The sequence below is a fragment of the Daucus carota genome, chromosome 9, assembly GCF_001625215.2.
Source record: "Daucus carota subsp. sativus chromosome 9, DH1 v3.0, whole genome shotgun sequence".
NCBI classification, from domain to species: domain Eukaryota; kingdom Viridiplantae; phylum Streptophyta; class Magnoliopsida; order Apiales; family Apiaceae; genus Daucus; species Daucus carota.
In genome coordinates, this window is record NC_030389.2 from 8,825,751 (window position 1) to 8,969,929 (window position 144,179).

The following is a 144,179-nucleotide window of genomic DNA, read 5'->3' on the forward strand; positions in this document are numbered from 1 at the left end:
AGGTGAAAAGAGATGTAAATGAATCAAAATGCATGATAATGCCTTTTGATGATTTCAAATTCAGTAAAAATGAAATCGTAGGTGCTCTCGATGAAGATAACTTGACTGAAACCGTTGCTGCTGGGAAGGTTTTTAAGGTTGTTTTGAGTAATGCTGATGCGGTGGCTGTGAAAAAGATTTGGGATGGTTCTAAACTAGCAGACGAGAAGGGAGATGTTGAGAGATGTGGTTCAGTTCAAAATGAGGGTTCGAACCACAGATTGAGACGCTCAGAAAGGTTAGAAATAAGAATCTTGTCGGATTAGGGTGTTGTTGCACTTCAAAAGATTGTAAGTGCTTGGTGTATAGACCATGTACTTGACCTGAAACTTGAGTCCTATTTTAAGGAGAAAATGTGCAGATTTCTCAACATTGGTCTTCTTTGCACTAGTTTGCTACCTATTAACCACCCTTCAATGAGAAGAGCCCTTGATATGTTGCTAGAAATAGGTGGTTTCCGTAGCCAAATGAAGAATCTTAGAAGAAATGATGAAATGTCACCATATTATGACAAAGATGCTTCTATCAAGGAAGTAGAAGCAAAAGACACATAGATTGAATTATCACATACATACACTTCAGGTTACCCTCTTGGTTTATTGCAATTCAGTAGGATGTAGTTTGTCTTGAAACTTTGTGATGCAGAGCTCTGGTTTTGGTCTCTTTTTTCTTATAGAACAGTCAACTTGTGACTATTTTTGGTTTGACAAAGAAGAGCCCAACTAGACTTTCACTTATTTTGAGATATTGCTGTTGATTACTGTTGTGATCCTGTCACAATGAATTGCGAAATACCTTTCATATGATCCATTTTCGAGGATCCCTATTATTTATGTCATGTTTCATAAAACACTAACTTGATTTCCTTTGTTGCATATGAAGATGCACTCTTCCTTTTTTTGCTTTAAACCACAATCTAGTATTATCGGGGACTCTTCACTGGATTGTAATGTGGTTGCCCCTTGTGTATCTTTATATTTGTTTTTTCTATTAATGTTCTGAGGTTATCTGCAATATCTTCTATTTAAAAAATATATAAATTTTCTATGAAATGATACTTAGTCATTGCTCTTTATAAGAAGAAAGGGATAATAAGATTAAATCTCTTTATAGCAATTCATACCATATTCGGGCATTATTTTAGTATTGTTACATAAGATGGGAATATATTGCCAGGGGACAGGTCTTCTCTATGATTTCCTCAATTCTAATTATTCTGAGTAGATTATTTTTATGAATAATGGAAATTCATAATATCATATGAATGTTAGTGAGGGTAGATGTGCCTCAACAACTTAATAACCCGGAATTTTTAGTTTCCAAAATTCAAAAATTGGTAAAAGGACTTCCCTGTAAATTCACAAGTTTATTTTACAAATTCAGAATTTCTTTATGGTCTCCGGAATCCCGAGGTTGTCACCAATAAAATTTTCATTCCTAGGAGAAGTGGATTGAATTATGCCGATGTCGAATGAGATTCATAACTATACTCGATAGAAATAAATTTAAAACTTTTTTCAAGTATGTTCTTGTTACTTTGTTGATGTGATATACTTATATTTATTCATTTATCATTTATAGTCTTTTTGTAAAGTTTAAAAATTACAACATGTCTATTTTGGATGAAATCAACTAATCAAACTAGGTGATCTAAGAATGCGTAAATCTATTAATCATGTTGATTCAGTTCAGGTGGATGAGAGAATATAATTACATACATCATTGCTCTCATTGACACGAAAGTTATTGTTGTTTTCAATACAATCTTTACTTGGTTTGATGATATGTCATACCAAAATATTGTCAAATATGTTTTCAACTAATAGTTCCAATTTATAATGTTCATATAGCATAACGGAGTCCGAAAACAGAATTTTGTGGAAGTAGGAAAAAGATATCATAAACACAAGTAATTCAACTTTCAATTCCCCCTGCCACTACTAAGATATACATATCAATAACAAGTATAAGCATCATTCATTATTATATGTGAATCTCATTATTTAAGTAAGTAGCCATCATATATACCCTATCAAGCATGGATGTGGGTGCCTCATACACGGTGTGGGGATACTCGAATTCGACAAATTTCAAAAAATGGAAATTTGGGTGCGGAGATACAACAAATAACATCAAGTTTTAGCAGATAAAAGACGTCATAATCTAGTCCTAACAATTAAAGACATAATATTAATTTGACATTGCATATCATCGTCAACATCAAACATGGCTTCCGTCTCGGGCTCATCAAATGAACGGCTCGCTACCCAAGTTCTTTAGCACCATCAGGTGGATCAAAATGATCACCACCAACATCCCAAAAATTTGTCTCTCCCTTTAAGTAATGATCACTCTTTTTGAAAACGAGGCGTAGATTGGTGTGCACATTAAACAAGTCATATGCCCGAGTTAGTAGTATCTTATTCCTTCTAACTGAATGAATAAAGGAATAAGTACTCCGATTCTCTCACAACACGAAGAAGAACATTGTTCTCATAATAGCTTCGAAGCTATTTTCTGAATATTTGTAGTTGAAGCTCCATGAAGAAGCCCTCACTTCTTTGGATACTCTATCATCTATGTAGTCAACACTACTAAAGATATCCATGTGTCCTGCAATCTAGCATAATTAACACTTATAGCTTTTCTTGCCTCCCATCCAGGAAATATCTTTTAATGTATTTGCTTCTTTCTTCTGATAACTCGATATCTCGATGAGGAGGAACACGATTTGTAGCTCCACTAAGCCATTCAAGATTACATAACCTGCACAAATGTTTAATATCCAATTATTTATCGAGAAAAGAATTATTGGATTGAATGAAAGAATGAATTAAAGATAGAGTATTATCGGATTTGTTGCTCTGATGATGAACCATGCCTGAGCAGTTATGCATATGCATTTTATATTGAACAGCGGATTCCCCATCTCAGGTGCCTCCTATAATCTCTGTATCTGACATGTCTACTACTGAATATAAAAAGACTATTAATGAGCTAGTTCAAGAAATTTAAAATTTGCATATTAGCTTGTTAGCATCAGAAGCAGAGAATGTCAGTCTCATTTTTAAAGCTACAAGAATGTCTAGATGAACTTGCCTTTGACAAAATTATTAACATTAACCTTAAAGATCGTATTAAATATATTGAGAATAAGGTTAAGTGTAATGCAAAGATTTAGAAGCCCCTTAGATCTAAGATAAACTAGGGTTTTCTCCACAAGTATCTTGCCTGCGTACCCCTATTTATAGGGGATCAAGTCATGGGTGGTTTTTGTTGTCTAAAACACCTACTTGGATTCGATTTTCCCTTCAACTGCCTTCTTGGAAAGGCCCAATACAATGAGACCTAGTTATGAGCCTCGAACGTGTAGGTCGACACTTCATGAATCATACTTGGATTCATTTTCTCCCAAAATTAACATAACCGTCACTTCATGACTTACCCCAAATGCAAGGGTACTCCCCGATGAGGATAACCTACTAGACTCCAGAACATGGTCTTTTCGAGAACATCCTATGGGTCCCCTAACAAAGACGACCCGCTAAAATATAGAATAAGGTCTTCCCTTATCATCTTCCACCACTCCCTAATGAGCATGACTCACCAGAATACATAATAAGGGTCTTTTTCTAGTGACAACAAATCTCATCTGCACCCAAGGACATCCCTCTAAACACAAAATGATTTCTCCTACCCTTCAAGCCTTTATATAAAACATTTCTCCATTCAACTACGTATTTCCAATTTTTCTTTCAACTAGGACGCATCCGACGGGAATCTCTCCCGAGGCGCCTTCCAAGGGGGTCGCGTCCAACGTTAATGACCTTAACTTTGTCTGATTAGCATCCCATGATCGTGTTTCCACTCTTTATATAAGTCGGGTATATACAATTTAACCCATATTAAATTTTGGATATAACAATCTACATTAAACAAAAAAAATCATCTTAATAAATATTATGATATCGTATCGAATATGCGATGAGTTTTGGCACAAAAATGTGGATATAAATAAAGTTTTTCAATAACATGTTGTATAGTTCAACTAAACACTAAATTTTTATCCATAAATCAAAATTTGTGTAAATTATAGATACCAAAAAGTTAGGAATTTTTTTATGTTGTTGGGACTGTTATTTATGATGTTTGGAACATGTTTTTAAATTAAAGAAAATAACAAAAGGGTTAATTTATGTTGTTACACTTGCGATTATCAATGTCACCATTCTTCAGGTCCAAGATGCGACATAAATTGAATAGAGAAAGCTGCGGCTCTTGTAGCACTCACATGTACAGCCACAAATTTTTTATATATTATCAAATTATATTTGTGTATTATACTAACAGTGAACAGTGAACATTTCGATTTTTGGAGGTGAAAATAGAAGGTTAATGACTAGATAAATATATACACCTATAGTTTGCTCATCGGATGTAAGTGGGGGTTTGTTTACCTTATGTACGTATGCATGTACATCAATATTTTATTAATATTTACATTTTCTCTAAGCTATTAATTATAAATTAATGATATATAAATAATATTCTTTAATTATTCTTCCTTTTAAAACTTCTAACACATTTCTTGCGAGTCTGATAAAATGTGTATGAGGTGTTTTAGTTTTTTAATTTTTTTTTGTTAAATCTATGATTAAAAAGTTATAATCAAATGTCTTTTTCTAACAATCTGAAATGATAAAATAATAAATTAATTAGTTTTATCACAAGGAGAAAAGGCCCACAATAACAATTTAGAATTAAAATGCACTAAATATCATAATTTAGAACAGTAGCCCTTAGGTCACATCCGTCAAATGAAATTTTATAAACGCAACTTCATTTTGCATTTCATCTTTTTTATTATTTTTTTACTTTTATTTTTTTAAAATATTTTGGTAATTTAGGATAAAGTTGTGTTTCGCACACAAAACACAATTTAAAATAGCATTTTTACTCAAAACATCACTTAAAATAATATTTTGACCTTAAAAAGGTAAACTGGAAAAAAATGGATAACCGGGATAAAATATTGTTTTGCAATTAAAACAAACTTAAAATAACGTTTTTAATCTATAAAAAATAAAAAATACTCCCTCGGTCCCATTTTATATGACTTATCACTTTTTGCACGTTTTTTTAGGTTTATAAAAGAAGTACTTGTATATAATATTTTTTTCGTGAATTCTTTTTTTAATAAATATTTAGACTTTAAATTTTTATACAAAATAAAAATTATGAAAAAATATTATATAAAAATACATTTATCGAACACATTGAAATATGCGTAAACTATAAACTATTCATATAAAGTAGGACTGTAAGAGTAATTTTTTTTTTGGCCCCCAAACACTATTCTATGTGGCATTTTGTACAAATACAACTTAAAATTGCGTTTGAAATTAATATTTAAGATAATTTTTATAGAATACATTTTTATAAATAGTGAAATTATGATTTTTTAAACAAATTCTTAAATCTAAATTTAAAGAGCAAGTCAAGAGTTAGTAATCCAATAGACACTTAGAAGCTCTTTTATTATTTAAGAGATTACTCTCTCCTCTTTTTTTAAAGAGCATCTAGTAACTGTTAATTTTTTATTTATGAATATAATATTAATTCTCCTCCGATTTCCTCTCTTTTTGATTAATTTTTCCTTCTCATTTATATAAAATGAATATAAAATGTGAATAAAGAGCTAATTATAAAGAGCAGGATTGAAGTTCTTACCATTTCCAATGTATTAACTCACTGAGAGCCGTATTTTATTATTATTTAAAGAATGATTATGAAACATTATTAAAGAAGCTCTTACCCGGTTTAGTTTTAAAATGATTATAAAAGAAGTCTTTATTTTTACTAATTAACAAATATCAAACGTCTCCGCAATATTTATATTCAAAAAAATTATAAAAGATATATTATTTCGAGAAAATAAGTCTTTATTTTTTTTTTTGACAAAAAAAAAAATAAGCCTTCAAACTATATATATCTATACTATACTATTAAAGCCGAAACATTAAAAGTTTGGTCAGTCGGTACTTGGACCTAATTATGGGCTTATCTATACAAACAATTATCTTTTTTAACCCAAACATGTTATCTTTTTAATATTTTCTAACTAAAACAACTCAATCTTCTAAATTAATATTGAGCAACATATCAATTACCTTCTTTGACTAAAACACATCATCTTCATCAATTACCTTTTTTAACTAAAACACATCATCTTTTTAGATTTTCTAACTAAAACTCTTATCTTCTAAAATAATAAAGATAACATTATTATATATAATCATAAATAAAATAATCGATGATATTTTCCAGCTAAAATTAAAATTATTTTTAAATACTCTAATGACCTCACAATTATATCGAAACATTAAAAGTTTGGCCGATCGGTCGATACGTGAGCCGAGATACGGGTCTATTAACCGCCCGTGCATTGCACGGGTTATAAACTACTATATATATATATATAGGGAGTTGATCAAATACAAACCAAGCTTAACCTAAAAACTAAAAACGATCACTAATTATTTGAATATAATCACTAAACAAACTCAACCCCTCACTGCAATCAGTCACCCACGTTATCAGCCACCCACCCCTTGCCACTGGCCATCCTAACACTGTAACCATCACAACCCACCCATGCCGCTAAAACCATCACCACCTCCACCTCGCTGCCACCCACCACCTCCCCAACCCCAACCCCACCCCTCTTATTTTCTCCCGCTGCTTCTTCTCATTTTCTTTCTCCAAAATCTCAGAACCACAAACTCTTAACTACTGAATGGAAAACTCATGATCGTCAGGATAACGGCTAGATTAGCCGTCCGATTTGCCGGAGCTCTGCCTCGAGATTTGCATCAGACATATATATATATATATATATATATATATATATATATATATATATATATATATATATATATATATGCTGATAATCGGTATAAATGAGGTGTTGTGACGGTGATTGAGATGGTGATGATGCTGTGGTGTTATGATGGTGGTAGCAAAGACTGAGGCGATAAGATTCTGGTAGCATAGGTGTGGTAGCTTGTAATGCTAATGATATATACAATGATGTATTGATAGGTTTTAGTGATTAATGTCGTATAAATTGGTGATTTTTGCAGCATATATTAGTGATGTCTGCAATATGATATAGTGATTGGTGGCTGAATCTGGGAATTATATCTCAGAGTTAATGGTGGTAATCGAAAATCATGACAGTGATTGAAGGAAGGTTGAGTTGGGGCTGGGTGGAGATAGAGCAATATTCAGTGATTGTACGTTTGTGAAGATGAACAGTATAGAGGAAATGTGTCTTGTAACTCTAACGTATGTATATGTTGTATGTATATGTTTATTAATTGTTATATTGTATCGTTATATTTATATTGGGGTTTAGTTTTGGGTTGTAGTTTGTAGTGGACTGGGCCTGGTTTGTAGTTTTTAGATTAATTTAGTTTGTAGTGGAGTAGCACCCTATATATATATATATATATATATATATATATATATATATATATATATATAAAAACTCCCCAAACAAGGTGAAAAAAATCCAAGTCGGCCGATTGCTAGTCCCGTGTATATACAAAAAGAATGAACAATCACGAGACTAGTGATAGTTTGAAGAAGATGGTGGTGATTGTGTATGCCTCGCAGACAGGAAACGCCATGGACGCAGCCGAAAGAATAGGCCGCGATGCTGAGCGGAGAGGCTGCCCCGTCGCCGTCGTCTCCATTGATGAATTTGATGCCGTAATCCCTAATCTCTTCACTGTTAAGCTGCTGACTTTGATTTTTGTTTAATTACTAGTGATTTTGATATATATCTTTGTTATGCTAGTGATTTTTCATATTAACAATCAAGTCGTACCTAAATTATATTTGTAGTTGTTAATCAAGTCCACACTCCAAGCTTCTTGTTATAGTTGATTAGTAATGTTGAGTCATTGGTTGAATATTTACACTTGACTTTTAATTTTCATTTTTCTCATGAATGCATTTCAGACTTCGTTACCCTGTGAGGAGAATGTGATTTTCGTGGTTTCCACTACGGGCCAGGGTGACACGCCAGATCCGATGAAGGCATTTTGGAAACATCTGCTGCAAAGGAGTCTGAGCCATGATTGGCTGAAAGGAGTTCGTTATGCAGTGTTTGGATTGGGCGATTCAGGTTATCAGAAGTACAATTTTGTTGCGAAGAAGCTTGATAAAAGACTACGTGATCTTGGGGCAGTAGCCATCATTGAAAGAGGTCTTGGAGATGATCAGCATCCTTCAGGGTAAGTACTTGTTTTCTACAATTGCATTCATATGATGAGATTAATCACTACATTAAGCTCTTTAATGCTTCTGCTTACATTGTATTCTACTCTTTATTCAGACAACAAGACGTGCCTAATTCTTCAGAAAAATGGCTCCCATTAGCACAATTATCACAGTTAATGCCCAGAATATCGTTTTTTGTTAAAATGACCCTCAAAACCATTCATTAACTTATACTATGAAGTTGTGTTTTAAATAAGCAGCAAAATGCTACATCGTTCAACATTTTCCGTTTTATTAAATACGAAAACGCCACACGAAGTAGCGTTTTCTAGTTTCATGAAGATGCAAACGCTACACAAAGTTACGTTTTCAGTATTTCTTTATAAAAAAATATACTTAAAATTACATTGGCTGAGGGTTAGGGTTTAGGATTGAGGGGCCCTAAACCCTTGAGCCTAAACCCTAATTAATTTTAGGCTTTAGGGCCGCCTAGGAACCAGTTTAATATTTATACAACTACAATGGAAAACACTACATTATATAGTGTTTGGTTTTAAAACGGTAGATAGAGTTGCGTTTTACAGGAAACTGCTACATAATGTAGCGTTTTAATATTTTCATTTTTGCTTAGAACGCAGCGTTATATAGTGTTTGATAGAGTTGCATTATATAGGGTTAGATATAGTTGCATTTATATAGTGTTTGGCAAAACGCTACGCGATCTGTAGTCACTAAATGATATTGGGGGTCATTTATTTGGATCGTGATGTTTAGCGCATTAAAGTATAAAATTATGTTAGTTGGGGCCAACACCCTTTTATTTATTTAAGTTTTTTGATATTGTTTTCCTGCTTATTTCAAATAAAGATCCAGTAGCATAATTGCAGGTATGAAGGTGCTCTAGATCCTTGGATGTCTTCTTTGTGGAATGCGTTGTATCGGTACAATCCTGATTTACTACCAAGAGGTCCAAATATTACGATGGCATATGCAGATCTGATGGATCAACCCAAATTCAAAATCATTTATCACGTAACCAATAACTTGAATTCACAGTTTCAACAGTGTCAGATTTGGATTCCCTTAAAATGAAAATTGGGGGAGCTCGATCTATGTGCCCTGGTAAATTTTCTCATGAGAAGACCAGGCCTGACTACTTCTTGAAAGTGATAAATAATTATTCACTATGTGAAGATGGTTCTGAGACAGATGTGCGCTATTTAAAATTTGAAGCTATATCATCTTCCATCTATTATCACGTTGGTGATGTTCTTGAGGTTCTTCCTGAACAGAGTCATGTTGCAGTAGATGCATTTCTTAAGCTTTGTAATATGGATCCTGAATTATACATAAGATTCACCATAGAGATAAGGGAGATGAGATCCCGAAGGTACCTGTAAGATTAAAAGAATTTGTCAAGTTCAATATGGACGTGTGTGCGCGCGCGCGCGCGCGCGGGCTTGCGGGCGCGCGATTGTAGAAGAGAGGAAGTTGAATACAATATTTTACAAAAATAAAAGATTCAAGAACAATATCAACAAAAACAACATGATAGAAAAACACCAAGTATTTAAAAATACGGGTAGACTGAATTATCCACCCGTGAGATTTTATATTGAAGAATCTGTGGATTGATTACAATTCTCACAGCTGCAGGTTCAACACCCGAACTGTTTCTAACACTCAGGTTTTCTCACAAGAATATTTGAACAAGTTCAACTGATGCTACTAACTTGGTTATATACTCCAAGTTTACAAAGTTTAACTAGAATACAAAATTTGCACTCTAAACTAAACTATGTTGCACAACTTTTGTCTTATGCATGTCTTCTGTGATGTCTTCATCTTTGATCATCATCTTGATTTGATCCAGATTGCATTGCATAAGATAAGTATGTTTCTGGTTCTTTTTTATTGTCCTGATCAGGCTTTCATGTCCATTTTAGTATAATTCGATCGATGTGATTTGTCAGACTTGAGTCTAGTCACTTTCAATGGCTATTTGCTTCATCTGTTGAAAGTTCCCTCATCCATCGAATGAATTACAGACTTTATCGATTGAACACTGTTACAGTCTCATCAGTTGAAAACTTACTCTTCATCCATCGAACATAGTACAATCTTCATCAGTTGAATTGTTACAACTCATCAGTTGAATATCCTGCACTTAGATAAAATTACATGGCATTGAATATTTACAATTAGCCATCTTATTCTATCCATCCATTGATAATTCTCAAGACAAGTAACATAACAATTACAACTGATAAAAATGATAAAAATTCTAATTTGAACATGTTACAAAGTGTTTATGTTATCATCAAAATTATTGATTCCTAACGATATATTATAATGAAAAGGGAGTTGTAGATTTTTCATTGGCATATGTTCATATTTTATTTTATACAATAAATTTACTAATAATTTTAATTATTTTTTTTATATTGATCTTGATATGTTATAAAATATATTTCATAAATATTCATGCCACGCGTGAATGTTTTATTTAGCCAAAAAGTCATGAATGAAAGAATCAAATCTACCTTACTAAATAAAATCATTTGAATTCATTTTATGATATTCTTCCATTTACCACACGACATAAGTCTTTGGCTATAAATAAAAATTTCTAGTACTTGGATTTTTCACTCAACATATACTTAGTTTATACCGAACAACTTTATGTTAATGGCGGAGACCAAAAAATTAGTATTACTTTTGGCATTTATATTTATGATGTTTGCAACAAGTTTTCAAATCGAAGAAGTACTGAACAAACGTATTTCATGTTGTGAAATCTGCGATGGTAGATGCCGAGATTCTCAGGGCAATTTAAATGAGAAATGTTATATACGTTGTGTCCAAACTAGGTGTCGTAATTTATGCCAACCCTTGAAATATTCCAAATTGCACGGCGAATGGAGCAAACCTTGAGCTTTCGAATGGTATGATTTCGGTATACAATCATATGTGTGTGTGTCATGTATATTTTCATATATTTATCCTTACATTTAACATAATTAAATATATGTGTATAATTTTTTATTTTTCTCAGGTATACAGATGTAAAAGACAAAGAATTATAAGATGAAGATCGATGACTGTTAAAAATAAATGAAGAAAGCAATATTAAATGATTTTTGTAAGTACCTTTATAAGGTTTATGCGTATTCAATGTCCATGTGAATTGATATTCACTATAATAAAAAAATTATGTTGCCTTTCAGGAAAGAAATCAAATCTTGCTAATTTATTATTTTTAAAAGCTAAGCGAAACACTATTACGAGATCAATTTTAGTCAATAATTAATAGAAGCAAGTTTTATAAAATGAGGTGGTCATCTTGCTAGTTTTTTTTAGCCAATTGGGTGGAACATAATTTAAACCCTTAGTCTTTTTTGACTACATTATGATAAATAAATCATTCTAAAAACCCAAAAGTGAACCCTAAAATATTAAAAACCATTGATGCATGTTTTTTGGATTATTTTTTTTTAATTTGGTTACTCGGCTTTAGGGCCCTAACCATCAGGCAATTTAATTTCAAGTATAAATAAATCATTTTAAAACCCAAAATATGTGAACCCTAAAATATTAACGCTGTTAATTTCAATTATATTTTTAATTAATTAATACTGTAAACGTAACTTCTGGTTACATTTTGTCTTTATACAAAAACTAGAAACGTGACTTCGTGTGGCGTTTGAAGGGCAGGTGGAAAATGCAGTTTTAAGTGGAGTTTTAAAGTGATAGCAAAGGCCAATTTTTAAGGATTAATTATGTAACTAGCATAAAAGTCCGTGTAAGGCACGGGGCTCTAGTTTCTATTGTGTTTTAAATAATATCCATGTGTCAATTGTCATCATATTATTTTGAGCATAATTATTATATATATATTTTGATGCTCGTATTTTCATAAGGGTGATCAACATAGCATACCATGTTCAATTGTTAAAGATCAAATCTGGTATTCGATATTCTGGATTATGGAAAATTATTATTGATCTAGTCCCGTTTAGTTAGATATTAGTTTTCACCATATCGCGTCAGACTATATGGTTCAGAATTAATTATATTTTTCAGTTTAATTTGTAAATGATCAATTAATTTAATTATAGTCTAAATCATTTTATTTAATTGGTATGTTATATATTGATTGATGACATATTGAAATTTTAGTTTTATCATTTTTTTTTCTTTCAAAGATGATCACCGAAATCTTAGTTTTTGTGCTTATTCCTCACATTCATGACTTAAAGAATCTATAATATTGTATTGGTACTCATTTAGATTATTAAGTTAGATTTAAATTTGTTCATTTCTATTCAAATATGAATTATATCTATTTTTAGAAATCTAAATCATGGTTCGAACCCGATTATTTAAATTCTTATTCAATTTTAAATTTATTTACGTAAATAATTAACTTATAGATATTAAACTATTATGTAAACAATTACGAGACTTAAGTGAAATAATAACTTGATATCAAATAAACAGGCTATTGATGAAAAGAATATAAATGCAACTGTCTTAATGTATGTTTTTAATGCATCTATTATATATCTAATACAGCAACCATGAGTAATTTAATTCAAAATGACCAATTTACCCCAGACTCATTATATATATAAAGGTTATTATTGATTTTTACTCTAACGTATTTATTAGGCATTAATGTCTATTCATTAATATATATTAATTATTTTATAATTAAAACCCCAATGCATGTATGCATATGATATTTATAATTATGGTTTAACAAATATCCAATATTGTATACCCTCCACCCGTTGAGGTTCATGGTAATAGGCGTGGAAGAGATAAAAGATCTGGTGTAAGGCGGCATCGGAAATTTGTATCTGGTATCAAAGACAAAACTTTAATATAATTTGTTCCCCTTTTTTTCAATTTATATTTGTACACATGTGCAAAATAGTTTTGGTGCCCTCTCCCTCTCTGGCCTCAGCCAAGTCATTCCACCAAAAATTAGGATTGATGTGGCATACTCACTTAGAATTATCCGAAGAGAATAGCTGGATTCAATCTTTGTTCACAACTTGTCGATAATTTTTCATTTTTTGTTGAAAATACTATAAAATTAAAAGATTTTGATACGTCTTACCATACATTCTCTTTAACTGCAGTTACCTCTATTATAATTTATTTATTTTCGAAAAACACCTCTATTGTAATTCTTGAACGAAGTTACAAGATACCTGAACACTGTTTACTGGAAATAAAATCAGCGCATGCTTACGAGAAATCACTTTGCTAGACTCTTTATATACTGAAATACGCCAGCTCAATTTGAAACTTTTAAATAATTATCTGCAGTCAAAACTTATTTTTTAGAAACTAATTTATCACTTCGACGTGGGCTCTCTCGATCATTATTGTGTATATCTTTATCCAATCTGCAATAAATAATACTCTGACATGATCATTATTTGGAATTAATTTAATATTATATATATATAATCATTTTTAAAATTTAAATTTTTCACACAAATTTTATAAATTTTAATATTGTACTTGATTTTCGACTGAATAATCCAATTTTAACCAATTAATCATCGATTTAACCGAATTTTACCAAATCGGATTAAAAAACCGTTTGATTATCGGTTAATCGGTTAATCGGCCGACTTTAGAACATTTAATATTATAATTTAATAAAATCATATATATATATATATATTAGAATAATTATAAATATATATATATAGGCAAGTGATCAAATACAAACCAACTCTTAAATACAAACTAAAAACCAGTTTTCTTATCACTATTTATAATTCTGGATATCACTAATATATACTGCACTAATCACTGTTTTTATACAGTGTATAAACAGTGATTTTTATCATCAAAATTGAGAAAATCTACTTATCTAAACTATTGGTAATTGATTATAGATGATCAATTTGAGTCGTAGCAAGGTTTTTGGCGGTAGAAAGCCGTAAGAGTAGTTGTATGATGGTGGTAAGTAGTTGTTAGTTTTGGTAAGTTATGATGGAAAATGTATGTGATTATTGGTGATGGTAGACAATGGTGCCAAGTCATAAAAACGTCTAGTATGATGGTAAGAGGTCCATTATTACAGTTCGGTGAAGATGATGGTCATATACGTTTTGTATATGTGTATATTTATATTTATATTCGCAAGATATGCTATATATAAATTAGTGATATGTTATGTATAAATTATTGAGTTCTGTAGTTAAAAATAGTGATAAAAAACTGTGCAGAAACTGGTTTTTAGTTTTTAAGCTAATTTGGTTTGTATTGGAGTAGGACTCTATATATATATAACTATATGACACAGACTCGGATTCGGCAAGAATCTCACTTTTTATATTAAATTTTCAATAATTGTAGGTGAGTGGTAGTTTAATTATATAATATAATTTTAAATTGTGAATATTTTTTGTATTTATATTTTAATAAATATCATAATAGTGGGGATATGTGTAAATATAGATATCAACATAATATGATTTAAAATACAAATAAGTATAAGATTTCAATTAAAAAAGATGAACAACAAGATATAACATATATTAAAAAAATAATTTAAAGCAACCCGTGCTTTGCACGGGTTAAGAAGCTTTTCAATAAAAGACCAAATGTTTGTGTAACTCAAGTGGTTTGAGTGGTGTGCTTGTATTGGAGAGGTCTTGGGTTCGAGTCTTATGAATAACATCTTCCTATATATATGAGGAAGAGTTAGGTTCGGAATTAGGCTCGGGTTCGGAGCTAGGTAATTTATTTGCTCAGGAGGGAGGCTTAACACGAACCTGTTGGTATTAGGCTCGGGTTCGGAGCTAGGTAATTTATTTGCTCAGGAGGGAGGCTTAACACGAACCTGTTGGTAAAAGACCAAATGTTTGTGTAGCTCAAGTGGTTTGAGTGGTGTGCTTTTATTGGAGAGGTCTTGGGTTCGAGTCTTATGAATAACATTATTTTATATATATGAGGAAGAGTTAGGTTCGGAGTTAGGCTCGGGTTCGGAGCTAGGTAATTTATTCCCTCAGGAGGGAGACTTAACACGAACCTGTTGGCCTATTATATATTATATATTATATATATATAAGTACATAAGTAGATTGGGCACCCACTTCACACCAATATATCATCTGGGGCGCTCACGAATTTTCGGTCTCATTTGAAACACCATTTCCAGAAATCATATCAGTCTTAAAAATAAAACATTAAATTCGAAAACAAATCAACATTTTAAGAAGTGTTACTCATGAGAATTTAACACAGTAGTTTATAAAGATTATGTAGGTACAATGAATTGAATTTTCGCGTCCAAAAAATGGGTAAAATTGATGTTGGAAGAGATGGGTATGAAGAACCTAATAATCCATATGATAGCCCTTTTTTGGACGTAAAAAATCAACTAATCGTACCTATATAAATTTTATAGTCTACTGTGTTAAATTCTCATAAATAACACTTCTTAAACTGTCGATTTATTTTCGAATTTAAAATTTTAATTTTAAGGCTGATATAATTTCTAAAAACGATGTTTCAAATAAGATCGGAATATATTGGTGTGAACTGACTATGCAGTCAGATTAACCCCAATTTTTAACAGAGTGACAACGAGGGCATTTCTGTTTGGAAAAGCGCCACTTGGGGCCTTTTCTCCCTAAATACATAGGGCGAAATCACGAGACTAAATATCAAGTTTTAGGTACTAGTGATAGTTTGAAGAAGAAGAAGATGGTGGTGATTGTGTACGCCTCGCAAACAGGAAACGCCATGGATGCAGCTGAAAGAATAGGCCGCGAAGCTGAGCGGAGAGGCTGCCCCGCCGCCCTCGTCTCCATCGATGAATTCGATGCCACTTCATTACCACGCGAGGAGAATGTGATTTTCGTGGTTTCCACTACGGGCCAGGGTGACACACCAGATCCGATGAAGGCGTTTTGGAAACATCTACTGCAAAGGAGTCTGAACCCTAATTGGCTGAAAGGAGTTCGTTATGCTGTATTTGGATTGGGCGATTCGGGTTATCAGAAGTACAATTTTGTTGCGAAGAAGCTTGATAAAAGACTACGTGATCTTGGGGCAGTAGCCATCGTTGAAAGAGGTCTTGGAGATGATCAGCATCCTTCAGGGTAAAACTTGTTTTCTACAATTGCATTCATGTGATGAGATTAATCATTACATTAAGCTCTTTAATGCTTATGCTTACATTGTATTCTACTCTTTATTCAAACAACAAGACGTGCCTAATTCTTTAGAAAAATGGCTCCCATTAGCACAAATATTACGGTTAATGCCTAGAATATCGTTTTGTGTTGAAATGGCCCTCAATACCATTCATTAACGTATATGAAGTTGTGTTTTAAACAAACAGCAAAACACTACATCGTTCAACATTTTTTGTTTTATTAAAAACGAAAACCCTACACGAAGTAGCGTTTTCTAGTTTCATGAATACGCAAACGCTACACAAAGTTACGTTTTCAGTATTTCTTTATAAAAAAAATATACTTAAAATTAAAATGGTTGAGGGTTAGGGTTTAGGATTGAGGGGCCCCTAAACCCTCGAGCCTAAACCCTAATTAATTATAGGCTTTAGGGCTGCCTAGGAACCAGTTTAATATTTGCGTTTTTGCTTAGAACGCAGTGTTTTGCATTTCAGGGCAAAACGCTACATGATCTGTAGTCACTAAATGATATTGGGGGCCATTTATTTGAATCGTGATATTCAGCGCATTAAAGTATAAATTTATGTTAGTTGGGGCCAACACCCTTTTATTTATTTAAGTTTTTTGACATTGTTTTCCTGCTTATTTCAAATAAAGATACAGTAGCATAATTGCAGGTATGAAGGTGCTCTAGATCCTTGGATGTCTTCTTTGTGGAATGCTTTGTATCAGTACAATCCGGATTTACTACCAAGAGGTCCAAATATTACGATGGCATATGCAGATCTGATGGATCAACCCAAATTCAAAATCATTTATCACGAAACAGATAACTTGCATTCACAGTTTTCAACAGTGTCGGATTTGGAGTCCCTTAAAATGAAAATTGGGGGAGCTCGATCTATGTGCCCTGGTAAATTTTCTCATGAGAAGACCAGGCCTGACTACTTCTTAAAAGTGATAAATAATTATTCACTATGTGAAGATGGTTCTGAGACAGATGTGCGCCACTTGGAATTTGAAGCTATATCATCTTCCATCTACTATCACGTTGGTGATGTTCTTGAGGTTCTTCCTGAACAGAGTCCTGTTGCAGTAGATGCATTTCTTAAGCTTTGTAATATGGATCCTGAATTATACATAACGATTCACCATAGAGATAAGGGAGATGAGATCCCGAAGGTACCTGTAAGATTAAAAGATTTTGTCAAGTTCAATATGGACGTTGCATCAGCATCCCCTAGACGCTATCTTTTTGAGGTAATGAGCTTTTTCGCTGCTGCCCCACATGAGAAGGAAAGACTGCAGTATTTTGCCTCAGCAGAAGGCAGAGATGATTTATATGAATACAATCAAAAGGAACGGAGAACTGTATTAGAGGTGTTGGAGGACTTCCCGTCTGTAGAAATGCCTTTTGAATGGTTAGTTCAGCTGGTTCCTCAATTGAAAACAAGGGCTTTCTCCATTTCTTCCTCGTGTTCAGCACATCCCAACCAAGTACACTTGACTGTTAAAACTGTTTCTTGGACTACACCTTTTAAGAGGAAGCGAGTTGGCCTCTGCTCATCATGGCTTGCTGGACTCAACCCTGAGCAAGGAGTCAAGATTCCAGTGTGGTTCAGTAAAGGTTCACTCCCATCTCCACCACCATCACTTCCTCTCATTCTTGTTGGACCTGGAACTGGTTGTGCACCTTTTCGTGGATTTGTGGAGGAAAGAGCATTGCAAAGTAAATCTGGTCCAACTGCTCCAGTTCTTTTCTTCTTTGGTTGTCGAAATGAAAAGCTTGACTTCTTATATAAAACATTTTGGACTTGTCATTCAAAAAGTCAGGGAGTACTTTCAGAAGAGTTGGGTGGAGGGTTTTATGCTGCGTTTTCAAGGGACCAAGCAAAGAAGGTTTATGTGCAACATAAAATGCAGGAACAGAGCACAAGGATATGGAACTTGCTTAGTGAGGGGGCAGCTATTTATGTTGCAGGGTCTTCAGAAAAAATGCCCACAGATGTACGCTCATCCTTTGAGGAAATAATTTGCAAAGAAAGTGGGGTTTCAAGTGAAGCTTCTGCAAGGTGGCTTAGGGAATTGGAGAAGGCTGGAAATTACCATGTGGAAGCATGGTCTTAGGGTGTTGATATTTCTTTCAACTCGCGGCCACAGTGGATCAGATGCTTCTGATCTAAGAGCGGAAGCAAGGGAGAATTGCAATGTGATCTTCTAGGTCAAGAGAAAAGGACAGTGGGTGTAGGTTATGGATGCATGCATATTCGGGGTTTAGTAGACAAGTAGCTTGGACTGTTGTGATGATAATTTGGGTCTAGAGAGGCTTCGTGTAGAGATTTTCAAGATTTTTTCGATTTTTTTTTTTTTGAACAGATGCATTGTTTTATCTAAATAACATTATTGCCTCCTTTCTAATCTCAAAAATTATAAAGGTCCACTAGTCATCACTAAAGTAGTGGCAGATTGTTGATCAGTACTTATTGGCGGTGCAGCCACGGGTATAGGGGTTAGCTTCGGTACCTTGTTTACAGTTATAGTATGAAGCACCCTTCTGAGAGCAATGAGCAGTGTTCTTCTGCAGTGCTTCATAACTTACTTGCTTCTCTGAATCCATGCTAAATTCTTCTAGGCTTCTCTTGTAGTTGAAAATCTTTGTTTTATGATAATGTCTCTGTTTAAGAAGAAATGAGCCAGACAATTAAAAGATTGTTAAGTAGTCCATATTGTAAAGATTGTTAGTGTAGTGCATATTCATTCTTGTAAAGATTGTTAGTTATTGTAGTGCATATTCATTCTTCATGTTTAAAGTAGATATGCGCCTAGTAGCCAATCAAAATGAGTTAAATACATGAAATTTTGGTGCTTAGTATGTCCCCACGGGCACAAAAAACCGACCATAAAAATGGAAGTTTGGAACAAACATCTTCAGCACCTCCTCTTTTACAGAGACAGCAATAAATCTCACCCTAGTTTCATATGATAGTGGAGATGACAAAAGATTCCTGCTAAGAAAGGATTCCTGCTAAGAAAGCAAACAAGCAAATCCTCTCATTCCTAATCGAACATGTTCTGATTACTTATACTCAAAAATTTAAAATCCATTGTTCTTATTCCCGACCATCATCATAAACTTTAAGGTAGCATAAATTCTTCTCGATATTTTCTAATTATCACAATTTCTTTATGATACCCCGTTAGCAGCTTGTAACAAATAATTCAGATAGCACAATGTTGATAAAAAAAAATAACAAGAAATTAACCACATCCAACACAATACATGGAAATAAAACGGCAGAGCAAGAGAAATAGAATTTCAATCACTTTTTCAAGCATAATTTTTATCGAACAACAGATCTGCAGCCCCCTGCTAGCTACGCATACATTAAAGCTTTAGCAAGTAGGCATTGCATGGAATCATGGCAGACAGATATGTAGAATCATATACTTGGAATTGGAATTTAGACAGCATTTTAGTACAACTTCTTACGAATAATACTAACAACTCATGTGGACTCTGGAATAACATGTCAGTTTCAGCATACACCAAACTCTAAATTTTCAATTTTCTTCATTATTTCAATAAATAAAAAATAAGACCAATTCCAACAAATTAATTACAGGGTCCTAAGCTAAAATTAAAAAAAATTACTTCTTAAGATTCACTTTTGACATGTCTTATTTTAAAAAAATGTACAACCATTCACTTGGCTCCCTATTTACGCTACTTTTACTTCTCTTGAATTTGAATTTATTAATATACTAATAATAAACATCAATTCTTACGCTACTTTTACTTCTGTTATTTTCAATAACAAATAAATTGCATGACCAAACTTCCGGTCAAAAATAATTTATAAAATCAAATTTTTTTCAAACAATCCTGACTCTTTTGAGCATAAATAAATACATACAGTTCCACATCACTCTGTCTCTTGCTAGTATATATATACAAGTTCCCTCCCATTTTACTGTACCACTTTGATATTCACTCCCACAGGTACGCCTCTTTTCTGTTTAATCTGCATCAAAACATCTCAATTCTGCTATTATTTCAACTAATCATATTCTAAACACTACGTGTTTGCTATGATTTTGCCTGATCTTTGTTTATTTGCTTCGATTTCATTTTTGTTCTATCTGTTTATTCTGATAATTTAGTGTTGCTTGTGTTATTTGAGTAGTTAAATCCGTCTGTGCTGCTGTTTTTGTTAAACTCAACTTATTATGTCAGTGTTAATTAGCACTTTTTAAGTGCATCGATTTTATTACTTGTCCGCCTTTATGATGAATTGCTGTTAGATATACATAAGAGTCGAATTAGTTTTTTCAGCAACTGATTCGTGAACGTATGTGTGAATAATCTAATTAGCGTGTTTTGTCATAAAATTTTGTCTACTGCTAGTGACTTGTCGTGCATTTCGTGTAAAAAATTACATAAGTTCGTTAAAATAAGTTATTAGTGTCTTATTTTCAATTAGTGTTTACCTATGACATGAGGAAATACTTTGAAATTTCTTGTCAATTTTTGATTCTCGATATTAGTGAATACAATATTGCTTTTAATATATGCAGAGATACATAAAGACATAATTTTACTTGCACATGGGGACTGTTATTGATGCTGCAACCAAGGTATTTTCTTCCGTGGTTTCTTAAAGTGATGAATTTGCCTTTTGAATAACTTTTAATATGGGGATAAACTTTTTGGTTCAAAATCATGTTTCAGTGTGATCTCGATTAGAGCATGTATCCAAAATATTTCAACTTATAAAACATGATTAGAACTATGTAAATTAAATGGCTCCTTCATCATCCATAGAAGGAAATGACTCAGTAAGTTGAAAGTTGGGATTGGATATATGATTATTTGAATATTTTGAAACATCATTTTTTATAATAAATAAGTACAAAAGTAAAATGTTCATCAAGAACTTGTGATATTTGCAAGTCTGAAAACAGGTTACTTTCACTTTCAAAAGAAATCATTTCAAAGAGCGTATATGCTTAAAGTGAATATTTTTCAACTCACATTGGAATAGGAGATGGGTTTTATGGTCTTGTCTTTGTGATCTACAGCAAAGTACGAATGTCATTTAAACACGGAAGTTGCGTTTAATGTTATATATATATATATATATATATAATGGTCATGTCATAGTAACCAATTACAACTTGTTCTGCTTCAACATACCATTTCACACATATATGCAGGATAATGATGGAAGTGCCTTGGCTAGTAAGAAGGTCACTATTATTTTCGTTCTAGGTGAGCAGCATGATTCTGTTCTTACTACATAATAATCCTCTCATTGATGTTATGTAGAAAAAGGAAAAGATCCACCGATCAAATCTATGAAGCTTGATAAGTGTTCTAACAGAACCAGCAGTTTGTAAATCATAACTGTTATAGGCCTGGACAGAAATCTGTTGAAATAATGAACGACCTAATCCACTTCATTGTACACAACCTATTTGTCCTTGCAGTTCCTGAATAAGTTATTGGTGATATAATTCTTCTGGATAAGTTTTGTTAGGCAATGTTTATGAATTTATTTAAAGGTAGCACTGATTGTTATTTATATAAGAGGATATAAATGCATTCAATTCTGGCTTTTAAAGATATTCAAGTAGGCCATTTTTGTCAATTGTCACAACATTAGAAAATTTTGCATTAGCTTATTTGCGCTAATATATGTATGTGTGTGTCATATATATATATGTTAAGTTCAATGGAGACCACATTTTTTTGGAGACCTGGAGACCACATATGTTCTGCAAGTAAAATGTTTCATACAAACTTTACAAAACGTCTAATTTTGCAAATCATGTTCTACGAAATCATTATTTCATTTGAAATCTTGAATATCATATAAGTTTTACATGTGGAACATTACAAAATGTTTTGTTCTATGAAATATGTTTGGTTTGCAGAACATTTGTGCAACTTGCAGAATATACATTATCTACTTATTAAACACAGATGATCTTCAACAATTTTAATGAATACAAGATATTTGTAGAACATATTTTACAAAATAATGTATTTTATAGTATTTTGATTGCAGAACATACGTGGTCTCCGAGGTCTCCGATGAAATAGCGGTCTCCATAGAACTTTCTTATATATATATATATATATATATACACACACACACACACACACACATAAATGGTCCCCAGCCAACCTTGGATAGAAACCAAGTCCTGCAATGTTGAGTCTAATTTTGTTTGTTATCATCCATGGTTGGTTGGGGAACATGTCCCCCACACACACACGCCCGCGTGCAGAACCCTAAATGTTGAGTCTAAAATGGAACCTTAGAACCACTAAGATTCTGCTGTAGAACCCTAATTTTTAAATAGACTTTCAGGATCTAAATCTAATACATGTTTTTTGCATCGTTGTGTGTGTTCAAAAATAATTTTAAAATATAATATATAAACACGACATTTTGCATGTGCAATTCTGCTGCAGAACCCTAATTAATACTAGAAATAAGGCAAAATTCTACACCTGAGGTCCTGAACTCGCTCTACGTAAATATCATATTAATGCTACAGAACAAAGCGATTTTGCCTCAAAATGTTATGTTTAACACCCGAACCGTACATAAATAACACATTAATACTACACAATAAAGCGAATTCTGGTGGAGAACCCTAATTAATACTACATATAAGGCAAATGTTGTTGCAGCACCCAAAATTTTGAATAGACTCTATGAATTCAATTGTTCAAATATCTCATCTTTCCAATACAAAATACAAAGTTCAGCTGAAGAATACAAATCTACAAAATAAGGCGAGTTCTGCTGCAGAATCTTAGTTAACTTACCTAAGAGGTATAGGTTCTAAGAGTTCTTAGGCTAAGGATTCTAAGAGGATTCACATAATTTTTTTTTAATATCAATTTTTGTAAAATGTATAACCTATTTATAAACTACAAAATAACATTAGAATAAAAAATTCACAAAATACATAACATAAAATACAGCGCATATATAAAAAAAATTGTAAAATAAATAATATTAAAATTTACAGAACACTTGAAAAAATTATGAAACTTAAAATGGAACACAATTAGTAGGAATAACACTTGTTTGCACGTATAAAAAGCAGTTATAAATGTCGTACGTGCACGTATGAGAAAGGATAATTATCATTTTGGGCAACGCATATAACTGAGAACCTGTACCACGCGTAACACATAAGTTATGTGTATATAATAATCTAAAGGCTGAGATTGGAAGTTACTCAGTTACTAATTATACTGGTTACCCACTGAGAAGCCCCCTGTATACACATATATATATACACATATATATATACATATATATATATATATATACATATATATATATATACATATATATATATACATATATATATATATAGATACACACACACACATATATATATATATATATATATATTTGTGATTGATTCTGAAGACTAAATTTATGTCAGTTCTCAGTTTATTTCTATAGAACTATAATACCTAGAGATCGGATGAGGTTACATAATTCCCTCAAAATGAACTGGAGAATTATCAAAGTTGTTGAGCTGATCACTTCAAGGTATTAAGTTTTTAAACGTGAGTACAATTCATAAATAATGTCGGATTCTAGTCCAACAAACATATAACTAGTGTCATGTTGTAACTCTTCTATACATTGTCCTTTATTGCTTCTTATATAAACCCCAACAAAATTTGTCACTGGTACTGGATAGCTGTTCCTTATGAAATCATGTGACAATAACTATATATACTGATGCATTAAGTTTGTGCATTACTTTTATTGTAACAAGGTGCTATTTAAGGTTAATACATATCCTTTTTTATGTTGAAAATGGTGGTCTGGTGTATAGGACTGTTTTTCCATGTCTCATGACATGGATTACTTGTACTTCATTAATATTAGGACTGTGGTATACCTTATTAGGGTTACATGTACTGCATAAACTATGATGGTTTGGTTGCAATTTAGTCGTACGTAAGATTAAAGGAGGTGGTATATTGTACATTTCATATCACAAATACATTTCTATAAATTTGTACACCGATTTTACTTGTATTTCAACAATGTAAGATTATATTTCTTATCATATTTTCCCTTCTAAATCAAATATTATATATAAGAGTTCTAAACATTAGAGACACCTCTTGAGATTGTTTGTTATTTCTTTTACGAAATTTGAATGGGCACTTTGTTCTTTTTTAATCTTTTCTGTTGCTTGATTGTGCTTTTTGTTCTGTATAAATTGAGTAGGTGGCCCCGGCAGTGGTAAGGGTACTCAGTGTGCAAATATTGTACAGCATTACGGATACACACATCTCAGTGCTGGCGACCTTCTCCGAGCAGAAAGGGACTCTGGTTCTGAAAATGGGTATTGTTTCTCTGTATAATCTCTTAGATTGGTTTAATCCTGAATTGGTTGTTTTCCAAAAAAATGGAAGGAGAAGGTTCTCTATCCCATCCACCATAATAGTCATATTCTTCATTTATTGGTTTCATTAATCTGTATCTTTGCTCGAAAATCTTTCCTATGCAGTATATCTAGTAATGTTTCTTTGCGGTGTCATCATTTCCTTTAGTCTTTATGCAGATGTAAGGCATTAATGCCTGTCAACTTTGGATGCTTATTTCCTTGCCAATTCATTTTATTTCTCATAAACATGAAATATCAAAATTATGTTTCACCATGTCCGATACTTGTAATGCCAATTCATCATTATAATCTAATTCTGTTTTCATTGTTATTAGGACTATGATAGACAACATGATCGCAGAGGGAAAAATAGTTCCGTCAGAGGTAACTATCAAACTTCTTGAACGAGCGATACTGGAAACTGATAATGACAAATTTCTAATTGATGGTTTTCCACGTAATGAAGAAAACCGAGCTGCATTTGAGTCTGTGGTAAGTCTTATTTACAACAATTGTTGTGAACATTAGGGTTCTGTTGTAGCATGGTAGTGCCAAGTATTTACTTATTACTGCGTGCTGATTGTGGAATTCTAAAATATTTGATATGGTTATCTAAAGTCGAAATATTTGCAGACTGGTATAGAGCCAGAATTTGTCTTATTTTTTGATTGCTCGGAAGAAGAGATGACCAGACGCCTTTTAAGTAGAAATCAGGTTAGCCATATGAACTGTACTTGCAGAATCTTCCTAATCTTTAATGTCTTTTCTTAGCGTGGCGACATGAAAATGTGCAACTAGCTTCAACTTCTTTTAGTGTTGCACAAGAGCATAACAGCACACCTTTCAAATAAATGAATCAAAACCACCAGATTTCTAAATCATGCATGGATACATTAAGCAAACGTGTACCAAGTATATGCATTAACAATAGGCAACTAATTACCTTTCACGATATAAGCTTTTTTATTTTACAAGGCTAGAAAAATTTTTGGCTTTACAAAATTTTCAATATTTTTTTACTTCAACTTTTGCCAATTTATATTGAAGGGAAGAACAGATGATAACATAGAGACGATAAAAAAGAGATTTAAAGTATACATGGAATCAAGTCTACCAGTGATTGAGTATTATAACTCTAAAGGAAAAGTTCGGAGGGTAAGAACTTGTTAGTTATTTTTTTCCTTCTAATTCTTATTTCTCTTTGATGACAACCCTTCTGTACAGCCAATTATCTATATTTGTCCTTAGATTGATGCAACAAAGCCTGTCGAAGAAGTTTTTGATGCGGTCAAGGCTTGTTTCGCCCCATCTGGTGGCACGGTAAAGCACTACTCTTGAAGTAGTATAAACTTAAATATCTCTTGTTATTTATGGGAAGTAAATAAAGCTTAATGATGATATGTGATGCTTGCTCTGATATGTACATTTTTGTGATATCTGAGGACTCTTTCTAGTTGCAGGGGGTCAAAGACCGTAAGTTCGGATCTCTGGTAGCAGCTATATTTGGATTCATTACCAGAAAGGTATGTAGATTGCATAATCTTTAGGGCTTTCTGATGCTACCAGTCCTGGAACAATACAGGAGTCATTAAGTAGTCTATATAGACTAACATACATTAGTGAGATGTATGTTGCATAATATGGTTGGTTCGCCAAGAAACAACTTGATTTAGTGATATGCATTATGCTTATATATAAATTGTGAGTTTATGTTCTTAGTTATCCTTGAAAGATTTTAAGTTACCAGAAAAAGATGTTTCCTGAGAATAATTATGAAGGATTCGGAAATCGGTCACTTACAAAATAAATAAGAAACATGTCAGAACTTGTATTAATGCTTACGGAGTTCCGTGTTTTCATTTGGAGACCCTTCTAATTGTATAGAGTGAATATTATAAATAGGAGTTTTTCATGCCTAAGATCCAAATTGTTGCAAAAAAGCACATATGGTGCAGGACAGATTAAGCTGTGTGAGTATTAATTTTCATGAAGTTGGAAGGAATGACAGAAACTAAAGTTGATTGTTTAGGAAGAAATATTATATAAGTTGATACATAAATCCCTATATATGTGTTTATGTTGATCCATAAAAGTCAGAAAAATGTTTAGCAAGTCATTTTCTGTTGACATTGTAGAGGATTGGCAGGTTTTCTGTTGACATTGTAGATGATTGCCAGGTTTTGCTGTGCCAGAGGCAAAAGTTAATGATACTTTTGTAAGTTGAGTTACGAATCTCGAACATTTAAATAGTAAAGATGCATATTAACAATAGCAACAATAGTATGCACATTTACACTTACATAGTTGGTAAATTCACTTGAAGCTTTAGATACTGCAAAACAAAAATATAAACAGAAGCTTTTTACTCCCAATCAATATTGGAGGAAAATGTAATAACAGAAAAGTTGAGTGGGAAGAGTTTACTATAGATATTTGTGATTCCATCCTTGTGTGTTTATTTGTTTATATATAGACATCTAACATTATCTGATACATAAGCTCTATGTGCTGCAGATAGCCGCTTAGCTGTTGCAACCATACATCCCCATATATGTGATTTAAAATACAGGTAAAATCTCTTAAGTTTCTTATTAGGCTTACTTCAACCAGGCTTGTAGCTATATTAGCTGAGTTCGAGTTAATATGAATTAGACCAATCCTAGTTTGTCTTGTTTGGAAGTGGTATGGACTTGCCAAGACCAAAATAGGATAACCATTAAGTATATCCAAGTATATTTCGCTGCTTATGGACACAGGGTCAAGTGGAATTAGTTCGGTCGTGTTGTGTCCACATGCTGCAAATTCATGAATGTTTTAAGTTTTTTGTTGCAAGTCCTGTTGTGTGGACACCTGTGGGTTGCACCTGGTATTTAAATCTGGATTAGGATTGGTGGAAATATGGTTTGTAGTAGATAGGTTCTGTTCTAGTTGAAAGAGTGCATCGTTTTTGCTCCAAATTCTTAGATTTGATATCAGGATGCTGAGATCCTGACATGAAACTCACACTGTTATCATTGTTGGGTGCAACTATATTTTAGGAGTTGTATAATTACTCGGGTATATTTTACTATAATGTGATATATAGTAAACTTGTTAGACCCCATTTTGAGACATTACACAAGCCATAGTAAACTTGTTAGACCCCATTTTGAGAGTTGAGACATTACACAAGTCATTTAAGTTATTTATTTGTTTTCAATGTCATAAATTTGATTTATAAAGCTAATCATTTTCTTTGTTCCCATATTTGATATCTGAAGCAATTTTTTTGTTATCACAGGTGGTTATTATCTGGAGACATCTTACTGTGCTGCTGTGAGGAAGCTCTCTAAATTTAGCCTATTATAGAATTTTTAGATATGAATATGCTGCTTTATGTAATGTTATTGTTACAGATTAAAATATTCCATTGATACAGATATATGTGGAAGTGAAATTTATGCAGGTTTGTAAATGCATGTATGAATCTTTTAAAGATTTTTCGCTTCTTTAGATATAATTTTATCGAGATTTGTCATAGGGGACGTGTAATTATTTGTTGGCATTTGAAGCTGACAAATAATAACTACACATATTTGAGCTGATTATATGAGCTGTACAGCTTTAATTTGAGCTGAGGCTTCTAGGTTTCGGTGGAGATTTAATATGAAATGTTTAAAATTATTTAATTTAATTTTCATTTCATTTTTTACCATAGTAATACTTGGATCGTCAATTTTGATATGCTTTAAAAATGAAAAATCTGTGTGTACACATTTTAGCTTAAATGACATTACATATTGACATGACCAATATAGAACTTATTTATCAAACTCATTTGAAAATTATGATCAAGCTTTAACTATTCCAATTTGCAGGAACAAAACAATTTCATATAAAATGTTCAACAAGAGAGGTGAATAAAAATGATATCTTTAATCCTTAATTACTATTTTGACACCTTTCAGAAGCAGGCAAAAGCAGTCTTAGAAGTAATGACCAAGCAATTAGACTATCTACCAGCATACGTTAGATTTTAGAATACTCTGCTAAACGCTAAAATGTCAAACAAATATGATTCCATTCTCCTTAATTGTATCGATAACTATTCCTAACCTCCCTTCAATTCTTTCGTTTTTCTTTGCTTCGTAAGACATTGCAAACACATCAGCTTCCTTGGACCTCTCAGCAATCAACTTCCCAATAACTCTGCATGCATTAGTATCTGTGAGGGATGGTAATGAGTTCCGCAGGTCTTTAGAATTAGTTGTAGCTACAGATATCACTTTGCTGGTTCCTCTATGCATCACTTTTGCATGAACAAATCTCTTTGAGAAAAAGACGTTTAGAAGAAATGGTCTCATGTACATGTCTGTCTTCTGTTTCCATGATTTTCTGTTCGGCTTCTTCGCAGCTTCACTTCGAGATCGTCGAGTCCATGCAGCTTGAACAACAAAACTCTGTAAACATGAAACAAACATGTTATATTTTGTCTCCTCTTCTGCTATTCTTGAGAAATCGCTTGAATTGTTGAAGAAGGAACAGATATCAAACTTAGAAGTTATTCGATATCAAGTTACAACACAGATAGTACTTGGATGCTCATCATCTACTTACAAGTTACGAGGGTTCTAAAAGTAAGCAGTAGCATGAGTTTATAAACAAAAAAACTGAATATCAATCTTCAATTGTTGAAAATACAGAAACAATGGTGAAACTCCTGGAGTAACAAGGTGATTACGACAAAAGTACGTGGTAACTATCACATATCAATAGGAGGTAAGGTTCCACCTATAGATGTGAGATGCTGAAAAGTTGCCAAATATCAAATACAGTGGCAAAAGCTCAAAAAATTTAAGTATACTTAAATTCAGTTTCTTGAAATTGTCTCACTTCTTCCACTCAACCAACAAAATCCCATTTTAATTTGTGGATAAGCATATAAAAGTTGCTTGTTTAGAAATGGCTAGTCAATCATTACGTTATGTGATTATGGCATCAAACGAAAAGACATTACGCGAAAGAGCGTGCTAAAAAATTTAATTTAAACCTTTTTTTATGGGGAAAACTAAAAAAATCTAGGACAAATTTTGGGCAGCATATGGAGATAATTACTGCAGCGTAATTTAATTAACAAGGTGATACTCAGACACAACAAGTTCAGTTATGTAATAGGAGCAAAAACTATAAACAACTATGTCTTTTCTCTGAAACTCAAGTGAACACAGGAATGAGTTTCTATCAAAACTAGTTACGAAGTTGAGGGAAACTGTATTAAAATATTCGAAACAGTTTTCAACTGGAAGTCATAGGAATGTCAGAGTGATATTCACAGAAAGAAATTATAAACAAAGCTAAAAGTAAAACAAAGAAGAGAAATATACGTAGCAGAAATAAGAGGGAGAAAAAATTATATATATTTATAACCCTATACATACATATATTACTGCTATAAGCAGCCAAGTTTTCATCAGGACAGTCTTTATGTATATTCTTAAATTCATTAGCATCATCAACGAGCAAAATCTGATAATCCCTTTATTGGCTGAAACTGTCAATTCTAATCCCACACTGCTCATCGAATATTGTATATCTGCTTTGTAAGTTGGGAGGTCGAATAATAAAAATAGTAAAACAACTGGGTATATATGTCCTGAATTAGTAGGGTTGAAAATCACGACTAAGAACCCATAATAACTCTAATTATACTTATAGGGACATGTTTCTCAAGTGTAAAGGATAACTTTATTGGGCTTTGAATATTAATATGACTACATGATTATCGTACCATATGAATACAGGTGCAGGAAACCCATAATAAGCTTAGTTAATATCATAGTTATGTCGACACTCTATTACCTTGAATTAAATTTATGGTTGCATGCTTAGAGGAAACTCCTCGAACTTGGACATGCTTACGGACATTTGACACCTCATTTTAGGCCAAAACAAGAAAATTTTCTGAAATATTGTCAAATTTCAACACTTGGACGGATATATATGATGGAAACTCTGGACAAACCTGGTAAACTAGTGTTGTTTCGTGCCAATATGTTTGACCTCTCCATATGATATCTTTTTTCTCGGTCAATATTTATTTCTTAATCTAGTATCTAATGAGTGATTAGTAAAAGCTAAAAAGATTACATTAAGGAGTCATGCACTATATTGGTTATACAGGAAGACCCTATGCATTTGAGAAGTTTGCGTTCATAACCATGGTCTTGTGAATTATAATGCATCTAGTCCTTATTCAAGTTCGATTTTGAACTTAATACAAATCCTTAAGGCACAATAACACATTATTTATTTCATGAACTGCGTAAATTTATGCCCTAAACCTGTACCACCATTCTTTCTTCCATAACTAATATGTTGTTACCTAAGATAGTTATTTCAAAAAGATCAGAGGTTCAATACCTCATGCAACTTGCACGGCTACAATCAAAAACCTCTAACTGTCTTAATAGTACTCCGGAAACTAAAGTAACCAAAAGAAAGTATTAGGATCACCACACCAAACACTTGCTTAGCGAACTACATCATGAAACGGAACACTCTTCATTGTTTCCAACTTGGTATATCTATTATACTACTACTGACTTCAATCAGTCTATGGTATACGAACTGACAGGCAGCAACCTTCAATCATATAATAATTCTAATTATTTCGAATTTCGCAATTCTATACTCCCTATTTTCTAACATGACCTTATACAAAACTTATACATACAGAAATTTATACAATAACAAACTTCCACTGAATACATATGACTCACATAAAAGACAATGTATAAATACTAGTTAAAACAGTATAACAAAACCAGCAAAATGGGTTAAAAACACTCATAAAGATAACAACTTTAGTACTTAAATCAGGTATGAGATATTACAAAAACAACACAGATAGATAAAATGAGTAAAAACAAGAGAATCTTGAAATGGGTAATCAGCAAACCTGGTTACGAGTGGGATTTGAAGGGGAAGAAGATAAATTGATGGACAAATTGAGGTGGGGGAGTGAAGAAGACCATGAAATAGAGGTGGGTTTCTCCCCACGCGCTTTGAGGAATTCAGAGGAGGGAAGAAATGAGGGAGGTTTTGGTGGTGAAGATAGGCAACAAGCCATTGATTTTTTTATTTTTTTTTTGCGGAGTATACAGAACAGAGGGGGAGATGAATATCAGGGTATACCAAAGGGGGTTATGCAAATAACAAATTACATACCGTTAAACCTTGGGTGGCAATCGTTTCGTTTCGAATACTTTCGTTTCATGTATTTTCGTGTTTCATGTCCTCGAAGGTGAACCCCGTATCCACCCGTTATTAATTTCGTGTACCTAATTTGAAATCCGTATCCGATCCGAAATGTTTCGTGTATATTTCGTGTACTTGTCGTGTATATTATATATAAAAATATTAATATATTTTTTAATCAAAAAATAGATTTAATATATATTTTCCTTTAAATTTTATTAAATGTGAATTATATATTTATACTTGTATACGATTCTCTATAAATTTATTAATGTATCTACAATATATATCCACACATACATATAAATATATACTTTTTACAAGATTATATATTTAATATATCATAACATATATATAATAAATATTATATACAAATATTTCGTGTACTTTCGTGTATTTCGTGTACCCCAAATGAAAACCCATATCCGACACGAAATTTATCGTGTAATTTCGTGTTCCTGTACTTTCGTGTTTCGTGTATCAAAAATCAAAACCCATATCCATCTTTTTCGTGTCGTTTCGTTTCGTGTTAGCGTGTTACGTGTCAAATTGTCAGGCCTACTTAAACCTTTGAATATCACTATTATTTTAATAAAAATTAAATATATTATTTCCTGTTACCGGAAAAAAATTTATCCATATTATATTATGGTGAGAATTAAATTAATTTAAAATGATAATATTTTTTAATGATTATTACTTAATCACGTATAAAATCTTAAAAACTTAGTTTCAGACTAGATTATTTTTCAAAAATCTATAGAAAATGAATTTAATCAATTCATTTCGGAAATCAATGTTAAAAATATAATTTTATTTCAAATATTCATATTTCTCGTAAATTTACATAAATCAAATATAATATCTGTAATACTAGGGAATAGCAAATAAATTATTATTTTTATTTACTAGGAGAGAATATTGATTACAAAAATGTTTTAAGTGAATTTTCCAAAGAACAATAATTTCTAGTTAATTTTTTATTATTCATTATTTTCATTATATTACTTTTGTCTTAGGTGCAAAGAAGATCCAAAAATTTGAACCCGTCTCTTTATTTTCCTTTTTTCCTTTTTTTCTATCTTTTCTGCAGATTTTTGTGTTTTATTTGAATCTTTTTTCAGTCATTAAAGTTTTATTGACTAAATTTTCGGAGTCATCACTGCATGATCTTTGATTAGTTAGTAAGACTTTTTTAAATGAAAGTTCCCTTTTCTTTTTAGTTCCGTTAATTTTGCTTTTCTTTCGACTTTCGAGTGTTTTTTTTCGGACATCAAAATTATTATCTAATTTCTTGGAGGACAATTCAAAATGTCTTAGAGTTAGATTAAAAATTTTCATGTATGATATAAACTCCTCTCTGATACTCTTGATATAGTATTTCGGTACAATTCATTGACGTGAAAGTTTTATGACAAAAAATAAATAAATTTGAACATGTCATAAAATTTGTCATATTATTAAATTTATACCTAATTTTTTGAAGCAATATATAATATTAAATTCTCAAATACTACAACAAAAGTCTATTTTACTTATCTCTTAAATTAAAAGAATACAAAATTCTCTTAACTTTTTTTTTTGATCAAACAAAATTCTCTTACCTAACTGCTGCTGAAAATGATTCCATTGATGTTTTTGAAAATTTGGAAAGGCTGCGTTAAATATCAGTCTGTGGTAATAATCATGACAAGAGCTCACCTTTCACAATCAAAGATTGTTCATTCATTAGGAGTTAACACTTTCGGCAATCAATATCTGGTATCCGACGTGTAGATAGTTGGAGTGCCGCTCCTCCAATCTCAATCTATGAGATTAGAATTTTTGAACTTTGGCCTAACAATGGTTTTTATGTGATAAAGTGAAATGTTGCAATTTGGATCGCTCGAAATATCTTTAATTTCATTTTTAAATTTTATGTGTTAAATAATTAGGAAACAAATTAGCTAATTGTTTTTATTATGTTATTTGTTTTCCAACCTGCACTACGCCATATATGGCCTACCGCAATGGTATGAACACGAGTGTTGCAAAATTATGTTGCATTAGAGGCACTAATCCATATCTATCGCAACGATAATCATTCATGTCCATATGATGTTGCAATAGACGAATATATGTGTTGCATAGAGTATTAGTAAAATAATTATTTATAATATGAGAATAAAGTTTACATAAAATAAAGCAAAAATAATTAATTAAGAAAATATAATATATTAGGCATGAAAAGGCTAACTTTTGAAATGCAATATTAATTTTTATATAATCTCTTTAAAATAATAAAATAATAAATTTGAAACTAATTAATTATGAATAAGATAATAATGCAACAATTGAATTTTTAAAAATATAAAATATATAAAATAATCATATTTATACATAATTGAAAAGTTAAAAATAAAATAAATTACTAAAAATTTAAACAAACAAATTGAAAACTTGGGCGGCTCCTAAAAATTTGGTAGCGGCAGATTTCCCCCCTTTTCTCTTTTCAGTAGACACGCATACACAAACTCATCTCACTGCAGACACTCACCTCATTCTCTCCGCTGTAACTCACCGCTCTGCTCAAACTCACTTCTCTGCTCAAGCTTCTTCATTTTGTTTTTCACTATAATGTTTTGAGTTTTGTGTCTTTATTTTTCTCAGGCCTTGAATTGAATTGGGATTTCACCGGAATTAGGGCTTAAACAGCTTTTTACTTTAATTGGGGCTTCGATTTGCTTGGATTTAAGGTACAATCCCTCTCTCTCCTTATCTCTCTCCATGTCTCTGCTCCGCAGTCTCCCTCCTTCTCTCTCCCATCTGTCTCTCCCCACCTCTGTTAATTAGCCCCACTTTCTGAACACTCTCTACTTCTTGATACTCAATCTCCACCACCACAAACATTAGTTTCTCACGGATTCACCAATTGGGTCCAGTTCTTTCTCTAGTGTAGTTGTTGAGGCACTTGGGTAGTTCAACCTCACAACTTCATTTTTTAAATTGAGGTATTCTATGACAATTTTTATTTTTTTAATAGTTTTACAGATTTTCTTATTTAGGTGTGTGCTGATTTGTATATAAATTCAGGGGATTCTTGTTTTCTTGAATTTTACAGAAAAGAGAAGAAGATATAAAATAAATGTTGTGTATGCTTCTTTGTTTTGAATTGGAGCTCCTGAAGCTCTGGTTATCGGAGTTGTGGCTTTGTTGTTTTTTGGTCGGAAAGGTCTTGCTGAGGTGTGTTTCTTTACTTTGAGCTTGAGGTATATATGTTTTACAATTTTTGTTTGATGCTTATGTAACATTTGTAGCATCTATGGGTAATGATTGTCTCAAGGTCAACATGTATTCTGTGGGAGTCTACAGGTATTCAAAGATGGCTACTGATAAATAAATTCCTGAGGTATATATGTTTTACAATTTTTGTTTCATTCATTGTTTGCTTTAGTTGTTTTCCAGCATGTTTTTTACCATTTGTTCATTTTATCTAAAAAAAATTAATATCTGATCAAGTTGCCTACTTGGCCATTGTATTATCTCAAGCAAACATTAGTCTTGGCTGCTTTGTATGTTCTAAAGCTCTCAGGTTCCTCCGACGAGAAGATCTTGTACATCTTGCTTATGGATTGTAAGTTTCAGATTCTGAAGGTGTCTTTATGCTAATAATCCAACCAGGTAATCAGTTTGTTTCAAATAATGCAAAATTTTATTACGTATCTTAGTATCCGGATTTTCAGCATTTGATACAGTAACTTAATTACAAAGGTCATTTGCTTCTATATGCCGGTCTAGTCTTTAGACTTGAAGACAAGAATTAAAGACACCCACGACCCTCCCCTTGCCAGCATATAACAGCTTTTTAATGTAATGGACTGGTAGCTTGAACCTTAGTTATGTTAGAGATCACTCTTTAAAATGGAAGCAGTACTATGCTTATCATTTCCTTAATTCCATAACTAGAGTACTTGACTGATTGGTGAGAACTTAGAATACCGTGTTCTTCTGTTTCAAGTATGTTTCGCTTTGAGTGGGAACATGTACTCATTTCATTTTTCCTTTCCAGGAGGATCAACAACTCTGGATAATCCCACAACTCCATCAGGTAATGAAATTATATAAATTACTACTAGCATATGTATCCTGAATTTCTGATATCTGGGTTTGCATTACTTAATAGCTCTCAGAAGGTAAATTGTTTGCCTTGGGTTTTCTGTTTTTCTGTATTGTGTATACTTAATTTATTATCAGTAGTCCCTTTATTGCAAAATAGTATTTGCATATACTAGTGATTGGTATGTCGACAAAATTAAATACCTGGTGACTGTGTTATCAATAATTGCTAAAATCAGTTTCTCCCACAAGCATGAAATTGGAAAATAATAATTGAATACACCATGATGAAAAAAAAATTAGGCCATATATGTAAAGTGTTTATGTTATCTTTATCTATCCTTATTTTTTGTGTGCTTGAACATTGTAGTGTGACCAATTAGAAGTGTGTACTTGAGATCAAGATGAGCACCGAGGTTCAGCAGGCTTCTAGAGTTGATCATGGAATTCAGACCAATATGACGTTCACCTCCTCTACAGCCCCAACAGTTAGTCCAAAAATTTCAAGGTTTGCAGCAAAGTCTGGATTTGTGATACCAAAAAATAAGTTCTCAGGCTCGCTGGTACCCGCATATCGGGGTAGTAAAAAGCCGGAAGAAACTGCTCCTATTAGTGATGAAAGTAGTAAACAGACTCGAAGGAAAACAAAATAAGGGCCTGATCAGACACAAGATGCTGATGTTTCCTTGATTTTAGTTAGCTAAATATGGATTTGGTAGTTGTTTGGATTTCATTGGACTTATGTAGCTAATTTGATGTGTAGCTATGTGGAATTGGTTGGATTTTTTGAGATGTTTATATTTAAACAATATATTAATTCGTTTTAGTAAATAACGTTGCCATTGATAAATAAAATGTTGCAAAAATGAGACATACCAACATGTGTCCAAAAAATAGAGCCTACACGTGGGACCCACACGTGGATCCCATTTTTTTTGAAATGAGAAGATCTAACGTAACATAAAATTTTAGTTGCTATAGGGTAGTCAGATGTTGCAGTAGTATTGCTATTGTAACAGAAAACCCCATGTTGCAATAGGTGACCATAATGTTGCCGTAGAGGCCTAGGGCAACATGAAAAAAAGCAACTTAAATTTTATGTTGCAATAGCCATTTTTCAGGCTATTGCAACATATTTTGAGGTTGTGGCATCATTTTTTTGATGTTGTTGTAGGTCATATATGGCGTAGTGCTGGTTGCATCTGCAGTTGCCAGTTGGGGTTTGTCTCGACTGTATTGTTTAAATTAAAGAAAGTGGTTTTATTTCGTGAAGAAAAAAAAAACTCCCATAATTTGCTTTTATGTTTCTTTTTACGGTTCTAACGTGTGACATTCATTTCAAGCAAAGAAAAATTTCCATCATGATCGATGTTGCCTCACCTTACAACAACAAACTAATCTATAACTTTATACAATATTGTACACTACTCTTGATTAGGTTCACTTGTGCAAAACTTTAATCCTTACTCTAATAAGCCATGTATTCCATATCATATATGCTAGTATTATTTACCTTTTGCTAAAATTCTAGACAACCTAATATGGAGGGTCAAGTGGGGATTGTAACACAACTTTTAGAAACCTTTCTTAGTGCACTACTAAGAAACAAAGCAAGCATTGCAATTTTTCTCATGTTCTTCATTCTATTCCGCCTCTTGATCAAAAAATTTCTGCATCATCACTATCACATTCCACATTTTACCTTCAACCAGAACCCAAAATCGGAACCGTTGATCTACTGTGCTGTCTGCCTCCACGACGTAGCCAACGGCGAAATGTGTCGAAAGTTGCCACAATGCGAACATTGCTTTCATGTAGATTGCATAGACGTATGGTTGCGATGTCATTTGAGTTGTCCGCTGTGTAGAAGCCGGGTCGATTACTATCTTTCTAAGGATAAGAATTATAAGTCAGGTTTTTCTTCTTATATTCTTCCGGTTATAAGGAAATTTGCGTAGACATTATTAGTTTTAGTTTTAAGTTGGCTATAATCTTCACGGCTATATATTCATGCATGCTTGATCAATGATCAGGTGATTGTTGTGTTAATGCTGTACTCCAATCCACAACTCTTGATTTCAAATTGGGAAATTTTTGGATGTAAAACTCACGATTTTCGTGAAATTAATTCTTTACTCTGCACAGACACACACAGAAACTAGCTTGTCAGTGATTCAAAACAAAATAAAATACAAAGTTTGTAAGTTAAAGTAATCACAAGTTCAAACGAAAAGTTATTGTGTAAGTTACTTATAAGTTCAAAGTACAGACACAATAACTTTAATTCCCCATTCCCATTCCCACCAATCATCCAAACACCTTATCTTTATGGTTTCGTTTGTTTACTGCATAAATAGTTTCGTGGATCCGGCCATTGCGAAAATTTCAAAGGACAAGGATTTAGCTATGTGATCAAAGGAATTAAAGATGTATACCAAAATATCAAGCAACTTTTTTTCTTAAAAAAAAAGGGAGTAATATTTATGAGACCATTATCATGTAAGTTACAAATTAATTAACCTGTAAATTATATTCTCTACCCCCTCTAAATTGTGTCTTTTGGATCATCGTTGGAGGCATAAAAAATCATATAAGTCTTGAAGTAGAAGTTAGAAAAAAATTAAGATTTATAAATAATTAAAGTGTTTGAAAACTAAATAAAAACCATGATAGTGTTCGGGACATTTTAAACAAACAATACATATTAATATTTTTAACTTATAAATCCAGAAACCGGGCATAAAAACTCGGGCCAAACACCCTTAGTGGATACTCACTCTGGGTTCAGTTTTTGTTAAATGTTTGAAAACCACCTTTGTTTGTATTCTCCAAGGAGGTGAAAGAGCGGAGACCACTCAATCTTTCAGCACTACACGGAATCTGTTCAAAAAGAGTTTATCATCAAATTTTCATTTTAATATGTCCCTAATCTCTTCCATTATTTAAAAAAATAAAATAGTAACAACAAAAATTAGTTCCACATCCAAAAAAAAACCTTTTTCTTTGATTCTGATGAACCCATTTTTATGCATTGGTGTGCTGCACGTGATTCCAACTCATTCAACCTTGGTGTGCAATGGATAAAATAATTACTTTGTTGCTTTTCATAAACAGCACATCTCTTTTGATGTTTTCAGGGTATACTTCATTTAGTTAGTTCTCGTGTTAAGTTTGTACTAATTACTTAAACAAGTTTAAGTGTTGTTATTGGAAACTAGAATGTTTAACACCCCAGATAATGCAAAACTTAAATTCAACAACCATGATTCTTATCAATGAACTAAATTTGGTATTGTTATTCCTAATTAGGAACACTTTGGGGACATTATTTATTGCACATAACACATAGTACAAACTCAATGATCATGATTCTTGACTTAGTATGGTGTGGTTAATGGCCTAAATCCATGTTTCAGACAAGCTTCCCACACTTTTCCAATGTCTAAAATGGTGCTTCCACATTCATGCTCACTCCATCCTTCAAGGGCATGCACCATTCCGGCTACTCGTGGCGCGCTCATAACTCTCCTTGGTAACCAGTTCTGTTACACAAAACCGCGGAAAATATTAGTATGTGATTGTTAATGAAATCAGTCAGACTAATTCGTATTGAATAAATAGATGATCAGGAAAAGCACGAGATACTGACCTCACAAGAATCGACGTTTTCAAGAGATGCAGGGATTATCATTGCTGGTGTGTGATGGTATAAGCAATCGTCGCGGACTTTAATAGGAGGGAATGAAGAGAATGGAATGATGACAGTTCCTTTATCAGCTCTAGACTGTTCTTCATCACTTAATCCTTCTCCAACTAGCCATACTTTCTGCTCATAGCCGCTTGCTCGGATCAAATTCTCACTCTGTTTGGTGGCCTTTTGAAGCTTTTCGTACTCTTCTCCATCTGCAGCCACTTGAATTCCCTTTTTACACAGAACAGAAGCTACTATGCATGCTACTTTCGTGACCTTGCCTCTTAAGAGCACTTGAGTTGTGCCTTGTGGAACGTTGTTAAGGACGATAGCAATTGTCAGAGCGCTTCCATCCACAACGCGTAGTTTCAAATTGGGGAACTTTTGGATGTAAAACTCTCCGTTTTGATTGAGTTCTTTACTCTGCAGACAAAACAAAAGAATTCTTATGAGACATTTGATCAGAAACTACATTTAAAGATGTTTGCAAGACAAAAGGAAGAGTTAATCACCTGGTTCAAAAGGCCTAAACTCAAGACTTTAGTGCCTCTTGACTCTGCTTCTAGTATCGCGTTTTCAATAAATCCATTGATAGCTTTTCTCTGCCATTGCGAAAAGTACTGCAGATACAAAAGAACAGAACAATTTAGCATCACCACATAATCCAATTCGACTAAAAGAATTGAGCAACATATTAAAATCAGGTTCCGGATAAATTAAACATACTTGCACATTAAATCGAGGGATCGCCCAAGACTGAACTTTGAGGTCTCCAAACTGGTTCCTCTCAGCAACCACTGTTTTTCCATAGAATGAAGTGATGATCATAGACCACCAAGTCACTGGGGACATCAGCTTTAGGTACCATTTCGACTTCTGTGGCTCAGACGAAACAGAAGCGAATCCTAAGCGCATATGATAAACCGATTCAGCAGTAGTTAAGTGAGTTAAATGAACCACATCTGGCTTATCCTCTTTCTTCTCTAGTGAGGTCTGATGCAGGGTTTCACTAGACTTGTCAAATGTACCGTAAACGTAGTCATAAATCGGCATAAACAATGAGAGATTTGTTCTGAATTGAGTGTGGTGAAGAGAGTGGAATGAAGGTGTGTACAATAAGTACTTAAGGGGAGGAAAGACTCTGAAAAGCCAAGTAGGAATAAATTCAAAATTGCAGTGTCCCAAATTGTTTAGAAAATCAAATATAGCAATGTAGCCGAAAATCGCAAGAATTGATGCAGTTCCCGTGAGGTTTAGAATCACCATCGGTGCTCCAAAGAGTGCAAGATATGCTAAATGCTCCGCGAATGGATGAACAACAGCTGCAGAGTTCCAATATAGTTGTCGAAATCAGTAACTTAAATAATATGCTATTGTGTTAAGTATCAAAGTAACCACTATATAATTAGCAAAATTTCAAATTTGACGGTCTCAAATTGGTCACTTTCAAGCTGGTGGGTCTCAAATTGATCACTTTTTAAGTTTGTCATAAACTAACATAATCTCAAATTTATCACCGAAAATCCGCAATTTTGTGTGGAAAGTGGCAAATTTGAGACTTTGAATCTGTGAGTGGTAAATTTGAAACTTTACTAATGATATAGCGGTCAATTTGATACTTAACCCATATGCTATTTCTTGCTGGTAAAATTTAACACGAATCGAAACCACATGAGCATAGTAATGTTGCACAATCTTACATGTAATAGGCTCCGTGACAATGGAAGAGTGGTGATGAGAGTGGTAGCGAGAGTAGAGATAGTGATGATGAAGTGCTCTATGAAGCCAATAGTAAAGAAACTCAATTGGACCAACATGAAGCAAAAATGTAACTATTGCACCATCTGGTTTCCACAATGGCATTTTAGCAATTGCAGGATCAGTCAAACTCACCAAGTAGTACACAAGCGAAACCATCAAAATATTATCATCCCTGCAGCCCCGTCAATAAAAAAAACGGTGAGTATTTAAATTTCTGTAGTACGAATTTTCACGAACAAAAATATGGCAATAAAAACGTACCAATCTCTTTCTCGGTCCACTTGTTCGAACTCAATGCTCTTGTCAACAATTCTGAGCTTGGCCGTTCGATAACGAGAGTAAGAGATCCAAATCTGGCTGTGAATTAGTCTCCATAACATGAAGGGAAAAACAAGAAGATTGAAGAGGTTTCTGTCCTCCGCTTCCTTTGTCGCAAATGAGTAGATGCTATGTGCTACAAATGGCGCCACAAGCGCATACTTCAAAAAAAAAAAAAAAAAAAAATCTCGTCAGTTACATAATATGATCCTGATAAGCCCGGAAAAAAGTCACGTACATATGACCGTCTGCATGCACAAATCAAAAATGCATTTAAAATGTGTAGATGAATAATACCTTAAAATTTCCCAATGGCTTCCATGGCCAATCACTGAGAAAACCAGGTTTTGAGGCCATTTGGAGTGTTTTCTGAGAATGGTTTTCTAGTGGAATGTGACAGACAAGTTGGGAAGTATAGTTCTGGTTTATCTAGTGGGGAGATGTTGGATGGTTTTATATACAAGTGTTTGTGATGATAAAATGATACTACTCCATCTGTCCCATTTAATTCTATACGTTTCTTTTTAACTGTTCGACACGCATTTCAATGCTCTTTTTTTTTTTTTTTTTTGTAAGGGCATTTCAATGCTCTTATAAAATATAGTTCCGTAACTTATTTTTGGGATTTTCTTTTTCTGTATAAAAATATAACATCTAAACTTTAATTCAAAAAAGAAAAATTTTAAAAATAAATTGCACAACTACAATTTGCAGGAGTATTAAAGTCCATGTCGCGTCCCCGTCCCCCAATGTATACAACTCAGGGAATAAGTGGTTGTAAAGTTGATGGGAAAGATATGAGGTGCTGTAGAATTGAAGTCAATAAGGAGGTACTGCGAAAATAATTCAGCACGCCAGACAGTACAAGGACTGATATAAATAAATATTTGAAGAGATCATTGCCACTTGTAGACTTCGGTAACTTGAAATATTGACCACGTGCTTTGCTGGTAATTGGTAAATCCAATTTAGACTTCGACTGTGTAATATTTGAGGTAATTAGAGCAAGTCCAATACTATGCTAAGAAGTTCCCTAAAAATATTATAAAATAATATGTCTTAGTGATTTAGCACAAGATTTAGCACATGAGCTCCAATAGTACTCCCTATATCCATTTCCTATTATTATAATAATATTAAAAAAGAGGGAAAGAGGAAAAAAAGAGAGAGGGAAATGATGTGGAGGAGAGAGGGAAATGAATATTTTAATGATAAAAATAGTTTAGAAGTACCTAGCATATTTTAAAAATAGGGAAGGGGAGGCTTGTGCTAGTGATTAGCACATCACTAGCATAGTGTTGGAGTCCAATTTCATCCCATATTCCCTATTTTTGGATTTAAAACTTGATTTAGCACACCTATTGGACTTGCTCTTAGGTTAGTGCGGACAGAAATTTGTATATAAAGGTGTGGCAATTGATGCGATGGATTTTAATTGGAGTCCAATTAAAATTCACCATGTGTCATTATGTACAAAATTTTATACATATTTATGTGCACCAATCATTTTCAATACATATAGAGGGTGTTGTCCCACTACAAACTTCTGTTACAATAAAAATTAAAATCTTCTAAATCACATCGAAATGTATCAAATATGGTATGAAAATTGATTGTTGGGAGATGAAGAAAAATAAAATGAAGTCTGATTTTGAAAAGAGTGAAACGCTTGATGGAAAAATCAAATTAAAAATGGAGGGATTCTGTGAAATCATGTGCGGGAGGGTACAGGTTTATCGTGTGTGGTGAAATTTATAGGGCCGTTAGATTAGATTGATCTAATGACATAGATTCGTTTGTAGTTTGTATTTTATTTTTGGTTTGTATTTAATCACTAGCCTATGGATTGATCTGTTGAGTGAGAGGACGAACACCTGAATGAGACAAGTGAGACGACGGTAAGCTGAGTGAGAGGACGATCACCGAAGTGAGACAACAATCAGTTGAGTGAGATGACAATCAACTGAGGGAGACGCTCATCTGAGTGGAGGCGTCCGCTGAGGCTGAAGCCTACGCTGAGGCGTGCGACGTACACTCAGACTAAAGGTGAAGCCTACGCTGAGGCTAGGGGTGCCCGCGGGTTGGGTTGGGTCGGTTTTATCCAAAATCCTAACTCAACCCATTTTATTTGGTTTTAATAATTTTTAACCCGATTAAACTTCGGTTTAATTTTCATCGGTTTGGGTTGGTTAGATATTGGGTCGATTTGGATCGGGTTGGGTCGGCTAGAATATTTTTTTATTTTCTTCAGCTACATTATCTAGTTTGTTAACCGTATTATCTACTTAGCAACAAAATTGCATTCTGATTCTTGTGGAATAATTGAAGCAAATGCTAGTATTGGAGCATTTAGCTGATACTAGATCATTCTGGCTAACAAACAAAATGAAACTACTAATTAACTAGTTACAAATCAAATCGAAAAACAACTGCAACTACAATGAAACAAATTATAAACTCATATAATAACTAACCAATTTTTGAATGTTAGCAACTTCCTTCAATGAAACAAATTATAAACGCATACAAAAATATAAGTATGCTTTTAAAAATAGACAATAGTTCTGGAGTTTCAAAAATAGTTACTAGATAATATAAATGACCTATGTAAATCGTAACAAGACAGGGATGCAGTGTATAATTAAATGTTGGGTCGGGTCGGTTAAAAACTAATAAAACCCTAGCACAACCCATTTAACTCGATTTTTATAATTTTTAATCCAATTAATGTTGGGGATTATTTTTTCCAGGTTGGATTAGGGCCGAGCAGGGTCGGTTTGGTCGGGTTTTGAAACCCATGAACACTCCTGATTGAGGCTGAGGCGTACGCTGAGACTAAAATCTATATTGAAGCTCAGGCCTACGTGGAGGTTGAGGCCGGGGCTGAGATCGAGGCCTATGCTAAGGCCGAGACTGAGACGTACGCTCAGACTGAGGTGTACGTTGAAACTGAAGCCTAAACTGCGGCTGAGGCGTACATTGAAACTCAAATCTACATTGGGGTTTAGGTATATGTCAAGACTTTAATTTGAATTGAAGTTTGTACTGAAACTGAAACAAGTGACGATCATAAAGAATTACTGAGAGATATCCTCTATCCAGGATAATGTCAAATTTGACTATAATATATATAAAAGATCTTAATTCAATACAAATTATATATTTTTGTTAATAAGTGATTTAAACATCTATTAAATTGTATATGCATTAAAAATTCAGAGTTAAATGATCAGTCCTTTTTCGTTGAAGTATGTTTTTCCGGCCGGATCCTTTTTATAATTGCTAAAATTTTATGTGCTGCTTGTAGTAACTCATGGTTGTTTTGCTTTTAATTTTTCTCTTATTCACAAAAGGTAAAACACTGCAATAAATTTACAGCAAAAGAGGTACTACTGACAGTGGTACTCATAAAAATAAGTGATTTATTAATATAAAATTTAAACCAGTTGATATCGGAAATTCGAAATCTGCCAATGAGCAGCAAGTGATGGTGATTGGCTGGTCACCAAAATTGACTTTCAACTGAAACGGACAGCCAGCCACCTTAGCATAGTAGAGTATGTGGGTGTTTGGCAACCCGGACTTCTCGGCTTATAAGTTAGAAGCACTTATTCGTACCGTTTGTGTAAAAAATAAGAAGCACTTATAAAAAGTTAGGAATGCTAGCTTTTGTTTCAGAATTTCTACTTATTTCCCAAACACTTTAATCACTTATAAATCTTATTTTGCTTCTAACTTCTACTCAATTTATTTATTTTAAGTAATAAGCACTTATTTTAAACTCATCCAAACGGCCCCTACGTACTTTGTCTCCCGCCTTAGAGGTTTGTATGTTGGAATAATACATACCACGTTCACGTATACAAATGAGCCACGCATAATTCCTTTATCAGTGTCGTTCTAATACGTAAATTCCTCAAACTGCACTCTCACGGAATGTTCAACTAAATATTACTTTGTCGTCTCCGGGTTATTTATTGCCTACACAACATCCTGATGAATCTACTTCTATATATTAAATTGCAACCAAGGGCAAAAAGAGCAAAACAATTAGACATGAAATATCCATTATACCCCTATTTAATCTATATTTACAAAAATACCAATATGGTTCATTTATTATATATTTAACATATTAAATATCATTGATTAAGGTATTTGCACATAAATAAATATTTATGTTAATTACACTTTTCACTTATTTATGACCCCTCATTTATCTCAACTTATTTTGGAACATTTAATCAAACTATCATTTTAATTATAGATTTAAATTAAGATCTTGTAATTCTCATTTTATTAAAAAATAAAAATTATTTATATGTAATGGACTCAAGTGACAACTTAATTAAATTCTGTAATCACTATTTTAAAAACCAAATTATGATTTGACTCAGTGATTATATCGAGTACTCATTAGTCAAGTAAATATAGAAGGACGGAGGGAGTAATAGGGTAGCAAATGATCGTTCAACCGCTTATTGTTCAACATATAAATATGTGTAGACCGGTTATAAGAAGACTGAGGGAGAGGAGGAGAGAAAGCGAGACAAAGGGAGATAACAACTATTATGTGCTGAATTTTGATCGACTCGTGTAGTTAAATTTTTATATGTGCATGTGCTCGAATTCGATCATATCACTATAGGTGATCGTAACTTGTGAACATATTAAATCAATTTCAACTATTTATATGTTTTATAGATAAAAATATATAATTTGCGTCTAAAAATTCTACTTGTGTCATTATTAATTGGATTGAATAGCCCACTAGACTTCACTGGTTGTAAAAATCGCTCATATACAAATTAAATCGTGTTAGTATGAGTAAATAAAAATATATTTACTATCCTGAGTTAGATATTATTGATGTTATTAGTTGGTTTCAAAATAAAAGTATACATAAAAGCTTAATAAAAACACAATTATATTATAAAAAACAAACAAAACTCGAGTTTTACTCGAGTTGAAGTCAAAATTGAGTTATTATCCAAACAATATAAAATTAGCTGGGAAAAGAGTTTGAGTGCAAGTACTCAAACCGAATTACAACTCAAATCAGTCGAGTTTTAGACAATTGACTATTAAATAAAATAATTACATATGATTTTATAAATAATAAATCAACTTATTAAATATTAATAAACTTTCATGATAAGATAGTAATAGGGTAGCAAATGATCGTTCGACCGACTGATGATCATAGTATTGTTCGACATATAAATATGTGTAAACCGATTATAAGAATATTGAAAGACATGGTGAGAAAGAGAGACAAAGGGAGATCACAACTGTTATGTGTATCCAAACTTTGATCGATTCGTATAGTTAAACTTTTATGTGTTCATGTGCTTGAATTCAATTATATCACTAAGGGTGATCGTAAATTATGAACATATTAAATCAATTTCAACTATTTACCTATTTTATAAAATGAAATATATAATTTGCGTGTAAAAGTTCTATCTATGTCGTTATAATTGGATTGAATAGCCCACCAGATTTCACTGATTGTAAAAATCTCTCATATACAAATTATTTCGTCAGTATGAGTAAATAAAAATATATTTACCATCCTGAATTAGATATTATTGATATTATTAGTTGGTTTCAAAATAAAATTATACCTAAAAATTTAATAAAAACACAATTATACTATAAAAACAAACAAATTTATTAATTAAAATAAATAATATATAATTTTATATATAAGTGCTGGCCCGTGCCTTGCACGGGCTTCTACGCTAGTATTATTCTTAATATTCATCAGGATGTTCCGTGAATAAAATATGAAAAATACAATAAATAGATCGAAAGCATTTTTTAAATTTGGTTGGCGTCTCACGTTGACATCATAAAATATAATCATGATAACTGCTCAGGTCTAATTAATATTTTTATCTCATCCGATTATTTTTATATTTTTAAAGAGATCAATTCAACGTAAAAGATCATATATGTCACAATTTCTCGAACTAACATTCAAGATATTATTTATACACACAGAATACTCTCAGTGTTTCAAAATTTGTCAACGAATATTAAATCGTGTTATATTTAAGTTTGAAAATCACTAAAAAAATGTATTGTATTTTGATTTTTTGGGAGTCTAATATTACATGAAATAATGTTAGGGTCTCAACAGGGTACGAAGAAGAAAAATAAATATAAGATCTCAAAAAAATACGTAAAATATTAAGAAGAAGAAGAAAAATAAATATCGGACCATCTAATATTTTTATTAATAGATGAGAGACGGAGTCGTGATATTTTTTTTTGAAGTCTTTGATTCGAAATTGTGATGGTGAGCGCCGGTAAGTGCCGATACCCAGACTTTGGTATACTTAATACTTCCCTGCTTTATACTTAGTACTTTTCATCGAAATAATCAATTGAATTTTGTTTAATATAGCCAAAAACATAAATCATCTACTTGTAGTGGTCATATTTCAAAAGTTAAAAGCGAAAGTAATACTCAATTCAATAATTGGACAGACCGTGTCTATAAAATGATTTCATCCGAGAAAGTTGTGGCCAATCTTTTTCAATATATAAAATCATTTTAAAGAAATCTTCCAAATTAATATTTGCTCATATGTGCGTTGAATTATTTTATTATTTATACTTTAATCAGTCATTTTTATTTCCAAATCAATTAATATTAGGTAGGAGTATACGTTTAAACTAAACAGCTAGACTTATGAAATAATTACATCTTAATTATGTGTTTAAATTAAAATAATTATATTAAACTGGATTATAAAATAATTAAACACATGAACATAACTTATTTTTGTTAAATAAATATATCTTTTAGATAAACACATGAACTTAAATATAAATTCATAAATCTAATGTCCCTCAAAATTCAAACAGTAATCCCAAAATTCATGCCTATCACCAAACTTAACTCACGAATTTAATCCTCTGTATGATTCGTATACTAGTAGAATATATATATTGCTGCTTGATAGATAAGTGCCATCCATGCTAAACATTCGCCACTTAATTTTGGTCAACATTGTCTAGCTCTCACTTTGTTCTAACTTGTGTTGAATTTAAGCACCAAGCCCATCCGATTATTTCTACACTTTCAAATTTATATTACTTTAAATCCATTTGTTACACCTAGTAAGAACACAGTAAAAGTAAATCAAAAGCAGAGAACATTAATTTTTAACTAGTATGCATCATTTTTAGATAGCAATTTATAATACTGCTCTCCTAGTCGGTACGAGTAAGAAATGGTGGTTGTTAAGTATAAATACGTTTCTTTACTATACAAATTAAATCATTTGGATTTTTAGAGTAGTGTATCACTAGTATAACATTAGCATGTTCAGTTTAACTATAGATCGATATATTGAATCTTTTTTTTTTTTTTTAAATTTTTGCGGTTTTTTTTTTTCAGTGTTAAACCTTTAATATGTGGATAGAAACAGGGGATAATAAAACATTGTTATTGTTGTTCATGTGTATCAGTTTGAGTTTGAGTGCAGGATTTGATGTAGCTGTGTCTATTATGACTGCGGTCTTTGGCAATCTATAATGATTTTATAACAAAATGCTAATTGGTCAACTAAGATGTTAATAACGTACTTCCTCCGTCCCTTTTTATCTGTCCATTTTGGAGAAAAAAACGCATACTAAAAAATAATTGATTGTATAAACTTTTACATTAAATACCTCTAATTAATATCTTGAAAATGGTGGAATACCCCTACTTTATGTCTTGAAAACATGAATTCAACCAAGTTTTAAATAAGTCAAGCCTTGAAAATTGAAATTATGGAAATATATTTGAAAAACTATCATTAAATTAGTTTTGAAAGTATAAATAGACAGATAAATAAGGACAAATTTTTACTTCCAAAGTGGACAGATAAATAGGGACGGAGGGAGTATAAGACTGGTAATATGTCACTTCACCATATTGGAGGATGGAGGTTATGGGGAGATTATTATTATATATATTTTCCTTGGTGCGAAAGATATTTATCTACTGAACTCATGGAAAAAAAACCCAGAAAGTATCAAGATTTAAATTTGTGAAACAAGTTTAAGCATTGATAATTTATTTGATGCATAAATTGGGAAATAAGAAAACAATTAAGATGTTGTAGTCATGTGTGAGGATATGGATCAATCTCGTTTATATTATAATTTATTAGTTTCAGAGAAATGAAATTTATAAAATACCGGAACCAATTTGAAATTTATAACATCTCACATATACGTATATCACTCTAAACCAAAAATTATTCAAATGTGATAAAAATGTTATTGGTAGCATGTTTGTAAGCATGCCAGAAAAATTTATATCACCATGCTAGCCTAACATATAAAACATGCCACATATGTCACATTAGCATTCTGAATCAACTAAATATAATATAATAATACGTTAAAAGAGAATATTTCAATCACAAGATCTTATTAGAATATTTATATTAATATTCTCAAGCATGAGATCATATTACAGTAGAACTTCGATAAAGTTTTGAAATTTATTGATAACAATATAATAGAGATAATACATAATTGATATTGAGCTAATATATCAAAATTTACCTGCATGCTGGGGAAAGTAGGTATGACACACAGTATGTAAATACTACAGTAACAAATTTTTATTTTTATATGCGAATTCTAGCTTCTGAAGTTTAACTTTTGAATATATGTTAACAATTAACATGCATAAAATGTACCTTTTCATTTGATAAGCAAACTTTTTTATCATATATAAATAAATTAATAAGCAAATTCAGATAAAGTGATATAAGGCTGTTTGAGCATCAGAATTCAGAACGTTCCTATGAAATTTTCTAGATATATGATAAATAATTTAATTTTTGAAAAATAAAATAATAATAATTATTATTTTTATTTTTATCTCTATTTTATTATAATATTAAATTGAAAATCTATTAACAAAAGATAATGAAGAGTATATGAAAGAGTGCAATTGTACAAAAGATAGAGACTGGGGAATGGATTAGCTATGATTTAAGAATCTATTGAAATCCTATTTTTTCACATTTTTAAAATTTAAAATTAAGAATCTATTTAAATAGCCTGAAGATGCTCCTGGGATCTTTCTTCATAGCAGCTGTTCAAAAATATCTCCGCCTGTTATACAAATCTTGTGCAACTCAAGTCCTTGTGCTGGATTTTTTTCTATATACAACTACTAAGAACTTGAATATTCACAAAATTTGAACTACAAATAATAAGAATAAGAGTATAAAGCCGCAATACAGTATCTACAGGATTTTGGAACATCTCCTCAGCTCTACTTTGTAATTGATATCATTACTGGAAACATCTAAAACGCCCGACTTCTCTTCAACTTTCTCGAGTAGAAGCTTTAATAATGGTACATTCGAAAGAGTTCTGCATGATCCCACCATGACCAACTTTTTCTGAACAAAAACGTTGAAGAAAGATTTCAAATTTTACTGTAGTACAGTTATCCAAGTTTGAGGTAAGAGTTTGCTAGTCTCTAAAGCCAACAAAAGCATAATTTGTATGGTATTACAGTGCTCTCAGAAATATATTTTATTGTAATATATTTCTAGAAGAAATATTATATAGCACTACAGCAGACCTAATTACTGGATCTCTACATTGCTGAGCATTTATTGTTACTGAGCTAGTTCCTTCATTAGGTTTGTGCACACTACTGGCAAAATATTTACGGGATGTTACAGTAATGTATGTACACTGTAAAGGGATGAAACTTGACCTAAATAATTTATGCTAAATACTATCGATACTGTAATCCCACTTTTCTTAGTATTGCCAGAAATTTTATTGGCAAACAATTTCCCTAGCAAGTCATGAGGCCTAATTAAATTGAAAAAACATAGCTACTGACATACAGAAAGACAAACCTTTGCACGGGTCAGGGCCACATTAATTCTATGCCAATCTCCAAGTAGTGAAGAATTGCAGTTTCTTGGATTTTTGCTGGACCTCACGAAGGACACCAATATGCAATCCTTATCTCTTCCCTGTATGATCAAGAAATGGAATTCAAAAGCAATGCAAAATTTACATGCTACTAATTTCAAAACAATCGAATTCTGTTAAATAGTATTCCGTTGAATAGTATAAATAACTACGAGCAGGATTTTGAAGTGAGATAAATACATAACAAATTCAGAGTAAAAGTGATTGTTGCGACAAACAGGGTACAACTGAAGGATATTAATCTGTCTTCGTTAATAAGATCTCACCACATGTAAATTAGAAATGTTCGTTAATTCAAACACTGTCAAAAAAATCTATCTAACATAGACATTTTTTACCCAAGATATAGATATCCAATTAGCAGTAAGAAAATGGATAATCTACGAAAGAAAATTGCAAATAAAAAATAAAAGAGATAAACTTTAAAGCAAAAAAGTAGAGTGGGTGTGTAGTTTGATGAGATGCATCAGAAAACATAGTTTTTTCACCAGACTTTTTAGTAAAATTTGAATTTTGCAGTTCGCAAATACAATATTCAAGGGCATAAGCAAGGCTTTTTTAAAGAATAACCTGGTATTTGTCAATAGTGTGAATCTCTACAGAAGTAGAGATGCAATGCCGGATTAGATCCGCTTGAGAGTTGTAGGGGGTAATGATTCCAATATCTTCTCCCTGAATACCTCTGGCGACTAATTTATCCGTGACCTGAACATATGACAACAGAAGCATCCAAAGACCATTAGTAAGAAATAAATAACTATAAGTGATCTAACAAACCAAAAATTACTGAGGCAAAAGGAGGTAAAAGCAGACCTCCGAGACTATATGAGCTTCAACAGGGTTATTCACTGTTTTGCAGTCTTTAACCTCTAAAGCAGGCAACAAATCTATATATAGGGTGAAAAGTTAGCAGAACAAGTATGAATCTAAACAACGATTCACAACTGATAGAGAGAAAATACAGAGTAAAATTTTTCAGACCTGTGTTTATAAATATTACTTGTCTATCTGGATTTAACACCTGAAGATTAGAACAAGAAAAAGAACTAACGTCATGTAATTCTTTATATAAGCTTTTGACATATCTCAGTGTAAAAAAGAACAAAAAAAATGCACAAGATCAATAAATCATATATCCTCTAATATGGAGTCAGTCAGGTAGATTCCTTTTTTCTATTACTTTCAAGATCAATTAAATGATATATGATTAATTTAATGACCTAACATTATGAAATTTATATGCAGATTCCTTTTTTCTATTACTTTTACCAGTTTTTGCCATCGTGCACTTATCTTAACTTAATAACAGAAGAAAAACGCATTTATTCATGCAATTTATATAGAGCACAGACATGTTCTCTACTTCTCTCTCATTGTTATATATTTGTTTGATTATATATATTATACAGATATCCTTAATACTACTGGGATTACTCACCAAAGAAATCTAGAAATAGAAAAGGTCACAAAGATCAATATCGACGAATACTTATTGCACTGCAGTTATACATTACCTCCTGAAGCCATGATGACACACGTATTGAACTTGTGTACTTTAATTTGGCATTCTCTATATCTAATGAACCACAACGTAATCTGTTTCCATATATCAAGGCATTGGATAGCTCCATTATTGCTGAACACATACGGTACTGCAAATGAAAATGAATTTTTTTATAAAAATCATACTTTACCTTCTTATGGTAACAAACATTTTGAAAGCTCTGAAAATATCTATTGATCATTCAGAATTTTACATCCAAATGTTTCCTATATGATAAACCTTAATTTCTCAAGAGAGAAGTCTAGGAAAAAGTACGACATGTGTTTTTTATAGGCAAGTCGTATCATTAGTACAGAAAGAGTAAAAAAAGTTCTCAAATGCTACCTGGCTTTGCAGAGCTGAAATTGCCTGGGGATGTGCTTCCGAAAGCCTGCAAAATAAGCTTTGACCCATCCCATTTTCACGAGCCTCAACACTCTAACATTAGAAAGACCATTAAGTTCTAGTCAATTATTGCAGTATTAGGAGGGGGACAAAACTGCACCCGCAATAAGAATTACCTGAACAAGTGGTGGTAATTGGTAATGGTCACCCACCAGGACAAACTTGGACGCGAACATCAAGGGCCCCAAAGCAACCTGTCAAGAAAGAAGTGCATGATACATCAACAAAAATTTAACTGATCAAAGCATTATCATGCATTAAACATGATAAGTTGACGAGGAATGTAATACTGGAGTACAAAACTATGATGTGCATGCACTACTACTATAATGCATAATGTTAAGTGTATATGATATTTGTATATATTAAATGTGTAACAGTGGTGAATCTGCATATACAGCTTTATTAGGGTTGAGTTCTATGGAGACCACCTTTTTATTGGAGAGTTTAGAGACTACATATGTTCAGTCAGCAGAACATTACAAAATATACTATTACACAAAACATGATCTGCTTGCAGTACATATATGGTCTCCAATAAAAAGTGGTCTCCAATTCTCCATATAACTTTTCCCAAAATATATACACATATACATTTATATTTATAATTGTCGTATCCCCACAACTAAATCCCCATTTTTTGGATTTGTCGAATCCCCATATCTATGTACTGCATACCCGCATTCATGCTTCTTAGACAATGAGTAATATCAGCGAGTATTAAAATATAAGATCCATGCTGCACATCTTAACAAAAACCAACATATAGAGTACATACTGGAAGTGTGGTTTGTCCAGCTTCATCCATGATGCATACGTCAAATCTTTTATTGGCGAGCAAAGGGCTGTTTATCCCCAAACAAGTAACTGCAACAACTTTGACTGCATCCACCCTGAGCTTAATGTCCTTGATACTGTTCATATCTGTTGCTGTATTCAAAAATTATACAAGAAATCAGTAATGAACCAACTAGAAGAAAAAGAGGTGGTTAAAGTAAGACCAAACCAGTAATGCAATGCCCACGAACTTCTTCATGCACAGCTTCATATCTGCCAATGCGTATAAAATCAATGTCCTGTGGTAGTTTATTATTTAGTAAATTTCAAGATACATACCTATAGAGTGATGCAGTCAATCTCCATACAGTACTAAAGTGTGTATATATATAAGGCTTTCACGATATGATGTTTACATCTTGCATTGGTAGTAATTATATGATAATCTGTTTCCATTAGTTAGGCCAGTCTTAAAAAATAGAAAGACTAACCAGGTGGCCATCTTCGAACTTAATCATTACACTCTTAGCTATAAATAGCACTTAAGCACATATATACTGCACTATCTCATTAATATCACCTACAATATGCAAACAAATAATGACCATACAAGTTCCATGAAGGTCTATCATTGGTAATTCATCCACCACTTTATATGTAAAATATAACATCACAAATTTGTAGAACTATAAGAGAATTGTATTTTATCTACCTAGGAATTGAGCTAGATTGATAAAGAGAGCTAAAGTTGCTGAGCTACAGAGAAGACAGCAACTATGATAATCAATAATTGAATTATCGGGTGATTTTTGCGGTACTTGCTTACACATATTGGATTCAAGGAAACCCTTTATAAGAGTACAATGGTAGTGAAAATATTACTCGTCAACAATAATCCGTGTATAATTGTGTATATATGACTTATTGTACTATACTAATATGTACCCGCAAATGAGTAATGACTAGTGACTACTGAGTAGACACAAGAGATTGAAATAATGCATGAATCAAGCAATGAAACACACAACACCCTGGTTCTTAAATGCAGATTTAAGCATGTGTATGGATGAGTAGTGGAAGGGACCTAAATGATGTTGGATGACTAGTTTATTATTACAAAAACAGATGTCCAGTGAATAATATTGATTGTATAAAAGCAAATCATCTGATCTAAGAGTATATCGCATCCTCCCAAAGTAATATTGTTTTCATTGCATTTTAGAGTAAAGTGAATGGAAAAGAAGAATTTAAAAAAAAACAAATATTTGGACTTTGCGGCATATCCAGCAGTCAAAAACAGTGTACCATAATAATTAAGTCCCTGATACTAGCCAATTTTTTTTAAATCCCAAGTGACTAAAATTGTTTTCCTTTCATGGATTTAGCATTCGTCTTGCTTGTTTTCAGATTCCCTGTCGTCTAGCTCACCTCTGTAGGTCCAAATTTGATAAAAATTATAAAGTTCATCTCTTCACTTTTGTTAGAGAGAAGATGCTTCCAGAGCCTCCTTTTTTAGTGGATTGGTGGCATAACGACCAATGTTATTCAACAACATACTTTACTACTTGACCAGATCCCTGTCAAGACTCAAGACTACAGGATTGGTACTCACCGGGTGAGACACTTAATGTGGTCACCTACAACACTGAACTTGTCTCTACATGCAAAGGCTTGTAATTATCTACTCATATTGTAAAATATAAATTTAGTAATCATTGTTGATTAGTTGATATTTTTTTCTAGAAACTTTGTTTTGTGGTACAAAGAAATACTGGGTTTTCACTAACATGCAAGAATCTGAGCACTGGTGTTATTTTGCACCATATCACCGTTTGAATATGTGTGAAGGATGAAGATTACCTGGACTTTCAGTTTGATAAGCAAATTATCAATGGCTGAGTTCGTGTAGGATGTAAGCAAAATAGTAGAACCTCTCATTAGAAATGCCTTTACAGCATGCACCATGGTAGATGTTTTTCCGGTTCCAGGCATTCCCAAAATGAGTGCATAATCTTTTGCAGCTAGTATCTGAAATTGAATTTGGTTTGAAGATACAAACTATAACTAGACAAGCATTGTCACTATAACTAGTAAGTAAAGAACATAATGAGAATAATAGATACTTAGTTGTCTTGGTGATTTGGCCTCTAAAGCTGCATCTGGTTGGTTTGAAAGTAATAAAAGGAAATATTGAAGGATGTTACAGGTGGGCAAAATGAGGAAATGAAAGGAGATGAAAGTAAATCAGCTGATAAAAAAGTTTTCATGATAAATTTTTGAATAACATGAGTTGGAGAAAGGAATATGCATTAAATTGTACATCTGAATAAAGGTTAGTTCAAACTTTAGGAAACAGAATGAGCTGAGAAACGAACGTTATGTATAAGTGTGAAAGAATTAGTTTAAATTTCCTTAGTACTAATTTATTTTATCCCATCACATTCACTACCAAGCTCGTACGTAGTTTAAATGGAAATAAGGAACCCTAGCAAATATAAAACCTTGAGTATGGCTTTCCGCTGATCATCGTTCAAAGTTTCTTCTGACCGTATGTATGATACTGCAGGATCTTGAGTAAATAAACAGCCATTGTCAAATCTTGGAGCCTGATTTACAAACACAAGCAAACAGATTCTACAAGATCAGAAAGACATTAAGCAATGTAATTTTTATTATTACTCAAATTTACTGAGTATTTACCTCGAGATCAACAATCATCCTCCTAAGATGAGAATTCCATTCATATTGTAGAAAGAGTTGCACAATGTTGAACCTTAGCCACCAAGAAAATGCAATTTATATCTTTTTACTTTGGCTGATACTGGCAAATGATAAATTAAAACAATAAAGACGCCTTCGAGATGATTTTAAATTTTCATATACCTCATAACTGCAAATGACGCAATAATTTCATCTTTGTCAATCCGCCAGACCTCCTGACAGAGATCTTTTCCAGCTGCCGAAGGGCTACTCCTTGGAAGTCGTAAGCGCTTTGAGAAAGAGACCTATAAATGAAAAAGAAAAAGAAAATAAAACAACCAGAATCTGCAAGATATCTTCTGTGCAGTATTTTGATAGTCAATTTAAAGATTCTTTAGGAAGGTGTTCGTCAAAAACATTTGGAACTTCATGTGGTATAAAATAACAAGGGCTGGCTTGAAATCTTACAGAAACATAGGAAGGACAGATCTCCATTATGACCCCGCTTGAAACTATTAGATGCCCAGGTTCAGTGCTTAGAATCTAAATATTTGACACATAAAATATTGTCAATTCTACATATAAAAGATGAAAGGATGTAATAATTCAAACAGCTAAAAGATTGTGAGCTAACAACCATGGATGCTTACTACTTGAACACGATAATGACAGACAAAAAGACAACTCTGTGCTTGTGTGAAGGGTCAAGCAGAGGAGAGGTTTTTGAATAGCTTGAAAAACAGACGATGAAAAGGTAGCTGTAATTTAAAGATTCAAAAAGGATACAGGATGACATGAGGCAAAAGCCTTCAAAATTACAACTAAATCATGATGCAACAATTAATAACAATCTTCAATGAGTTAAATATTACAGCATATTTACAATAAACCAGAATAGTCCAACTCAAACTGAAATGCTTATAATATAGTTGTATAAGTATAATATTTGGAAACATATACAAATAATAAAATCAGTTATCAATCTATACACAGACTCAAATTACTATAAACCCTTCCTAACAATCTCTCAAAAACATTAGTTGTTTTATCGAATCATACAATTTTTCCAGTTTAATATATATATATACATATATATATATTATGTATATATATATACATACATACATATATATATATATAGGCTAGTGATCCAATACAAACCTACCCTTAAATAAAAACTAAAAACCAATAAAACTAAGTGATATTCTCTTTAGAAATTAGTCACTTTTTCATTTGAGTTTCTATTTTAATTTTGTTTCTAGTGGAGAAGGACCCCATATATGTGTGTGTATATATATATATGGGGCAATTACTCAAATACAATCCACTAAAATACAAACAAAGAAAAACCACCCTAAACTACATCATCCACCCTCTATATGTCATCACCCACCCCCTAAATATCATCACTTACCTAGAGCCCACACTCGCCCCCACTCAATCCATCCCGGGCCCGCTAGAGCCTCACCAAAACTCCAGATAGGCCTTCGACACAATTAAAATACACCCACCTACACATGATCCCACATAATCTCCTCCGTTTCTAATATGATTTTTCCTATCAATTGGTGAGCTTTTTTTGAAATCTGACTTTAATGTATTTTTCTTATCTCCCAACGATCAATTTGCATGACATATGTGTTATATTTCAATGTGATTTAGAATTTTTCTAATTTAGTTTCTAGTTTTTATGATAAATAAGTTTGTATTGGAGTAGGACCATATATATAGGGTTAAGTTCAATGAAGGACTTTGTAGAGAGCGCTAATTAGAGACCCATATTTTCTACCAAAAGGTTCGGCATATAAAATATTACATATAAAGTATTAATTAATTTAATAAATATTTGATATTAAATATGTTTTGCATATAAAATATTATGAAATATAAACTCAACATGTTACAGGACATATGCTCTTTCATTTGTCCTCTCTCGCTCTCTCCCTCCCCCTCCCTCGCTTGCTCTCTCTCTCTCTCTCTCTCCCCCCTCCCCCTCCTATCCCCTCCCCTCCCTCTCTATCTCCCCCCCCCCCCCCTCTATCTCTCTCGCATAAAACAACAAACTTTGATGACTAATGTCATGAATTTTATAGAACACGAATTATAAAATTACTATGTTCAGTAAATAACATGCAAGTGTTCTGTAGATAGTTTTTCATAAAAAAAATTTCAAAATGCAAGTTTTTTCTTATGATTGTGTTTTGATTTACTGAATACATATTTTGAATAAAAGATATGATAAATTTTGCAAAATAAGAAGAGCTGTCCAGAGTTCTCCAATTAAGGAATTCTCCGTATATATCAACTAAGTACAAGGGGCTAGGGATTAATAACTAAACTCTAGACCTCTTTAAACACTAGAAGGACCTTTCCCACCACTCCGGGCACTCTAAGACTCTCGAAATTCTATAATATATTTTCATTTGTATTCTTTGTGAACCTTGTCGATTTATTTAGTGGATCTTGTAGGTTCACGTGATCCGTAGGTTATTATAGTCTGTAACGAAACATGACCTATTTGTTGATTTTTTCAATAAAAACAAGGAAGTCTAAAATTAAGGGATCATACTTATGTTTTATAGTGAATTGTACTTATATTTTACGTTCAAATTCTATGGTGAATCTATATGTGTATTTAGTAAATCTAGTACACTTACATAGTAAATCTTAAAGGTTTGTGGAGTTTCTAGATTTTTGAGGTTACTTGGTTGTGGACATTATGAAATGAAAAATGAATAACGATTTGGGCATGTGTTATATGTAAAAAATATGGGTCTTTATAACGGGTATTTACTTTTGAACATGAAAACTAGATAAAAAAAAATGTGTTCTATTATATAGCACATATAATTCTAAAGGCAATCAATCAACAGTAAGACGTGCCACATGAGAAATTTGAGGTGCTCTTCTTGTATACCAATTTTAGAAGATATGCTTGCGTGAAACACTAAGTAATATATTGCAGCTATAGTCAAATGGTGGCATGTAAAACATATATGACAGTAGTTATATAAACTCTGATATGTAATAAGTACCACATAGTCCCCGCTCCTAAGTGAACAAGTTGCATCTTTCACTGATGCAGATTCTCCTTCATCTTTTTGACCATCAAGCAAAGGAGATTTTTGACGTAAGAAACAATAAACAAACTTGTTGCCTTGAGAAATCTTTGCCAATGAGGCTTTTTTAACAGAGGTTTCAAGAAATATAGGGGACAGGCAACTAGTAGAACGTCCACTGTTCGAACAACGCGAAGACCATATGTCTCTTTTGGCATCCTGACAAGTAAAATGACCAGAAATTATGAATAACATTCTTAATAAAAAAATCCTTTGACTGTATGCATAACAAGAAAATAAATGCTAACCTGCAATTCTTTAGCTTCTAAATCGATTAGTCTGTCCCATTTTTTAAGGAAAGCATAGTGTGAACTAGTTAAGTGGCCAACAAGAGAATCGAACAAACTTCCCAGCCCACTGCCATCTGCATTTCCTCCTTGTGCCTACAAATATATTTGGATTAGTATCTTGTACTAATTTAATCAATTTGAAGTTAAGTGTCTGAAATACTTTAAACAGTTACAATATGTTGGTTTAGGTGCAACTTGCTGGCATCTGTTTCTATCTGAGGATCCTGGATTGGTACTAAAAGAAATTTAATTACATCTCAAACAGAAAAGTAAATGCAGTTTGTAATTACAGCAGCATCATTTATCGCAACATTTAATGGTGAGACGATACTATAGCTTCATCTAGGAGTGAATAGAAATCTACGTAAGATACCTTCTCTTAGTTTAATATTCTTATATTCTTAGCATTCGTAAATAAATTTTCCAGCAAAACAAGGTAAGTTTTCCAATCAATTGCATCCGGCACAGCCTATCCATCTAATGTTTAGAGACCAAATGGCCAAAGCATTGTTACGATGAAATAACTAACAACACCTTCCCACAATAAACATGAAGTATCTAGAATTGAAATTATGGAGCTTGTACTCACCCTAACATTAGTCAGAGGCTTCTCAAAATCATTTAAAGCATAATGAGTACAGCATTTGAACAGGTATCCTTCATATTCCCTAAAAGCTTACGGTCATAATTAATAAAATTGCTCCATGTGATACAATACTTAATCAGCACAAGAGTTGTGGAAATCATCAATCTCTGTACTTTGATGACGAATCACAATATTGAAAATTTATAATTTACTCCTGTGATATGGCATATCAAATCTATAGACTATTAATAAAATACAATTAGAAAAAATAAATTTTCAGTACATCCATGATTAAATAACTGCTATAAAGACTAAAATATGACTGACTAACAATCCTAAAAATGATGCCAACAAGAGCTTATTTGTTTAAGTTCTCCTGATTAGCTAGTCCAACTCAGGTAAACAGGGCCAAAACTATACAGATACCAAACACTGATTGTCTAAACTGGGCATCCCACTCGTCTTCTGTATATCAAATATTATTTGCAACATAAATATGTTGCTAAGCCAAGGCATTCTATGCCATGGCATGTGCGAGTATGTGATGTCCTCAACTAAGTACGATATTGTAAAAATAAACTCAAAGAAAACTATGAATATATATAACATACAGGCGGATCTCAATACTTAGGACACAGAATAGGTATTGCCATCTAAAATTATTTCAAAAGGTCGTATCACCTTTGTGGACCTGCTATTATAAATATTAATATTTCTATGGAAGCTTGCTTTAGATAAAATGTGAAACCCATGGAAAGCTTCAACTTCTATGCATTGAATATGGTCCAAGACCTTGCATAAGCTTTATATCATTACTAGTATTACTATTGAGGATGTTATATGACATGTTAGCATGAAACAGCTCCAGTGTCGATATGGACAATGTAAAGCTTCAAACAAATTGAAGTCATTTGTGCATATTTTGTTCTCATACAGATTATACAACTATAACACTGTTGGCTCTATTTAATGAACTGAATTACCCACTGTACAACACATTTTAAAGGAAGCAATTGTATACGAATAACTACTGTCAGGTACAATGTGTACAAGAAAGACAACAAATTGAAGTCAGTTGTACATATTTTGTTCTCATTCAGATTATACAACTATAACACTGTTGGCTCTATTTAATGAACTCAATTACCCACTGTACAACACTTTATAAAGGAAGCAATTATATACAAATAACTACTGTGAGGTACAATGTGTACAAGATGTACAATATATTAAACGGAAGAGAAGATAAGATCCTTTTTATGGACAGGGCCATTGGTTAAACAGCTATCGGGAAAGAAACATAGACAAGTTTTGAATCCTACAAACTAAAAGATTACCTTATGGTAGACTGTACAAACATTGAGGTGTCGACAACTTTTGCACATGTTTGGATTCTGCATGTAAAGTAATCAGTACATCTTTAGATACAGAACCATATTAAGAATATATTCATATAGCAATGATCATTTAGGGTAAACCTTTAACATTGGTGGCAGTCGCTGTGTAGTTGTAGCTTTTAATATACTATCAGCGAGTTCATTACGACGCATAATTAAGCCTACCAAGTCAGATCTTCGAACAACAACTCCCTGCAGAGATTATGGTCAACCTCAACTACATAAAAGAGACGCAAGATGAATAAAAAAAACCCATACTGTTGTACCTGTGTCTGGTCCGTGTGGAGATAGTACAAGAAGCCAGAATCAACACTCTCATCATATCTGCATATGCATGAATTACAAAGATAAGAACACTAAAATACAGTTTTCTTAGTATTGCTAATCAAAATGTAAAGAAGTGAGCTACTGTGTACATACCTATCTGACATAAGGAGAGTGTACAACATCACTTGCGCATTATGTTCCATTGCTGTCTGCATATTGACAGAGTATGAGTAAATGCCACAAATATAACAAGAGAAGGGATGAAAAAACAGATGAAGATTTGCATTTAAGATACTTAGAGATGGATGACCAAGGATGGTACTGGCATCCATCAGAAAAACATCTTTCATACTAAAAACCTTGCCTGGCCTGTAGTTGCTTTTCCAGTTTTGAACTCAAGAGGCATGATCTTCTCGAAATTTTCACCGGCACTTGATTCAAATTTTACTCGGAGTGAAGCATCAATTATTCCTTTTAGACCATATTTTGGGGCCCATGCCACTTCCTCGATATCAACTACCTACATGTGAATTTTAGTTTATAATATTCAGTAAGAAACTGCATGTCTAATCAAGTATGCAAACTAATACATTGATACCTAAACTGTCATTAACATAGTATTCCTAAGTTATTGTTAAACCAGGTACTAAACCACTTTCAAGATATGAAACATCCAGATGGAAATAAAATATATTACTTAGTCAAACATGGATAGTTATGTATAATTTTTACTGAGACCATCCAGGAGAACTGACCTCGGATATCTTGACCTTCTTCAGTCCGTCATTAGTTCCAAAATCAACACTAGGGGTTCTGGAACCCTGCAAGGTACAAACATAATCACATGCAAATTATATTCCACCTATACTTATTAGAGGTGCAACACGGTGTGATGAATGTAAAGCACTTTTGACAGCAATAAAGGATAATGGATGTGTGACTTGATATTAGATATTTAATATTGAGATGAAAGGTCATGCTACATAGAATTAGCTAGTATCTTAGTATAAATTAAAATGAATAATGCAAACTGCAAAATTTAGTTGTACACAAAGAATATATTCTTCTCGTTTGTGAGTATCCATAAATGTACTACCGGACAGATTGGTTCTTACAATTGTTACCAGAAGTTTAACTAAACTAAACTTAAACACAGAATTGTATTAGTGGTGACTATAGAAAGGGTTAATTTGTAACATAAGGGCAACTGATCTGATAAGAGTACAGTTCTGTGTGTGTGTCTTTTAGCAGTCCAGCATTTCAACTTAATAGAGGATATTGACAGTCAACGTATGCTGACTTATAAAACTCGTGTCGACTATGGATGGAGGCACTCACAGCTACTTAGCCATTGAAGAATAGCGGAACTTTTTTTATTAAAAATCTAAATTGCACCTTTGAATCCCTGAAGAGGAGGATCCAGTTTAACATTTTTGGGATTGCTTCAATCAATGTCTTGTGAGTATCAGCATCATTTGCTGCAATGTTTGGCAAAGGAAGAAGTCAATAATTTTGCATATTTCACACCTTATGTTGGAAGTTTAGACCCATTGCTGACATGAAAGCTTAGGTTTTAAAGTTCAGCATAGTGATGTAATATGTGATGCTGCAGTTGAGAAGGTGGTACTACTATAGAAGACCAGTTCTATGATTGCACCTTCACATGCATACAAGCTTTCAAAGTTCTTCTGAAGCACTATCCTTGCATATCCCTCCAAGTATTCTTTTGTTGGATTTTCATGAATAAGCCCAGCCTGGCAACAAATATCTAGTCTGTTATATATACAATGCATTTACATGCTTGAATAGATAGAAGCTTGCTCCAGTCAAAGAAAGATATTGCAAATTAGACTTAACAAGAATGAAGCTTAAAAACCTGGAAAATTTGATGAAGTAAGGTACCGATCAATGCTGCAATTGAATGCTCGTTACATTTTAACCTCTCATCCAGAACAGCACGTCGTGTACAGTTGTAACTACCAGCAACCTAAAAAACATATTTTAAATTTACGGAGAACAGTCATAAAATTAAACACAATGCCAAAAAGATACAGATGACTAAAAGGCGAATTAAAGGACAGATGAAACACTACCATTGAAATTATTTAAGTAAAAAAACAAGAAACTTAGCATTAGAAAGGTTGATCAACTTACCCGAGTCCCAGACATTAGAATATCAGCATGAACAATTAGAAAGTTTTTGTCACGATTAACGTCACACTTGCCCTGCTCATCAAATTCCCCAATGACTTGAACTGTGTCTCCTGGTTCAATAACACTACAGAACCTGCAAAAAGAGTAAGTAAATATTACTCTCATGAACACCAATTTGTGTTTTCCGTTACTGAAACTTTATGTCACTCATACATTCAGTGACTGAGGCAGGATCATTTTCAGGGGGGTCCTAAACATACATACTAATTAAACTAAAAAAATGTTATATGTCCATTAAACTACAAAATACTAGGCAGTGTATTTGCACTTGATTCCCCAGTAATTGCAAAGTCGTTTTCAGAGTGATTATGAGGATTATTGCTTGTAACTAGAAACACATAGCGTTCCATGTTGACCGAGAGAGAGAGGGAGGGAGGGATAATTTTGTCCAAAATCCAAACTAATTATATGTCTCCAGTGCTGGGCTTTTTATATTTTTGTAACAAACAACACTGTAATAATTTATACATAGAATAATTAAACAAATATACTTAGTATAGTACTACATGTGAAAAAAAATCACAAACCTCGACCCCCCCTCCCTCCGTCTCTGCATACATTGATAAATCAGATACATATAATCATATTCACTTCAATGTTTTTTATTAATTCATATGATCATATTCAATTAAATGCTTTTTCGTTACCAAGTAAATTCTTAGTTAACAATAAAAATCAGAAGTGATGTACAGATTTTAACTCTCTATAGCCTATTATATAAATTTAGGTTAATGTGTATAAAATTGAGAGGTTTTACACCCACATGCAGGTTGTTTTTTTTGTCTTTCTTTTAATAACACTTTATATGACTTGATATAATGAGAAATGAGAAAGAGAAAATACTTTGCTAGAAAAAAATATGGATACTGAAGGAAATATCTAACTTACCAAGTAAAAACAGAATTCTAACTCTGTTACATAAATATAGATTTAAACTTATTCCGCACACTTAGGCAGTGATATATAGCACCACTCAAACATAAAACTGGACCAACTAAAGTTGAACTACGGCTATGCATATGGGCTACTGATTTGAGCGAAATGGCCAATATTAGCATAGTAATGCTCGATTATTTAAGCAGTTACTGTACTGATGTGTGCGCTTTTTGTTTTATGGCTTCTTGCTGAACTTTCCAAATTTCATTTGTTTCTCCTCCAGCTAAAAAGAAAAACCATAACTGTGAAATAAGGAATTTTGTAAAGTGTGAACTTTCCTTGTACGTATATCCATGTTTCTTCCTTCTTAAATTGTAATAAAAAAATATTAAAAAAATTGTTGAGTCCTGCACTTGGCCATGTATCCATGTTAGATTGTTATAATCGAGCCTGTGTAACTTGGGTTTTAGGTTATTTTGGTACTTCTTGGTGACAAACAATTACTGAAACTGTTTGCAACATAGTGTAACCCTGGAGATTGGATATAAATGTAACTGACGGTATAGGACAGTGAAGAACTTGAGGAATCGATCCCAGGTGACTTTTGCATCCACGACATGAAAGAAGATCCAAATGGCATAAGCAATTATTCTTCCGGATGAAATTATCATACTCTTTGAATCACCCCCAGTGTGTGGCATGGATTTGAGATGTAACAATGCAAGACACATTGTCACAGTTGTAGAGACCGGGGATAACAATCCCGAGGGTAAAGTCAGCTCCAGAAATTTTAAAAAACCAACTAATTGAAATTTTATAGATGAATTAAACTAGTAATCATGGAAATTTTCCATCTACATAGGACCTAAGCTATGTTACTTCGACTCTTCTATTTAGGTTTTTGTACCCGTGTCGGACACTTGCACACTCGGACACGTCACTCATTTTGTGTCGGATCCTTTGACTATAATGTGGACACTTTGACCAATTTAAAATCAAATTTGAGTCAAACTTACAATTCAAAAGAAATATGTGAGAAAAAAGAAAGAAGCAAGAATGGGATAAAAGTACTAAAGACGCCTAAATTGCGAAATCCACTACAAAATCATGTCTAATTTGAGTTTTATTGTTACTTTTTGTTAAGATGTCTAACTTACCATACTTGTTTATTAGTATACTACAATGTGTCCCCGTAGGCCCGTAGCCATGTCCAAAAATAGAACAATGTCCCCGTGTCCCCAAATTCCAAAGTTCCCAAGTCCGACACTCGGATATGTGTCGTGTCCGACACTCCATACCCGAGTCCGAGTAACATAGGACCTAAGTGTTGGTAAATTGTCCTCTTCCTGTCTTCTTTCACTATCAATTTAATAGAGAAACCTCCACTTCTATGCTTAAATATATTTGAGATTGTACTTAGTTTGGCATTGTAGTGTGGGATGACTTGCTTCAACCTTACAAAATTTCCCAGTTATTCTTTACCAGGAGTTGTATCTTTCTTTCTTTTCCTCTGCTTAATTATGTCTAATTGGCTGTGTATATAATTGAGTGCTAGACTAATATCACAACCTTTTACTTCATATAAGGTATAATGCAGCAGCAAATCTGAGATGTTTATACTACTACTGGTCTAGTACATGATGCTAAATGATAGACATGCCTGAGATGTGCAGGGGCTAACTCAGCTTCTCGGAATTTAGAGAAATTTATGTCTTCAACTAAAGTGGAGGGTAACTGAACCATACAACGAGATACTCATATAAGCCATCAATAAAATCTCACTTCCTAGATCTTAGATTATTATTTATTCACTTAAAGTTTTGTTTGTGTGCCAATATTCTTCAAACAAACTTATACACCCCTTCCCTACCCAAGAAAAGGCCTTTTTAAATACTTACCACTCATCGTACAAATGCACAGCCTGCTCTTCTCCACTTTGTTCATTTAGTAATCGGAGTACCTGACAGAAACATCTAATCAATTTAGTTCTATACTAAATTAAACAAATGTGGTCTAGAATGGCTGTACAATACATACCTTAACAGGAAACTGGGTACCTGTTGAACTAAGAGGCCTTTTCTCTGACACCTGTTCAGAGACATGATGAAACATTTTGCTTAAAATAAATATATCCCTTTTGCAAAAGAAAAGGATGTACAGACAATGCATCAAACCTCTAATACAAGGAAACATAGACTTGAAGGTTTTCTTTTGGCCTCAGTTAGTTCCACTGCAGTATCAGATCCTGTGCATATCTCACCATCAAGGCCATGGGGGATAATTTTTTTCACACCATCACATTCTAATTCATCAACAGAAAGAACATCTCCTACTTGATCTAAAAGATCAAGCAATGCCTGGAAATATATAGAGGCGAGATTTTCAGATCACAGCTTTGTGAACATGTACCCTTTAAAAAATTAATGCTTAAAGTTTACAAAGAAGTATACTGCATATAAAAAAGAAACTAGAAGGAACCAGAGTAACATATCAAACTGATTTTTTGACAAAATAAGCAAAAGAAATCAGCTTTTCTGGACCTTTTTGTGCTGCCGTGTCTCATGCTGATCAGATACTCCATTAGAATTAACACCCTCTGCCGGCTGCAAATAACTTATGCCATTTATCACCAAACATCTTTCTTATAACAATATACAACTTCTTCTATGTTTACCTTGTAAATACTAACAAATAACTAAATAAAATTAACAGCTAACTCCATTTTTTTACATATAACAACCTTATTATTGCAATATGACAGAGATGGTGGAGTCTGGAAAGGACTCTGACTCTTTCCAGCACCAGATTTATCCTTATCATTCCCGCAGTCAGTTCGACCATGCTCAGAGTTAGCATTTCTCAGGCTTGTTTGATCTGAGAGTATCAATGAATTTTCCAAAGCCTTCAATGGCGGGGATGAAAGCCATTTTTCAAGCTTTCCTGTTGAAGCATCGGAATCCTGTATGTTCAAAAAGTCATTTATGAAGTGGTATTCCCAACATCTTTAACCACATAAGTAGCTGAAGAAAAGCATGCCTTATCTAGTGAGCATTTCTGAATAGTCATAGAGTTGAGTCTTGAAGAATCAGCCAAGACCCGCATAACCCCCGGCAACTGTTTGAATTTTGCATTGAGTCGCTCATTTACAGGAGAAATTCTCCATGTGACCTCATCACCCCCTTCATCCTGGCTTTGCTTTATCAACTATTGTAATCACAATGACAGAATATTGTCAAAATCACTCGAACACCTAACTGTACAGTATTATCGTCTCTTAGCCATAAAGGTACATTTATACAGATGAGCAACAAATAGTAGTAGTACTAAATAAGACACCGCATGTTCAACAAATACCGCTTGGGACGGTACTATTTGCTTTGAATTACCACTACAATGATTTTCTAATCCGAATTTAATCCTTCTAGTTATGACATGGACCAAATTTGATCACTTTCAAGTTGTTAAAGGAATAACAACACCATTGAGAGTATGGGGGCAACTAATAATACTCTTGAGATGAATTACAAAGTGGTATGAGAAATTTAATGGATTTATCCAAGGACTTATGTGTGGGATCAAGAAGCCCAATTTCAATTAGAGCAAATAGTCCAAAACTCCTGTCCCTCATAAAGATATCCCTAAAGCCAGATATCTAAGCAGTATGCAACATTTCTTGCTTCGTAATATTACACATACTTTCAAAATGTAAATAGGAACACATACATTGTCCAACCACATATTACTATTTATCTACATTCTAGACACCCTTACAATAATCTAAACTATCAAAACCAATCTAAAGGAGCAAAAGTAGTGCTCCACACTAGACCCGGCAATTATTTACACGACACAAAAATTTAGTGTTTGTGTTCGCATTTTGAGTGCACGACACCAAAAATACACGAACATGAAATACACGACCGAAATGTAATGTCGGTTTTGTGGTTACCCTCGGGGTACACGAAAGGAGACAAGGTACATGAAATAAATAAATAAATAAATATATTATAATATACTTCAAAATTCAGTATTCAATTTTTGTGACATATTTTTTATAGAAAATATAACCTCATAAATTGTGAAGTGTGTAAGTTTCAGTCTTGTGACTTGTGAGTTGTGACAGTCAAACAAGTCAATATTATTAATGATATACCAAAAAAAACACGACAGATAGACCCATCAATTTTTGACTCAACACGAATGTACACGATATAAATAAGTTTTAAGAAAATAAGTATATTTTCATGTAGAAAATATATATTTACATATATAATATATATATGTGGACAAATTTGTACACTATCATATGCAAATATATAGATTTAATATATAATTTATAAAATGTATTATTTTAAATATATTTTAATTAAATTTTATTGTTATACTTATAATAAATTATGTACACAAAAGTACAAGACACGTTTTGAAATGAATATGGTTTTGCATTTTGATACATAAATTATAAACGGGTTGGATACACCTGTACACGAAACACAAATATACACTACATGAATCTAAAGACACGAACGATTTACCACGTCTACTCCGCACAGAAAAAACAAACAAATCAATGGCTTACAACATTTATCAAAGTCCACGCACAAACCTAATTAAACCATCAAATTCTCGTAAATGAACTAACATCTACACGACCACGCCAACACTTAAAATTACGCGAATTACCATTCCAGGGGAAAACTTAAACCGTTTAGCCGAAACCGCCTTGCTAATCTCCGGAGACACATCCATTTCATCCACATCACCATTCCTAACAACCTTTCCGTTAGGCGTATTCTCCAACGAACCCTCCTTTTCAACTCCAACCATCTCAACAACCCCGGGCCCCACTCCACTCCCTCCCACAACCCCCTCATTCTCCACCCCCAAATTCCCCGGTTTTCGATCCACCACACCCAAATTGCTTCCGGTTCCATCCTCCCGGTGCTCCGAAACGCTCTTGCCCGGTTCAGTTGATCGAGAATCCGGTTTTTTGACAATTGGGGGTTTGAATTTAGGGTTTTGGGAGTTCTGAGTGTGGCGATCGAAGAAATGCTGGATTCCGAACTTCGACGGCTCCGATTGCTGGTGGTTCGGGTTGGATTTCTTCGAGCCGCTGCCGGGTTTTTTGCGTGGGGGCATGATTTCGCGATGAAGAAGAAGACGACGAGGCTGTGTTTGTGTGTGTATAGTTAGTGTGTGTGTGTGTGTGTTTATAAAGAGACTGAAATGATTTTCCCGCGTAAGATGTATGTGTTTGGGGATATAAATGGAAGGAGGGAGTGGATTTTGGCCGTTGGATCCGATAGATCTGGATCGTTAAATTACAGTGATACTCAATTTTTACTACTAATTTATTCAATTATAATCACAAATATTTTTTTATTTTGTGTTTAACGTTGCTGAATAAAACAAAAAATATAGAGCAAGGATGTTAACAACTGGAGTATTTATTCATTAAACAAACTTGGTACTTTTTTCATCTTTTTCCACAAAATATAATTTTCTTATGACAAAATAGAAATCTTGATTTGTAAATCAATCGGATTTTAAATATTATATATGATTAGAAAGAGAAATGGATGTTATATTAACAAATATTTCAATTTCATGAATGAATTATAAATTAATGATGATCGAAATCAAAATTTAACATGCAGATATATATATTTTGGTATAATTCCGAAGGGTGCAACAGTTTGTAACATGCGGATTTCAATGTTAAAAGAAAATATCAGCTGAATTCTAATTGCAGAAAGTATAAATAAATTTCCCAGAGTGCAACCGTTCCATTTGAAGGCAGCTATGATATTATCTAAGAGTAAAGTAATATCAAAAAATTATTTAGAAACAATTTACACATCAAGAAAGCAGAATATTTTAACACTGAGCTTCCCCTTCTTGGCTTCTTGAGTACATTAAGCTCACATTATGCATTAAGAAAAACCAAGTCAAAAATAATTAGGCATTTTGCCAAATCTGAGTACTCCAATAATAAAAATTAGTATCTTTGACAAGGGTTGAGAGAAATTCATCAGCCATACCAGCAATTGTATTCAGAAGCTAGAGGCTAAATAATGATGATATTGCCTCTGCAGGAGCAAAAACAAGGTTCAGTTGCCTCTTATCAGCAAATCGCAATGTGGTTACAACAGAACTTGTGCCCGGATAGTATTAACAGATATATTGCTGTGTTTCACAATTGATTAAAACCAAGCTTTCAAAGTTTAAGCGGAAGAAGAAATCATACAAAAGGCCGTACTTGATAAAGTTTTGTAGCACGAAATGCACAGATGCAAATTAACCATATACATTTCTGATAAGGTATGAGTGGTTATCACAGTATAATTCACAATCCTAGCTATAGAAGAACAGGAATCAGCAAAAGAGTGATTTGTTGTTTATTTTGGCTGTAATCTTACTATGCATACCAGGAAGCAGGTTCCACAAAACAGGACGTCAGAAATTATAAGAGCAAGATAGACACAAACATCATAACTACATATGTTCAACAAATCAGAAAAATCAAGCTGTTCTCAACTAGTACAAAACAGCGCAAATAGTTCTCAACTAGTGAAATACATAGCAGATCCAAAATCTGAAGTAAGTGCAAAGCACATAGAGATAAAACTAGGAAGGAGCAGACATGTACATGAAAAACAACTTCAGTTATAAACTACCGCAATTGGAATATCCTAATCAAATTGTTCAACCAAGACCATGTCACCATGTACTGCAAAAACAGCAGGAAGTGACGTTGTGAACAAAGAAGCTCCTGACGTTTAGGAGGAGGAGAATTTCTTATAATTTAAAGGCCTCTCATAAAACTACAATAATAACCATATCTACAATTTCTTACATGCTGTAAGTGGATCAGCAGTAAAAAACAGTCCTAACTACACAAAAGCAGCAATCAGAAAAAGGAGGGATATGCAAACATGAATTAACCATATTTAAATTCACTGGAGTCGTACGATACATGCCAGGAAGCAGAAATGACACGATAGTCATCAAAGTACTCGAGGAATAATACAATCTTTAGAAGCCTTTTTATTGCTGCTTAAACAGCAATATAAAGCAATTCTTCTAACAGGCACAAGCATAATAACTACCAAAAAAATAAGGCATCAAACAAGTAAAGTTGTCACAACTAGTAAAATACAGAGCAGGACCAAATTTTGAATTGCATAAAAGATTTCAACCATGAGATTAAACTTTCAATTGAAAAGTACTCCCTTTTTATGAGCTTCAGACTTGGATTTTTGGAACTATATCTGCACCCCTTCATGAACCGGAACTCTTTCACCAATACAAGACTGCGAAAAATCAAAGTCACAACCAGAACTTCTAAAGTTTAAGCGGACCAAAATTCATAAAAAAGCACTCTCAAATTAAATATTCTAACACGAAATACACATGCAAATTAACTGTATCTTGGATAAGATATAAGTGGTTATCAGCCGTCACAATTCAAAACCCTAGCTATATAAGAACAACAATCAGCAAAAGAAGGAACTTTTGATTTTTTTTTGTTGTAATCTAACAATGCAGACCAGGAATCAAATTCAGCAAAACAGGACATTGGAATAATCTTTTGTGAACCAAACTAATCATAATAAAACTCATACAATGTCCCAAACACCTAATTCTAATCCATACTGTATAAACCATTATTCCTCTGCTTAAAAAACCTTGAACAGCATACATCTCAATTCTTCTAGACAGACACAACTATGACAAATACAAGGGTATTAGCATCAGAAGAATAAAGCTGTTCTCAACTAGTGACATACAGAGCAGATCCAAAATTAAAATTAGATTCACATTTGAAACACAAATTGACATTAATTAAGTGGTAATCAGCAACAATAATTAAGCAATTAGCAATCAGAAGAAGACTCAACACTATGACTCAATTGAACTGTCCCCGAAATCTATTCCTAATCCTCTCCCACAGAAACCCTCTAAGTAAAGCACACAAACTTTGAACAACCTACATCTCAATTCTATTTCACAGACACAATTAGACCAAGTACATTGAATTTTAAGTCATCAGAAAAGTAATCTTTTCTCAACTAGTAAAATCCAGTTCAAGATTTCGATTCACATGCAAGATCTTCACCCCCAGCCTCTCAGTTGACAAGGAATAGCACATCCCCCTTTCCGCGAGCCTGAGCCTTAGATTCCTGAAACGCCCTCTCATTGGCTTCATGCACCGCAACTCTTTCACCAACACAAGTCTGCACATTAGTCAAAATCACAACCAAACCCTTCAATCCCTTCTTCTTCTCTTCACCCCCTCTGTTGCACCGTCGCCCAAACGCCATTACCTCCCTAAAAACCCTCCCAAATTCAGATTTCTTGACGCCCAAGGAACCAAGAACCTTCTCAACAACAACTCTCGATTTCTCCTCTTCTTGATCTTTAAAGAAAAGCCCTCCATCTAGACAAATAGTCTTTTCATCCACAGCTTCTTGACACTCTCCGATGACCGGTGATGAATCCGATGAAGCCACGCCACGGGGTTCCAAGAATTGTTGCTTAGCATGAGTAGAGAAGGTAATGTGGAGAGGAAGAGGAGAGCAAGTAGAAGTACAAGGAGGATGATGATCATATGAAAAGGCTTTCCTTACACGAACTAGTAAGCTTGTTTTGTTAAGTTTGAGGATGCTGTGATGGGGATATCGTGCCATTGTTTCGGACAGGAGTTCTTGGGAAAGGTTGAATATGATGATACTAGGGTTTAAGAAATATTGTAACGTACTGTAATATAAAGAATTGTATTATGGGAGGACGGTGTGTACACACACACACGTAAGTAGACACCTTTTAGAGTATCTCCAACGCTGTTGACTATAATTGTTGGTTAAATTGGATCCGTAAGATATTATGTAAAAATAAGTAGACACCTTTTAGAGCATCTCCAACATTGTTAGCTATAATCGTTGGCTAAATTGGATCCGTAAGATATTATGTAAAATTTGTTGAACCTGTAAGACATTTCGCTTCAATGGTATTGGCTATATTGGTTGGCTATAATTTAAAAATAGTATGTTATTAATATTTTATATTGTTAAAATAGAATATATCAGTTCAATATGTTAATAAATGATGTGCAATCTTCCTACAAATTTGTTATAGACCTGTAGAGGTTCGACAAATTTAGCCATCTCTAGGAGGTTGGCTAAATTTATAGACAACAGATCACTATGGTTGGAGTGTGAACTTTTGAAGTAGTTGGCTAAATTTTTTATTTTTGGCATGACAACTCATCTTTTTAGCTAAGGGGTCTTCATGGTTGGAGATGCTCTTATAAGCGTTATTATTGTATTAGAAGTTAGAAATTTGAAATAGAAAAAGTGAAATATCTTTCCATTAGAAAAGAGAACATAAATTACACCATGTCAATACTTTTGTTTTACACGAAAATGGTTAAAACAATAATTTTCATGCAATTTTTTGACAAATTAATAAGTGGATATAATTAAAGAATTGTATTATGAGAAAGGTGTGTATATATACGTAAGTAGACATCCTTTATAAGCGTTATTATTGTATTTAAATCTTGAAATTGAAAAGGTGAAATATCTTTCAATTAGAAAAGAGAACATAAATTGCAGTACATCAATACTTTTGTTGTACACGAAAATGGTTAAAATAATAATTTTCATGCAATTTTTTACTAGTCATGACTCAGCCCAATTTCTATTAGATAGTTAACGGCTCTTTAACAGGACACAAGACAAATTAATTATAAGCGGGTGCCCTAACATAGTGTAATATAATTAAAGAATTGTATTACAGGGAAGGTGTGTATATATACGTAAGTAGACACCCTTTATAAGCGTTATTATTTTAAGCATTATTATTGTATTAAAATCTTGAAATAGAAAAGGTGAAATATCTTTCAATTAGAAAAGATAGCATAAATTGCAGTATGTACTTTTGTTTTACACGAAAATGGTTAAAATAATAATTTTCAAGCAATTTTTTACTAGTCATGGCTCAGCCAAACTTCTATTAGATAGCTAACGACTCTTTAATAGGACACAACCAAAATTAGTAAGTTACTATAATATAATTAAAAAATTGTATTACAGGAAAAGTATGTGTATATATACATAATGTAGACTCTCATCCGAATGTGCTCTAAGCGTTATTGTTTTTTGTTTTTTATACAATAATAATGCTTATAGCACATTCAGACGAGAGTGTCTACGTTACGTATATACACACACATATCACGTAATACAATTCTTTAATTATATTACGGTACCAATGTGATGACTGAATATTTTTTATTAACTAAGTTAGTGGTTCCGCAATTTTTGTTAATTAGCTCACGGCTCTTTGACAGGATAGCATACAAATTAGTAGGCAGGTGTCTTAACAGTTATATATATACATATACCTTCTTCTTTCTCAAACTCAAAATCAAAATCAAATCTTTTGTTTTCCAAATATGTATACAAACAGTTGAGTTCGAAAGGATGAATCGCGTGTGTTTTTGTCGAGTTTTAAGAAAATCTCATAAACTGAGTATAACTCATGCACGAAAGTTTTTGAATTGTATAACTGGCGGATACAACTTTTTTAGGTGGAATGAATGGGAAGTTGATTCTCGAAATAGGGTTGTAATCAATGGACTACTTAGACGCATGAGAGTATGGATGATGATCACTTTTCTTAATGGGTGAAAGCTATATTATAAAAAAAAACACGATGTAAAAGTGAAATGAGCATTTCTTATAAAATATTGAGTTAAATTTTTAGTTCAGATATTTGAAATGGAATGATTGAATGAATGAAAATTATAAACATTTTTCCAAATCAACGGAGAATAAAATTTATTCTATTCTCCTTCCGTTTTATCCATGTGGACGTTGTGTTTTAGTGTTTGGTTGGGTAAATGGAATGAAATGATGAGTAAAAATACTTCAAACCATTAGAGATAAAGCCGACTAACCAAAGGTCATGCAAAGATGACCCAGAAATTTAGACAATTAAACTTGAACCGAAAAGAAAACCTAGATGAAAGACAAAAATCTGCGGAAAAGAAAAAAATAAAGAGGTAGAGGAAAAAAAAGGAAGAAAGAAAGAATCTGGCACAAAAGATGATGCCAAGCACCGAAACAATCGTTAATAAACGACAAACAAAATCACAATATACGATCAAAAAGTCATCAACAATGGCACTCCCACGGAAGGAACACAACATTTAAAACTAAAGATATATACTACAAGTCTAAAACACAATTTGCAATATAAAATTTTATGTATCTAATTATAAACGAATCACAAAATTCGATTACGAAATATATAAGCAATAACAAAGAACATATATGACACATACATTTAAAAGCACTAAAACAAAAAATTTTGAACTCATACCATTGCCGTGGGGTCAATTCACACAATCCCTGTCTTACTGAATATGTCTTACTGAATATAAATATATGTACCCATCGGTTTTGGCTAAAACTGAATCGTAGATGCCTAACTCGTCATTGACTCATCCCAATTGATTTATCACCGAATCAAAATTTTGAAGATCGAGTAGATTATCTAACATCTAGGAACAGATCCGAGTGGGGAGTATTATTGAAAAAACAAGAAATCAAAAGAAATTAACAGATTCAAAGCTTTTCATGGTGAAAATCGATGAAATCCCTGACGGCTGCTATGAAAAAAAAGAAGAGAGTCAGAGAGGTTTTACATGAGACTGCGTATTTTTTTTTTATCTTTCTCCACTGTTTATATTTCGTTACTAATTTTTATACTTAACAGTTCTTCAGAATGTAGGCTGGTGGGCAGCAATCTTTTCATAGTTTTTTTAGATACTAGTGCTTTTATTTTTTAAAACAAACTAGTCAAAAAAAAGAAGGAAAAGCCGATTTTTTTACATATAAAAATTCTAGTTTGCCAAACAGGAACATCCTGTAACAAGCATACTGCTCAAGCCTGCGAATCAACTATCAAGCAATATTAAATAAAATTATTAAACATCTTTCCTATATTGCTCTCAAAAAAATAAATCTTTCCTATAGGAATTAGTCAAATGAGTAGAATTTATTAGGAGAATAAAATGTGCAATTCAAGAAAAAAGATTAAAGACATTTCCTAGATTTAATCATTCGAATGTGTTGTCATCTGAACATTCCAGGGGCCAAGAGCTGTACTAAACCTATTTATGATTTTGGAAAAATAAAAGAGAGCAATCTACATGCATCATGTTCTGTATAGAACTTGGGCTCTATAATCAACCTTCAGTCTTCAATATATAAAGGTTTTATGGGTCCATATTTTACAAGGGCATGTTCAATTTGACATACTTGAGGGTAAGATATTAATAATCCCAACAGATATATATGTCAGAACAATCAAATAAAACATGTTTAAAATACATCACATCAATGATCTTAATATAGGTCAAAATTATAAGGAATTGTAAACAGCATTTGTCAAATCTGAAAACTTGACTAAGGTGTAGCTGAGGTCCCGCTTTTAATTCAGAAGGGGGGATGAGAAAATGGAAGCACCATACAATATGGGAAAATTTAAGATTGAAGCTTCAAGCTTTTCAAGGTGGAAGTGAGCAGGGGAAGATTGTCCGGAGATATCTTCTTGTAGTTTTTCTCAAGTGCAGTAGATGCTAAAGAATGAAGCTCTGAGCCATCCTTGTCCTCCTTATTACGCCCTTTACTAAGCTGAGCGACGGCAGATGTACACTAAGAAAATAACAAACACAAGCATTATTTAGAAGTCACCATGAAACTGATATTTGTTAAACATTCTTACAGGATAAGGTTGGGCAAAAAAAGCATCCCCCACCAACACACACAAATAAAGAGAGAGATTAGGGATAGGAGCGCACCAAACAGATGCCCATAAGTGCTCTGACGTTTTTACCACCGGTCAAGTCTATGGTAGAGGCATAATATCTTTTAGCTGTTAAAATGTTTTCCAGTCCACCTAATGTATAAAGCACCTGTGGAATACATGCATAGTAAATAGATGATAGGAGATGCTGCACAATTATGCAGACAGCATTTTCAATGATTATGTAAAATGTTGATCAGATATCTGTCAGAATTTTTGACACTACATTTTACCAGTACACGAGGGAACGTCAGGCAAATTATGTATCTAAACCATTCAAAGTAATGATATAAATATGTGCCTGTCTGCAAGAGCACCGATACTGCAATACATCATACATGCCGGAATATAATAGGAAATGTTTTTCTAATGATGCATATTATCTGTATCATCTAAATTATACATACTGTAACATACATGACAAAATAACAGCCAAGTAGTTTCTAAGAAAAAACAGGATGACAGATGATAAGTAATCTCTCCTTACCAGAGATTTAACTTAATTGCAAGTATTCATACTGTGGTGTGAACATACACTGGATGTGTAAATAATACAAGCGGAAGTATTTTAAAAATTAAAATACTTGGATATATGCCCGGACATTGGCATGTCACAAATAGCTTGCTTGGATTAGTCTTATACATCCTACGGATCAGATGATGCATCAGTCATCACAGCTTCTGTGTTGCATTAGGTGATATATCAAAGTGAAGATCAATATCAAGATTCTCAGTCAAGCAATCTTTAAATCCACTGAGCATTTGTATGCCTTTCTGGGAAAATAGTTGGCACTTGAACAAGGACTTTGCTAATCACATTCTTAAATTCATCAACTATCAACTATTTTATTAAAGAAGCTAAGTGCTGTTAGTAATTTCCAACAACCACCAGTTCACTATAACTGACTATTTGCTTCATCGGAGGGACACTGATGTCTGATAGCACAGTCTTGCATAAATTATGATAGACTGATAGTAAAATTCAAAAAGACAAAGGAAAGTGACATACATCAGCATATGCTAGGTGGTACAGAGGAATCATTGGTTGAGCTAATATAAGTTCCTCATAACAGAACGCTGCTTGCTTGTACCTAATTAGTTAAGAAGCACAAGATTTCAGGACAAATATCATGTTCAAATATTGGCAAAATCTAAAAATATAAATTCTACACAAGGAGATGTATATCACCCTTCTTTTCTACAAAAATAAAATAAAAATGTTACTCACATTTGCAAGGAGATGTATATCTCAGCAAGTTCTCTCCAAGCATCAGGATCTGCCATGAATCTGGAGAAGACCAATAATTTAGCTAAATCAGTTGTCGGGGATACTTTACATCTGTTACTAAGTTTCAAAAGCATAATTCTAGCAAGTAAAATGTCTTAGGATATTCTCACATTTCAAGATATTGGTTGAGCCTCTCAATGGCCAACGATACATTTCCTTGAGCCTTTGCCATGGCTACTCTTCTTTTCAGAATTACCTATATGCCATGATCGGAAAAAAATAATTGGAATATCGTTCGGAAAAATTTCTCTTTGGCATTCAAAGGGTTTTAAAAGAAAAGAAAAAAAATGTATAATTGCCATAAATAATCACTATATTCTACAATGGAAAACCTTTTTTCTTCAGATATGAGTGAATTAGGTTTGACCAGACAATTATCAGTAAGCTAACCTGATCCAATGGATTTTCTTCTAAAAGACTTGCGTATGCTTTGTCTGCTTCTGCCCAAGAACCCTTTGCTTCTAACAAAATTGCTTCTAGCCTACCTGCAAGTTATACGGCAGTTAAACCACACAAATATCAAAGCTGCTGAAATTAAAGCTAGTAACATTTCAGTTTCCATGTAAACCTATTACAATAGCATCTTTTACATGAGAAACATCGAGAACTTCAAATATGATTATTGCATTAGTATATAACTGAAATAATGACGCTAGTGGCTCCCTTAAGGATAGTAATAACTTTTGGTTCCCAAGTGTCAATGTCGAATTCAGGAATGAAACTGGTTTGGTTTATTACAACAATAAAAGAGTTTTGTATAAAAGTAAACCATATAGCTTAAACATAGTTAAACAATCTAATAAACTCACCAACCCTCTTGCTTCCGGGGAACTTCTTTTGTAAAATCTTTATGCAGTCCTGCAAACACAAAAAGAATAAAAGAATGATAAAGGAACAAAAATGATCATCTTATTAGTAAAAACAAAGAGACCCAGTCCATTACTAGATAGGCAGGCAAGTAAGTATGCCTGATGTCGGTTTATTGACCAAAAAACAAAAAGGACAAAATATACTGAATCTGCTAAATGTAAAGCCACGAGCCCATTTAGCAGCCGTAACCAGTGTTATTAAATGCGATATGCGCACCGAAGCGCAAAGGCCTTACGGGGCATAAGCGCAACGCGCAATGCGCAAAGCGCGGATTCATCGAAAACATGTAAAATACATATTTAGACAATATAAATTGTAAAACATTATATACTTATAGATAATAAAACATTAATAAGCAAAAGTCAGTCATCAAAAATGATAATGCAACCAGAATACCTAGAAATTCAAAGCCTAGAATAGTTTAAAGGCAGAGTGGCAAAGAAATGCGAAGTTATCCGCTAAATCACTAATCATCTTCTTCGTCTTCATCAATATTCACAAAATCATCTTCTTCACTATTTTGATTTGGATCTTCAACATATTCAATTTCTTGTTCGTCATTCTCAATGATATATATACCCTATGTATATGCATGTATATATATGTATCCTATGTATATATATATATATGTATATAGCTTATGTATCTGCTACATATCTATATGTACATATATATACAGGGTAGCACTCCATAGCATACCTCTTATATGGAGTTACGTATCACACCATTATAAATATATACATAATATATATTCTATTATATTTTTTATGAAATATAATTGCAAATTTTGATTATTAAACCGAAAACGAAGTTATACAATTTTTTTTATTCCAAAGATCATCTAAAATTATGCAATATCTCAACATGATTCTATTACAGAATAATAATCATCCAGGATTATTCTGTTGTAGAATCAGTTCGAAAAAATATTTTTTTTAATCAAATTTTAAGTGTTAAATTACTTAAAATAGATTTATTTTATAGTATTCTATTTTAGAATCATGTTTTATATGTATTCTATAACAGAATTTATAATAAAATTGATGATTTATAGTGGCGCACTATGTAACTCCATATAAGGAGTCCCTCTCTGGAATGTTAGCCTATATATATATATATATATATATATATATATATATATATATATATATATATATCATATATGTATGTATATACAAAGTATAAGAAGATGAGGTATATGTATGTTTATCGTATGTAATTAAGAGAGAGAGTTCAGAACAAGAAAAAAAGTATAATTAAAAGAGAGATAATTATAAGAGAGAGTCCAGAGGAAAAAATAAGTAGATTTGCCCAGTTATGTTTGTTTCTCGGCTGCTAGGTAGTGTTTTTAGGGTTTTTTTTATGACCCGTGTCTATTTAAAGAGCTTAGTCAATGGCCCAGTCAAGTCAGTCAACCTCCTAGTGAATTGTTACAGAAAAGCGCGCTTTTTTTGCGCTTTTCGCATCTCGCTTAATCCCAAGAAGCGCAGAAATGCGCTCGCATCATTGAACTCGCATCGCATATACAAAGCGATGCGCATCAGCTGCGCTTCGATGCGCTTCTCGCTTATGCGCGCGCATATGCGCGCTTTTAACAACACTGGCCGTAACTAGGTAGAAAAGAGTCCTACCTTTGCAACATCAGTACATTGGCAGTCCATAGCTGCAGTTGCTACCTGTTCATACAGAGTCCACTCTGCAAGATATAACATCGATAGATCAATTATTTAGATTAGTCGTCCACTACAGAAAATGCTAGCTGCATGATGATTGATGGAAAATTGCAGCTTGAAGAATAACGCTTTGCATTTAAATGAAATTATATGGAATTAAATTTAGTTCAACACAAAAGATATACTTTTCCTATAAAAAAAATTGTATCACAAAATTTGAAATTTTGAAGCTTATTCACCATCACTGAATGATCCTTCTTTAGTTCCTCGTGCAAATGGTGATAACTGTAATATATATGTATATATATAAATTATGGATTGAGACTTACGAATTTGCTTGATTGTTTATGTAGTCTGAACAAAAAAATTTACAGAAAATATTCACAAAAAGTCCAGTACACACAAGAAATAGACCCTCGAGAACAAAATCCAGTGAAAGTCTAATACACACATAAGCCCTAATCCCATGTGTAGCAAAATTATAAGCCCAATCAATTAGACACAAATTTTAAACTATACCCAAATTTCACAACACAATAGACCCTAAAAATGTGCCTATATCGTCACAATTTGCACCAATAACTAGTACAGATCCATCAGTCCCTGTAAGTCTTTTGAGATCCCTTTTCTTGGCTTCACAAGCAAATGGATAGTAATACGAATTACAGACTTACAGTAACATTCGAAAAGGGGCAAATATATTAATTTTCCCTGGATGATTAACAAACCAACTCAATTCCACTTAAATTATCAAGCTTGATCACACACACACACAAACAATCAAGAAGCAGATCCTAAACATCAAAATTCACCCAATTTTCACCTGACCCAGCAATCACCAATCAAACCAATATCCATAAACATAACTAAAACCTAGAATTTCAACAAATCAAGAAAATAAAAAAGAGGGTACCATCAGGACCAAGAGCAGATCTTTTGGTGGGGTCATTCAAGATTGACAAACCATGCTTAACAACCTTATTGGGTCTCCTTAATTTGAGCTTCCTTACAAGACTGAGGTACTCCCAGGCCCCACCACCTCCATTATCCACCTGGTTCTCCAGCCGATTCACTTCTTCTTCCTCTGTTTTACTCATCATCTTTCTTGTTATTACAAATCTATACGTACAGAGATATGGATGTATCTCTATATGTTGATTAGGGTAATGTAACACTCTTGTGTTTGGTACTTCTCGGATCTGATGTCAGTTTAAGTGAAAACGTTAATAAGACCACTAGTAGAATTGTCCGTCTTTGACTCAACCCCACAACACACATAGTAAAAGTTAATTTAAAATATTTTTTATTTTATTTACTAAATTTATGGTTAGAAATTTTAAATTAGTGTTGTCTTACTTTGGTATTTATAAAATTTTATTAAACTATATTCACGTATTACTCCCTCCGTCCCATTTTAGTTGTCACATTTCAATTTTTGTTGGTCAAATTTATTAAGTTTTGACCAAAGATTATAAATCACTCACTTATTATTTTAAAAAACTGAAAATTATATCTTAAAATAGATTAAAAGTTATTTCCGTTGATATATATTTTTTATTTTGTCAATTGATAAAATATTAATAAATTTCAGTCAAACTTTAGTCAATTTGACCGGCACAAAATCAAATATGACAACTAAAATGGGACGGAGGGAGTAATATCAAAGAGCCATACAAAATTGAGTTATAAAATTCTCTAAAATAACATAACAAATATGCAACTTTTATATGTGAATACTATTATACTAGGTATATAATATGATAATGTGAGTATATTTTATAGAAAAGTTATTAAGTTCAACGTGGGTGTTAAAATTTTACACGGAAGAACTCACTTGCTATTTTTTAACGGGGTTGTTTGATAAACTTAAAAAAAATTGCTTATTGCTTAAAATTTATATGTGATTGTATATATCAAAATGAAAACACGATCATCTAATTTGGGATGGAGGGAGATTAATATCTCATACATGTCCCCTCTCTCTCGACTCAAACTCTAATTTTTCGAGTCCTAATTCCAGTCTAACGATTCATATACATCACTTCGTATATCTTTTGCTGTTTTATCCTATCTAACTAAAACAAAAAGGTCTCACTTCGGTTCTTCAATTCTAAATCGAATTCTTATGTTTCCACACTCCTGTTGATGTTAAAACACATTGTTATAACATCTCCTTCAAATCTTCTCTCCTACTCGATGATCTTTCATCGAATCGATTATTTCTCTGCTCGACGGTGGCGATTGTGTATCTCCGATGATGATTTCAGTCAAGTCTCAACGGTTCCTGCTCCTCCAAGTAAAGAAGAAGCTCAAGCAAACGGTGGCGGTTCCAAAATCGGCAAACTCGACGGCGACTCACTGAGTCAACTCGGGCGAGTCGCTCACTTGCAGCATAAATTCTAACCCAAAGCTAGATTATTAGCCTTTTAAAGGGCTAATACAGGTGAGTCCCTGCGTTGCTAGGCCAGGGCTTAGGTGAGGAGTTCTTACAACCCTAGTGGTTTGCTGATTAGTTTTACTGTTCTATTCGACTTACTGATGGAATTGTAATATCTCATGAGAATGTTTAGAAATCTTAATTGCTTAACACTGCCATATCGTGTGTGTGTTCATTTGATGTATTTGGCGTTAATTGTGTCTCTTAATTGAGGGTGTTACTGTGACTCATGATTGAAGGCGTAAATTGGGCCTCCTATTGAGGCGTTAATTGTGCCTTATTTGATGGCGTTAATAGTGTCTTTTTTGAGAGTGTTAATATTTTATTAATTGTGCCTTAATTAAGAGTTTTATTGTCTCAATCATGAGTTATCATAACTGTGCGAATATTTTATACACGTGAAATTATAAATTATTAATTAGTGGATATATTTTTTTATTTTATAATATATATAAATCTATTATATATATCGACTTATATTCTTCTTGGTTCCTTTGTTTTATTTTCAGGATTCTTAGAAGAAGACAGGTTTTTCTTTTCAGATATTAAAGTTTTATTGTCTAAATTTCTCCGGTTATCTTGCATGTCCAACGGTTAGATAATAAACTTTCTTGAATGAAAGAATTATCACTGTGAATTACCGATTCATATTTGTGAAATTTATTCTCATTTTCAAAAAAATAATAATAATAAATGAAAACACGATCTTTTAATTAACAATATGAGAAAAATCACTAATGATATATCGTTCCTCATTCTCTTAATATATCAACAAGATACCTTTTTTTTTTTGAAAGGATCAACAAGATACTTAAAACTATAGTTATTATTTTTAGATGAAATCTCTACGGCCAATGAAGTATAAAAATAAAATTAACAAATGAAAACACATAAAAAATGGTAAAATTAAACTGAGTGAACACTTGTATCATGATCAATCATCAATCAATCAATATACTTATATAAAGAAAAAGCATGGGGCGTGTAGGTGGCGCCTCTCACATCGCTCCGTTCTATTTTTCTAATTTTCTGGAATTTTTGGATATTTTTCTAATTTTCTGGAATTTTTGGATGAAAAATATCGAAAATTAGAACTACATTTTTTAGTCTCAGGTATATTAGAAGCAATTTTCAAAATCTGATTTTATTTCAGATTATTTATGGAATATAGTAACTTGAAAGTTTTAATCTGATTTTGTTTCAGATTATTTAATTATGGGAAAGAGTAGCACACAAGTCTCTCTGCACCTATAAATACCCCTATAGATTGTAGGCTTTTGGATCATCTAAACACAACCTCCACTCTCTCAATACCACAACCTCACGGATTTAAGTTGCATGTTTTTGTGCACAATCAATTAAAAAAATTGGAGGAAGGTGACGATGTAAGAACATGATTACTTTTCAAAAAAAAACACAAATAAAATTAAGATTCATCGCGCTTTAAATTGCTAATTACGTGTATAAATTTATTTTCATTTTTTCACCATGAGTTATAATCTAATTTTGCAATTTTATATATTAATATTGGTATTACATCAAGATTTTTATAAGATAAAATTTATTTTATCCTACGAATATTAAATTTGAAACATTAATATACCTTTTATAGACAGCCACAAAATTATTTTATTCTACAAATATTAATATTGAAACAATTAATATAATTTTTATATGCCACCGCAACGCACGGTTTCTCAGATAGTAATACCTTTAGTCAGAAATTCTCCGTGCCAATCCTTGTGCTAAAATTTAGTCGAGATGCTGAAAATATCATTTGTACCGGGTGCATGTTCAAAACAGATTAAAGCTTTTATTTAATTAGAAAAAAATGAAAAAAATAAAGCTTTTATTTAAAATTTTCGGCCAAATATGATGAATATCAAGAAAGCCGTCATTTATCACCATATTAAATAAAATATTTTATTTATAAGAGGCTCCTCAAATTTTAGCCAACCGTAAGTTTATCCGAGTATAAACAACTAATTAGTTAACGACTGACTGACAAAAAAAAGCTGGACGAATAACTAGTGCAAGTAGCCAACAAATCAGTTAATTGTGGGTTTGGCTAGTACTGTCACGTAAATTGTACAAAAATTCGATAGTCATGTAGCACTGCTCGTCTACTTCTAACGTACGGGCAAATATCAAAAACTTACCAAACAGTTATCTGATTTCTACAACAACACTTTTTTTACCAGCTTTTTTCTAACCGCACAGCAATTTTTAACAGCACTCCCAAGCAGATAGTGTTATAAAAAACGAAAATCAGACTTGATCGGTAAAATCAAGGAAAAAGAATTAATTGAATTGATCGAAGATTAATCGGATAATTAATTGAATAATCAGATATTTGATCAATTTGTCGAGTTAGGGAACATAGATTAATCGGTGACTAGTCATCGACTTTTAGAATGGAGCTCCCAAGTCTTAAATTTAAAGTATATATACCGACCTCTGAGAATAGGGGCAATCAGTTTCTCCCATTGAAGGTTGAAAGTGATATCAGAGCACTAGGAGATTACGTTCAGTCCGTCACACAGGCACAGAGTCAGACCATACCAACCAGACTGCATCCAAATCAAACACGCCTTAATAGAAACACTTTCAGCATACCTTGGATAACAAATCTCAACTACACGAACTATCTAAAAATGATACGTGCAGCACACCGACGATACCAAACCTCTAGACACCCTTCCAGGTCTTTGTAATCTTCATGGCATTGCTTTTATAAACATAACACAGACAATCAGACCAACTAGTAAAATCCATTATACTAGTCTTTGAATAATTATTAATAAAAAAAGAATAGGCAATAGCAGCTGGGATCAAAACGTATATAGTTTTTCGGGAGACAGCATTATAAGATCTCAATTAAATAGTATTTGGTAACAACAAACATGTTGATACTGTAATGAGGGATGAAATAAATCTAAACTACATTAAAACTCTTCCAAAACGGTAAAAAAACTGAATCACAGTTTACTCCTGCCCATAATCCAAGGAAAGTACCTCCTCCTTGATGTCCAACACTTCTTCCACTTCAACTTCTTTGGCTTCGTACTCCTCTTCTTCATCACTGGCTTCCCCATCTCTCAGTCTCTGCCTCTCCAGCTTCTCTTCATCATGCCATTTCTTCCACTGGCTGACCCACATCTCCCACTCCTCCTTCAACTTCTTCCGCTTCTCGCGCTCCTGTTCGCTCAGCAGCAAGGAGACATCCTGATCTTCAGCTTCATATTTCTTGCTGTACTTCTTCAAGTTCTTGGCGATCTCTTCTTCCTTCTCAGGGCTCAAGAAAGATGGTGGCCTTGGACGCCACAAGAACTGCAAACCAACAAAATATACATCTCCATAAAAGGCAGAAAAAGATGATGTTTATATATCTGAATAGCATGCAACATAAATTTGGTACTATGATGAAAAATCCCTCACACTAAAATTTAAACATCTACATGCATCTCTTCTGACTTCATTTCAATCATTAAAAAGCTCATAATAATGGAAAGGAAAAACATTCAATAGTCTACATTACCTGAAAGAAATGATCCTTCATTATTCTATACAGCAGCTTTCCGTGGAAAGACCATATATTGAAACCATTTTCCATTTCATGAACTGAAGTGACTGCGGTAGCAACATACCTGCAAGTATACAACATAGGAAGACAGTTATATCACCAAGGCCCAGAACACATATGAGATGATGATGCAAACTGCATCCACGATGTCTTTTTTCTAAAATAATGTTTCCCTTTGACAACATAAAATAGGAATGCCTTATAGTCAATTAGTCATATTCGTAGTATAGATGTGATAGGATTTTACAACCAAGGGTTTGCAAAAGAATTACAAACAAAAGCAAAATTAAAAATATACATCATAAATACTATAACAGATTACATTTTCCAGTTAGATACGTAAATACCTTCCTGTGGGATCCCACTCTATATCTGTTGCCATGAAATGCTCAGCTGTAGCCATGGTTTCAAGGTCATCCACATTGTAGAATTCCAACTGCCCATTAAAACCCTTCAAACCAGCCAAAATAATAAAACGTCCTCCAGGTGACCAGAAAAGGGCATTTGCCTGCTTACCCTTTAGGGTTGTTAGCTTTGACACTCGACCTGTATTTGTCCCACTCCGCATAGAATAAAAACTGATGTCAGGTCTAGGATTATCACCATGAATAACAGCAAACCTGTGTCCCTTTGGTTCCCAAGCAAATGCGATAATCTTGTCATTCTTGTTCTCGAGCTCCAAAACCTCAATAGGTATGTCTCGCTCTTTGATTCTAAAGAGCTCAAATCCAGTATAAGTGCTCTTTTTAGTTTTAGTATATCGATCCACCTTGACAGCTAGATAATCCCCATTACTTTGCCAGTACATTTTGCAGTCACTTACACTGAAAAGATTTTTCTGTCTCAATTCTTCTTTGCCGGGGATTTGGATAAGACTAACCTGCACAGGGAAATTTTGATAAGATAGAATTAAGACAAATCTGGACAGCTGTAGGTAGATAGATAATTAATGTATAAAAGCAATACTAACCCTTGCAGGTTGGTTCCCGCCACCAAGTTCAGGAACAAAGAGAGCAAATATTGGATCTGTAGGTGACCAACTAAAGTCCATCACATTTTCAACCTTGATTGATTTTTTGTCGATGAGAGTAAATGTATCAGTTTCATATACAGAAATGACATTTTTTCCCATTCTAGCAAAGTACTTATCATCCTTCCCTCCACTCCATCTGCATAATGAAATATAAGTTATACTTCAGATTAACACATGTCATTTTATAGTTAAGACTTAAGATACAATAGCAGAACCATTACCGGAAAACAGGCCACGACACCCCAGCAAAACCCCCGGTTCCTCCAATTGCAAAATCATCTGCACTTCCTTTAAAATCTCTCATTATCTTTCCAGTTCGCACGTCAAAAATATTTAGCACAACCCTCTGAAATAAATTTCAGTATAAACACAATATCAGGCCGAGTACATACATATATGTTTTGTACAAGAAACAGGAAAAATAAATAAATAAATAAAAGCTTCTTACATGACTATCACGGGGATTGCTTGGTTCATGACTGCTGTAAGTTACCAAATATTTCTCCCCAGGAGAAAAATCAATCAATTTCACCTACCATCAGAGAAGAAATTAATTTATAAATATTAAATTGTCAGAGGAAATTAATTGTTAACATGAACAAAAAGTAACCTGTGGGTGAGCATAACGCATAAGACGATTAAATGTAGAAGCACCACCCCAAACAGCCGCACCCTGCCTATGAACAGTGGCCAAGTATGTCCCTAATGGGGACCATTGCACATAACTTTCGGTCCAGAACTGCATGAATTAATAAGATAAATATTAAAATTAAATGTTAAATAACAAACTGTAACCCTCTTCAAGCAATGAATACTTAATAGAATTTTACTGAGCACCAATGTTTATCATCATGATCTAAAAGGGAATCAACTTTGCAAAATTCGAAATGTCCAAATAATTTCGACAGACAACCAAGAAAAATTCACTTACATTGCGCTTGTAAACAGGATCAGCTTTTAGCTGTCTCGCATCATTCCATAGAACCTCAGTGTCTGAGCCAGCACGGATAACAAACTGGTCTCTAGCTTTTTCATCAGTAAGCCAATGCTGTAAATTTTCCTGAATATTCCGTATACAAATTGCATTAATAAGGGTCAACCTTGAATGCATGAATTCGTATAATATAATGCGAGCTAGGAAGCTTGAGTGCAGGAGTTCTTAGTGCAAGGTACTAAAATTCGGCAAATTTAAAAATATGGGGATTCGGCATATATTAGCATATTACATATATACATATATATGTAGTATATGAATTCAATTGTTTCATTCAAATTATACTAAATAGTCAACCAAATAAGTTCATTATCCTCAATAATATGTGTCATTTTTACTCGATAGCACAACTGATGCATTTTAACATACTTAGTGGGTTATGTTTTTAAGTATCTTTCATTATTTTCTCCCACTCGTGGGAGAGATAAGAATCCCCAGAAATCCTGGTATACCCAAGAATCCCCAAGTATCGAGTGCGCAGTGTGGCAGGTATGTGAAAAATCCCTTCTTTCTAATATGCGAGCCTATAGATAATAAAGAGACACCAATGAACTGCCTTGGCTACCTACCCCTGGCGTATAGGGCTTTGTTTCTGGAGGGGCCCATTCATCTGGAACTTTCATGAACTTCTCAATTTCATCGAACATGTTTACAGCAAATATGTGGGCTCTGTCTAACTTGTATCCATTTGTCTTCTCCTTTGCAAGTTCAGCTTCCTTCTAACGGAAAAAAAAAACATCATCAAGCAGATATAAAGAAAATTCACAATCACAAATTCCCAAGGATTCTTTTCGTTAGAGATTTCAGATTGTAGAATACCATCAATCACTTCTTAGTAACCCTGCAACATACTCATCATAAGGCATACCATTTAATACAAGTCCTAACAAATTGAAGACACTTTGAATAGTTCATGTTGGATAACAGGCAGGAATTCGAAAATACATAATATAGGCAATTAGTCACCCAATTGAATACTCCCTCCTTCCCTTTGGATTGTTAACATTTTTAAGAGAGGGTTCGGCACACATTCTAAGGCTCTTATATAGTATAGCTTCATTAACTATTTCAACTTCTTTTTTTCTTCTGAATAAAATTTTAATGTTCAAACTTTTATTCAGAAAAAGAAAATTTCAAAAATAAGTTATAAAACTATATTTTATGTACGTCTTAAAATATGTGTGGAGCAATGTAAAAAAAATGTTAACAATCCAAAGGGATGAAGGGAGTATAACTTACTACAGTATCAGTACATTTAAAGAACTACTGCACCAATTTGAGAGTAACATATCAAAAGCAACGCTCCCAATGCATTTATCATATCTACATGTTTGAGTAACATTTTACCTGAGGAGTATTATACTCAATGAAGCAATAACCAAGTGTTTTTTGAGTAGCTGGATCAACTGGCATCCATAAACCATCATCTTTAATCACTCCAATTTGACTATAAATTTTCTTCACAACGCCTTCCAATTTCTCGAACTTCTCTTTTGGCACAACAGGCAAATTATCCACAACAATAATATTACCAAATCCCCCCTCAAATTCCAATGAATCCTCTTCATTTAAATCCTCATCATCACTTCAAACAAAAAAAAAAAAACACAATATAAAAGACATCAAAAAACACAGCAATTAAATATAACAGATTAGGGTTCATCCTAATTATCAAGTCTGATCTCTACTTTAATGCCTAAAATTCAACATAAATCAAAAACCAAAGCTTGTTTTTATTCTAATTCAGATTTTTCCTTTTCAATGCTAAAACTGAAATTAAAACACGACAATATAACATAATATATTAAACTTTACTTCGATTTCAGAATCCAATTTCTACAACTTTATTAAGCCAAAACCTAAAAAAATCACAGTGCAAAAATGTTTTTTTTCATACATCTCAGAGCCAGATTTTAACTATCCCACTCAAAACTCAAAAAGACCATAACTTGTTTCTTCTCCAAACTCATATATTCACACATATTAATCACAAAAACCCAAACCAACAACAAAAAAACAAAAACATGGGTTGTTACTATAACCAAAAGGGTCAAAGAATCTACCTCAAGATCCCAAAATCTTGACCTGGAGGCAGATGAATCGAATCCATCTTGACATCATTCAAATTGATTCCCAGCCGTGAAGCTCTTGCTATTATATCCTCCATGGGCACTGTATCAATCGCCATGATTCCTAGAGAGAGAGTGAATAGAGACCAGATTATACTCCAGCCTCTAGAGAGAGATTGTGTTTATCGCGTGAATTGATTTGCAGAGCTTTTCAGCGGAAGTGAGAGAGAAAGATGATAGTGTGCAAATTTTAAGGGTTTTGTGTAGAGGATGGGCTTCAGTTCTTTTATTCTTCCTGTGGGCTTTCCATGGCCCAAATTTACACAGACCGTAAAATTATAGGAGATTGTAACTTAAAAAAAAATCCGGATAATTATAAAATATTATTTATATTGTACACGCATAAATATCATTTTCACATTGATTAAAGATAGGGGTGTGCATGGTGCGGTTTGGTGCGGTTCCGGACATTAACCGTTACCAAACCGATGAATGCGGTTCGGTTCGGTTAATCATCATTAACCGTAACCACACCAATTAAAACGGTTTTTCGGTTGCGGTTAACCATTAGTCGGTTGCGGTTTTTTTTCGGTTTTTCCACTATTATTTGCTGCTCTTGTGCATAATGATTTTTTTAAAAAAATATAAAATTTTCATGAACATGTACAATATGTTCGGTTACTATTTATTATTGTTCTATATGAGGATATAGGAAACATTACATACTTTCATCTAAAAAACTTTAATACACAATAAAAACTAAAACATACATATTTTGACAAGAAATTAGATGATGTCAAGTCAATAAAATTACCCAAAATCAACTAATCATGAAATTCAAATAAAAAGTTTTCAAAAAGTACATAAATAAAAAAAGTAGAATAAGTTTTATAATAAAATTTGACCAGCAGATTAACAGCAGAAATATTTCTGTTTTGTGGCAAATCACAATAGCCCAAATTTTCGATCAAGCGCTCCTCCAAATATTTGGGTGCCCGGTTATTTAAGTGACTCAGCAAGTATGCAAGTATGGAAGAAGAACCTCCATATAAAATTAGACGTGAAGTTTAAAAATGACTAAAGTGCTTTATTACTATATATATATATATATATATATATATATATATATATATATTTCGGTTCGGTTAATTTCGGTGCGGTTTTAGCATAAAACCGAAAATAAAACCGCACCACTAATTTCGGTTTTTTATCTCGGTTATTTTCGGTTTTATTTGCGGTTTGGTTTTTTTCGGTGTGGTTTTTCGGTTTTTTTAGGTTTTTTTTGCGGTTTCGGTTTTTCCTGCTCGCCCCTAATTAAAGATATTATGTGTAGTTTCGGAGTTCCACCAAAATTTTAAATATGTGATTATAAAGACTAACAGTGTTACATTTTCAATATTTAGTATTATGTGAGGCACCATTATATTTAACACCGCCAACATTTTTTCGGTTTATATGTTAATATTCTTATAAAAAGTATACAAATAAACAAGATTTGTAAAATTAACAATAAATTTAAAAATTGGCATGCATTCTTGATAAATTGCCTTCTGATCTGTACACGTTTCTGCGTAACGATCCACTGTTTTATTATTTCTTAAAACTCGTATGAATCTTTCATTGATTGCTTGCTAAATAAAATTAATCGTGTTTTTAATATGTTTTGATGTATTATAATATTTTATTTGTAATCTTTCAAGGATTGTTTATTTAATACCATCTTATTATTATTATTTTTATTGATCATAATTTGAATTTTTTTATTATGAAATAATTTGTGTTTAATTATATATACATATGTTGTCTCTTTAAATACGAGAGATACTGTTGTAGATAAGACTAAGGAGTCATTCAGCAAATTCTGATTAATTAAGATAGCTGAAGGATATAAATGAATCATTTATATGAAGGCCGAATGAATAAAATTGTTTGATACGTAATTTTTCTGAATGATCAGAATTTTAATTTTATTTGATTTTCACTTCTAAAATATATCTAATTATAAGTTATGATCCCTATTAAACACAATAATCAAATAATTATAAGATTTATTTAATAAATTATTTTTAACCAATGAAAATATAGTCGCGAAAATATCAAAAAAAATATAAGAGAACATTATATAATATGAAAAATATAGTAAATTTTGTAAAAAAAATTGTATTGTTTAAGAAATAATTAAATAATATAATTATATATTGGAGATTAACAAAATACAAATTAATTTGATGGTCAATGATTTAAACAAGTGTCCGCAAATATTCTCATCTAAATGATGCAGTTACAATTTGAAACATGAATGTTTCAGCAAGTTTCAAGAATCAATCATATCATATAATAGTTTACCAAATGAGATTAGCGACTGAGCGATTCAGTTTTCAATCAGTTCAGCCGCATTCAGAAGTTTTCAAATGGCCTCTCAAAGAGAAGAGAAGGACTCCTATTTTCACCAGCATCAACATCCATTCAGGTTATGGGATAAAATCTAAGTCTTAAGAGAATCACAAGAGTTGTCATAGGAAATATCATCCTGATAAAGAGTCAGAAGATCCATCATCAATGTCCTAAGTTCTACCGGAGAGCAAAACACGCAGATGATGAAGTGAATTCAAATTCAAACACTATAGTTGAAATTGTTTAACACTTTGAGGATGTGTTAGTTGTTGGCGAGTAAGGTAGTTCATATGTTAGCACATGGTACTTATTGTAACTTTACAACAAATAAAAGAAAAAAGTGTGACGAGATATGCTAGAGTTTACGGAGTGGTATCGTACTCCTAACCTTATTTCCAAGGAAACATAATATATAAAAGTTTGATTATTTTAAAAAATAAATAAATATAAGCAACACACAATGATGTTATAAACTCTAGTCCATGGAGTTCGAATAAAACTTAAAAACAAGCCGCACACAATGATATTTAGAAACCTTCCTTTTTTTTTTGCTAAATGAGATATATGGAAACCTTCTAAGCTCAACACAAGAATAAGATTTTAACACATTGATTTCAAAATATTTGAAACACGGCCTAACACTGTCAACAAAGTATAGGCAACAAGTATTCTAAACAGTTCTCACATAGTTCATTAAAGAAAGGAAGCGTTTAACACAAACAATATCATCATTTTTAGCTGGAGCATTCTCTAAAAATACTGACATACAATCATGATTTCTAGAATCAATGTCCTGATCAATTTTATTAGGATAATGAGAGAAAACTATAACTTCTTTTGAAACAGCATCGCTGTGAAGCTTGGAAGCTAAATTGGATGTTTGGGTGTCTTCATCGTGATGAAATCTTGATTAACAACATCAGATTCAAATTGAAGAGATTTCATGTCAGAATTGTCCAGAGCAATGCTAGGACGATCCCTAACAGAAAAACCAAATCAATAAAAGGTGTTTTGTGCGTGAAAATGAGAAATAGATCGAAAAAATCAAATTAAATAGCTTGGCAGGGCAATCAACATTGTTAGGACCATGGGCAGATTCAGGATTCAGAGTCTCAAGTCAATGCTTAGAAAATATGAAAAATCTCAAACATAACACTTCCCACTAAGGGTACCTGCGGGTCGGGTAGGAACGATTACAAGTAACCAACCGAACCCATTTAGTTCAGGTTTATAATATTTTAACCTGTCATAAAAATAATTATCCACACAAAATATATATGTCTTAACTTAACGGTTTATGTCTAAAGTTATCTGGTCCTTTCCTTAATTTATAGTTTATAGTTTTTTTATAACCGGACAACTTCAGCTCTATAATTATAAAATAATTATACAAATTAAGAATCAAGTTCTTTGTAGACCACAAAAACACTGGAGTATCGTAGACCAACATCACAACCATCCATCCAATTAAATCCAATGATGATGAGTGTATCATTTCTTGAGAAAATATTATAATTTTATTACCCAAATACACATATATACGATTAGGGTATACACTTTTAACGTTATTTTAGGAGTACCTACATGCAAATCTAGAATCACTCTCTTTAGTTATGGACGATTTTTTTGTTTATCATTTTGCAATATCTTTTTGTTCAGCACATCAAGTCATCACTTTCTTTATCATTCATCTAGCATAAATAGTTGTTGTGCTGCCTAAGACAAATACACATGTATACAGTTGGAATAGACATTGATAACATTTTTGGGGGGATGGTTACATGTATCTTTCCGATATCTCGCTTTTTTCTGCACTTGTGTTTACCAATTTCTTTATCCTTCTTCTAGCATTGATAGTTGTGTTGCGAAATCAAAGAGCTTCTGCACTAAACCTCTAAGCATCGCTAGTTTCGTCCTTGCTGTAATGATAGATTGTTGCAAACAACAGCTTTCATAGGAGGATGTCATGGTGGTCGTTCTGCAAGGATCGTCTGCAATGATCTTCTTGTGGTTAAATGATAAGGAATGAGTTAGTAACTGCCAATTCTTTGAATGCAAGGTTTGAGATATTATTTTCGTAGACTTTTTGTCTACAATTATATCCCCTGAAACTAAGGTGTATAAAAGCATATACGGAACAATTTTTATTTTTTAAATTAGATATTATACATAAATTCATCACAGCTGTACAATTTAATTAGAATTTAATGATGGATTCTTTGGTCCTCGAAGACTATGAAAATTGTTGTACTACACTGAAACCAACTGCACAAAACAATAGTAAAATATAAACTTAAGTTAGCCGTTTATGTTTAAGTTATTCGGTCATTTCCTTATTTATAGTTTACAATTGTATGCTCTTTCTTTTACTATATTCTATATCACTTGTATTGATTAATTTACGTTCTTTCATGTTGCATATCATCTTAATTAGTTGAGTTCTTTTTTATTGTTTGTTTATTGAATTTAGTGTGTTTGAGTAAATAATAATACTGAAACTTATAATATGGGTTAAGTTTAACAAAAATAAAATAATATAAATCACTTACACATGCTCATTAGTGTATTATATAATGTCCAGTTGGGTTGGGTATAAACTAATAAAACCCGGATCCCACCATATTAAGTCAAGTTTAAGATATTTTTTAACCTAATAAAAATTCAGTTGAATTATTAGAGGGTTGGGTCGGTCAAACTAAGGGGGGTTTGAGTCAGTTTTGTCAGTTTGGCTAGGTTACGGGCACCCTTACTTCCCGCTATGTTTATCTAAAATAAAATCATATTGTACTATGATGAAAATATATAAAATAATAATCATGCATGGAATCATTGTAGAACGTAATCGTTTGACGCTTTATACTGTATATGATAAAAATGACAACTAACAAATTCTCATATAACATACACTACCTCATATTTAATTATATACTCTAAACTTGAAAATAAATCAATTTACATGGACCAATTTTAATATTTTTGATATTCATTATAAATTGTTTTTTAGTTTAGAGTAAAGAAATTAGTATGCCAATTTCATACTTTGTTATGAAAGTACTACTCCTTCTGTCCCATTTTTAACAAGGTGAAAGTACTACTCCTTCTGTCCCATTTTTCATGTCCTTTTTGGAAAAAAAATTTAATCCTAAAATATTTGTCCCTCTCCATTTTTTAATATCATTGGAATACAATTTCCAATATTTGACTAATATAAATATACAAACAACTTAATTTCATTTAGTGGAATTATCAAGAATAGAAAACAAAATTAAATACTCAACTAACATTTTTTTAAGATACGTATTTTTTTCAAAAGAGACATGTATTTTGGGACGAAGGGAGTAATAAGCATTATGCTTCCCAAGAAAAGGATAATAGCCATTAGCCTTCAAAAGAAAAAGAAGTTCATTCTTATTTTGAAATAGAGACCTGCTAAGAACTGCTACAAGATCGACCAGATATAATTACTTCAGTTGGCACAAAGAAGTACTAATGCTATATATAACGCACATTAATATTTATGTGAACTATGATCTACTAATGCAATATTTAGCATTAATGTCCTTGTAAGTGACTTACTATATATTATAAATGAGTGTAAGAAAGCTAAATAATTTACAATCTATAATCTAAGATTTTACTAATTCTTATCAAGGTGTATTTGACATTGTAGCATGTCTACTTGGCTTCATCGACCGGATCATATAATTACCAAATTCGTTACATCCGTTAGGACTATCCGGCATTCCAGTGACCACATCTCCATTGGACTCCAGGCCTACATATTGTTGTATAACCAAAACTGAATATTTGGCTGCAAAATCAGATGAAGCCAACAAATCTCCAATCGCTCCGAGATCCGGACACTCACTCCAGTCAGTCAAACCAGCTGTCAAGGGAGATACTACTCCTTGCCCTCTCCCAACTATAAAAAGGTCATGAGGCGTATCTATTGATCTAATTGCTGCCACTGTTTCTTCCCCATTATTAACTATTTTTTCGATATATGTTATGGAATCATCATTGGCACACTTTGCTCGAAATGCATTTATATGATCATCATCTAATTGTTTCTCCTTATCATGATCTGTCAAAACGGTTAGAACTCTAGGGTCATCTTGATCAAAACATGACTCCGAATTGGTTTCGCTACTGTCATCTCCAGGAATAAATCGCATTACAGTGATGTTAGTGCCTGGATGATCCGACATTTTCCATGCATATGCTAAACCTTCTCGATCATCTGGTCCACCGAAGAAAAGCATAGCAATATGGTGAGAAATTTGAAGTGGTGATAACTTGGTTGAAGAAGTGAACCCTCGATCTACCAAAATCCCGACTGAACATGGAGCATTGGCTAATAAATTTTGATTAATCATCCGAAAAGATGGATTCATAACTTCCATTGCTCCATCAACTGTCTGTTGTTTATGAAATGGAATGATGACGAAAGCCACACGCTTGTCTTCAGCGACGGTGCATATATCTTCATGCATAGTTGAGTATGGTGAAATTGCTGTAAGTGGCTGAACAGTCACACATTGGACGTGGTGTTCAAAATTTTCAAAAGCGTTGATTATATGATCGCTCTGAGCTTGCGTGCGATTAAGAGGCTGACTACCACTTTTCCTGGTGCTATGGACAATTAGCATGGCAGAGGATCGACCAGTGAGTTCCACGAGGAGGAGAACATAGGCACAAATCGGGGATCGTTTTGTTGGATTGGAGGTTTCAAGAAGATTGATGATTGTTGGAACATTTTTTGGAGAATGAAGGCATACTAATATTCTAAATTCACTATCCAGTTTCGTCCGTTGTATAGTTCTTCGTTTGTATGATCCATACTTCCTTGAAGGCTTGTGAATTGATGTAATAGTTGGGGTGATAATACTTGTCATAGCTAGTGTTACAAGCACCATTATTGCAAATGATTTTTCATCAAGAACCTGAATACACATGAATAAGATAAATAATGATACCTTCAATTGCATGCTTTTATAATTTGGTATATATGATTATATACAAAAAGGAAAAATCTCAAGACTATATACCTTTTGATCCTTACCAACATTTAGAACAATCATTTCAACAAGTCCTTTGGAGTTCATGAGCAAACCAAGAGTGACCCCGTCATGAAATGGCATATTATAATATAATGCAACAATAAGAGTTCCAGCTATTTTTCCAGCACATGCCAAAACAATGACGAAAACCAAGAGCGCCCAGGTTCCAACTCCATTAATGGCGGAAATTTCTGTCTTAAGGCCACTAATTGCAAAGAAAAGAGGCAACAAAAGCCCGGACACAAAGTCTTCGAGCTTCTCTATGAGTGTAGCACCTAAAGGCCCATTGGGAATCACTAATCCAAAAACAAATGCTCCAAAAACAGAATGTGTTCCAATCGAATCCGTGATAAAGCCACATACCATTACACCTGTGAGAATCAAACATATATGAAATTCACTAATATTTTCGCCTTCGGGTGTTTGTTGGGTTATCCATTCAACCATGGGACGAACTACCAATATACAGAAGATTACAAATGCAATGCCTGAAAGAATCACCCAAAAAGAAGTAGATGCCATGCTCTGATTCTCTGCCAATGCCATGGCAAATGCTAGCATAATCCATGCGCACATATCATTAACAAGAGCCGAAGACATGGCAATTCTTCCAAGCTCCGTGTTGAGTAGTTTGAGCTCAGCTAGTATTCTAGCTAACACGGGGAATGCAGTGACCGAGAGCGCTGCCCCAAGAAATAGTATGAAAGTGCCTTGCTTAATCATTTGTGTTTTCTGAAGTAACAAAAAAGAGAATGAAATGCCTATCAGAAAAGGCAAAATCATACCCGCAATCGCAATAGTTAAGGCTTTTTTACCCGTTCGGCGGATCACATCAAGATCCATTTCTACTCCAACTAGGAAAAGAAAGTACAAAAGCCCTATATTTGCCATAGTCTCAAGAATCATAACACTTCTCAAAGGAAAAAATGTCTCAGCAAATTTCTTGCTCTGACCCATCACTGATGGTCCCAATATTATTCCACCCTGTTGAATATTACAACGTTGTTATTAACAATCATATCAATATACTCAATAAGTTTCTACATATCTTAACAAAATATATATAATATATAATAGTTCCTTCATTTTATATTATTTTTCGGTATAACTCATTCATGTGAAGTTGTTCTGACAAAAAAAAAAAAAAACTTACGACGATCTCGGATATGACACGAGGCTGGCGAAAGGGTTTTAAAATGAAAACAAGAATCCGAGTCATTAACACAATCATTGTTAACTGCAATATAAAAAGAGGTAGAGAATAATCCAAAGGATTATCACCCTGCCAAATCCCGTTTGTTGATATCATCGTTGGCCCATAACATATAATCACATCAGAACTTTTATTTCCATCAGCCATTTTTGTTTCACCAGCTCCAAGAACTCCTGAATTTATCACCGTGAATTTATTCAAATTCAACGAAACAATTCATACATAATCCTTATAGCTAGATTAATTTAACCCAGAAAGGATTTAAGGTAATTTATTTTGTTGTTTGTTCATGTAATCTAATTCCCTGTAATTTTGATTGATTAAGGAATGTAAGAATCTAGCTGAATCAATAAATGGTCTGTGTTGGTTGAAAAACTAGATTTTCTAGTGGTCAATAACATGCATCTTTAGTAAATTGGTATCTACCATGACACGTAAACAACATGCAATATTATATAATAATTATATTAACTCAACATAAAAAACAAAATAAGAAAATATCCTTAATTGAAAAAGTAATCTAAACAACATGCAACTTTAACAAAAAAGATAAATCATAAGTCATCCCGATCATGTCTTTTAATATTTTCCCCTTTTTAATGTGCCTCTTAATTTTTTATATATCAAAATTTTTCAGAAATATTAAACATTAATAAAATAAAAAGGTGAAAGAAACAACACTTTTAGAAATATATTAGATATTATACTTATATTTATATTTGAAAGCAACGATGGTTGCTTATGAGGTTTTAGAGAAAAGATTGAGCTAACTCTCTATTTTTCTCATGTACTTTTTATTTATAAGATTAACCCTCTATATAAAGGTAAAACATCCTTTTCCTCCACCCAATAATATGTAACTTCCCATTACGTTAATCACTCTTATTAATAATTATATGTGTAACTACTATGCACATATTTAACATTCACATATATTTGTAACTCATAATAATAGGCCATTTTATACTTAATTATTTAAGAAAATGAATTCTTAATTATTACATCTACCACTTGACTTCTTTTTGTGAAAAATTCTAGTAACTCACACTTTTTATAGAGTCTAAGAGCATCTTCAATGGGGCTCTTAAATCACTCTTTATAATATAATATAATATTTGGCTCCTAGTGAGTTAAGACATTGAAAAAGATTTCATCTTCAATGCTTCTCTTTATACTTGCTCCCATTTCATATTTTATTCATATAAATGAGAGAGAAAGGTAAAAAGAGAGAAATGTTGGTGGTAAAGTTGGAGAGAAAGTAATATTATATTCATGAAAAAAGTGTTAAGAGCTCCTACATGCTCTTTAAAAGAGAGGAGAGATGATGAGCTCTTAAATTTTTAAAGAGTTTCAAGGAGCCCATTGGAGCTCTATTTCTTGCCTTGCTCTTTAAATTTAAAGTTAAGAGCTCATTTAGAGAGCCCCTTGGAGATGCTCTAAAACTGTTATTTTACACCAACCAGTAAAGATAGATTGAAGAAGGAGGGTTGAATAAAATCTATGAAATTTTCATGACCTGATTCTTCGAAAATAGAATCACAGCAATTTTAAACAATCAAGTAAATAATACAAGATATTTAAAATTTTGGATGGATTGATTTATCACCTGAGATAATTATATTAAGAAAAAATAATCTGTGATATTTTTAAAAATACACAGCTGCACCTTTTTCAGAACTTGAACACAAGAGTCCTAAGTTTTGCTAGTGTTTTCTCACACTTGTGAAGTGCTGCTACAACTTAGTTATATACCCCAAGTTTACAAGGCTTACTAGAATAAAATATTGACACACTATTCTATGCCTTGTTTCTTCATTCTTGTCTTAGGTCTTCTAGATTGTCTTCATATTTGACTGAATTTCTTGTCTTAATCCAAGTTGCCTACATAGATTTTAGAATGTTTCCACTTCTTCTTAATTTTCCTAAATAGGTTTCCATGTCCAAATTAGTGTAATTAACCCACGTGCTGTAAGAATACAAGACAAGTCATTTTCAACGAATGTTGATTTATCCATTGAAATGCTCTTCATCCGTTGAGTGATTTACAAACTTTATCAATTTAAGCTTCATCTATTGATTAATTTACATACTTTATCAGTTGAAGCTTTATCCATTGATATCTGCTAGCTCTTCATCTGTTGATCTTCCTTCACTTAAATAGAATTACATGCATAGAATATTTACAATTGGCCACCCTATTCTATATATCCATTATTGATGGATCATTAGACTATTAGCTAACAAGTACATAAGATTTATCTATTGACAAAGTATCTAACTTGAACATATATGCTATAGATTAAACAACAGTTGACATGTGATCTATCAACAGATCAAGGCTATCCATTGATAGTTAAATACTTAGTTAAATTATTTGAAATACTAAATGTTATGTTATCATCAAAATAAAGTAAATCCTAACAATCTTCCCCCAATTTATGACTGGTGGAATTGCAAACATAAATTATACCCTTGATGATAACAACTTTTACATAAGATGCACTAACAGTTGCATAAATCAAATTTAAGTCTTTAAATCACAGAATATAATCAGAGTCGAAAGAAATGTACATATAAGGATGCTCTTCTAGACTGAGCTGATCTACTGATTTCTTTTAGATTTTCTTCTATTTCCAAGCCTTTCCTCATTATATTCAATCTGATTTTGGAGTGCCCTGAAGAATCTAGCTTCTTCATCATCCACATCTTTTAAATCAAGCTTTTTCAGTAGAATCTGAGAGTCTCATTGCTTGGCTTCTTTAGTTGATCTTCAAGTCTGAAAAATCTCATACACCCATATATCTTGATCTCTGAACTCCATCATCCAATAAGGAGTCAGGTGGATTTGCTTTCCAGTGTAAAGGATAGTTAGCTTCCTTGGTAGACAAGAATCAGACTCCCACTATTTTCTGATTTATGCAATCCTTTTCAAAACAAGCTATTTTGTAGTTGGAGTATAGCCACTCCATCTTTTCATGTTCCTGAAGATTCTGTGAGTGTACTAAACCTTTCCCTGAGAAATCTATAGAGAGGCTATGTGCAATCACTAGCATTTTTGTCTACAAAGATGAGTCTTCTGACAACTTGGTAGTTCCAGGAATGGCTCTGACTTCAACCAAATCATCCAACTAGAGGTTGATATCTGAAAATTCTTGAATGTAAACTTGAAATAGATGATCATCTTTGTTTGCAGGTTCTTTGACAATTGATGGCACACTTGACATTCTCACAGCTTTAAATTTCTTCTTCTTCTCGTGATCCTCATTTTTCTCCACAAGAAACTTTTGAATAAGAATGTTGTCAGAATCAATTGGTTCTTCTTTGGGGACTATTGACTCCTCAAACAAGTTTACCTTAGAATTGATAATGACATGACTTTTAGAAATTATAGGAGTTGTCTGTGAGGAGTTGGACAACTTGATAATTTCAAGATCTCTTGCAATCTTTAGTCTATTCTGAGCCTTAGTCTTATATCTTACTTCTCCCTCAGTATTCTACTATTTAGTGCTGCTTCAACTGGATTATCTTCTATCATCCTTGCAGTTTATTCAGCTTTTGCCTTGGTTAAATTTGGATGACTTACCCCAATCACCAGCTTTTGAACACATCTATAGATAACATCAAAATTTGCTTTCAAATGCATCACTATTTGATTCCTTAATGCTGATTATCTATGATCCAAGTATTTTGAACTTGTCTGGCTTAACAAGAGGAAAATAGGTGCAACTGGAATTCTTGTCTTCTCGCTTCAATGGAGACTTAGAGATGTTTTCTTGAAAGGGATTGAACTCACTTTTCCAAGATGGCTCTCCCTTTTCATTCACACCAAGGATAGTGAGCTATGGAGTGAATACTCTGAAAACCGTTTTTGTGGTAGTAGGAATTGATGTATGCATTTTATTATACATAGCTCTAGCAACTAGTTGCAAGTGCTTCAACCTTGCAACAATGGAGTCCTTCTCTTGTTGGATCTTGAGTTGAGCAAGGATTTCCTAGGAGGAGGAATGGATGGAATTAGGTCTACTGGTGAAGGTAGAGAACTAGAATTGATAGATTGACTTAATTCTATTTTCTTCCCCTTTATGTTAGCATCAAGGGTTTAAAGAGTAGAACTAGAGCCAAGTAGAAGATGTCGAAGAAGACCAGTCTGAATTCTATAACGCATGAGCATATATTTCATTTTAGCCTCCATGGACTGCATTCTAGTGGACAGGATTCCACATGCTCAGCCAACTTGTCCTTCTTTTTCAGAGAAATAGTTGTGTTGTGAACCAACCTTTTTGGCATTCTTGCTTCAATCTGCTTTGAGAAATCAGATTTTACACCACCAATAATCATATGGACACTTTGTTGTCCTCCTTGTCAGAAACAACACAGGCTTCATTTGAGAACCAAACTTGGTGCCCCTTGTCACATAATTGACTTATACTTAGAAAATTATGTTTAAGTCCATCAACTAATGTAACATTATCGATGACAGACATTTTTTTTTTGTGATTAAGCCATATCCTAGAGTATAATCCTTGCTGTCTTTTTCAAAGATGATACTAGGGTCAACTCTCTTCTCAGGTAAAATATCTAGTCATGTGAGCATCCACTTTCAGATACCAGAGATTCTTTCTTGGGTCTAATTTTGTTATAAATGCCCTTAGATTGCTAGCAGTTGCAAATATGGTTGCAAATGCAACCACTGTATTTTTTGCAAATATTTTTGGAATATAGTATTTTTACAATTTATTTTAAAAAATGACAATATTTTTATAAAAATTCTTTTGAACTCGATTATTTATGAAAGGCCCTTTACTTTATTATTTGCAAGACTTTCTGGTATAAACACTCCCATCAATATACGAAAATCATACAAACTGGCAATAGTCTTGACTTTAATTTTCTAAATCAAATGTTTTCCTACTTGTGTTCGGTTTATACCATATAATGGTTATATCAATAAACCACATGTATTTCAAGTGAAATAATAAGTCCTTTTAACTATTTACACGTGATCTGATATAAAAAATATATCCTATACATTATTTTTCAAACTTTTTATATAAAATTTAAGATCTATATATTTATTCAAGAAAAAATTAATAAATAATAGATAGAAATATAATTTTTTTTGAACTCAAACCATATGAAAAAAATTAAAATGATTATTATTTCGAAACAGATGAAATATATATTACATCTATTTTAACATCAGTTCTAGCCAATCCTTGTAATATTTACGGTACCTAATTTTCTATAGACAATTCATTAACTATTGGCAAGAGAGTTCGAATATTCACATTAAGTAACTAAATTTAGAATTTTATTTACTTATGCATTGTATTATAATTAGTGAATTTTTTAATCATTTAGATTTTGTAATAATATTAGAATTATAAAGAAAAATATAAAATTATTATTAAATATTAAATATTAAATTGACTGATTTAGTTAGAAAATTAGTGTGTATAGAGGGGGTCTCGTTACTATTTGTGGGATGAAATCAATTAAAAATTGTCCTATAAAATTTGACAAAAAATGTATTCTACGTTCTTTAAATTTTTCCGAAGCAATATAATATTTTTTGTTACAAATATGAAATTTTGAAAGACAAATCAAAAATAAATATATAACTAGTACATAATAAGATTTTGAGTACTTTTATTGGATTTTTTAGTCAAACAACATTAGGTGACAGATTTTTATTAGTTTTAATCTTAATAGCTCGCATGCATAAAAGTATTTATCAATAAAAATCATCCAGATAATTAAAATATAATTGTTAATTAAAATATAATTGTTAGTGTGTTCATTTGTGCACCGAGGACCCTAGTTTTATATCCATACACTAATCAACTGAAAATTATGTAAATAAAAGAGTAGTTAATTATATAACTATTATGACTTATACTCAGCCGGCTTCACAGGTTAGCAATTGTCTAATTAACTTTATTACTCATTGCAAATTAAATTCATTGTACTGCAATTTCAATTTTCAAAATTTCCATTGTTCCACACTTTTCAATATGATCACTATGAACTCAAAAATACATTTATAACATTGAAATGGACTATAAGTTCTGACATTAAGTGAAACTCTTATGAATCTTAAACGGTTGGACCATAAAATGAGTAGAACAAACTCATTGATGGACTAATTAAGCTTATTCCTATTTCCTTTTTGCCGATATCATAATGTTGAAGTTCTCTGTTTTCTCCCTTGACAGATGATCATCTGCATGCACAACATACCTCTCAAAAAGCTTGTCAATACAAGCCTCTCCGAAATGTGAAATGAGCATAGGTTCAGTTACAGACCTAACTGCCATTGCAACAATTTTGCCACTGCTTCCCTTGCTCTTCACAGATTTCGCTTCGTTTTCGTCTTGAGTGTCCCAATTCACTTGAGATGTCTCCCATCTATCAATCTTGAAGGAACCTTCAAGTTCAACTATAGCCAAAACTTCATCAACACATGGGGTGTAAAGAGGTAGATTGAATGTGTCGATATCTTTTTCATCAAGTAAACCCTAAAACAAAGATCAAAATTTCTAGATTAGCCTTCTGTTTATACAGTTAATGACAACTTACAATTATAAATTCTGAACACAGACACAAGTACAGAATTGAAACACATAAAATTTATATATGCACGTTTATTGCAAGAATAAAATATTTTTTTACTTGTGAAAGGGACTTCGCATTTGTACTAGTGCCTTTAACTATTATGGTTTGTCACTCCGGTCTTTCTGATGCGTGCTAAAGAGCACACAATAGACACTAAATTTGATGAATTTGGTGAATTTTTATTCGTGGAATTGGTGTGAATGCAGGGGTCTATCCGTATTTATGATTAGATGACCAATAAAAATGCACCAAACTCAAACTCATAGGAGTTAGCGCTTATTGTGTGCCCAGGGACACACCATATATCATGTATATTTCCTAATTAGTTAATTTGGTTGAAATAGTTTCTAACATATACCTCAGCCACCATGTCCTGAAGTGACATCACTAGTAGTTCCCAGAGGCCACAACATTCTTTGCTAGTTGGATCTGTTCCGCTCCTGCCAACAATTGTTAACACCATCCGACCATTAGGGATCACTTCCTCCGATCGAAGGCGCAAAAATTTCATGAAGTCCTTTTTGAATTGATTGAAATAAGCTTCATGAACACCGGGAGGACTCGTTTTTGACATGTAGATGTTTCCCTTGTTATTCTCCAGCTTGTCAGGTACCTGTAAAATTTCATCCCTTAGTCTATTATTATACTCCCTTCTTTACAATTGTTCCACAAAAGAAACTATCAATTTGCGAATTTATTGACAAGAATGACCTTAGAGAGCCAGTGAACACTATAAGAGGAATGAACTAAGTGAATGCTTTTGCTCGGAAAAAGTCTTGTGTAGAAAGATCCAGGCACTCCTGATATAAAACAGTTCTCCATATTTGAAAGGAGTGGTGGTACCATTTTAAAAACGGTATTAAAATCATTATCAGGGAGATCATTCAAGAACACTTGAATTTCAGGTGCTGCTTGCTTTTTATTTTTGCATATTGCATGAACATTTTTAATTATGTTAGTAACAACCAAGAGAGTGTTTGGCCCGGAAGAGCAACCCAAATCAGCTAGCTTAAAGCATTCTGGGAATCCTTTCACAGCATAATCCTCAATGGTCTTCTCCAAGATATTCCGCGACTTGAGTATCACAGTTTTCTGCAAACGAAAGAGTCAAATTATCAGAATCATAGCATGCAAACAAACTAATATTAAGGTGATAAAGACCTGAACGACGGAGTTTTTAGCATAGCTTGATTCATTACTCCCTGCATTCATGCATGGAAAACTTGTCATTATTTCTTCTGATCACCAAAATTTTCTTCCTTGCCTTCCTTGTTCAGAGGTTCTTCAGAGAGAAGTTACTTATATAGTGTTTATGTTTACCCCATGGATCATGAAGCACGTTGATTGTAAAATTACTGTTTCTCTTCTTAAAGTAGACAGTTGCTCAAAATTGGTTAAAAACATCAGGAATTAGCAAAATATAGGAGGAATGTGTTTAATGAAAGGTGGTCCAAGGCAACAAAGGTTAATAATGACAGAACATTTGTTTCTAGATAGAACATGCAGGATACCTCGGTCTAAATTTGACCGGGACCATTGGCACGTTGAGATGTACTATATATTATTGACACTAAATTAATTGCTTATAATATTTATATGTGAAGAAATCTCCCTTCCAGAGACAATTGCTTATAATCAATATCAATCAATATACTTGTATAAAGGAGAAACGAGGGGCGTGTAAGTGGCGCCTCTCACATCGCTTCGTTCTATTTTTCTAATTTTCTGTAATTTTTGGATATATACTTATATAAAGGAGAAACGAGGGGCGTGTAAGTGGCGCCTCTCACATCGCTTCGTTCTATTTTTCTAATTTTCTGTAATTTTTGGATGAAAAATATCAAAAATTAAAACTACCTTTTATAGTTTCGGATATATTAGAAGCAAGTTTCAGAATCTGATTTTGTTTCAAATTATTTATGGAATATAGTAACTTGAACGTTTTAATCTGATTTTGTTTCTGATTATTTAATTATGGGAAAGATTTGTTTCAATATAAAGGAGAAGCGAGGGGCGTGTAGGTGGCGCCTCTTACATCGCTCCGTTCTATTTTTCTAATTCTCTTGAATTTTCGGATGATAAATATCAAAAAACGAGGGGCGTGTAGGTGGCGTCTCTCACATCGCTTCGTTCTATTTTTCTAATTTTCTGTAATTTTTGGATAAAAAATATCAAAAATTAAAACTACCTTTTATAATTTCGGGTATATTAGAAGCAAGTTTGAGAATCTGATTTTGTTTCAAATTATTTATGGAATATAGTAACTTGAACGTTTTAATCTGATTTTGTTTCTGATTATTTAATTATGGGAAAGATTTGTTTCAATATAAAGGAGAAGCGAGGGGCGTGTAGGTGGCGCCTCTTACATCGCTCCGTTCTATTTTTCTAATTCTCTGGAATTTTCGGATGAAAAATATCAAAAATTAGAACTAATTTTTTTAGTTTCGGATATATTTGAAGCAAGTTTCAGAATCTAATTTTGTTTCATATTATTTATGGAATATAACAGTTTGAAAGTTTTAATCTGATTTTGTTTCAGGTTATTTAATTATGGGAAAAAGTAGCACACAAGTCTCTTAGCACCTATAAATACCCCTATAGGTTGTAGGGTTTTGTATTATCTAAACACGACCTACTCTCTCTCAATACCACAACGCTGTCTCTCTCTGGTGACAGTTCTTTGCTCGATTTCTAACTTGGTGGTGTTATAAAGGAGAAGCGAGGGGCGTGTAGGTGGCGCCTCTTACATCGCTCCGTTCTATTTTTCTAATTCTCTGGAATTTTCGGATGAAAAATATCAAAAATTAGAACTACTTTTTTTAGTTTCGGATATATTTGAAGCAAGTTTCAGAATCTGATTTTGTTTCATATTATTTATGGAATATAACAGTTTGAAAATTTTAATTTGATTTTGTTTCAGATTATTTAATTATGGGAAAAAGTAGCACACAAGTCTCTCAGCACCTATAAATATCCCTATGAGTTGTAGGGTTTTATATTATCTAAACACGACCTACCCTTTCTCAATACCACAACGATGTCTCTCTCTGGTGATAGTTCTTTTGCTCGATTTCTAACTCGGTGGTGTCGTTCTTTTACAACGATAATTGAAGACTGTTTATACGGTATTAAAATTATAAAAGTTATTAGAAGCAAATGTAGTTATAGACCGTTATGTGGGACAAATCCAAACACCGGAGAAGAATATAGTCTTGACATGATATTGATAAATGATATCAATAAATTAACTATTAGTGATGTATGTTTGTTGCTTATTTTTTTTATAATATTTGTTTTGGTCATCGAACATGTTTGTTGTTGTTAATTTTTAATCGTTAATATACTTTTTATAGACAGCCACAAAATTGTTGCATTCTACAAATATTAATATTGAATCATCAATATATAAAAAAATATAATTTTTATAACCCGGCGCAACGCGCGGCTTTTCAACTAGTATTTATATGTGAAGAAATATTAAGTTCGGGTTGCTGTCGTGTTTAGAAGTGTTCAGGAATGTTCTAATAATAATAATCCAAATATGAAGAGAAACAACTACTCCTTTGGTCTACTTTGCACATAACTAAGGTGTGAAAAAGATAATTTTAGTTTTTATTTCCAAATGATTTATTTATAAACTTTTATATTGGGAAATTTTTCAAAAATATCATATTATATATATTTTTTATATACTTATGATTAAGTGCAGAAATGAAAAACCTGGAAGGAATTAAGCAAAAATGTAGCTACATATATCTCTCAAATAGCACTAAAAAAAAGAAAAAAATACAAATCTGCAGGACTTCTTTGTAAAGTATGGTAAACGTGCTACACAGTTGCGGAGCCTCTCGTACACCGAATGCCAAAGCCCCGACAAAACTCTACCCCCTGACTTCGACTCTGCAGTCTGCATGAGTTTGCATCAAACAGATGACAACTAGTTTAGGTTATTTTCGCAATAGTAGAATTTTTGAAATAATATTCAACTAATCTATAAATTTATAAACGGCGATGAGTTATAATATTTATTATATTATTATATATATATATAAGTATTTAATTTATTATAGATAATAAAATTATATTATAATAATATGTATTTTAAGAAATAAAATAAATCTTTAAATAATTAATAAATGTTTGTGGCTTAATATATTTTATTGGGGACGTTATATTAAAATTTTAAAATTGTTGTATACATTCTTAATAGTCAAGTCTGTCAAAAATATAACTAAAAAGTGGCTTGAAAATATATTTTTTAGTTAGAAAATTTATACATATTTTAGTTATAATAAAAAACCCATAAAAATATATTATAAATTAAGAGGTCCGTAGCCCAAATATTGATTGGCCGACAATTTTTTAATATATTTCGATTTCGATAATATAGATACGTAAATTTTAAATATTATTAATTGGTTTCTTCTAATAAAATTTATTAAAAAATAAAAAAAAATATATACAGATCAATATTAATTTTTTGGGGTTTTTTCATAAATATATAAGAAAAAGTAAATTTTTGCAAATTTACTTTTCTCAAGAATAGCTATTTGCAGTTTTACTACACTAAGTTTCTAAATTGCAAAAATACTACCTCTCCCTTCTGCAACTGAATGCAACCTCATATGCAACTGAATGCCTGATTTCAGGTTTCAGTTCTCAAATGTCATTTTCGACCTCATCCTTGGAATCCATATATATATATATATATATATATATATGGATTCCAAGGATGAGGTCGAAAATGACATTTGAGAATTGGAACCTGAAATCAGGAGTTGCAGTTGCATGTGGTTGCATTCAGTTGCAAATGGTCGAATGCAATCTCATATGCAACTGAAAACTGTAAGTTACAATTGATGTATGGGTGCCCCTGGCGGGGCCATTAGATCAAAATAGAATCAACTGAATGCAACCTCATAAGCAACTGAATTTTTTTAGGGTGGGGTGATATTGTGGTGGATTTGGGCGTTGCAGGCCCCGCAGGGGCAATATTCAACTGAATATGTAATCTCATAAGCAACTAAATGCAACTGGAAACTGTAAATTACAACTGATGTATGGGTGCCCCTGACGGGGCCATTAGATCAAAATAGAATCAACTGAATGCAACCAAATGCAACTAAATGCAACTAAATGCCTGATTTCAAGTTCCAGTCTCCAAATGTCATTTTCGACCAGATTTTCAGAATATATATATATATATATATATATATGGATTCCAAGGATGAGGTCGAAAATGACATTTGAAAACTGGAACCTGAAATCAGGAGTTGCAGTTGCATGTGGTTGCATTCAGTTGCAGAAGCTCAACGGGTCTCAGCGGGTCGCCTAGTGACCAGATTTTCAGAATCGATATATATATATATATATATATATATATATATATATATATATATATATATATATGGATTCCAAGGATGAGGTCGAAAATGACATTTGAAAAGTGGAACTTGAAATCAGGCATTCAGTTGCATATGATGTTGCATTTAGTTGCAGGGGGAGGGGGTAGTATTTTTGCAATTTAGAAACTTAGTTTAGTAAATATGCAATTAATTTAGGAAGATGGTATTTTTGCAAATAAGATCCTAAAAAGTAGTATATTTGATAAATTCCCTAATTTTTATTGTGTGGCTTAGTTTGGTTAGGCGTGGGCGGAGGGTTTTTTGATATTTTTTTTTACAAAAGGGTTTTGTTTTTTTAGGTTTGAGCTTGTCACGGTACTAGGTAAGGAATTACATGTGTGAACCTAGGGCCGTAAACGAACCGAGCTGATCGTTAGGCCGACTCGACTCGACTCGACTCGGTAAGAACTCGGCTTGGCTCGACTCGGCTCGTTAACGAGCTCGAGTTCGAACAACCAAAGCAGCTCGATAAGCTTAACGAGTCGATTCGAGTTTTGTAGTTGCTCGACTCGACTCGACTCGGTATAGACTCGAAATCGTGTTCGACTCGTTCGACTCGATACTCGGCTCGATAAACTGGTACATAATTAAAATAAATAATAATAATAGAAAGGATAATTCATAATTGAAAAGGATAAGTTATAAACTTATAAATCCATGGACCATAATATCTGAATTCCGAAGAGACTGAAGTAGAGATACTAAAATAGTGAACTAGTAGCACACTTGTGAATCTGTATAACAGCACAAGTCAACAAAAAATGGTGGCCATTATCATAGATTCACAGAATCACAGCGGGGTGACTCATACCAGATCGATTGATTAAAAAATGAAAAGCAGAGCTGCAGCGGGGTGGACTAAGAGAACAAGACAACGGTGGTGGATTGCCGGTGGATTGACGGTGGCCGTTGGGGTTGATTGGAAGTGGGCAGTGCTTGAGAGCTGAGCGGCGATAGTTGTGATATTGGTTTAGGTTTGAGTCGATTTGGGAATTGGGGATTTAGTCATTTAGATTTAGATTTTAGTATTTTACTAATTTACTTTCTTTGTTAATTAGTTTTTAGTTTTTAAATTTTAATTTTAAGTTAAATGGTTGGGCTTATCTCAAACAGACAAAGATATGGGTTTGTAAAATGTAACAGGCTGACTGGTTGAGGCCCAAATTCATATTAAAAACAAAATTTTTAACTGAAAGCTCGGGTCCGACTCGAACTCGGGTTCGACTCGCAAGTTCGCCGAAAACTCGATACTCGACTCGGTTGATATCGAACTCGAGTTCGAACCAAATTTCCGGCTCGATAAGCTTAACGAGCTTTAGCTCGACTCGGTTGAAAAAAGCTCGACTCGGACTCGAACTCGATAGAACTCGGTTCGTTTACAGCTCTATGTGAACCAGGTACAATTTGTACTGAAATGCATCATGCATGGATCAATAGTATAATGTGATTAACGTGGTGGGCACGGTGGTACTACACCGGCAAAACAGCAGTACTCCCCAGTCTCTAAAAATGTTTCCAGTTTGGAATGTCGTCAATAAAATATAGTCACTAGTGATGTTATTGGATTCGTATTTATGAGTACTTTAATACGGTGAAGGTTTTATATTTAATACTAATATAAAATCAAAATATTAATGATCAAAAGTGTGTATTGACAAATGTGATAAAGACAAATAGGAAAAATATTTAGTGAAGGAGGGAGTAAAATTTAGAGGTGTGTGTACACCGACGCCAAAATCAAATATGAGATGTAGTGTCGGTTTTGTGTTTAATCATTGAATACACGAAATGAGATTGTTGGAATATAAGCCTCAGCCCAATACGCCAAGGCCCAAAAGAGGCCCGGCCCATTATTTGAACATTCACCAACGCTCCTGGTCCGCAACGATCGAAGGGCGGAGATCCCGCCTCATTAACACACCATTACTCACCTCCCGCATCGGGCGGGAACGTTACACACTCAGGCACGCCTCCCCCCTATAAAAAGCTGGTAAAAGAAGGGTAACACATTCATATACATACACACTTACACTTGCAGTTCTATAAACCCTTTCTTAGAGCCACTAATTTATTCTCACGCCGGAGGTGAATCAGGGGGACAATCCCTCGCAGTCTTCTCCTTTTCAGGTCACTTTCAGACTCCAGTATCCGGCAGAATCTTGGCTCCAACATTGGCGCCGTCTGTGGGAACTGCAAGTAGAATCTCTTACAAATCAACACCATGACAAACCCAACCGAACAAACCACTGGAAACACCTCCAACCCAAATGCCGGTTTAGACTTTGGCAACAGTCCCGAAGGGCTGCTGCCCACCCCGGAAGAGCAACAGCAGATGCTGCTGAAATGGCGGGAAGAACAGGCTGCTAAAGCCCAGTCTTCCAAGACTAAAGAACAAGAAGCCGCCCGACTAGCCAAGAAGAGGGAGGCCGATGAACTACGGCTGAAAGCCCTCCAGCTACAAAGGGAAGAGATTGAGCTCCAAGAGAGAGCCCTCCGAGAGGCCTTAGAGGCCGAAGGAGATCGAGCGCCAGAGGGCGAAGGAAACAAGAAGAGGAATCGGGAAGACCAAGACGGGTCTTCGGACTCCGAGTCGCACTCCCGAGGTCCTCGTCACAGGCATGTCATACCTTCGGATTCCGAAGGAGAGGAAGGTCCCCACGTGCGGGATCGACTCCGCCGAATGGAGAAGGCTATGTTTGGGGACAAGACGTTGACCCATGAGCCAGTGATAGTCGAAAAGATTGAGCAATATCGGCCGCCCCCGGGGAGACAGTTCCCGAAGATGAATGAATTTAATTGGAAGGGCGACCCGATCGATCACTGCGACAAATACGAGTCCCTTATGACCGGTATGGGGCATTGTGACATCATGCTCTGCAAGATGTTCAAGACCTACCTAAAGGGGTCTGCTACGATGTGGTACCGATCCTTGCGTCCAAGATCGGTCAGTTCCTATGATCAGCTGAAGCGCAAATTCTTAAGGCACTACTCTCACTTGTCTGCAGGATTCCTGACGGCTGGTCTGGACCCAGTAAAGGGTAAGAAGCTCCGATCATCTTTGTATGACATACCCCCGAAGTCGTTGAATGATATCTACTTACAGGGGGAGAGCATCAGAAGGAAGATGGAGTCCATCGGGGGACATAAGAATGACCGGAAAGATGATCGGTACAGTTCCCGTTCGGACAGCAAAGGAAGAAAAAATGATGGGTACCGAGGCAGAAGAGATGAGAGGGACGAGAAGTCGGATAGGGGAGCCGAACGAAGAAGAGATAGAGACAATACTGCGTTCACCCCTCTGAACGCATCAGTCTCCAAGATTCTCAACGAGATTAAGGGGAAACCAGGATTCGTTCGGCCGCCGAAGATGAAGATCCCAGATTACAAGAAAAACTCCGACAAGTATTGTGACTATCATCGGGACAACGGCCATAATACCGATGAATGCTACCACTTGAAGAAGTTGATAGAGAAGATGGTCAAGGCTGGTGATTTGAACCAGTATGTTAAAGATCTGAGGGATCGGTTGGGTCCCAAAGAAGATAAAGGGAAGGCACCCAAAGAGGGTGAAAGGTACAGAGGCGAGGTCCGGACTATATTCGGAGGAACAGTTCTGGACCGAAGCAGCAAAACGGCGAAGAAAAAGTACGTCCGACAGGTCTACAACCTCTATAGCATCAACTCCACCAAACAGTCGTATCCTATAATGTTCTCCCAAGAAGATTATGAGGATCTAATACTACCGCACGAGGATCCGTTGGTCATTAATCCCGTGATCGGTCAGAACAAGATCTGGAAGATGCTGGTCGATGGGGGAAGTTCTGTTAACGTCCTCTATTATAATACCTACCAGAAGATGAACCTGGAAGGCAAGCAGATCGATACCTGCTATGAAGCTCCTCTTTACGGGTTCGGCAACCAGCCCGTCCCGATCGAAGGTACAATCCACTTGCCCTTGTTGCTTGGTAAATCCCCTTATACTGTGGAGAAACAGGTCAAGTTTTATGTGGTTCGGGTAGAAAGCCCGTTCAATGCTATTTTGGGGAGACCCGTTCTCGCTGCATTTGAAGCTATTGCCTCTATTCCTCACCTCAAGCTAAAGTTCCCGACCGAGAAAGGAGTGGGGGAGATGAGAGGCGATCAGAAAGCCGCCCGAATCATCATGTTGGAAGACTTGGAGAAGGACAAGGATCTAGGCGGCGCCGAAGGAAATAAACGGCGCCGAACCGAAGATGGTCCTGGGGGCAGTGGTCACGCCCTGCATATTGAGTTGGAGAAATTTGGGAACGATCTTTCAAACCCGATCGCCGAACCAGGCACCGAGACCGAAGAGGTGGAATTATACGCAGGTTGCTCGGGAAAGATGGTTCGGATCCGTAGAGACATGGAATCAGGGCTGAAGGAGAAGGTGATTGATGTGGTCCGTCGGTACCATGATGTTTTTGCCTGGGGGCCCGAAGATATGTCGGGGTTGGATGAGTCGATCGTTCGGCACAGGCTAAATGTTCATCCACAGGCTATTCCCATCAAGTAGAAGAAGAGAAACTTCGCCGTGGAAAGATAGAAGGTGATTGAGGCCGAAGTGGAGAAACTACTGGAAGCAAAGTTCATCGAGGAGATTGAATATCCCGAATGGCTGGCTAATGTGGTGGTGGTCAAGAAGTCCAACAATAAGTGGAGAATGTGTGTCGATTATACCGACCTCAACAAAAATTGCCCGAAGGACCACTACCCTCTGCCGAACATCGATCAGCTGATAGATGCCACCTCTGGCTATCAAATACTTAGCTTTTTAGACGCGTTTTCGGGCTATCATCAGATCGCCATGGATGCCGAGGATATCCCCAAGACAGCATTCATCACCCCGAAGGGCACCTATGCCTACATCAAGATGCCCTTCGGTCTGAAAAACGCGGGGGCCACTTTCCAATGGATGGTGAACAAAGTCTTCGCCGATCAGATTGGCCGAAACATGGAATGTTACGTCGATGATATGATAGTAAAATCCTTGTTTCGTGATCGCGCCGATGACCTCAAAGAATGCTTTGAGACCCTAAGACGGAACAACATAAAGATCGACCCCGCCAAGTGCACCTTCGGGGTTTGTAGTGGCAAGTTTCTAGGGTACATGGTCAGTGCAAGGGGGATCGAAGCGAATCCCGAAAAAATAAAGGCGGTTTTGAAATGGAAGCCCCGAAGACCATTCCGGAAATTCAGAAGCTGACCGGACGACTGGCGGCCCTCCGTAGATTCATCTCCCGGTCAGCTGAAAAGGCACTCCCTTTCTTTGAAGTGTTGAAAGGAGCAAAGAATTTTGAGTGGGGGCCGAACTGCGTGAAGGCCTTCGAGGAAATAAAGGAGTACCTAGTTAAAGCCCCCCTACTGATGAGGCCTGATCCGAAGGAAACGCTCCAGCTGTACTTGGCAGTGAGCGACCGAACCCTTGGTGCGGTTTTAGTGAAAGAGCACGAGAAGAACCAACATCCTGTCTTCTATGTGTCTCATATGTTGAGGGATGCGGATACCCGAATGCCGAGAAGTTCGCATATGGGCTGGTCATGGCCTCCCGAAAATTGCGACACTATTTCCTGGGGCGAACGGTACAAGTGGTCACCGACCAACCTCTGAAAAAGATCCTCAGCCGACCAGAGGATTCGGGCAGAGTCGTCGCCTGGTCCGTAGAATTGGGGGAATACGACTTAGAGTATGTCCCCCGAACAGCCATCAAAGCCCAAGCCTTGGTTGACTTCGTGGTGGAATGCATTTTTTCTGGGCCGAAGGACTTGGAGCCGAAAGAACAGCTCATCAGGACTCCAGGAAAGTGGAAGTTGTTTGTGGATGGGTCGGTAGCCGGGTCAAAGTGCGGGGCTGGATTGATCCTTTCCAGTCATGATGGATTTGAGATTTGTCAAGCCATCCGATTCACTTTCCTTTTGACCAACAATGAGGCCGAATACGAAGCCCTCCTGGCAGGAATGGGTATAGCAAAAAATCTCGAAGTAAGGCATTTGAGGTCTTTTAGCGACTCCATACTGGTCGTTAAGCACTTTTCCGGGGAATATGAACAGAAAGAGCCCCGAACGAAAGCTTACGCCGCTGAAGTACGAGAAGAGACTCAGTTTTTTATAACATTTGAATTAAGCGCCATCGGTCGAGCGGACAATGGCCGTGCCGATGCTCTCTCTCGCCTAGCCTCGGCCGAAACTCAAAATTTGACAGGGTCCATCTACTTGACTGAGGTAAAAACTCCTTCAGTCGACAAGAAAGCTTGCCTGGAGATTCATCAAGGCATAAATTGGATGACCCCCATCAGAGCCTACTTGGAGAAGGGGTTCTTGCCCTTGGAGAAAAGGGAAGCTCAAAAGGTAAAATACCGAGCAGCTAGCTATACACTGATCGGGGGCCGACTCTTTAAGCGATCAGACTCTCAACCCCTGCTCCGATGCCTGGATTCAGGGGAACAACTCCTTGCTCTAGAAACAGTTCATGAGGGAATCTGTGGCGAACATCTGGCCGGCCGATCCCTGGCCATAAAGATACTCCGACAGGGTTTTTTCTGGCCAACCCTAAGGGAAGATGCCGCAAACTACTCAAAGAAGTGCCGACAATGTCAAATACACAGCAATGTTCCGAAGCAACCCCCGGAGGAAATGACTTCGGTCCTCAGTCCAATACCATTCTCCATGTGGGTCATCGACATAGTGGGGATCTTACCGACCAGTACTCGGCAGGCTAAATACTGTATAATGGCCATTGACTACATGACGAAGTGGGTCGAAGCCCGACCACTTTCAGCTATCACCGAGCAGGCCGCCAAAAAATTCTTCCCGGAGCAGATAATTGTGAGGTTCGGGATACCGATGGTATGTGTGTCCGACAATGGTACTCAGTTCGTTGGAAGGAAATTCAAAGAGTTCTTGGCCAGCTTCGGCATTCAACAAAGGTTCAGCTCGGTCGGTCATCCCCAAGGAAACGGGGCGATCGAGGCTGCCAACAAGATCATCTTCCAAGGTATCAAGAAGCGCCTTGGAGAAGCTAAGGGACTGTGAGCCGAAGAACTCCCCTGGGTCCTCTGGGCGTACCGAACCGCTCCTCGGTCTTCGACAGGAGAAACACCGTTTCGGCTAGCTTATGGGACCGATTCACTTGTTCCAGTCGAGATTGGCCTAGAGTCTTACCGAACCCAGGTCTTCAATCCCGACACTAACGAATTTGGCCTACGGGGAAACCTGGATCTCCTAGAAGAAGAAAGAGAGGCAGCCCATCAGAGGAATGTCCGATATCAACAGCAAGCGTCTCAGTATTATGATTCGGGCATCCGAAAGCGTTCTTTCAGAGTTGGAGATATGGTTCTCCGGGATTTGGCTACTTCTATGCCGCCCAAGCAAGGAAAGCTCATGCCGAACTGGGAAGGGCCTTACACCATTATCGAGGTCGTTCGGCCAGGAACCTACAAACTGGCAGGGATGGATGGAAGCACCATTAAGAATACTTGGCATGCTTCCCAACTCCGAAAATACTATCAGTATGGCTTCCCGCCCGAACATTTCTCTTTTCATTTTTTAAGTCCTCCAGTTATGTAATTATTTCCCTTACGATCAATAAAAGTTCCTATTTCAAATTCTGGATAGTTGTAACTTGTTTAATACTCCGGTCGATCCCGTAACTCGGGGCAACCTGATTAAGATACGGGACCGAAAGAGATGGCCATGATTAACTTAAATATTTGCACGATTGTTTCTATCTCTAATGGGGCCGATCGAATTCCTAACTTAAAGATAATAACAATCTCCAAATATTGGGGGAATCGATGGACATTATACTGAAGCTAGTTTTTAGGCTAAAGATGTACACTTGTAAAAAAAAATAAATTTTGACATGTATCGAGACCCTTCGGTCGGAGACATACATCAAAGTTCACCGTATCGAGACTTATCAGTCTGAGACATACGAAAATGCTAGAATTGTATCGAGACCGAACGGTCTAAGACATACATAAAAAAGAAACTAAACTCGTGTCAAGACCGATCGAAGAAATATGATGAAGTTTAAAACATGTATGGAGACGATTCACAGTCGAAGACGTACATTAACATTATCCAAGTTATATCCAAGACATACATCGGAAACGAAAACATGTATTGAGATAAAACAAGTATCGAAAGCAAGCCCGAAGGTGAAATTAAGTAAAAGCCCGAAGGCGAAATATTTGTACAAGCCCGAAGGCAAATTGTTCTTACAATAACAGCCCGCAGGCCAACAAATTAGAAAAGAAAAGATTACTCCGAGTAATCAGTTTCGGGATCGGAGGAGATGACCAGAGGCTCGTCCGGATCATCACGGCCGATCGGATCAGGAGCGCCTTCATCCAGAAGTAGCTTGTGATCCAAGCCTTCCTTATGAGCCCGACGAACCGCCTCGTCGTACCTGATCTCGAGGAACCTATCCTCGGTCTTCTCCAGGATTTTCTTCGCCTTCTTCTCCCTTCGGCGAGCGGCTTTCAGGGCCAGGTTCCGACGCTGGACCCTTCTTGTCAGAGTATCGACCTGACCCTTTAGTCGACCTTCCGACTCCCGAAGGTCTTTTATGTCCTGATGGGCCGCATTCAGCTCGGTCTTCAGAGCTGCCAGGGTGTCTTCAGCAAGATTGGCCCTGATAGTGAGGGCATTGACCCCGGCCATCTTCTTCTGCATGTCCTAGACTTTGTCAGTCACCGCCGCCGCCCAGGGAGAAGCCTGCACAAAAATTAGACAAGTTAAAATCACACCCGAAGCCTATGAAACGAAGAGGCGAGGAACGATGATACTTACCAAGGAAAGAAAACACATGAGCTGCTCACAAGCTTGCAGCGCGGTGGCCGACTCATAGGTTCCCCTGTCGGCTGGAAGAATCTGGGACCTGCAAAAATCTCCAGAAACGTCCTTGATCCGGTTGGGAGCCAGGATCGCTATCGAATCGGTCGACAAGACCGACCATTCGGGAACGTAAGGCCGGACCTCAGAAGAACCGTCCGGCCTTGTCCTTTTCCTAGCCACCTCGGGGGCTGGAACCTCTTCGACCTCAGAGGTCTTCTCGATCCCTCCCTCCGAGCGACCGACCTCCGGGGTCTTCTCCCTAGCCACATCCGCCTGGACTGTGGCACCAACTGTTGTCTCGCCGCGGGCCTTTGCTTCGGCCTCCTTCTTGGCCGCCATGGCCTTCGCCGTCTTCCGCTTTAGGGCTTCGGTCCGAGAAGACACTGCACAAGAAAACAAGTGTCAAAGCAATGCACAGATATAAACAGAAAAGTTGAATAACGAAAGAGAAGCATAGTAGAAACAGAAAGACTACCGTCACTACCCCAAAGAGTAAAGAGCCACTCCTTTTCCCGGCTCGTCGATAACAAGATCCGGTTCGGCTCCTGGATTTTGCTTAGCTTCTCAAAGTCCTCTAGGTCCTTGCCGACCAGAAGGGGAGTGGTGATGATTGAGGGGTCGACCTCCCTCCACGTGGAGAACTTGTGGAGTGAGTGACCCCCCAGATAGAACCATCGTTCGTGGGTCCCTTTGTTGCTCGAATTGGTCTCGCACCAATTCGGTCGGCCGGTCTTGCGGCCGATGGTGTAGAAGTCATTGCTCTTGGCATTTTTCTTGAAATCGTGATGATTCCAGAAAAGAGCTGGCCGAGGAGACACGCCAGCCATCAGACACCGATGCTGGAATACGTTTATATACGTAAATCCATTCGGGTCCAACTGTCCCAGGGCGATCCCCGTCTGCTTCAGGAGTTTCTTCAGCAGGGGGAGCATCGGAAGCCGAAAGCCGCACTTGAAAGCGTTCTCGGAGATGCCCACGCACCTATGGTCGTCCTCCGACTCGGGAGTCTGGTAGATGCAGTCATTCTCGATGGCCGGGTAAATATCCCACGACCGATGAATCTGGTATTTTATCCGAAACGTCTTCAGATCCACTTCGGTCAGTAGGAAGGAAAGTTGGCCATAGGGAACTTCAGCGCATCGCTGAAGTAATCCGCAGCCGAGTAAGAGGTCCCCACAACGTCACCCGACCGATCCATTTGCCTGCAAACGAGAGAAGGCAAACATAAGCCATGTACTCGGAAAGAAAGAAGAAAAGAAAAAGAGGCGAGCCCGACTACAGAGGGCCGAATCGGGTCGGGCCGACGGGGCTTAAACAAAACCTAACCCTAGAAAACCAACCCAAGCGACAAGACAACACACAAAGAAAGCAGCAAACGGGGTGAAAAGACAACGGCAATGCCCGAGTTGAAAACTCGAGAACCGCCAGAATACCCCAACCACAATTCTAATCTATGACAACTCAACAAGATAGCATTACAATGTAGACAAAACAACAAAAGTCGAAAACTACCGGCAATCAACAAATATCTACGAACCGGCGAAAAACTTTCACCGGAAGATACAATACAAAGAATCAACGATATCTAGCAGCATTCTAAAAAGACACTAAGAGAAATCGACAGGGAAGGAAGAGGAACTTACTTGTTGGAGAAATAACGGAAAGAAACGGTGGAGATGAGCCGGAACTGGGACCGCCGCCGGTTGCTGGGAGAGTAAGAGCTTGGGAGAGCGGGGAGTTGCAAAGAAAATGAAGAGATGTTGGAAATATGAAAAGAAACCGAGTAATGATTTGTATTTATAAACAAATTATGAAAAGGCGCGCCTCATTTAAGGCACCCTTTGGAATGCACGGCCCAGATCCAACACGAATCTCGAGGTAACGTCATCAAGGCAAAACCCACTCAAGCGGCACCTTGCACCGTTCGGATCAGACACTAAATCACACCGAAGCACCTGTCGATCCCCCAGCCTAACGCCTCCTCCGGTCGGTCAGTCGAAACAAACTCAGACTTCGGCCGCGTTTACAACCTGACCGAAGCCTGGGGACATGTTGGAATATAAGCCTCAGCCCAATACGCCAAGGCCCAAAAGAGGCCCGGCCCATTATTTGAACATTCACCAACGCTCCTGGTCCGCAACGGTCGAAGGGCAGAGATCCCGCCTCATTAACACACCATTACTCACCTCCCGCATCGGGCGGGAACGTTATACACTCAGGGAAGCCTCCCCCCTATAAAAAGCTGGTAAAAGAAGGGTGACACATTCATATACATACACACTTACACTTGCAGTTCTATACACCCTTTCTTAGAGCCACTAATTTATTCTCACGCCGGAGGTGAATCGGGGGACAATCCCTCGCATTCTTCTCCTTTTCAGGTCACTTTCAGACTCCAGTATCCGGCAGAATCTTGGCTCCAACAGAGATATATGAAATAAATATAATTTTGATAATTAAATATTACTATTTAATTATAAATATGTATATTTACAACAAGAAACGTATACGATACGAACCAATGGTCAGGCTAGCCGGAACCCATTATCTCGTCCCATTGGCATGCGATATCTAGAGGTCATGTGATGGACTTAATAATTACGCACTAATTTCACAAAATTAAATTTGTATTAATATATATAGCCCCCAATGAAAATATTAGTGGAAGTACAGGAGAAGCCTTTGCTCCATATTTCGGCGGGTTGTTTTTGTCAGGGAACTCATAGGATCATCTATTCATCTCAAAAGTATTTTTTATAAGACGTTACTCTAAAGTTTGGTGATAAGTCGTGGAGCGCAGATATGTTGTGTTTGGGAGTAGGCCTGTCAATGGAGCGAAAATCCGATCCGACCCGATCCGATCCGGGGTCATTTTAGCGGATATGGATTTAACAAAAAAAAATCCGATCCGAAATGCGATCCAATAAGAAAAATCCGATAATAAATGGGTTGGATATGGATTTAGTGTGATCCGATCCGTTTATAACCCGATCCAGTTAATAATTAATTAATTAAATAAATATATATATTATATATTATATATTATATAATAATATATTTTATTCCTGATAGTATTTACAAAATGAGAGTTATTAGTTAGTTATATTTAATTCAGTTACTACTGATTAACATAAACACTTAAAATGGGGCTGATATGCAGCAATGCAATAGTAAAGATTCCTGTGTAAGCTTGCTTGTCCATAATATAGTCTCTTCGGTATCCTACCAGTCACCACTCACCAGTGTCTTCTTTATTTATTTATGATGTTTACATTCTTTATTTATTTTTTCTAGGTATTTATCTTCCCATTTTGGTATTGTTTTTTAAGATTAGACAACTAGACTTGGTCTTTTATTTTTCCTTATTTTGTTTAATGCATTCTTTAATCTTGTATATAATAAATTCATTTTTATATGATTTAACATGGAAATGAATTCATTTCTACATGACAAATTCATTTTTTAGCATTCATTTCTATATATAGTAAATGGATCGGATATCCGATCCGAGATCCGAGATCCTAATGGATATGGATATGGATCGCCTTAAAAAAAATCCGGTCCCGATCCGATCCGAATCCGATAAAATAAATGGATATGGATATGGATTTAGGTCGATCCGATCCGAATCCGATCCATTGACAGGCCTATTTGGGAGAACCCAAGTCCGAGTATGAATAAAAACTGCTAGACCAGCCAACACGTTTCGAGGTCCATAACTAGGCCTTGTCGCTTTGCGCTCATTTCAGGAAGATGGTCGAAGGAAAAACCAAAACCTGGTAGGTTTGTTTGGTAGGTTTGTTAGGCGACAAGAATTACGTATAGTTTGATCCTTTATAAATAAATAAAAGTATATAAGCACATTTTCTAGAGCGAGAAATTTATGTAGAAAATCCTAGTTTTTTTGTAATAATGAACCATGACCTACAATCTTAGCCACCCCGACTTTGATCACCATCACCCTTTAGGATTAATTTCGACGAGCATCTATCACAACAAAATCTTGATTCTGATAACAACCTCAACTTTGTTGACTCTCAAAACCATAAAAAAATGTCTTGCAGGTTTAACAAATTTTATAAAATTTTTTACGGATCCAATTTAGCCAACAACGTTGGGGATGCTCTAAAAAGCTTTTGTGGATATAGGGAGCGTTTGAGTGAGTTTAGAATAAGTGTTTTTTGATTAAAGTAAAAAATTAAAGTAGAAATTAAAAGTTAAAAACTTATAAGTGATTAAAGTATTTGGAAAAAAAGTGGAAGTCATGTAACAAAAGTTAGAAATCTTAACTTTTTATAAATGATTCTCGACTTTTTACACAAACGGTACGAATAAGTGTTTTTAATTTAAAACTTCAGAAGCGGGGCTTAAACCCCCCACTCACCCAAACAGTCAAACACCCACCTAGATAGTATGTTATGGCTAGCTACTTGTATGTTCTCTAACTCTACTTTGAAGATATTTATTAAATTGTTGGAGTAACGTGTTCACAACAAGCTAAGATGTTGCAAATAGGACTTAACATCAAGCTGACAGTGCATAATAACAAGTTGCTAACAGCCATCCAAATTCATATCGGATCATATCTTTCGGCCTTAAATCTAGAACATATTATATGATCTTATATGTAAGGACGATCTATAATATATTTTCCTAAACATATAGGAGTATTTTATTCACCAAAATTTTTTCTAAACCAAAATCCTATATAGTTATATCACGAATATATTAAGAGGAAAGCATTTATATATGTTTTTACTCGTCCTTATATACCTGAACGTTATGTGAATGTTAGAAATTGAATTACTCTAACTAATTCCACGTGAGAATTGGATTCAAGATGAAATTAGGTTTGATAGTTCAATTTCCTTTGGTTGAAAGAACACTTGTAAGGGACATACAAGCACACAACTCAGTACCTCATCTCAGACATTTAAACTAGCTCCAGTGCTATATGATATTTATATATATTAGCGACTTCTTAGTTTTGAGTTGTAAACACTTTCATCATATATTTTTTTTGTCATAAATCTTTCACGTCAGTGAATTGTATCGAAATACAATACCGAAAGGATCGGAGAGCTTCTTTCATATATGAAAAACTTTCATCTAATCAAAGTACATGTTGAAAAAGCCCACAAATATTAGATAAAAATTTTGATGTCTGAAAAAAAACACTCGAAAGAAAAACAAAATCTGCGGAACTAAAAAGAAAGGAAAACTTTCATTCAAAAAAATCTACCGACTAACCAAAGATCATGTAGAGATGGTCCCGGAAATTTAGCCAATAAAATTTCAATGACTGAAAAGGAAACCCGATGAAAACAAAAATCCACGGAAAGAAAAAAAATAAAGAGGGAGAAAAAAGGAGGAAAGAAAGAAGAATCAAGCATTATGCCAAGCACCAAAACAAGGTCATCTAAAATGACACAATCGTTAATAAACGACAAACATAATCGCAATATACGATCAGAAAGCCATCAACTATGGCACTCCCTCGACAGAGGCACGATAATTAAAACTAAACTAGGGAAAAAAACGCGCTCCGCGCGAGTGAAGAATGTATTCCTATTAATATTTTAGAAAAAATATATTTAATATTATAAAATAAAGACACATCAAACTAAACAGGAGGAGCTGCATTAACACAAAGGTATGACAGAAAAGTGTGTTTCCACATTCTAACTGTGTAGATTTTTCCTTGTTGCTGACAGAAGTCTCCAGCAAATATTTCTACAAGGCTAATATTGGAGCAACAAAATACGTAAAGAAATAAATAATAATTTTTTCTTGCTATACGTAAAATATATATCCTAATACACAACTGCAAAAACAATACATCTAGAGTAATAGATCAACGAAAAGAATACAATTTATATTCACTGATCATCTAGACTTTATAGTCCTGGCTATACAAGTGTAACTTCGGAACTCTCTTCCTGCCTGGTCCTAAGTCTGGAGTGGAGCAAGATCGCTTCATACAAATTGCAAATATTAAATAAAACCGCCTTAATTGTTCATATCCCAGACTTCCAAAAAAAGGAAAGCTGAACAAAACAGTAATACAGCCCTGACTGCAGGATCTATATGAAATACATCATTCAAAGAGCCTGGTTACAGGTCCAAATTTGCTACACGCAATATGTAACAAACAAATTGCTACCTAGCACAGACTACAACTACAAGTAAATGATTTAAAGGAAGAAGAAAATAAGAACATATCAGTCAAGGGTTAATGAAGAAGCATTCTCTACACATATACACTAATCATAAAGGAAAAAAATGGTTTCTTCCATTCAGCCTATCTCAAGAATGCCCCTTGGCGAGAGTGTACATTTGGATGTAGAGTCATTAAGCCGAGAACTGGCATCACCTCAATAAATCTTTCTCATATAAAATAATCAGGTGGTGGCTTTGTGGCAGGAGCTCCTCTTGATTCCTGCATTTCAATTCACTGCCATATAATCATACCACCAACTGTCATATGGATCTTTTCCGTAAGTTCTGGCCTCGGCCAGTATCAAAGATGAGTTGCCAATACCTGCGACATTCTCAGCCGCACTCCTTTTAATTGTCCTTGAGACCAAATCAGATTCACTCTCATAAATTACCCTGAAAATAAACAACACAAATAATCCTAAATGAACAAAAAAAAAAATAGTTGAGTTTCAACACAACAATTTTCACCTCAGAAAATACAGCATTGTTGACATAAATAACCGGAAGTTTGATGAGAGGACGAAAAAGGGCTTATTACCTTTATGTGACAAAAGTCAAGCATAGGCTCAACAAAGGTTCCCATATGCTTCAAGTATACAAGTAAACTCTTTTGTGAAAGCTGTGAAATCATAAATCAAGAGGAATAATTGAATACAAGAAAGCAAGATGCGCCCCCCCACAGAAGTCCAAAACACAGACACAGAGGCAACATATATGCACTCGCTCGCGACTGCCTGCTGCAGATTCAGCAAGCTAGCGAGATGAGAAATAGCCAGAATTACATTATTAATTTATAATTTGTATATGCAAATGTATATGCTAGGTAATGATCTATAAAAGAGAGACTGTGTGATTATTTGGTAGCCTCATTTGAGCCAGGGGACCAAACAGATCAGTGCAAAAAAAAGGCCAACATTCAGAAACAGATGAACAATTTGCTACATTTACCTCCTCCCTGCTCTTTTCTTTTATAACCCATCTAACCTTAAATTGAATGCATAATTTATATGCGTTTGTTGATAACTTAAGATGACATAAAACATGATTACAACACTAACTTTTAGTTTATGATTTAAGATATCAAGGTTCTGGTGTAATCGTAAGCTTCTATTAAATGCACAGTTTTGACATATTGTACCCGGATTGTTTCTCTCCGCGATAAAGCAATATCCCATGCATATGGACCATGGGGTGCACTTGGCCATCCACCTGAAACGATAAATATAAAAAGCTAGAAAATCAGAGAATATGATTAGAGGGATTTGAGACATGCCACTTCAAGTTCTCAAGAACTTCGATCCAGCCAAGATATATTCTAGCCATTTGATGCAGCAACTTTAGTAAATAGCCACTTTCTTCTGAACTAATGAAAATGATTGCAATATATAATTCATGAGATAAAGATTAGGTCAAGGAATATATATAACCATACCTCATCATATATTTTGACGAAGACCTGATTGACCACCAAGTACCTCGATGTATTCTTCTCTTCTTGCAGTGAACCTGCAGAAGGTACAATTACCACGAATGTTCCTTGCTGAAATTGTCTTGTGCACAGGGCCTATAGGCGACAAACCTGCGTACAATGCCACATGAAACTGTATATTACACATACCAGTTCATACGCACAAAAAATCAGTGAGAATATCAACAAACTCAAAATAAATTTCAGACTTAGATAAGCACTGCCATGAGGCTTGTCTTCATCTTGCATAAATAGCAGAGCAACAGCAGCAACAGAGTACCTAGAGTTCTTCTTCGAGTGTACAATTTTGCCTAACCTAGATTGTACACCGATCTAAAACAATCCACAGGTAAGAGCAAGGAAAAATTACGGCAGCAAAAGCAGAGATGAAGAATGAGATATTGAGGAGGCGCCTGAAACTACTGAGATTCTAGCAACTGAAGCAGTAAAGGTCAACATTTAACAGCAAGACCTTTCAACTCCTGGGATTCCAATTAATAAAAAATAATAATAATAATAATAAACAGTAAAATCTTAGAAATTCAGGGAAACAGAACAGGAGATCTGGAGAGCGCCACGTCAGCCTCCCGAGACCCTCCTTTATATAAATATAAGATATGCAACAAGCCATATTAATCTAGTTATAAACGAATCACATATAAGACAAATATATTAAAAATCACTAAAACAAAAGATTTTGAACTCATACCATTATCGTGGGATCAATTCACACGATCCCTACCTTATCGAATATAATTATAAGTGATCATCGGCTATGGCTAACCTTGAATCAAAGTCACTTAACTCGTCATTGACTCAACTCAATTGATTTATCATCAAATTAAAATCTTAAAAAGCAAGTAGATTTAAAATCTTGGAACGGATCCGGTGGATAGTATTATTGAGAAAACGAGAACAAATCAAGAAACATAAACTGATTCAGAGCTTTTCATCGGTGAAAATCGATGAAATCTCCAACGGCGGCTTGAAAAAAGAAGAAAGAGAGGAGGCTACGGTTTTTTTGAGAGGAGGCTTGGTAAAAATTGAAAGAGAGAGAGAGATAGAGAGAGAGAGAGAGAGCTCATTTGATTGTATTGTTCAAAGTGTAATTGATGTTGTTAGATAACAGAGCTTAGAAAACAATGATTAAAAGAAGTAGAGGCTATAGAAGTTTGTAATTGGAAAATATAGAACTTAGAGAGCATAGAGTTCAAAGAATAGAGGGCTTCAACAAGCTGATATCAACAACAATGTGCAAAGGGAAATGTGTTACTGGATCTATTAATAGTTATTTTTAGTGATTAATAATATATTATCTTACTTGGTTTGATTGGCGGTGGACAAGGACATAGATCAACAGAGGTATGGGTCGAACTTGGCTAAAATCTTTAATGTTCTTTATTTCCTATTTTTATGTTTATGCACTATATGACGTATCTCAGTTAGCTGATAAACCGTTATATATTGCAATTAGTAAACTAAAGACAACAAAACCACGAGAGGGATTGCTTGAAGGTTGGGGTTGTCATTGCGAGATTGTTGTTGCTGCTTCTTGATAAGACAAGAGGATTGGCGGAGACAACAGTTTGACAAAGCGTAAATGTGTAAATGGAAGGGAAATGGGAGTTTATATAAGCGTTGTGAGATGGACAATTGTGATTAAAGCGCCTTTAAAGATTAACGACTAAGATTGGCGTAGATTTCTGTAAGCAGTACTCCTCCGTCCCGGTCAATAGTATACATTGGGGGACGGGGGCGCGGCACGGACTTTAATGCTTCAATATAATATAGTTCTGTGAATTATTTTTAAGATTTTCTTTTTTTGTATAAAAGTATAACATTTATATTTTTATACAAAAAAGAAAAATCTTAAAAATAAATTGTAGAACTATGTTTTATAAGAGTCTTAAAAAGCGTGTCGAGCAGTGAAAAAAAAACGTATACAATTGACTGGGACAGAGGGAGTAGGATTGAAAAGAAATGTTACTTTCCGAAACTCTGAGATGTTTGAATTCTTTCGAATAAAGGCGAAGTCAACCGATCCAAGAGTCGTCTCGAAAAAGTGCTTGAGATTGGGCTCCGATCAAGCGTGCCCAACCGAACTACAGGGACATGCAGGAGGCATATAGTGTCAAACCCAACTGGCTGTGTAACTGGGCCTGAGCCAATTCGCCCAAAGCCCATTCGGCCAAAACCCGCCTATTAAAACCAGTTATCTTATTCTCACATTCGAAATTGAACACATCCCTCACATTTCTCTTCTACAGGTCATTGTCGATCAGTTTCCTTGCTGAAAATTAGTTCCAACATATTCTAAAATATCATTTGCTTTCAAAATAACCAGAAAGTTAATACTACTTTCAAACGTTACATTTAAATGTTCAGTTATTATCAAGTGAATAATTGCAAATTAAATTAGGCAGATGATTGTTTTATGTATAGAAAATGTTAGAGGTATCAAGTTTGGTAAAAAAAAATGAGTACAAAATGATACATATCATATATTTATTGGTTGCAACTTCAATGATAATGATAAACCCATTAATCTCTCCGATCAAATCAGAACTGTCACGTCACCGGTGACACCACGTCATTTTATAACAAATTTTGGGTTGGCACTACTCGTTTTGCAGTGGTATTAGAAATTATGTTCATTTTCTGTCCAATTCCATACAACACAACCTGAAAGTTCAATTCAAATGATAACACATGAATAAAATCACAGCAGTTGAAAACACAAAGAAACTTCCACTACTGATTATGATAACGGTACCAATCAAATAGCATTAACATCTCCTGAATTTTCCTATTTGCATAGAAATATACATTTGTGTCGGGAAACTACCGTCTACAAAAGGAGTTGGTGTAATTTTAGTTCTTCATTACCCTGCCAAATTTTCACCATCTAGATTCTACTAATTGAGCTGCAAAGTGACAACCACGTGTTGGATAACCAGATGGGGATCAGGGTTCTAGCGAGTGGTATGAACTAGTTTCGCCAACTGTTTTGCTTCTTTGCTTCAAATGCAGCTCCGTCGTTGAGCATATCTTGAGCATCAGTTTCCATTCCAAGCTTAGAAAGAGCGAGTGCCTGCATATAGAAGGCAGTGGGCCACTCGGGCAAGCACACTTGAGCTTGCATTGCATCTCGTAACGCAAATTCTGGCTGCCCAAGCATTAAGTAGGAGATAGCTCGCCTTACAAAAATTGTCCCAGAAGGAACTGACATCATAGAAACCAACTGCAATTTGAACGATAATGTCAAATCAAATAAGACAAGCGAAGCCACTGAAGAAGTTTTCATTGGAAATTTCCATATCCACTTCAACCCTCATGGTACGGAAACTATTACAATAAGTCCAAATTCAATGGAACAGATAGTTGGGTCACAATAAGCATAGTTCGTAAAGTGTAAAAAGGCAAGTGATCAACTAGAAGATGAACCCCTCAAACAACAGTCAGTCCCATTTCCGCAAAGATTTTGTCCGAGCAAAAGTAAAGCGTAAGAAGGCAAGTAATGGACAAGGAGACTAGTTATGAGTAACAGCCTCCTGAAATCCACCAGTTTTATCACATTACTGTACCGCTAATATTTAACTAGTTAATTCTTAGTAGCACATATCTAATTCAGCATTTTTAAACTTCACAATGGAATTTGTTTGTTTAAATGTCTAGAAAATAAATATATTTTGAATTGAAAAAGGCTGTAACCTGATATAGAATTAGGAGCAGGATCTCATCCGAGTTATCTGGCTAATGGAAATGGACAGAACATGTTTATTACAGAATATGTATAGAACACAAATACTTGGATTTTGATGAGGTGCCACACAAGTCACTTTCCTCGTCCCCAAGAGCAGCAAGTCACTTCCTTCTTTAGCCTTTGCATCATTTAGTCAAGTTAATTATTTCTTGTTTGTCATTAAAATTGGTTTAGATAAATCAAAATATGGATCTACTTGTAAACTATAAATATAAAGTGAGTGTTTTTCCATACTTTACCTGGGGCTGTAACATAATATTTCATTCTTTTTTCTTTGTGTTATGTTTACATATGTATACAAAATAATATATCATTTTATGTGTGTATATAATACTCCTAGCGGGGGGAAGAGAAGATAAATTTAAGATAGTCTGTGATGCATTTTGCTTTAAGCATAAACAAAAGGATTGCTATTTATTAAATCTTTAAATGCTCAAGTGTTATTATGTGTGTAGTACAACATTTAGTTCACAAGTCCATTATAATCATTTTAAAAAAATAGCATTGAAGTCTAGAAGCTTTTTAGTCTGGTATGTGGACAAATAATATAATTGAAAGTGACATATGATTTACAGAGAAATAAACAAGATAGTACCTAGAAAACTGGGAGTTGTGCTTACAATACACTGACCTAATTGTTAAGGAATATCGTAAAAAGACAGTAAGGTAAATAAATAATACTAATTAAAAAGGCACTTCCCATATTTAATGGTTGCAAACTACACCATGCGGACATTTGTTACATAACCAGTATGAACAATATGGCTAGAAAATAATAAATCTATACTTTTTAACTGCAGTAGAAACTTTTTCTTCTTTTGCTAGTTGAACATGCACACACCTACCTACTTTGTGTTTCACAAGGTTAAAACTCTTAACCTCCCATAAAGGGGTGAAGGCAATACCTTTAGAGATATAGCCTTTGGTTCCGTTAAAAACTTATTTTATAGCTTCTAATAAAACATACTGGCAGTACTAATGCACTACGTTCTTGTATCTTCATATTTTCTCTCAAGCTGTGGTAGGCAACTGAATGAATCCACTTAATAGACACAGAAAGAAAAATACACGGAGCACAAGTCCCAGCTCATATATATGGTTTATTTATTCCATAAACTGACAAAGAAATAAGGCAAGTTCATAACATAAATTAAACCTGTACCTTGGAATAATAGTCCACCGCGTTTGTGAAGTCTTTGTCCCTAAATGCAATATCTCCAAACTTCTTTGTATTTAGCATATCTTGCACTTGTTGAGTCCATTCTTGGAATGAGAGCTTTATAAGATAAACATGCACCATTGCACAAGACTTAGTTAGTAGTATAACAGGAAGGAACTTGTTTGACCATCTTTAAACAAGAAAAATCTTCAAGAAAGAAATTAGGGTCATAGAAGAGCGAATATAGTTTGTGTAACGGTTCACCATTGTCCGTAAGTAGTAACGGTTCATCATTGATTATGTCTTAAAAAAGTTTTGCGGCATTAGACATTCCCAGGCTATATATTAACTAACCTCATTTTCTGCCCCTTCTTCATCTCTATAACCAGTTTTAAGCAAGATATCATGGACTGCCGTAAGATCCATCCTAGCACAAGCCTTTCCAAGAGGAGAAAGCATAGTTGGTAGAACCGCCGGGGTTTTTGTCAGACCCATCAAAGCATGAGATGCTACCTAGAAATATGCAATGTAAAACAACAAAAATTAATATCAAAGTTTACATAGAATAAGATCTAGCAAATAAAATTTTAAACATTAAATAGTTAATATTTGGGTACCTCTTTCTGCTTTTGAAGTGGTGCCACCGCAGTTAGAAGAAACTTGATTTCAGGTCGGTCTCTAGCCTCATAATTGAGACATTGGGAAGCAAGTTCAACCAATGCAGTCGCATCTTCATTTGCATATTGTCCTTCTAATGAAGAATCCACTAGCAACAGAACATTTTTTCCCCTGATTAAATCCAATGCCTAGAATACCATATTACAGTTAAAATAAAAAACAATATATGGAAGCGTTATAGTGGTCACTAACATAGATGACAAAGAGGTGTAAACACTCATTGCAAGTATGCTGAAGCTACACAGAATGGAGATCTTCAGAAGGATGCTATCGCATGTGAAAAACTAAAAGAGTTATCAGTCATCAGCAGGATGAAGGAGCAAACAATCCAGTGGCAATTTCTTGTGAGTTGTGAGCTCCACTTGGGGGTTGGGGGGGGGGGGGGGGGGGGGGGGGGTGTTAAGGTCTAAGGAATATCCAATCTCGTGATATTTTTGGTTATTTGCCATGATTATATTAAACTATAGAGCTTTGACACAAGTAACTCGGTTTAAATGCTTGTTAGTTGTTACTTTTATGTAGAGTAAGAAATCTACAGGTGGTTTTTACTGGCTATGACAAGCTTTTAATATAATAAAGAACAGGATAAAGTTTGCAACCCAAACTACAGATAGAGACAAAATTGTGCCCCTTGATGTTCAATTCTGGCAGATATTGATTAAAAAATAAACTTAACTAGATATATCAAATATAAACTTAGCTACATATATCGAATTTGTTACAGGCCTAAAAGTTGTTATACATAAGAAGCACATTAACTTATTGTATAACCTATGCCCTAATGAATATCTTACACTTTTGATGTCTTGCAATGTTTAGGTTGATATAGAACATGCTCATTAGTCATAACCATAACATTCATAAGAAAGGCAACAAAACAGAGTATTCTTTTCCTAAAAACGAGGTGAGAAAAAAAAAAAGGACACGCAAACTTAGTGACAAATACATTCTGGGTCAAGCAACGAGAAATATAAGTCTCAAAGAAGCTGCCTCAAAGTAAATTACTACAATGAACTGTACAAATCATACATGGCTTGGAGGGATATGCTTTCCGCTCAACAGGTCTAGCAGTACAGTTCCGTAACTGTAGATCACGCTCTCTGGAATAACCCTGCCTGCAAATTGATATGAACTAAATATAAGTTCTTGGGCATCAATATCGGAAGTCATGTTTCAAGTATAAGTAATAAGAATGCCTTAACTTTCACCTTACAAAATTAAGCTAGTAAACCAAAATGGGTAAAAGTATGTAAGAGGAAAAGACTCTGATCATCACTGTGCCCCTATTCGTTTGGTATTATTAATTAACCTTCAACAAGAAGTATGAACATATGAACGTACTACTAGAGCTTATTGAACAATTGCATAACGCATGACCTGATTAGAATGCTACAATAATCCTAGAAAAACAAGAAACAGAATCAAGCATAGTCAAAGCACAGGCTATAACTTGAATGACTGTCTCACGTCACTCCCACCCACCCTGTTTCTGACTTTCAAACTTAAGCTTGTCCCAACCAGGTCTCCAAAATAGCATAACTGGCATATGCAGTTGCTCTTGTGAAAAATCTTATAAACTCTGTTCAGCTAATTATAACTTGACTTGTGAACTTATTCGATTCCAAATACCACTTTTACTGGAGTTCAAGCTTTCTCAATTCAACGCGAAGTAGGCTATTTAACACAAATCACAGAGGCACTTCTGCATCAATTTATCATTACATTTCCATTGATTGTTCAAAATTCAGATCAAGTCCACTTTAACACATGGGCGTTATAATCTTATAATAAGCAGTTGAACTTAACAAACGTATCACATTAATAAACCAACTTTAAATGTTATTCAGTTATAAAATAATTAACGACACAGTTTCTATTGTTCAACCAACGGATTCTCCACCATAAAGCAACTCCATGCTTTAGATAACATAAAGCAACTCCATGCTTTAGATAACGATAATGATCGTGAAAAACAGGACCCTGGCAACAATTTGAAAGCCATATTTTTATGAAATATCCGGCTATGGTAGTTGGTGAAATATGATATCACAAGCACTTGGTGACCTCATTACAGATTAGCCTAAAAGATATTAACATGCTTAAAACTATAGAATGCACAAGATTGCTTATATAACTTCGAAATCTAAGAAGCTGAGAGGAAAGAACAAATCTCAAGGAGAAAAAACCAGGACATCGGATGGACTTCTTAATAGGACATACAAACCATACTTAGTGGGGCTCAATCCATCAGAAAAATAACCTTCTATCTCCAAATTATACCTCCGAACTCTTCTACATTAATCATAAACAAATAATTTTTTTATCTCTTATCGTATCTAAGTCGATCTCTGCCGGATTAATTGATATGTTTATAACTAAGCATAGAGTTCAATTCCAACTTACAACTAACTGCCAATTTAAGCTGCTGACACAGACTCTTCCATCTATCAAATGTAAGAACTCATAACGCAGTCAGTGCAATTACAAAGAAGATAATTCAAGTAAGCTGTGGTCTCTTTTTCAGAGCTCTGTATTGGAGTTCTGGTGATGTGTCTGTGTTCAGTCAAATGTAAATGCATGGCTTGTTATTCTAAAGGGTGACAAGGACACCTTATTCTCAATCTATGATTTAGCAGCACAATATCCTATTAAAATAGTTCTGAGGTTATATGAAGCTACTTACACTTAACAGAAAAAATTGATCCAGCAACGCTTTGGAACTTCCTTGGTATGCTCATAAAAATATCTAAACTACAGATTGTATATAGCAATCACTGTTTGGAAGAATAGTTTATATATGCAATTACCAGTACGCATAAACTCAGGTGGAGTATAAGCCAGATTGGTGCTATAACTTTTTCCATCTCTACTATTTTTCATAAGTCCGAAGCTGGATAGTCGGGGATCACCTTCCTAACAAGAGAACAACTCGAGTTTAGAGAGAATAACATTAATTTGCCCACACCAGAATATAATATGGAAAAGAAGATAGCCATTAAACAAACACAAGGTGATCTTTCAAAATTGTGTATGAATAAATAATTGTCAACATTGGCCCAGTACTGGGCCTATTTCAATAATGTGTATGTAGAATTAGTGGTCTACATTAACCAAAAACAGAACCCTGTGAGCGGCATACATTTCTTGGGGGCCACCTACCAGTGCATAAGCACTCCGTTTACCTGGTATCGGGTCTAGTAGGGTGGTCCGCACCCAGGATTTACTTCTAAAGGTTCCCCGTCAAAACACAAAAAAAAAAACTATCTGGAAAGGAATATTATTAAAGTATACAAATACGTTTTAGGTTCTATATTCTAATCATAAAAGAGTTGACTGAGAAAAACTTATAAGGGGGACAACTTGATGTCAATTTACAGTGTACTTAATAATGTTGATCTTCTTCCTCCTCATGATATCTAAGTTTGTTAGATGTCTAGCATTATAAGCTTATACTAGTTTATAATAATGTTAATATACATTACTGTGAGCAGGACAAAGTAAGTAACCAAGAAGTGATAATCTGTAATCACTTTCATTGTCATTGCACGTTTTTCTATTTTTTTTATAAAATGACACTAGGAACTAAATCTTGTGATACTATCGATAATATTGCATTTATCAATGCAATCTAAATTTGCTATGCACCAGGACATAATTCTTGCCTCTGTTGATATCAGTAGAGTGTTCAATTACAATATGTCGTCAAATATTTTAACAATTGATGGAGGTCTGAGCTATAATATGAACAGAGTACTGTGCAAAGGCAACAGGAAGAGGGATGTCATGCACTGCTGACCATCTAGTAAATTTCACAGTAGCGATATACAGTTAAACTTCGATTGATTAATAAGCCACGATAAATTAATATTGTACTACAAATTTTTGGTCCCAACATAATAGTGACACTACATATTCAACCTCAATTAATTAATAATCTCGATAAATTTATAAAATTTAGCAGTCCCAACGTTATTAATTTATAGAGGTTTCACTGTAGTTGCACATTATGCTACTGATACATATAAATATAATAATAAGATTTTTTTTTATATATATATACATATTGCTATTACTATGACTCTCAAAGAATATTCATAAGCGTTCACGGCATCAAAAGCAGCAGCAGTGAAAAAAGGTTTACTTTTGTGCATATATAGCTAATATTGGCCAATCAAACTCTTAAATAAGTCAACTAGACTTGAAGGGGATTAGTACAGGACAAATTGAGAATATTCTGTAAGGAGTTTTTCAATTTCACACCCCTTACTGTTTTTGTAAGTAAATTATAATCCCCTGATGCCCTGACTATTTGCTATACACTACAATTTCTACCAAATTTCATCCTTAAGTTAAGGACTACTTGGTTCATTTATGTTAAATTATAATACCTACGAAGAAGAGTGGATCAGATAGTCCCCTTAACATGAATTAAAAAATGATTGAGTATAATGGATTAAGTGTAAAATGAGTACAAGTTAGTATTTTAGGGATTATATTCATTACTCCATAAGTTAATTTTATGGTAATATTCTACCACAAGAAAAATTGACTCCTTTGCACTGTATTAGACTTGGACATATCAAATAAATTGAGTTTAGCAAAATGAGAGCTGTGAGAAAAAAATTACGCAAAGTTTTTTTTAAAAAAAAACAAACCTCAAGCAACTTAATTTCATATCATTGTTTAGCTAGATATAGTACAGTTCCAACGATGAAGACTGTTCATCTTGAGTTGTGTATCAAAGTATTTACCTCGTCAAATAGGACTCTGTATGCATTAAGATCATGATAGATTTTCCTATTCGCAGCACTGCAATGATCAAGGGCTTCGGCTATATAGTGTGCTACTCTTACACGCATTTCCCAAGGCAGAGGCTGCTTCTCCCCTACAAGAATCCAATACTATTTACGAAAAATATTCTAAACACAGAAATTAAGCAAGAGAGAATTCTATTTGTATCTATGAAATCAATTACGAATAGCAATTCTTAAAAGAAGCCAAGCGCAGTATGAACAATTCTTTTGTCATGCGGATAGAAAGTAGTTAAATGCTTGTCTATAAACTCAAGTTATCTAAAAGTCTCGGACCAAGCAAATCAATCCCACCACATGAACCTTCTTACAATCGTTAAGTCAGTAAGACCAGGCACGGGTAGCCTTTGTTAATAATCATTTGATTTAGCAAATTGATCCTCTGACCACCCCCTCCAATAGTTGGAAAAGGACCACCTATTCAGTCTGTTATGCTGCAAGCTGCATACGTACTATATACCTAATTATCATATATATTGCAAAATTGCAGGTCTCAAAATCGCACAAGCTTATTGTTTGGTTATAATCTACTTATTCTTCTAGTGATGATGGGAATAAAGGTGTCTGATTTCTACTAATTTTTTTCTTACATTCCTCTTCCTCTAGAATAATGTATAAGCTTCATTCGACTATTTGGAATTTTAAATTTTTTGAATTGAGTTGTTGACTTCATCCAAGAAATTTATAAAAGGGTGTAGTTTGTACTGAAAGCACATTCTCAGTGTGTGTGTGTGTGTTGTTTTTAATCCTATAAAACCGTAGTATATTTTGCATGTCTTCTTTAAAAACATGTAAGGTTCACAAACATAAGTGACTACATCTAAAAAAAGTTGTTGAGTTACTCTAGAGTCTAGACCACAAAATTTTATTCTTTGATTTTAAATCATAAGAGGACCCTCTATGATGGCTCAACTACCACGTCTCAAAAATTAAACTGAAGTCTCTTAGTGAGATCTAGGCAGCAAAGGCAACTAGGATAAGGTTCCTAGATCTCGAAATTAATTATTGTACATAAGAATACCAAAAATATAAAGCCATTTCAATATTCAAAAGATTAAAGTATTTATAATAAAAGACTCACTCAGCCTAACCATCCAAACAAATTATCGAGTTAGCAGGGTGTTGCTTAATGCCTATGCACCTGTTATATCTTCTAGAAGAAGACGAATTATAGAACAGTACATTTGAACAAATGATATGATTATCCACAATTCCACATTAACTAGGAGGTTTAAATTTATAACAAACTCTTACAGATTTAATTTTTACCCATTTTCAATCTTAATTTATTTAATTTAATATTTGGTCATATTTTGATCTTGGCCAATAATGTCAAAATGCAATCATTTTTCCAGTAAAAACACGAGAAACAAACAAAAAATGCAAGTGCATACAGTGAAATAGATGCTTTGAGAGGGTATCATTGGGCATGAACTCTGCAACCAAAAGACGCTCATCTCCCTCGGCGCAATATCCGATTAGATTAACCAGTCTCTTATGTCGAACCTTGCCAACTTCAGATGCTTCTGTCTGCAAAGAACATCTTTAGATATTGTATAATAACCCTAACTAAAGTTTCCAACCTGGTCATATTCTCACATAAACTAGATAGACATAACTCTAACAACCATCCATGAATTAAGAAATCTTAGAAAATTAAATCAACGAAACAAAAGACTGCATTGCTTAAAAATTACATCTTTCTTAGTTGGGTCAAATAGTATTTTGCATCTTGTTTCATTGTAGCTGACAATAGAAAAGTTCCGAAGAATTGTGCACAATAAAAGCTATGACAAGCATTCTTCTCATAGTATCTGACTAGAAAATTAGATCTCTATATTGGCTAGTGACAACCTAATTCTTGAATAAGACTAATAAGAAAAATCCCACAAAGTGTTCTCACGGCATTGAATTATAGTTTGTTGTTAGGACCAACAACCCAATTAAAAGAATGACTAATTTATTAACCTTGGAGAAATGAACTTTCCCGACTACAGCCACTGAAAATGATGATGATTGTTGTATTGTGGCATAGTGCTTAGTTCAGTTGAATATAAAAAAATAATGTCCTAATAAAGTGACAATAGCTATTAGGCAACTAGATAATAAAAGTGTAAGCAAGTGGGATATAACAAGGGGATATTGTATCTCTTCACAATCACCAAAAATTATGGACTGCTGAAAATTCACATATTTATTGGGGAAAGGAGGGTGAGTATCAACCTTTATTGTTTTATGGAGGAATATCAATCATGTTACTGCATAATATAAGCAAACAACCAACCAGAAACTAATTTTATGATACAAACAGCCCTAACAACAAAAGAAAGTATCGATCTTTACCACAAACTGTTGGGGATCAGGCCAAGATTGCTTTGAAAAGCGTTTAATGGCAACAACACGATTGCTCCGAAGTTTTCCTCTATAAACAACATTGGGAGCTTTCTCCCCACTTTCTGACACTATAAAATCATTACTGAACCCATTTGTCGCGGTCCTAAGGTCTGCAAGTGCAAATTCTTTAAATGCAGGAACTTGATCTTGATCTAGTTGATCCCCATTTGCTTCAAAAAACCATTAAATTCAATCAATACAAACTAATGCACGAATACTTACTAATAAACACAACTGACCTCTATTTTGTTAACAGGTATCTAACACTCCTACCAAATAATTAAAGTGATTCCCAAAAGAATTACAGTACTGTTCAAAGAACCTATAGAAATGCAAACATTATAAATAAAATCGAATTAACCTAATTTACAATCAACATCGATCAAATTATAGCTAAAGTGCAAAGTCAGAAGCAAATTGAGAAACATAAATACGAGATCAGTGTAAAAGAAGCAATACCTAAAACAATCATATTACTACCCTAAAGAATGAATACTCCTCACATACAATTAACTATAGTGACATTAGCATATTAACATCACATTAGCCTCATTTAACAATTTTCAACATACATTAGCATTAGTTTGTACTCAATGTATTACAACAGACAAGAAAAAAACATAAATTTCATACATAAACAACAAAAGAACTAATACCCAGATCTGGTTTAGGTTCAGGTTCTTTGTCTGGAGACTGAACATTAACAGTTTTGGACTGAAAACAGCCCATGTCTATATTTTACATAGACAACAAAAAAACACACAAAATCACACCCAAAACACACAGTGAGTCTTTATATTATCAAGTTAAGTAAAAGCAGTAAAAGGGTGTGTAAAAATGGAGAAAAAGATTGTAAATATAGGGTCAATGAGAGTGAGCTGATTGACCAAAAGCAACCCTTGTAAGCAGGGAGAGAGAGAGATGTGTGATTGTGTATGATGATGAAGGGAAGAAGATCACATGATAAGTTGATGATGAGCACGTGATTGTCAAGTATGGGGTGTGTGTGGGGAGACAACAAATTAGGGGCCGTTCTTACATTGAAAAAGCACCCTTTCTTTCTAACTACTTCGAATTCGTGTTCTTGTCAACATAAGTTTCTTTCGAGTCCATGCTATATGCTATGTGCGGTATTTTAAAATTTTCTGA

At 34.2% G+C, this 144,179-nt stretch overlaps 12 protein-coding genes and 2 long non-coding RNA genes across 38 annotated transcripts in view; 5 read left to right on the forward strand and 9 right to left on the reverse strand.

Annotated features, from left to right (window-relative positions):
* Positions 1-593, forward strand: part of LOC135149407 (receptor-like protein kinase HSL1) — a 2,127-nt gene extending 1,534 nt beyond the window's left edge. Inside the window, exons 2-3 of the mRNA XM_064085115.1 lie at positions 82-277; positions 431-593. Coding sequence (XP_063941185.1) covers positions 82-277; positions 431-593 — 359 coding nt within the window. The remainder of the gene's footprint in view (positions 1-81; positions 278-430) is intronic.
* A 6,996-nt stretch (positions 594-7,589) lies between these two features.
* On the forward strand, positions 7,590-9,760 carry LOC108201208 (NADPH-dependent diflavin oxidoreductase 1). The gene is made up of 3 exons (XM_064084157.1): positions 7,590-7,812; positions 8,065-8,339; positions 9,213-9,760. Exons 1-3 carry the CDS (start codon positions 7,654-7,656, stop codon positions 9,415-9,417), a joined length of 639 nt encoding a protein of 212 aa, XP_063940227.1. The 5' UTR covers positions 7,590-7,653; the 3' UTR covers positions 9,418-9,760.
* Positions 9,761-15,919: 6,159 nt separating this feature from the next.
* Positions 15,920-18,904, forward strand: LOC108203106 (NADPH-dependent diflavin oxidoreductase 1). Its single transcript, XM_017371847.2, has 2 exons — positions 15,920-16,457; positions 17,171-18,904. The coding sequence occupies exons 1-2, from the start codon at positions 16,060-16,062 to the stop codon at positions 18,618-18,620; spliced, it is 1,848 nt and encodes a 615-aa protein (XP_017227336.1). The 5' UTR covers positions 15,920-16,059; the 3' UTR covers positions 18,621-18,904.
* A 1,465-nt stretch (positions 18,905-20,369) lies between these two features.
* LOC108200466 (UMP-CMP kinase 3) lies at positions 20,370-28,401 on the forward strand. 10 transcript variants are annotated; one of them, XM_017368625.2, is made up of 12 exons: positions 20,370-20,493; positions 21,069-21,128; positions 21,708-21,762; positions 24,767-24,884; positions 25,262-25,418; positions 25,560-25,640; positions 25,974-26,081; positions 26,175-26,246; positions 26,381-26,449; positions 27,062-27,141; positions 27,441-27,495; positions 28,207-28,280. In XM_017368625.2, exons 2-11 carry the CDS (start codon positions 21,099-21,101, stop codon positions 27,442-27,444), a joined length of 774 nt encoding a protein of 257 aa, XP_017224114.1. In that variant the 5' UTR covers positions 20,370-20,493; positions 21,069-21,098; the 3' UTR covers positions 27,445-27,495; positions 28,207-28,280. The 10 variants fall into 10 exon arrangements, with proteins under 10 accessions (XP_017224114.1, XP_017224118.1, XP_017224116.1 ...); XM_017368629.2 differs by having other exon boundaries at positions 27,104-27,141; positions 28,207-28,278; XM_017368627.2 differs by having other exon boundaries at positions 26,387-26,449; positions 28,207-28,278.
* Positions 28,402-28,822: 421 nt separating this feature from the next.
* LOC108200814 (uncharacterized) lies at positions 28,823-32,095 on the reverse strand. Its single transcript, XM_017369071.2, has 2 exons — positions 31,864-32,095; positions 28,823-29,365 (listed from the first exon to the last, which is right to left on the reverse strand). The coding sequence occupies exons 1-2, from the start codon at positions 32,032-32,034 to the stop codon at positions 28,970-28,972; spliced, it is 567 nt and encodes a 188-aa protein (XP_017224560.1). The 5' UTR covers positions 32,035-32,095; the 3' UTR covers positions 28,823-28,969.
* Positions 32,096-34,587: 2,492 nt separating this feature from the next.
* On the forward strand, positions 34,588-37,113 carry LOC108200810 (uncharacterized). 10 transcript variants are annotated; one of them, XR_001802837.2, is made up of 7 exons: positions 34,588-34,713; positions 34,812-34,897; positions 35,084-35,152; positions 35,235-35,384; positions 35,459-35,822; positions 36,211-36,249; positions 36,628-37,113. It is a non-coding gene; the product is annotated as an uncharacterized LOC108200810 (long non-coding RNA). The 10 variants fall into 10 exon arrangements; XR_001802835.2 differs by having other exon boundaries at positions 35,263-35,384; XR_010287303.1 differs by having other exon boundaries at positions 35,096-35,152.
* Positions 37,114-39,493: 2,380 nt separating this feature from the next.
* Positions 39,494-42,520, reverse strand: LOC108202980 (very-long-chain aldehyde decarbonylase CER1). Its single transcript, XM_017371655.2, has 7 exons — positions 42,325-42,520; positions 41,971-42,188; positions 41,649-41,881; positions 40,675-41,270; positions 40,461-40,568; positions 39,907-40,371; positions 39,494-39,799 (listed from the first exon to the last, which is right to left on the reverse strand). The coding sequence occupies exons 1-7, from the start codon at positions 42,382-42,384 to the stop codon at positions 39,635-39,637; spliced, it is 1,845 nt and encodes a 614-aa protein (XP_017227144.1). The 5' UTR covers positions 42,385-42,520; the 3' UTR covers positions 39,494-39,634.
* An 8,522-nt stretch (positions 42,521-51,042) lies between these two features.
* On the reverse strand, positions 51,043-71,402 carry LOC108200647 (DNA replication ATP-dependent helicase/nuclease JHS1). Its single transcript, XM_017368868.2, has 34 exons — positions 70,857-71,402; positions 69,210-69,377; positions 68,914-69,132; positions 68,714-68,776; positions 68,348-68,530; positions 68,211-68,261; positions 68,072-68,133; positions 65,238-65,370; positions 64,960-65,070; positions 64,741-64,837; positions 64,479-64,561; positions 63,839-63,904; positions 63,448-63,603; positions 63,237-63,292; positions 63,083-63,140; positions 62,898-63,008; positions 62,757-62,813; positions 60,792-60,926; positions 60,460-60,702; positions 57,893-57,967; positions 57,608-57,729; positions 57,425-57,497; positions 57,226-57,330; positions 56,585-56,752; positions 54,954-55,023; positions 54,726-54,877; positions 54,064-54,141; positions 53,888-53,980; positions 53,514-53,651; positions 52,981-53,020; positions 52,813-52,886; positions 52,570-52,704; positions 51,921-52,040; positions 51,043-51,449 (listed from the first exon to the last, which is right to left on the reverse strand). Exons 1-34 carry the CDS (start codon positions 71,310-71,312, stop codon positions 51,291-51,293), a joined length of 4,110 nt encoding a protein of 1,369 aa, XP_017224357.1. The 5' UTR covers positions 71,313-71,402; the 3' UTR covers positions 51,043-51,290.
* Positions 71,403-78,539: 7,137 nt separating this feature from the next.
* On the reverse strand, positions 78,540-84,140 carry LOC108200247 (uncharacterized). The gene is made up of 9 exons (XM_017368334.2): positions 83,794-84,140; positions 82,839-82,903; positions 81,147-81,195; positions 80,728-80,822; positions 80,448-80,533; positions 80,278-80,337; positions 80,059-80,140; positions 79,045-79,158; positions 78,540-78,898 (listed from the first exon to the last, which is right to left on the reverse strand). Exons 1-9 carry the CDS (start codon positions 83,978-83,980, stop codon positions 78,728-78,730), a joined length of 909 nt encoding a protein of 302 aa, XP_017223823.1. The 5' UTR covers positions 83,981-84,140; the 3' UTR covers positions 78,540-78,727.
* Positions 84,141-88,097: 3,957 nt separating this feature from the next.
* LOC108202617 (eukaryotic translation initiation factor 3 subunit B) lies at positions 88,098-93,256 on the reverse strand. 2 transcript variants are annotated; one of them, XM_017371098.2, is made up of 11 exons: positions 92,991-93,256; positions 92,275-92,512; positions 91,497-91,643; positions 90,865-90,993; positions 90,544-90,672; positions 90,382-90,465; positions 90,155-90,279; positions 89,871-90,069; positions 89,248-89,780; positions 88,856-88,964; positions 88,098-88,647 (listed from the first exon to the last, which is right to left on the reverse strand). In XM_017371098.2, the coding sequence occupies exons 1-11, from the start codon at positions 93,113-93,115 to the stop codon at positions 88,303-88,305; spliced, it is 2,163 nt and encodes a 720-aa protein (XP_017226587.1). In that variant the 5' UTR covers positions 93,116-93,256; the 3' UTR covers positions 88,098-88,302. The 2 variants fall into 2 exon arrangements, with proteins under 2 accessions (XP_017226587.1, XP_017226586.1); XM_017371097.2 differs by having other exon boundaries at positions 91,497-91,646.
* Positions 93,257-99,037: 5,781 nt separating this feature from the next.
* Positions 99,038-101,810, reverse strand: LOC108201209 (cation/H(+) antiporter 15). The gene is made up of 3 exons (XM_017369504.1): positions 101,604-101,810; positions 100,439-101,434; positions 99,038-100,333 (listed from the first exon to the last, which is right to left on the reverse strand). Exons 1-3 carry the CDS (start codon positions 101,808-101,810, stop codon positions 99,038-99,040), a joined length of 2,499 nt encoding a protein of 832 aa, XP_017224993.1.
* A 5,852-nt stretch (positions 101,811-107,662) lies between these two features.
* Positions 107,663-109,675, reverse strand: LOC108202062 (benzoate carboxyl methyltransferase). The gene is made up of 4 exons (XM_017370433.2): positions 109,440-109,675; positions 108,990-109,370; positions 108,637-108,891; positions 107,663-108,181 (listed from the first exon to the last, which is right to left on the reverse strand). The coding sequence occupies exons 1-4, from the start codon at positions 109,506-109,508 to the stop codon at positions 107,822-107,824; spliced, it is 1,065 nt and encodes a 354-aa protein (XP_017225922.1). The 5' UTR covers positions 109,509-109,675; the 3' UTR covers positions 107,663-107,821.
* An 18,859-nt stretch (positions 109,676-128,534) lies between these two features.
* On the reverse strand, positions 128,535-130,899 carry LOC108202262 (uncharacterized). 5 transcript variants are annotated; one of them, XR_010287391.1, is made up of 5 exons: positions 130,435-130,849; positions 130,190-130,336; positions 129,896-129,966; positions 129,296-129,376; positions 128,535-129,150 (listed from the first exon to the last, which is right to left on the reverse strand). It is a non-coding gene; the product is annotated as an uncharacterized LOC108202262 (long non-coding RNA). The 5 variants fall into 5 exon arrangements; XR_010287388.1 differs by having other exon boundaries at positions 129,296-130,336; positions 130,435-130,850; XR_010287389.1 differs by having other exon boundaries at positions 128,535-129,966.
* A 2,054-nt stretch (positions 130,900-132,953) lies between these two features.
* On the reverse strand, positions 132,954-144,118 carry LOC108203008 (serine/threonine-protein kinase BSK2). Of its 2 annotated transcripts, none has more exons than XM_017371687.2 (10): positions 143,687-144,118; positions 142,980-143,200; positions 142,031-142,166; positions 140,577-140,710; positions 138,633-138,738; positions 136,855-136,940; positions 135,765-135,953; positions 135,502-135,660; positions 135,151-135,264; positions 132,954-133,466 (listed from the first exon to the last, which is right to left on the reverse strand). In XM_017371687.2, the coding sequence occupies exons 1-10, from the start codon at positions 143,757-143,759 to the stop codon at positions 133,215-133,217; spliced, it is 1,470 nt and encodes a 489-aa protein (XP_017227176.1). In that variant the 5' UTR covers positions 143,760-144,118; the 3' UTR covers positions 132,954-133,214. The 2 variants fall into 2 exon arrangements, with proteins under 2 accessions (XP_017227176.1, XP_063940628.1); XM_064084558.1 differs by lacking the exon at positions 132,954-133,466 and adding an exon at positions 133,714-134,106 and having other exon boundaries at positions 143,687-143,967.
* Between the last annotated feature and the right edge of the window lie 61 nt (positions 144,119-144,179).

Coding starts and splice junctions, on each gene's coding strand:
- LOC108200814 (XM_017369071.2), bottom strand. CDS start 32,034: ATGGCTTGTTGCCTATCTTCACCACCAAAACCTCCCTCATTTCTTCCC. Junction 29,366..31,863: donor CAAATCCCACTCGTAACCAG/GTTTGCTGATTA, acceptor TCATGTTTACAG/AGTTTTGTTGTTCAAGCTGC.
- LOC108201208 (XM_064084157.1), top strand. CDS start 7,654: ATGAACAATCACGAGACTAGTGATAGTTTGAAGAAGATGGTGGTGATT. Junction 7,813..8,064: donor CCATTGATGAATTTGATGCC/GTAATCCCTAAT, acceptor AATGCATTTCAG/ACTTCGTTACCCTGTGAGGA. Junction 8,340..9,212: donor GATGATCAGCATCCTTCAGG/GTAAGTACTTGT, acceptor GCATAATTGCAG/GTATGAAGGTGCTCTAGATC.
- LOC108201209 (XM_017369504.1), bottom strand. CDS start 101,810: ATGGCTGATGGAAATAAAAGTTCTGATGTGATTATATGTTATGGGCCA. Junction 101,435..101,603: donor GTGTCATATCCGAGATCGTC/GTAAGTTTTTTT, acceptor AATATTCAACAG/GGTGGAATAATATTGGGACC. Junction 100,334..100,438: donor ATGTTGGTAAGGATCAAAAG/GTATATAGTCTT, acceptor ATGTGTATTCAG/GTTCTTGATGAAAAATCATT.
- LOC108200647 (XM_017368868.2), bottom strand. CDS start 71,312: ATGCCCCCACGCAAAAAACCCGGCAGCGGCTCGAAGAAATCCAACCCG. Junction 65,071..65,237: donor TTCTAATGTCTGGGACTCGG/GTAAGTTGATCA, acceptor TATGTTTTTTAG/GTTGCTGGTAGTTACAACTG. Junction 60,927..62,756: donor TTTGTACAGTCTACCATAAG/GTAATCTTTTAG, acceptor ATATATTTGTAG/GCACAAGGAGGAAATGCAGA.
- LOC108200247 (XM_017368334.2), bottom strand. CDS start 83,980: ATGATGAGTAAAACAGAGGAAGAAGAAGTGAATCGGCTGGAGAACCAG. Junction 82,904..83,793: donor ATCTGCTCTTGGTCCTGATG/GTACCCTCTTTT, acceptor TATATCTTGCAG/AGTGGACTCTGTATGAACAG. Junction 81,196..82,838: donor AATGTACTGATGTTGCAAAG/GTAGGACTCTTT, acceptor TTGTGTTTGCAG/GACTGCATAAAGATTTTACA.
- LOC108202617 (XM_017371097.2), bottom strand. CDS start 93,115: ATGGCGATTGATACAGTGCCCATGGAGGATATAATAGCAAGAGCTTCA. Junction 91,647..92,274: donor TTGAGTATAATACTCCTCAG/GTAAAATGTTAC, acceptor TTTTTCCGTTAG/AAGGAAGCTGAACTTGCAAA. Junction 90,673..90,864: donor ATCCTGTTTACAAGCGCAAT/GTAAGTGAATTT, acceptor TAATTCATGCAG/TTCTGGACCGAAAGTTATGT.
- LOC108202062 (XM_017370433.2), bottom strand. CDS start 109,508: ATGACAAGTTTTCCATGCATGAATGCAGGGAGTAATGAATCAAGCTAT. Junction 109,371..109,439: donor CTAAAAACTCCGTCGTTCAG/GTCTTTATCACC, acceptor TTTCGTTTGCAG/AAAACTGTGATACTCAAGTC. Junction 108,182..108,636: donor TTCAGGACATGGTGGCTGAG/GTATATGTTAGA, acceptor TCTTTGTTTTAG/GGTTTACTTGATGAAAAAGA.
- LOC108202980 (XM_017371655.2), bottom strand. CDS start 42,384: ATGGCCTCAAAACCTGGTTTTCTCAGTGATTGGCCATGGAAGCCATTG. Junction 42,189..42,324: donor AGCCATTGGGAAATTTTAAG/GTATTATTCATC, acceptor TTTTTTTTGAAG/TATGCGCTTGTGGCGCCATT. Junction 41,882..41,970: donor GTGGACCGAGAAAGAGATTG/GTACGTTTTTAT, acceptor ACGGGGCTGCAG/GGATGATAATATTTTGATGG.
- LOC108203008 (XM_017371687.2), bottom strand. CDS start 143,759: ATGGGCTGTTTTCAGTCCAAAACTGTTAATGTTCAGTCTCCAGACAAA. Junction 140,711..142,030: donor CTCAAAGCATCTATTTCACT/GTATGCACTTGC, acceptor GGATTCTTGTAG/GGGAGAAGCAGCCTCTGCCT. Junction 133,467..135,150: donor CGGTGGACTATTATTCCAAG/GTACAGGTTTAA, acceptor TTCAAATTGCAG/TTGGTTTCTATGATGTCAGT.
- LOC108203106 (XM_017371847.2), top strand. CDS start 16,060: ATGGTGGTGATTGTGTACGCCTCGCAAACAGGAAACGCCATGGATGCA. Junction 16,458..17,170: donor GATGATCAGCATCCTTCAGG/GTAAAACTTGTT, acceptor GCATAATTGCAG/GTATGAAGGTGCTCTAGATC.
- LOC108200466 (XM_017368625.2), top strand. CDS start 21,099: ATGGGGACTGTTATTGATGCTGCAACCAAG. Junction 21,763..24,766: donor CACTATTATTTTCGTTCTAG/GTGAGCAGCATG, acceptor TAAATTGAGTAG/GTGGCCCCGGCAGTGGTAAG. Junction 25,641..25,973: donor GCCTTTTAAGTAGAAATCAG/GTTAGCCATATG, acceptor TTTATATTGAAG/GGAAGAACAGATGATAACAT.